This window comes from Neolamprologus brichardi, chromosome 6 (genome assembly GCF_056152115.1).
Source record: "Neolamprologus brichardi isolate AB-2024 chromosome 6, ASM5615211v1, whole genome shotgun sequence".
NCBI classification, from domain to species: Eukaryota; Metazoa; Chordata; class Actinopteri; order Cichliformes; family Cichlidae; genus Neolamprologus; species Neolamprologus brichardi.
The window spans coordinates 37523783-37665078 of record NC_142109.1 but is presented as its reverse complement, the minus strand read 5'-3'; the positions used below and the strand labels follow the sequence as shown (position 1 = coordinate 37665078).

General features: G+C 46.4%; 7 protein-coding genes, 1 long non-coding RNA gene and 1 pseudogene across 14 annotated transcripts; 5 read left to right on the top strand and 4 right to left on the bottom strand.

Moving 5' to 3' along the window:
- Positions 1–1272: 1272 nt before the first annotated feature.
- On the bottom strand, positions 1273–7921 carry kat14 (lysine acetyltransferase 14). Its single transcript, XM_087842325.1, has 11 exons — positions 7780–7921; positions 7391–7695; positions 5559–5680; positions 5356–5477; positions 5101–5273; positions 4590–5024; positions 3924–4507; positions 3716–3849; positions 1906–2081; positions 1642–1832; positions 1273–1563 (listed from the first exon to the last, which is right to left on the bottom strand). The coding sequence occupies exons 2-11, from the start codon at positions 7647–7649 to the stop codon at positions 1390–1392; spliced, it is 2370 nt and encodes a 789-aa protein (XP_087698451.1). The 5' UTR covers positions 7650–7695; positions 7780–7921; the 3' UTR covers positions 1273–1389.
- A 6012-nt stretch (positions 7922–13933) lies between these two features.
- LOC102796925 (mechanosensitive cation channel TMEM63B-like) lies at positions 13934–39098 on the bottom strand. 3 transcript variants are annotated; one of them, XM_006806550.3, is made up of 24 exons: positions 38795–39098; positions 31059–31274; positions 30453–30532; positions 28733–28771; positions 27180–27270; positions 26611–26648; positions 26331–26473; positions 25674–25725; positions 25449–25557; positions 25301–25371; positions 24936–25016; positions 23765–23888; positions 23288–23421; positions 22932–23069; positions 22692–22845; positions 22431–22537; positions 21038–21124; positions 20889–20954; positions 20652–20814; positions 20447–20552; positions 20060–20227; positions 18671–18786; positions 18511–18594; positions 13934–17104 (listed from the first exon to the last, which is right to left on the bottom strand). In XM_006806550.3, exons 2-24 carry the CDS (start codon positions 31245–31247, stop codon positions 16916–16918), a joined length of 2529 nt encoding a protein of 842 aa, XP_006806613.2. In that variant the 5' UTR covers positions 31248–31274; positions 38795–39098; the 3' UTR covers positions 13934–16915. The 3 variants fall into 3 exon arrangements, with proteins under 3 accessions (XP_006806613.2, XP_035770586.2, XP_006806614.2); XM_035914693.2 differs by having other exon boundaries at positions 13934–17101; XM_006806551.3 differs by lacking the exon at positions 28733–28771.
- A 7507-nt stretch (positions 39099–46605) lies between these two features.
- Positions 46606–59549, bottom strand: LOC148102669 (uncharacterized). Of its 2 annotated transcripts, none has more exons than XR_015719147.1 (3): positions 59175–59549; positions 48988–49104; positions 46606–47311 (listed from the first exon to the last, which is right to left on the bottom strand). It is a non-coding gene; the product is annotated as an uncharacterized LOC148102669 (long non-coding RNA). The 2 variants fall into 2 exon arrangements; XR_015719146.1 differs by lacking the exon at positions 59175–59549 and adding an exon at positions 51138–51655.
- Positions 58909–89362, top strand: LOC102787127 (3-oxo-5-alpha-steroid 4-dehydrogenase 2-like). Of its 2 annotated transcripts, XM_006806596.3 has the most exons (5): positions 58909–59374; positions 80376–80539; positions 86084–86185; positions 86278–86428; positions 86786–89362. In XM_006806596.3, exons 1-5 carry the CDS (start codon positions 59109–59111, stop codon positions 86850–86852), a joined length of 750 nt encoding a protein of 249 aa, XP_006806659.2. In that variant the 5' UTR covers positions 58909–59108; the 3' UTR covers positions 86853–89362. The 2 variants fall into 2 exon arrangements, with proteins under 2 accessions (XP_006806659.2, XP_087698447.1); XM_087842321.1 differs by lacking the exon at positions 58909–59374 and having other exon boundaries at positions 76827–80539.
- Positions 59660–65462, top strand: LOC148102668 (general transcription factor II-I repeat domain-containing protein 2 pseudogene; annotated as a pseudogene). The gene is made up of 2 exons (XR_015719156.1): positions 59660–60769; positions 65148–65462. The product of XR_015719156.1 is annotated as a general transcription factor II-I repeat domain-containing protein 2 pseudogene (transcript).
- Positions 89363–89454: 92 nt separating the features above from the next.
- On the top strand, positions 89455–91488 carry dpy30 (dpy-30 histone methyltransferase complex regulatory subunit). The gene is made up of 5 exons (XM_087842322.1): positions 89455–89519; positions 90260–90300; positions 90376–90423; positions 90507–90649; positions 91343–91488. Exons 1-5 carry the CDS (start codon positions 89510–89512, stop codon positions 91413–91415), a joined length of 315 nt encoding a protein of 104 aa, XP_087698448.1. The 5' UTR covers positions 89455–89509; the 3' UTR covers positions 91416–91488.
- A 363-nt stretch (positions 91489–91851) lies between these two features.
- Positions 91852–99642, bottom strand: psen2 (presenilin 2). The gene is made up of 11 exons (XM_087842320.1): positions 99417–99642; positions 98594–98743; positions 98302–98507; positions 98086–98227; positions 97924–97991; positions 97611–97831; positions 97425–97523; positions 96892–96951; positions 96723–96809; positions 96530–96645; positions 91852–93668 (listed from the first exon to the last, which is right to left on the bottom strand). Exons 2-11 carry the CDS (start codon positions 98729–98731, stop codon positions 93513–93515), a joined length of 1293 nt encoding a protein of 430 aa, XP_087698446.1. The 5' UTR covers positions 98732–98743; positions 99417–99642; the 3' UTR covers positions 91852–93512.
- Positions 99643–101440: 1798 nt separating this feature from the next.
- On the top strand, positions 101441–118644 carry LOC102786236 (protein NLRC3-like). 2 transcript variants are annotated; one of them, XM_087842253.1, is made up of 7 exons: positions 101441–101607; positions 104040–104344; positions 110024–111872; positions 112201–112374; positions 114747–114920; positions 115021–115067; positions 117917–118644. In XM_087842253.1, exons 1-7 carry the CDS (start codon positions 101441–101443, stop codon positions 118456–118458), a joined length of 3258 nt encoding a protein of 1085 aa, XP_087698379.1. In that variant the 3' UTR covers positions 118459–118644. The 2 variants fall into 2 exon arrangements, with proteins under 2 accessions (XP_087698379.1, XP_087698380.1); XM_087842254.1 differs by lacking the exons at positions 101441–101607; positions 104040–104344; positions 112201–112374 and having other exon boundaries at positions 109824–111872.
- Positions 118645–122016: 3372 nt separating this feature from the next.
- Positions 122017–133639, top strand: LOC102778218 (NACHT, LRR and PYD domains-containing protein 3-like). Its single transcript, XM_087842246.1, has 9 exons — positions 122017–122193; positions 122825–123125; positions 124693–126547; positions 126740–126913; positions 127100–127273; positions 127381–127554; positions 131088–131261; positions 132806–132852; positions 133033–133639. Exons 1-9 carry the CDS (start codon positions 122017–122019, stop codon positions 133560–133562), a joined length of 3606 nt encoding a protein of 1201 aa, XP_087698372.1. The 3' UTR covers positions 133563–133639.
- Positions 133640–141296: the final 7657 nt, after the last annotated feature.

The window sequence follows — 141296 nt, the reverse complement described above, 5'->3', positions numbered from 1 at the left end:
AACTAGTTACACTGCATCAACAACATACACAAAGGCAAATAGCCTGCACACAGTCACGTGTCAGAGTTAGTGTCCAGAAATCTGTTTCCTGCAGCTCCCCCTGCTGGTGGTTCTGGAAATAATAATAAATGCCAAACAAAGTGCCTTGTAATTAATATGAATGTGACATGTATGCACATCCTCCAGTGAGGAAAAGCCTCTTTAAGTAAAATGGATTTAAAGGTAAACTGATTATTTTACTTCACATTAAGATGCCAAATTAGATTTAGATTATCTTCTGACTGACGTGCAGTGTGCCGGCTCAGATCGGACGATGAAAGCATGAATTCACTTCAGTAATTCTTAGTTTGAAATATGTTTGCGCACACGTATAAATGCTGGTAAAACCAGGAGCTCGTCGTGGATTACAGGAGAGGAGGCCACACCCCCATCCACATCGAAGGAGCAGAAGTGCAGTCAGCTGATTCAGATTCCTGGGCATCAACATCAGCGAGGATCTGAGCTGGTCGCACCATGTTGGCGTCATCACAAGAGCAGCAAGACAGCGGCTCTTCTTCCTGCGGCGCCTGAGAAGATTCAGCATGAACCCCAGAATACTGACAACCTATCGATGCACCATTGACCACTCTGACTGGCTGCATCGCCACCTGGTACGGCAGCTGTAACGCTCTGCACCGCGGCGCTCTGCAGAGGGCGGTGAGATCAGCGCATCACCAGGACTGAACGTGCAGCCGTGCAGGATCTTTAGACTGCATGAGACTCCAGCAGGCGGCTCAGGAGCATCCAGACCTGCACTAAAAGATGCAAGGACAGTTTTTACCCACAAGCCATCAGGCTTTTGAACTGCTGACACTATACACACCATTACACTCACTACGGTTACAGGACTCACTTCACTTACGTGCTCACTGCACAAGTTTTGCACAGCCTGTAAAAACCAACTTGTCATAAATATTTAATACTTTTCTCTTTTTCATTATTGTTTCTGCCATTTTCTGCACCTTTCTATACGCTCATGTAAAGCTGAGGAGCACGAGCCAAAGAATTGCATTATGGGTAAATGTGGCTGCTCTGTTTATCTGTACACGACAATAACACGTGAAACTTGGTGCTCTGCTAATGTCTGCGTGCACACCGCGTGGCGAGAGAGCACACAGAGTAACAGTTCCTGCCTGTCCTGCTCGCTCCCAGCGGCGTGCTGATGGCAGACCGCAGCGAGTGGTTAGGATGGAGGGCGATCGAGTGTAAAGGAGGCGAGAGAGCAGGCGGAGCTTCAGCACTTTGGTTTTAATACAGAAACACAAACAGCAGCACACACAGTCCCAGATGTTCCTCACAGCACCGACAGCTGCACACCTGCCTCAGACGCAGGTCAGCTGGGGGCGGGGCTCAGCGCCGCAGTCGCAGAAAGAAGGCGTGGCGGCACTCTGCGCTGTCCACGGGGTAATATTTATCATAAAAGTCCAGGATGTACTCCTCGGCCTTGAAACCGAACTTCTGGTACAGCAGCATGGCGGGGTTGCTGGCCGACACGTGCAGCGTCACGTCCTTCCCCATACACGTCTGAAACACGCACAAACAAACACGTTAGGGTGGTCGCAGCGGCACGGACGCCCCTGACCCGCCCACCTGCAGTCGCACCTGGATCAGGTGGTAAATCATGAAGGTCCCGATGCCGGCCCGCCTCCACTCGGGGTGGACGAGCAGGAAGGAGATGTAGGCCTCGTTGTACTTCACGTCCGGCACCATGAAGCCGAAGCCCACCACCACCTTCTTGTAAAGGACGACCACGCTGAAGTCAGGGTACTGCAGGCACTCGGACAGATCCACACCTGTGGGAGGAGCAGACGGAGGTCTGAGCCACGGCCGGGCGGCGCCACGGGGCGTAACGGGCGAGCGTGCTACCTGGCCAGAAGCTGTCGTGACACATAGCGTTGACGGAGGGGATGTGGTTTGGACGGACGTAGCAGTAGTCGATGGGAGCGTCGGGTTCGGGTGCCCAGCCCGCCTCCTTCCTGTGCGGGTACGCCCGGATCTCGGCCAGCAGCCGGAGCTTCGGCGGGCGGCTCTCGAAGTCCCGCCTACACAAAAGAAAGATGGAGAACGCAGGTGTGGACCTCCATAGGGCTGCTCGATGTGACCATATAAAAACATCGTTTCATTTTACGCTTTTGTTTCGTGGTGTAAAATAAACTGTTTACAGCAACATTTGTTCATGTTCTGATGTCGCTGTAAGTTCTCTCTTTCTCTTATATTTAACCCTTTAAAGCCGGTCAGAGCAGCACGCTCCGTTTTGCGTAACTATTTTTAAATCCATGTAGAACCGGAACCACGTGAGCTAGTGCAATAAGTTTTTTTGCATATGAAACCGGAGGAGTTGTACTTTCATCTTATGCCATCAGCTCGTCCTCGGTCACAGTTTTTTTCCACATAAAGCTTTGCAAAAAGAAACAAAAACATAATATTCCAGAAACACGCTTTGCCGATCCGATCAGCTGTTTGTAACACTTCCCACATTGAAATAGACGTCAGCGCGAACAATCGCATGTCCGCCATTTCCTGCCCGAAACCGGAAGTGACGTCATTTTCGCGGAAAATTTAGTTTTTTACTTGTAGCCCTTAAAAGCCTATACTGGTGTTTTTATAAGTCATGTTTGACTTTATGCTTTTCTGAATACTTTCTGGGATGCTTAGAACTAGAATTGCACTGCTGGAAATAGTTTATTTTGATGCATATGCTGTTTTCTTTGCAAATTTGCATTATAATATTGTTTTGGTTTTTTTTTCTGCAGTATATAAAAATTGGTGTATCTCAAAAATAAAACTATGAAGACACTCAAAATAAATTTCCTGTTGTTGTAAACAATTTTTTGCAACTTTTTTGTATTTACAGTTTTGAGGGATAAGCCTCTTAAATTTCTCCAAGTAGAAATATATGTAAAAAAAACAAAAACGATTTTCTATTTTTTTGTAGTTTATTGCACTTTTTTGCAATTTATGTAATTACTATGCACTTAATGCAGACATATTATTAAAATATGGGCTGTAATGGTTGTATTGATGTATAGCAACTTTAAATGCTCCCAAAAATGGCTCCACAGCATGTAAACATATAAAGTAAGCTCTGGCGGACTTGGGTCTATGGTCGGTCTTAAAGGGTTAATATAACCACTACGGACGGACAAGCACCTGTTTTTATGCGTTGTCGTTAGCAACAACGACGGTAACAGCCTCGCGTGTCTGCTTGTTTATGTTCCACATAAACCTTTTACAATAAAGCTCAAGATCCTGTTGAGACTTTTCAAAATAAACTGAATCACATGAAAGAGCAGATTATTTACGGATGAGAAGCAAAAAAGTAAAAATAAAGCTTAGACTCAAACGTTAGAACAGGCTTTTCCCCGCAGCACGCCGTGTAATAAGTACAAAGAAAACGGCGCCGTTACAACTTATGTCTAAAAATGTGTCGTTTCATGCATCGTTGAAACACTCGACTCAGCTACATGACGCACAGCTGGAAACACTTCAAGCAAGTCGAGCTGCCCGAGAGTCACAGAAGTTACAGAAAATGTTACATTGTTGTGATTTATATCGTTATCGGACGATAGATGTTTTATATCAGGAGATGAGGTTTTGGTCGTATCGCACAGCCCTCGACCTCGCAGGAAGCTCAGAGGACTCCGCCCACAGGTGTGGCTCTGACCCGGAGGTTTACCTGATGTACGGTTTGAGGAGGCGGGAGGTGTACGGGCTCCTGACGGTCTGCTCCAGGCTTCCTTCAGCTCCCATCAGACGATGCCAGAAGGACACGGACGGCTGCTGGACGCCTCGCCTGCCGGAGACGCCGGTCTGTAAAACACGGACAGGTGAACGCTGCATCAGCTGCATGCGTCACGTGGACGGACAGGAAGTGCGTGCGTTACCTGGAAGCGATCGAGAATCCGCAGCTCCTGGCTGCTGGTACAGTACTTCCCTTTCACACCGCCGCCGATTTGTGCTCCCGCCTCCTGGGCGCCATAGATCCCTCCCACCAGGCTGAGGGTGGCGCTGACCACTCGGTCGATGTCCAGCAGGGGGTGCCTCCTCTGTCGTTTTATCTGGCGAACCAGCAACTTCCTGTGGAGGCGTTTAGCCTGCGGCGTGACGGCCAACGCGAGCGGGCAGGCGTCCAGCCTTCGCAGCAGCATCCTCTCCTCGTACAGACTGAGAGCGCCGTAGCGAGGGCTCTGGGCGTTGCCCGCAGCGCCGACAGCGTTCTCCGGATGAGTCGTCCTTCTGCGCTCAGGTCCTCCGCCACCGCCGCCTGCGGACAGCGGCGTGTCTTCGCTTTGTCCTACGGCTTCTTCAAAGTCGTGCTCACGGCCTTCGTCTTCCTCGCTCTCTGCTTCACGCTTGATGTGAGGCGGTGGTGGGCGGAGCTTCTTGCGGGTGCCCAGGTTGGCGCTGGCAGGTGGGATGTACTCGGTTCCCGGGTCGATCATCCCCTCCGCCTCCATCTCCTCGTCATCTGAGTCGGAGGAAGCAGAGCACGCCATCAGCGCTTACATCACATAAACCACATGACCTGCACCAATCAGGCGTTACCTCACCGTGGAACAACGCCTGTGGCGGCATGGCGTCAGGGATGAGGTCCGCCTCCGACAGCAGGCTGGGCGTCGCCGAATGCGAGGCTGGCGTTCCCGGGGCAGAAAAGTCAGGTGAAGGCGATGGCGTCGGGCTGGTGAGTGGCGTTCTGTCTGAGGAGCTGAGCGAAGAGAAGTCAATGACCTCGCCCTTCTCCAGGACCAGATCTGGGCGCCGCCCACCACCCGCACCACGACCTCCGCCCAGTTTGACAGGCGTGGAGGCGGCGCTACGGTCCGTGTATCCGCCCGCCGCCTCCTTCTGGGCCCGCCGGATTTCTTTGGCCTCCTGAGTGCGCGAGCGTTTCTCCTTCAGCTGCATGGCGTTCTCCACGGGGTTCCGCGCCCCGCGTTTGCGCAGACCCTCCACGGTGATAATCGGGTCCAGCACGGGTTTGGACGCTGTGGGTAAACGGCGTCCAAGGTCAGAGGTCAACAGACACGTCCAGTTAGGACCCAGCGTTCGATGGCGGCTTACCTTTAGTCTTTGTCACGGATTTGTCCACGTCTGGTCGCAGGGTCGGAGGTCGGTTGTGGACCAGCTTCCACCAGCCAGGCTCGCCGAACTCCTGCGCTCCGGAGCGGAAGAAGGCGGGGCTTCCGACCGACAGGCAGCCCGCTACCGTGCTCCACCAGGTGGACGTCTTCTTCCTGCAAAGAAGCGTGCAACAGGAACGTGAGCGGCGGCACGTTATCGATGGAGAGCAAACCTTTGTTGTCCGCCTGCGACGACCTCGAGCCCAGCAGGAAGTTCCAGTGTCGACCAATGAAAGCGCAGATGTCCTCTTTCCACCTGAAATAGCCCTGCCGGCCCGTCCCCTCCAGAGACAGGTTGTACATGGCCAACATCACCACCTGTCGCAGGAAGAAGCCGCCGTCAGCACGCCACGTATCTGAGGTGTGTGTCTGTGTGTGTGGGCGGGGCTAAAGTCCTACCTGCTGCCAGGTGAGCCTCATCCTCTCGAAGCTCTCCTTGCCGTCTTCGGAGCAGTCGGAGCAGACGAATTTGAAGAAGTTGTCTCCCTTCAGGTAGCTCGGCTGCTCGCCGCGGAGCTGAGCTGAGGACGCACAGGTACAGGTTAGGTGCTGCACACCTGCTGGGCGTCGCCTAGGTTACCACCAGTGCCTGCTCTCAGCTGATGAAGCTGCCTGTTTGGCTCCACCCACACCACATCAGACCTCACCTTTACTCTCATACCTGCTTACAGCAGGTCAGAGGTCACATTAGGGCTCATATCATGTGATTGTCCATCGCGTCATGTGACACAAACCGAGAGCACACTCACGCCGTGTTCTGGGCTAAACGGCGTTGGTGCACGCGTGAGGAGGAGCTCGTGCCTGAAGGTGGGGCCGTGTGGAGGAAGCTACCACGCACACAGGTGCAGATCTCTCAGAGTTCAGCGGGTACGACCGCTGATTCGCGCGACAGCTTTAACCCTTTAAGACCGACCATAGAACCAAGTCCACCAGAGCTTATATTATATGTTTACATGCTGTGGAGCCATTTTTGGGAGCATTTCAAGTTGCTATACATCAATACAACCATTACAGCCCAGATTTTAATAATATGTCTGCATTAAGTGCATAGTAATTACATAAATTGCAAAAAAGTGCAATAAACTACAAAAAAATTGAAAATCGTTTTTGTTTTTTTAACATATATTTCTAGTTAGAGAAATTTAAGAGGCTTATCCCTCAAAACTGTAAATACAAAAAAGTTGCACAAAATAGTTTCCCACCACAGGAAATTTATTTTGAGTGTCTTCATAGTTTTATTTTTGAAATACACCAATTTTTATACACTGCAGGAAAAACAAAAATAAATATTATAATGCAAATTTGCAAAAAAGCAGCATATGCATCAAAATAAACTATTTCCAGCAGTGCAATATGAGTCCTAAGCATCCCAGAAACCACACAGAAAGTCATAAAGTCAAACATAACTTTTAAAAACACCAGTATAGGCTCATGAGGCCCGAATGGTAAAAAACTACATTTCCGCAAAATAATGTCACTTCCGGTTTCGGGCAGGTCATGGCGGTGATGCGAAAGTTCACGCTGACGTCTGTTCCTACGTAGGAAGTGTTACAAACAGCTGATCGGATCGGCAAAGCGTGTTTCTGGAATATTATGTTTTTGTTGCTGCAAGTGCTTTTTATGCAGTTTTTGCAAAGTTATATGTGGAAGGAAACTGTGACCGAGGACAAGCTGATGGCATAAGATGTAAGTACAACTCCTCCGGTTTCATATGCAAAAACAATTATTGTGCTAGCTCACGTGGTTGCAGAGCTACCGGGATTTAAAAATAGTTATGCAAAACAGAGCGTGCCGCTCTGACCGGCTTTAAAGGGTTAACGAGCGCCATGTGAGACAGACCGGCCGGCACGCGGTGGGAGCGTCTGGATCACTTTTGTTCCCGCCGTAACGCTCCCAGCATATCATCCTACCCCGTAGCTACGACTGAGGTGTCGCCGGGAACCCACAGACTTGATTGCGTTGGGTTGTTATAGCAACAAGGCCGAGCATCCTGTGACATCACTTGTGCGCGACATGAACGAGAACAAAGCAGAACGCCGAGGCGATGGCGTGCCTCCTGCTCGGTCCGCTGCGTTTTGTCAGACTCGCTCTCGTGACTCACAGAATGACACACCTGACCAGCCAATCGGTGGCGTGCGGTCTGCTGATGTCACATTTTCAGATTGCTCGGCAGCAGGTAGCGCCACCTACTGGTCACGTCAGAAACGGAGCGCTGCGATTGGCCAGCTCACCTGCGGGGATCCACTTGTGGCAGCGGTCGCAGTAGAAGGACATGTCCTCGCAGGCCCACCCCCCGTCGGTGTCCTCACCCACGTCACTGGTCAGGGAGTCGCCGCTCTGGTCATGTGACAGGTCCACAGAGCCCTGGTCCTCCGACTCAACGATCAGCAGCGTCTCGCCCTCCACCTCCCCCTCCTCCAGACCGTCCGACGCCGACGTGCAGGCTGCCTCGTCCTCCCCTCCCACCAGCTGCTCGCCACTGCTGTCCATCGTCCTGCTTCAGGTACGGCACACCTGGGCAGGTGACCGCTGCGATCTACACAAGAGCAGAAACATTACAGGTGACCCAGTCGTAAGGAGGCTCGGGGACGCGATAGCGTAGCTCCACGAGAGTGTTTACCTTTTCTCAGGTGTCCTGTGGGTGGAGCCTGACCTCCCTGCGGCGTCTCTCCTCCTCCAGCTGTCGGGTCAGCAGCCGCTGCTCCTCCAGCATCCGCAGGTTCTCTTTCCTGCGCTCGAGCCGTTCCAGATCCCTGACCACGCCCTCACGCAGGCGCTGCACGACAAACACAAAGACCACTCATCGTTGATCAAGCTCTGGGGACATGTGAGCCCCGCCCTCATGAATCTCACTCATTAATCCGTCAGGGCTCCGCCCCCCAGCACCTGTACGCAGTCCGGTCTGCTTTCTGTCCCTTGCAACAGAACCCTCAAAGGTGGAGTCTCTCCCACAGGAGCTTCACTTCAACACACAAACTTCAACCTTTGACCTTTTTGACTTGTGTTGTGAAGCATTCTTGGGTTTCTTGTAAGGCGCTGGAGAAAGTGATTATTATTGATCACTGAAACAGGTGTCACAGGTGAGATGCTCATGGTGCGAACACCTTAAACCCAGGTGTGTGATTTTCTGTTTCTTTGCTAACAGCAGGACTCGTGACCTCACAGAGGTCACACGACAGAAAACGCACCTCCAAAATAAAGGCACACCTGTAAGCGTGACCCCACTGCAGTTCTGTCAGTCACGTGTTCTGCACTCACCTGAGCTAAAGTTAACTCAGATAACGCCTGATTAGCTAACTGAGCCATAAATGTAAGGACTCATTGTTTACCTGCCATCTGAGTCTTTTATTTTGAAAAGCGTTGGAGGAAGCTGTTTTTGGCTGCTGTTTATCGTCATTATCGTGTTTATTTATTATTACTCTTTTAACGTCTGTGTGACGTCACCTGTGTCCGTTCAATTGAGTTTAACCACCACCTGTGCTTTAGCGTTAGCCTCGTTAGCCCCCGTGACCCGCTCCGGCACACGCAGGCTAGATGTTAGCTCGGCTTACCCCAGCCCGGCTCGCCCCAGCCCGGCTTACCTCTCTGTCCCAGGCCTGCTTCAGGTGCACCGCAGCCACGGTGCTCACGGTCAGAACCACGGACACTCCCAGGACCACCTTAGAGACCGTGGACATCACGCTGTCTCAGCTCCGGCTAACGGCGGCTAAAGGCAGCTAGCGGCGGCTAAGGTCTTCTTCTTCTACGCTCACCTGAGCTGCACCGCCCCCACCGGCCGGAGTGTGTGACACACACGCAGACTCGCGTCAAAGAACCAAAGAAAAAAAGCCAAAAATGTTCGTTTGTTTCTATTTTAGGTGAGAACCAGCACCTCACCTGTCCTCCCTGTGTCACACTCGCAAGGTGTGTTAGTGTGTTGTGAAGTATCTCCTGTCTCCTTCCCTCCTGCTGAGGACTTAGGAAAAGAGAAGTGGAACGACCTCACACTCTCTCTCCTTGACGGTGTGAGGATGTTGAAACTACAACGAGCAGACGGACTACAAACGGGGGAGTGATGAGGGTTGAATTGGGAATCAGGGGGGACTCAGGTTTGAAAAGGTGGTCGACTGGCTAGGATGTCATGAACGGAAAGGAGTGGAGAAGAACGGGGTTGTTTAAGAGGATTTAAAGAGCTAAGTGCAGTCTAAGTAACACCAGAGGGTGGCAGCAATGCAACTTCGATGGATGCAAGTGTAACAGGGTCATAAATCACATTGTTATAATTACACAAAATGTGTCCTAAACCCCCAAACTGTTCCTTTTATACCTGACTTTTAGGACCTCCAAGCCTGTAGTTATGTTCATTATCAGTTAGAGCCCCTCCTCATTCTTTTCTTCTTCTTCTTTGGTGCAATCCTATAAATACAGTGTACCCCTTTTGCCTCTCCCCTTTTCTACAATTCCCCTGTGGGAGAGGTGGGTGTCATTTCTTTCCAACACTTTAAAACACACATATAATGCATATTTAGCCACCCTGATGTTTCTGATTGTGATTTTAGTTCAATTATTGTCATTATTAAGCCTGTTTTTGTTAGATGTTATAAGTGTGTAGTATGTGTGTATCATACATGTGTTTTAGGCGCCATAAATGCTAGCATGAATGTATACTCCTTGCTAGCTTGGATGTTGAGCTAACCCTCTTCCCCACTGTTTGTATTTGGTCGTAGGAGCTGGAGCGGGCAAATTATTTACTTGGAGGTCTTTCTTTCTTTTACCTTTTTTATCAGACACAGCGCAGAATCACACCGGTTACACAAGCTGCCGTTAAACTGGAGGAAGAAGAAGAAGACTACAAGCGCGCATCGTACTCTGTCTCAGCGTGTTCTGTTGTTTGGTGGAGGTCATATGAACGAGAACAGCCTGTGTAAATATCCTGCACCACAGAGGCGGGAATCTTAAAGCCGGAGGAACATTTAGGGTCTGATTTCCTGCCGTCACAGAGACAAACAGAGTCTGTGCTGACAGCTGTGAGCAGCAGCACTTTATGCACGTGTTTGTTTCACTGCCAGGAGAGAATCTTAAACGTCGCCTCAAACACACAGTTTACCTGATGGTTTGGTTCACGTAGGTTTCCACAGGTGAGCCACCTGCTGCTCCTTGGCAGGTGAGGCGCAGTATTCCAGTGTTGGTCTAAGGAGCTTGGAAAGAAAAGCGTCTGGACTTCTTTAAGTTGCTTGAAGAAGTTTCACCTTCATCCGAGAAGCTTCTTCAGTTCTAAGGTAAAATGGTGGAGAGTCCCAGATATAAACCTAGTGTGAGTTTCCCCCCACAGAGGGACAAAAGGACCCCCTGATGATCCTCTAATCGCCTGAGCCAAGGTGTGGAACTGGGTGTGGGTCACAATCAGCCAGAGTTTCAGGTGAGCTCATTGTGAAACCTGGCCCCACCTTATCATGTGAATTCCTGAGGTCAGATGTCCCAGGATGTGAGTGGGCGTTCAGGCGTCTGGGGAGGGAACTCAAAACTGGATTCCAGATGGCAGACACAGAGAAGTGGAATGAAAATCAGACATGATTCCAAACATTTTTTGGAAGATCTGAAAACTGCTGTTCACAAACGCTGTCCATCTAATCTGACTGAGCTGGAGCTGTTTCAAAGAAGAACGGGCAAAGATTTCAGTCTGTAGATGCAAAGCAAACAGACCCTAAAAGACTGGCAGCTGCAACTGCAGCAAAAGCTGGTTCTACAAAGTGTTGACTCAGGAGCTGAATAATTACACACACCCCACTGTTCAGTTATTTATTTGTAAAAAATGTTTGGAGTCATGTATGATTTTCGTTCCACTTCTCACGTGTGCACCACTTTGTGTTGGTCTTTCACCTGGAATTCCAATAAAACTGATTCATGTTTGTGGCTGTAATGTGACCAAATGTGGGAAAGTTCAAGGGGGCTGAATACTTTTGCAGGCCACTGTATCTGTACCAGTGGCTGGGTGCTCTCCCTTTGAAAGAGCCAAGAGCCTTTCTTTCCACTTCTTCCATGCAAAGCTTGGCCACAATAGGTGACACTGAGCCCATGGCACGGCCATGTTTTTGTCTGTAGAAACCCTCGCTGTATTTGAAATATGTAGTGATAAGGCAGGGGGGTCATCAGGGGGTCCTTTGTCCCTCTGTGGGGGGAAACTCCTACAGAGCTTAAATCTGGGACTCTCCACCATTTGACCTTAGAACTGAAGAAGCTTCTCGGATGAAGGTGAAACTTCTTCAAGCAACTTAAGTCCAGACGCTTTTCTTTCCAAACTTCTTAGACTACGATGACCTGGATGACTGAGAACCTTCACAGACATTCTGATGTTGGAGGTGATGGTTACAGCAGCACTGAGCCGTACGTTCATTAAGTATGAATAGAAAAGCTGCTTCTTCTATTTATTACAGTAGAAACCAGCTCAGATTACAGAGAGAAAATGGTTTCAGTGACCGCTGCCCCCACCTGAGCTCTAACCTTTGAACCTCACTGCCACAAAATCAAAACGGTCACCTTCATCTCTGGAATATTTATTATTTTAATATTGTGCATCTATTAGTAGAAACATGGAAGCTGCACACATCCGTTCCCTCGGAGTTTAATGTGCTCCACAAACTGCACCCCGGACGGTTTGTCAGGCATACGTGTGATAGCACAGCTCCACAGCACCCCCTAGTGCCCGCCAGCCGCGGCTGCCCTCAGAACACCCGCTGAACCGTGACGGCTCGGAGTGAAACGGACTGATGTGATTGGTCAGAATCAGCCGGAGTTCAGCTAAATCTCAGCGCAGGCCACTGCCAGCACTAGCAGCCCAATATGAATAGTGATCGTTTATTAACCCTTTATCTGTCTGGGACACACGGCTGACCTTTGGCTCCGACACAGGTGCGCTAACCAGAAACATGTAATGAGACAGTGTGACGCGCAGCAACGTGTGAACTGCTGTGAGGGAAGCCTGTGATCACGGAGCTGAACCTGCTCAGGCTGCTGAACTACATATAAACTGTATACAAGGATCACAGCACGAACATGCAAACATGGAGGGAGCATGCTCATGCACAGCTCCTCCTCCTCGCCACGCCTCAAAAGCTGTGAAAGTGGTCACATGACCACACACTTATAACTTGAGCTGTCACACCTGAGGCCACCTTTATCTAACATTGCCACGTCCTCCTCCTGCCTGTGGGTGGAGGGAGGCCCAGATGCTTCACCTTGCATCCAACTCAGGGGGAGTCCCTGGTACGTGAGACTTAGTGAGGTCGTGACCTTTGAGGCGGTCCTGAGAGTCATTGACTCGACTGTCATGTGACTCTTTGGAGTGGAAATGGCAGTTTATTCCACCTCTGAGGTGGAGGCCTACACAACCAACCATCGGCAGCTGATTAACGCCCACTCACACCTCCACCTGTGAAACAACTGAATTCACCTCAGATCTTCTCACACCTGATTGGCCGATCAAGTCGGGCCAGTCATATCTGAGCATGCTCACCACGGGTATTATAGCTTTTACCGCTCAGCTGTAGAAGACGTCATCCACAGAGAGGTGAGGCAGGGTGGAGCGGGTGGAGACGAGTGTGACAGAGCAGCAGGAGTGAAACTGAAGGTTTGGAGGTGGAGGCAGATGGAGTAAAATCTAAACTTCATATTTAATGTTTAGGCGGCTCCGGTTTCAAAGCCCAACATCTGCAAACAGCTGTAAACATGAATGTGATTAAAATAACAACAGACTGGAATCAGCAGGTGGAGCTCGATCCATGACGCTCACTCAGCTGGTTCAGGTGCAGCAGGAGGGGAGGAGTCACAGTCTGTCCCAAAACATCGGCCGCATCCTCCTGAGGACCCGGCCTTCGTGGTCTATGTGCGCCGGGTCCTTCGAAGACCGAGAAGGTCAGAAGTGCGAGGCTGTGAAATGGGACGGTCGAGCCTTCAGATTAGCGTCACCGCTGTGTGGGTGGAGTTTAATAAACTCGACCGTCTGTTTAATCAGTTTTCTGTTCGACGTTATTCAGCTGTGTGAAAACCACCCGGGGGATTAATAAAGTTTAATCTAATCTAATAACTTTAATCTCAGCCAAACCGATTTACTCACGAACAAATAAAACACAGAAAAAAGCCCAACAATAACATTTTTAAGTTATCTGAGTGGCTTATATGTCATGTTAACCTGAGTAGTGAAAGAGCGGGGGTCTGAAAACGAAGCCGGGAGTCCGCTGCTCTCGGCGGGTTGAGTGACCATTGAACCCCCCAGCTATCGAGCTGGGGGGTAAGAGATGTCTCCGAAAACGTCGGCGCACTTTTGCAAATATGCGATATCTTGATAAACGAGCAGATATTTGATGTTCACACAGCTACTTTCTCGCCTGAAAATATGTTAAAAGTTTATTTTGTGGCCCAGAAAGATTAGTAAGAGTAATTTTAAAACTTAGTAGCGGCCGCCATTGTTGAAAACTGGAGTTTGGCTGGGCTATGAATTCTGGGATATGGTGGGCCACGAAGGACACACCCGACCCATCCTTCAAATTCGGGGAAATGAAGGACGCATTTGAAGGAGTCGACGAATTGGGACAGCCTTCGTCGCTGTGACGTAATCAGCCTTCAAACGCGGCCTCCGGAGGATGCAGCTGACGTTTTGGGACACAGCTGCAGAGACAACAGCTAAGGTCCACGGTCTGTTACCATGGTAACTGACTGAGTTTCAGTTAACCCTGAAAGTGTTTATGAGGCACGCTCGCTTCTCCTGCCTCAGGTGTGACAAACAGAGAGCACGAGAGCACGGATGAAATCAGTTTTATTGATCAGGAACATAAATAAGACGAAGGTGTCACTGTACACAAAACAAAGTCCAAATAAATAAGAGTCACAGCAATAAATTAAAGCAGGACGTGGACGACAGACTGCAGTTCGATGGCTATTTACACTCGTTTTTACACAGTTTGTCGCTCGCTTCACGCCTCGCTTCACGCCTCGCTTCACATTTTTCTTCTTCTTCACATTTCAGGAATTTTATTTTTTAAAAAAGAAAAAAACAAACAGCACGAAGCAGCGGCTCGCTTCCAGAAACCTTCGAGTCCCCTTTTTCCACACAAACAGTCCCGGGGCTCCCGCAGGCCGTGACCGCCGAAGCCCCCGAGCTCGCGTTTGGTTCTGCCGGGTCTGTGCGGCTCCGGTCGAACTTCAGCCTCTCCTTTCTGAAAATGATTCTACACCGGTGCCCTTACACAGACAGGAACAGGAAGCAGGTCGTTTCCTGCGAGCTGCCGAGCTGAACCTTGAGGATCAGGCTCGACTCCACCTTCAGGTTCATCTGCGTACAATCATGGGCGGAGCGGCGGGGAACATCAAACAGAACACGACACCCGGACACGAACGCTGCAGAGCTCCAGCATGCAGCCGCCCGCCGACGCCAGCGAGCCAGCGGCCGCAGCTTTCATAGTCCAGCTCCGTGTCCACGCACGCATGCACACACACACGCACACATGCACGCGCACACACCTAGCAAACAAAATCTGATGTAAACATTGTTTTAGAAAAAAAAGGAACAAAACAAAACACACCTGAGACTAGCTCCTCCCCATTCTGTCGCTAAGCACTTATGTTACTCTGCAGAAGCCACACCCCTTGACCTGTCTTTGTGATGATGTCACCACCAGCCAAGTCAGTTGCAACTTGATGTTTTCTACATCCCTCCACCGGGAGGCAGATCGGCACCACGACCACATGGAGCGTGAGCTACGAGCCTGCTCACCTCTGACAGCCGAACAATCAGGTGTAAATCAACTGGTTAAACCAGACCGCTGGTTAACCAGACCGCTGGTTTCACCACTGCGTCCCTGTGGCGCGGCCCTGCTAGCATCACATGCAAAACAGGGGAAAGTGCTAGCTTAACTAAACCATCACCTCTTCATCGTTGTGCGGTTTCAGACCATTTAGTCTTCATTTAACAGAATGCGAATCCCGGGCTAGCAGGCTAGCGCTGTGTTAGCCTGCGTGCTAACAATTAACAGTGCATCATTCCTATGTGTCTGAGTTGTGTGCTTGAAGCTAACAATGACTCAGCAGTTCTGTCCTGGTTCTAAACCAGCCGTTGGTGTGAACGAGAAGCTAGGAGTAAGTTCAACTTTACACAGCTTCATCCCTGCTAACGAGCTAATCAGGTGAGTTTTATTAACTGGAGCCAGAGCTAGGCTAACACTGCACTATCGGGACGACAAACTAAGTTATTAGCTTTAAAGACACGCGCTAACAGGACAAAGGGTCAGTATCTTTTTTCATGGACTGAAACATCCTGATTATTAGTCGCTTGCTCTAGCTAGCCGAGGGTTAGCTTCAGTCAGATAAACCCAGCTAATTAGCTAAAAACAGTCATTATAATATGATCATTAGCATGAAATAAACAGTGATTATTTGTTTGACGGACCAGCGGCACATCTAGAAAGCTGTGGCTCATTATTGGATGGAAGGAGCTCGTCGTACCGCGGCAGAGATGAAACCATCGATTCGCACCAGTCGGACTCTATCTAAAACTTTATTGATGCGCGTAGAGACCGAGACGGCGTGATTATTATTATATTTCTAAACTTTTGTACGAAAGTGAAAGAAAAAAAATGAACTGATTCTACAGTAGATGGATGGCGTTTTCATCAACGCCTGGAGAACCCTTTGTGATGTAGTCTGTTTATAAGGAGCTAGCACAGACGGACAGCACACACCTTCAGTACCTCGAGCTTCAGGTGTTCAGGTAAAAACATCCCGACGAAAAGCGCTGCTCTTCTTCATCTACCCGAAGTCGATCTACCTGCTGCTGAAAGTCATCACAAAGTTCATCCCACCTCTGGAAAGAGTTCAGATTGCTAAACCTACACAGACACAAACATCCCTGTTCCCTTTGTCAGGTGTTCATGATTTAAGGTAGTTCAGGTGAACTCAAACCAGAAAAGAAAGCATTGTTGCATGGAGTGTTGTAGTCCGACGGCGAGGAGCGGTCCAACTGAAGCCAGCAGGCGAGAGGAAGTTTAACGTGCTCGCTCGCCAGCACAATCCGGCAATGAATGACATCGTCCAAAGGTGCGACGGTTTAATCCAGACTGCACTCCCAACAGCATGCAGGTACAAAAACCAAAGAAACAAAAGCCCCACGCTCCAAGGTGATTCGCTGAACGTACTGGCATTCAGAGCCACAGGACGGAGGCGAGGACGGGCCAGCAGAGAAGAGGGATGCCGATGCGTCTGCGTAAGCGAGGTTTCTAACACTATGAGAACTGGCGGTTGGCGAGTTGTTTAACGCTCTGATTCTGGAGTACGGTGATGACGCAACAGGCGCTCACTATGCCGAGAAAAAAGACAGCGTCAGCATCAGCTTGGACCCCTGGAGGGGTCGGGTTCAGGTGACCCGTAGTGGGAAGTCAAGACACGAGTGCGAACAAAGAATCCAGCCCAGGCACAAGTTTTTAAAACCCACCCACCCAACCCAAGAAAAAGAACTTTTGGCTTTGTGGTTATGTACAGTGATTTCCTGTGGACACTATCTGATGTCCATTAAGGATCCACAGGCGTGCAGGACTGGATGTTGGCGACCCGGCGCCGGCATCAAAGGTCAGGGTCAAGTCTTCAGGCCAAGAGGGGGTGGAGCTAACCGTGAATCTACTGTACAAGTGTTTATGGGTGTAGTGATTTTCCAGTCAGCTTTATCTGTAACTGTTGTGTGGGTATGACCCTCTATTAGCTCCGCCCCCTTCCTCTAGCACCACCCCCAGCTACTGGTGCACTTCGTTGGCGATCAGACTGTCCTCCCCCGACTGGAAATCCGCCTCATTGATGCTGTTCCCTCCATTCAGCATCTCCTCATCCTGCGATGACCCTCGGTCCTCCTCGCTGCTCCCTCCGCCGGGCTCGTCCGAGTTGGGGTCCTGGAGGACCTGGGCGATGTACATCTGCTGCTGCTGCTGGAACATAAAAACAGGTCAACCACCAGGAAGAGACACGACCACAAAGAGAACTGTGACGTGATCAGATTTCTATAAAAACGTGTTGTTTGCTATCGTCTTGATGCTCAATCATCCAGGTGAGTAAATCTCCAAAAGTTGATTCTGATTGATTGTTGATTCTCAACAACCACTGATCAAAGACCATGGGTACCACTCACAGAGAGTTGGGGAATGGCAGGTTAGCCTTCTTAGACTGTGAGATTTCCATCAGTAATGGGGGACATCTAAACGCTGACGTGTACCGTAAACCTACATATACAGATCAGTATTTAAGGGGTCGACCAGTTTAAAAAACTGGTCGACCCCAAGGATCGGGTCCCCCGACACAAACAGAGTAACATAGTGTACGCTGTTAAGTGCAGGAGGATTGCCAGGATTTATACATCGAGGAAACCAAACAACCTCTGGCTACAACACAGAAGAGCGACCTCGTCAGGCCAGGACTCTGCAGTCTGTTTACACCTACAGGCCAGTGGACACTCTTTCAAGGATGAGGATGTAACATCCTGGACAGAGAGGAACGCTGGTTTGAGGGCGGAGTCAAGGAGGGAAAGACCATCTCTGAATGGAGGAGGGGGCCTAAGGGTACATCTGTCACCATCTTACAAGCTGTGATTGCAGCCATTCCCCAACTCTCTGTGAATGGGACTCATGGCCATTGATCAGTGGTTGTTGATCAATGGTCATGAGAATTTGCATAATTAAGATTAAGGAACTGACCTCCCAGCCCATTGTTCCTTCAGTGGGCTGGTTTCAGTCATTATGCAAATGTCCTGTTGATAAGATTGAAACCTGCAGTCAGCTGAGACTGAAGACGTCACCTGATGATGATGAAACTGAAATCTGAGAGTGAGATCTCTCACTGAAAACGTCCAGATGAACAGAATCAACCTTTGGAGTGTTGTTTGCTAGTTGTGATTCATTAAACTTGTGTATCTAAGCAAGTAAGGAACCATCGGTAACTTAGGTCCAAGGTTTTCTAGAGAACTAGAAAGAATGTTTTATTAGCTTATGGATAAAATCAAGAACTACAAATGTGTTCTCCCTTCAGTGCAATGATTGAGAGACAAGTTAAATAAGGTAAGAGCAGATCTTTGAATTCGAGCTGTACGGGAGGATCATCCAAAATTAGTCCAGGAAAGGCATTCTGATAAAATCTCACACCATCTCCTAGTTCGTCTCAGTTTTGGTTTGCTTTGCTGAGTCTGCCTTTCTGGGCCCACAGACTCAAACAGCTGTGAGTGTGTCTAAGGCGGACTAACCGAAGGCCTCGGCGGCCCCGACCTCCGGCAGTACTGAGACCCGTTTGATGAAAACCTGGGGGAGTGGTTTGTTGCAATCCCAATAAAGACAACATGCGTCACCTGAGATTTGGTGGTGGGTGAGGACGAGGGACGAGCTGGACGTCCGTTCTCGACAGCGTCCACGTCGTTCTCCTTTGTGTCGATCTGAAACGGAGATGCTCGGAATAAGACGCTGGCGTTCACGCACTGCACACTAACCTTCATCGCACTGCCGTCGTACCTTGTAGTTGTGAGCGCTGAGGTACTTGAAGTGTCCGAAGCAGACGTGAGACAGACAGACCACGATGGTGACGATCAGCACCACGAGCGTGAACATGGAGGTCGGCGTGTCGAAGCCTGGGAGCACATTAGCAGTTAGCTATGGTCAGCAATTAACAACTTCCTGTCGCGAATACTAACACATTGTTTTTTTAGTCCTGCTGGGTTTAAAACAGCTCATGGTGTGGTTACCTTCACTAAAGGAGTCACCTCAGAAAACGGATTTATCGCCTATTTGTATCCGACCAGTGAGAGTGAGGTTGAACCATGACCTCACCCCACAAATGTCCTCTGAAAACACCGGCCAATCAGATGTGAGGACAAGTATGGTTAACCACATTTACTTGGCGATGCTATCGAAGGCCATCCACGGAGATGACATCTTGTTATCAAGGTGATAATAGCCAGTACCCACTGGCAGGACTGTCAGACCCCCCCAAAACGATAGAAACATTTAAAAAATCCCCCCCCCAGAGTTTTACTTGGTCTTGGTCTCGACCTCGACGGACTTTGGTCTCGGTCTCGCTGTCTCAGATCGACATAGTGGTCGGGAGATTTGGAGTCAACAGTATCCATGACAACGAGAGTGCTTATAGAGCAAGAGCCGGCAACTCAAGTAATTTCCCTCCATATTGTGGCCAGTCACATGCGAGGATACAGGATAATATCATTATGTGAAAAACACAGAGGGTGATGGATGCGACAGTCAAGTGGAGCGTGCGTCTGTGCTCTCAGTGAGACAGTAGACGGCGGTGAGGAGGGCTGTGCATCGCAAAAACACATAAATGTGCCCGAGACCTGTAAACGAAGCAGCATCTGGCTGCAGCTTAAAGACTTTTTTGTCTCGGTCTCGTCTTGACTTTGTCTTGGTCTCGATACCCACTGGTCTTGGTCTCGATACCCACTGGTCTTGGTCTCGATACCCACTGGTCTTGGTCTCGATACCCACTGGTCTTGGTATCGTCTTGTTTAGGCGGTCTTGACTACAAGTCTACCCCCCAAAAAAGCAACATGTCAGAAACTGCCTTTCACTTTCAGCACTTGTTATCAAACGACCAGAACTGTTCAAACTTCTCATTGATCCACTAATAATGAAAACTACAATTAACTATATAAAAGAGAAATTCAGGGATTTAGAGGGTCAGGAGACTCGTAGTGTCCCGGACACTCAGGGATGCTACTGAGCTCTGCAGCTTCTTTCAGAAACATCCTGCAGTCATGAAGGGCGTCTCTGCAGAACAGCTACCTGCACCACTCGCATTACTTTATTGGACTCATCAAACGGTCTAAGCGGCCGTCCTAGGCGGAGCGGCAAGGAAGGTCTGACACAGCTGTGGTGGGCGGGGCTTACCTGTGCGTACAGTGGAGAAGAACAGCAGCCAGAAAAGGCAGAGGATGGGTGCTGCCACCACTTGGGTGACGGCTCCAGAGTGGATCTTCTTGTCCAGTTTGGAGGGCAGGTAAGCGTAGTACATGTTGTATCGGTCCACCAAGTGTTTCAGCAGCATGTACATCAGACCTGCGGGTGAACAGGTGAGCTGAATACCCCTGACGTCATGCTGGACCTGCTTTTATTCTGACTTGAGACTTTACGGGAACAGGAATTCGACTATTTTCAGCCACCGTCACACTTTACACTGACTTGTATGACTTCACCTGGATGCTAGTACTACTACTACTTCAACACCTGTACTGTTACTCTAAACATGTACTGACTAACAGTTACTGCTGGACTGACCGAAGGGCACGATGATGGGGCAGGTGATGCTGTAGGCCATCACCACTGTGAAGACGTTCATCATCCAGGCATACGCTGCTCCGAACTGAAACTCGTAGGCCTGATGCTGTAGGGACGACAGACAGGGTTACAGTCAGAGCAGCGCCCCCTGTGGGCTGAAAGATTTACCGCATCAAAATAAACTTCTCAGTGAGTGTGTCCTCACCCTCTTGACGTTGCGGCGGTCGGCAGCAGAGCGAGCCAGGCACAGCCGGATCATGTACATGAGCAGGCCGGGGATCCTCAGCAGGTCCATGGCATTTCCGATGAATGCGGAGGCGATAACATAGTTGACGAAGAAGGCGCCGTTATCTGGCAGAAAGACGCACCTGCAGAAACACAGTGGCTTTCAGTGAGCGGTAACAACCGTCAAACTGTAGGCTGGAAACAAAACATTACTCACTCAAATCGGACTTTAGCATCAGCCAGGAACTTCCTGTCAAAGAGCCAGCGGAAGAAAACGTCCAGACTGGAAAGCACAGACAGAAACGCTTTAGTAGAGGTCAAAGGTCAGTCAGGTTTCACACTCTTTAGAGCCACAAGATCTGTTACCTGCTGAGGCCGAGAGATGGCAGCAACAGAACCATGAAGATCAGGAAGGTGTAACACTTATGCATGGTTGTCCTGTTTTCTCCAGACCTGCACACACCGACAGGTGAAACAGAAACTGTGAGATGGACGGAACCAGGAGCAAACCACGGGTAAACGGGGACAAAGCGCGGGTAAACGGCGACAAAGCGCGGGTAAACGGCGACAAAGCGCGGGTAAACGGCGACAAAGCGTGGGGTAAACGGCGACAAAGCGTGGGGAAACGTGGACAAAGCGTGGGGGACAAAGCGTGGGGAAACGTGGACAAAGCGTGGGGAAACGTGGACAAACTGCGGGTAAACGGCGACAAAGCGCGGGTAAACGGTGACAAAGCGCGGGTAAACGGGGACGAAACGTGGGTAAACGGCGACAAAGCGCGGGTAAACGGCGACAAAGCGCGGGTAAACGGCGACAAAGCGTGGGGGACAAAGCGTGGGGGACAAAGCGTGGGGGACAAAGCGTGGGTAAACGTGGACAAAGCGTGGGGAAACGCGGACAAAGCGTGGGTAAACGGGGACAAAGCGCGGGGAAACGGGGACAAAGCGCCGGGGAAACGGGGACAAAGCGCCGGGGAAACGGGGACAAAGCGCCGGGGAAACGGGGACAAAGCGCCGGGGAAACGGGGACAAAGCGCGGGTAAATGGGGACAAAGCGCGGGTAAATGGGGACAAAGCGCGGGGTAAACGGGGACAAAGCGTGGGGTAAACGGGGACAAAGCGTGGGGTAAACGGGGACAAAGCGTGGGGAAACGTGGACAAAGCGTGGGGTAAACGGGGACAAAGTGTGGGGTAAATGGGGACAAAGCGTGGGGTAAACGGGGACAAAGCGTGGGGAAACGTGGACAAAGCGTGGGGTAAATGGGGACAAAGCGCGGGTAAACGGGGACAAAGCGCGGGGTAAACGGGGACAAAGCGTGGGGTAAACGGGGACAAAGCGTGGGGTAAACGGGGACAAAGCGTGGGGAAACGTGGACAAAGCGTGGGGTAAACGGGGACAAAGTGTGGGGTAAATGGGGACAAAGCGTGGGGTAAACGGGGACAAAGCGTGGGGAAACGTGGACAAAGCGTGGGGTAAATGGGGACAAAGCGTGGGGTAAATGGGGACAAATCGTGGTAAAATGGGGACCAAAAAAAAAAAGAAAAAAGGGATGAAGCGTGCCCAATAACGCAGGGGATAAAAAAAAACAAAACATGGCAAACACTGAGGTCAGATACAAGCCTCACTCGACTTTAATCATCACTGGGACTCTACAGGAAATGACTTTAAATGGGACCTTCGACTTATTTATTTCTAGTTTCACAGTGTGTGCTACTCTCAGAAATAAAGTGATGAAGAGGAGCAGTGGAAGCAGCTGTACCTGGTCCAGTGAGCCTCGAAGAAAGCAGAGTAGTAGACGATGGTTGGCAGCAGAGCAGAGAAAGCCCAGAGCAGCAGGGTGGGGAAGAACTGAGTGACGATGGGGTTCTGTTCAAGAAACCAAGAAAAACAATTCATCCACCCAACCAACCCAAACCGTTCACCAACACAGCATCGATCCAAGCACCCAACAGACAGAGAGCACAGAGTCAGAGCTGAAGGAATCGGCCTGAAGCCGATACACCTGCTTCACGCTTCTTACATTCAGATACTCGACGGGCTTGGTGACGTTGAACTTGTCCATGGTGGAAATGATGATTGCGGGCGTGGTGAGGAAGAAGAGCAGAATGAAGAGGATGCAGTTGATGATAAAACAACGGATCCACCAGGAGATCCCGCCCAGTGAAAGGTGTTCCCTACAGGAAGGAACACAGAGTCAGCTGATCTCAAAGGGTGCATTTATTTGTCCAAAGTTTCAGGTGGGCGGAGCCTGCGGACATACCAGCGGACATTCTGTGGGTCGGGTGCGTACGAAACACTCCAGTTATGAACGTGAAGAACCTCGCTGAACTGAGAGGAACGTGGCTCCTGACGACATCGACACCCCTGAACCTGACAGGCGTTAAAGTCCTTCAAAATACTGAGAAGAGAAGAGTCGTGAGCAGAGGTGAGGTCAAAAACAAGGGTTCGAGTGTGAGGGGTGTGGCTAACGTGAGGTGGAGGCAGGTGGGACATTTCGTTAGAGAAAACTATAAAAACCATAAAATATTTAACGATCGCCAAATGAGAAGTTTTTGAGGAGAAAAACAGGGGGAGGAGTCTGAGACAGATAAAGAGGAAGTGAAGCGAGTGGCTTACATGGCAGTCATGGCCTCATTCTGGAAGGTGACAAAGGCCATGCCCAGAGGCTTGGTGTGGACCTTCTCCTTCTCCTTCCTGTACTCCTCCTTCAGTTTGGCCTCCGTCTTGGTGTAGTAGCTGACCGCCTCCTCCTGCAGACCACAGAAAAGCGTCAACAAACCGCCACCTGACATGCCAACATTAGCACGTTAGCATTTGGATTATGTGGGTAAAGCTTGGCGATGTCGTGACGACTTGCAGGGCAGGTGAAGTAACCCTGAAGTCCAGCTTGCTGCTCCTGGACTCATCATTCTGAGTACCAGCTCGCCGTTTTCTGTATTGGCGGCATTTTAACAACGGAAACACCACAACATAACGCAGAGACACGCGACGCAGGACAAAAACGTCGCTGTATAATGAGCCCAGCTAGCTAGTTAGCAGCTGCTGATGTGACCGCGCACGGTTCTGCCATGGGGGCGATGTCTTTGTTTTTACCTCCTCACAGCCAGCGATGGCGCAACAGCAGAGGTGTCCGCAGGGCTTGGGGTTGATCATGGTGGGAACGTGTTCTTTAGCCATCAGGTCGGTAAAAAACTTCTTGCTGCGCTCCGTCTTCTTCCTGCAAAACACAAATGGAGTCATCAGGTGACGACGTGGAGCACTTTCCTGCTCGTGTCAGATGCTAACTCCTCGGCGCCCTTTAGCAATAACGATATTTGGAATGAATGTGGCCTGTTTGCAGCTCTGGAGGCCAGGATCACTGAATTGGAGACTGGGCTTCACACCCTCATAAAAACCCGTAGTTAGCCAGGCTCCTGTAGCCGGGGCGGCTGAAGGTAACGTAGGCCATGCTAGCTGACCAGACTTGAATTTAACATGAGGAGCAGTTTAGTTCATCAGAAGACAAACAGGTCTGGATAAACCTGCAAGCTGTGTAGCGACAACAAGCAATGTGAATAAAAACAAACCTGGGTTAAAGTTGTCAGCAATGATTCAACTAAAGTCTGCAATTTGTTTTTTATTGGCTGTGGCTCTGCAGCACAGATCGAATCATCATGTAAACACCTGTGATTGGTTGTGCAAAAGGTCAAAGGTCTGCTTGAATCAGTTTAGAGCAGCAAAACATTTCCTTTGGAAAAGAAAAAAGCTCCTATTTACAGTATTTTATTCTTCTGATCTCTGTCTCTCTTCCACAGCATGTCTTTATCCTGTCTTCCTTCTCTCACCCCAACCAATCACAGCAGATGGCCCCGCCCCTCCCTGAGCCTGGTTCTGCTGGAGGTTTCTTCCTGTTAAAAGGGAGTTTTTCCTTCCCACTGTTGCCAAAGTGCTGCTCATAGGGGGTCATATGATTGTTGGTTTTTCTCTGTATCTATTATTGTAGGGTCGACCTTACAGTATAAAGCATGTCGGTGCTCTATAAATAAAATTGATTTGACTGCTGGAGATTTATCAGGTCCAACTGGTCGATGTGGAGTCAGAAACACGAGGCTTCTGGAGCGGAGCTGAACATGACAGCAGTAATCACACAGCTCAGGGGTCAAAACCAGCTGATCGATGCATTTCTACTTATAAACGTGATGCGTTCAGAGTCTCACATTTTCATGCATATGAATGATTACTGTGTGGGTGTGAGATTTTACTCCCAGCATGCACTGGGCCTCACCTTTCAGCGTTCAGAGCCATCAGTTTGGCCACGTTATAGCAGATCCGAGCCTCGAGCACCGTGCAGTTCTCATACGCCTGCCTGCAGGACACAGAGGAGGCACGCCACCATCAGAACAAGCGTTCGATTCCTGCACCACAGCAGCTCATAATCATCCTTCTTTATCTGATGCTGGGCCTCGTGCATGTCTGAAACAAGCTGCTTTAGCCCCGCCCCCTTTCATCTGACTGGCCATGTGCCCCAGATGACCATATTAGGGACATCCCTTCTGAATGAAACTGTGATAAGCTGAGTGGCTCATGGAGGTTACTCATCATCAGAAACTGAGCAGGAGAACAGCTCTGACACTGACAGGTGGAACTTACTCAAAGTGCTGTTTGATCTGACTCTCCTCGGCGTACTTGGAGATGCCGTTGATGAACAGAGTGCGTTTCACCTGCAACACACAAAACTGGGATTACCGTACGGCTCAGCGCACAAATGCCGCGTCCTCAGAGTTCACGGACTTCCTACCAGGTCGTCCTCCTTGTAGTGCATCTTAGACGTGTGCCTCCTCATGCTGTAGACGGTCAGCAGCAGATACATGAAGGCAAACGTGGTGTGCAGCCAGAGCAGGTTCGTCCTGCAACGTAGCAAACCCCCAGATTACCTCTCAACAGGAAGGAGCTTTTACTCTGAAACATCTGCAGGAAACAGCGCCGTGATTAACAAAGCAAAGAAGAAGATATGAAATCTCACCCAGACTTCAGGTTGGCTATCGTCGTGCGTCCGAAGCTGTAGGCGTTGTTTTCTGGAAGAAAAGGTCACATGATCGGGTTACTTTACTGGTCATGTCGGTGGAGGTCGTGAGCCATCGATGCTCACATGCACGAGTGTGCACGAGTGCTTTTCCTAACATCATCGTATCACAGATGTGCGCTGGTGGACTTCCAGTAGTCACGGTGTTTATCGATGGTTTCATACACTCAGTGTGACTTCTCTAAAGCTCACAGCTTCGTCCACGGTTTCTGAATCCTCGCAGGCCGTTTCGCCGAGCGGACGCCCTCCATGTGCGTCTGACAGGAAGACACCCCGCCCCTGGGTCAGCACAGGAAGTCTTCATAGCCGCTTTCACCTCCTTACTTACCGCCTGTCACTATGACAACCACAGCACGTTTCTAACACGGCACTCGTACTACAGACCAGATGAGTCTACCATTAGCCACAGTCTACAGGGCGCAGGGCGCCTACGCCTCTGACCCCACCCACTTTACCTTCTTTGGAGGGTGGTCCAGGTGTTCCTCGGCTGAGGAAAGCATCTTTACTGATAATTCGGACTAAAACATTCAGACAGAAGGCGAGAAGGCGGTGAGTGACACATCAAGACCCGAGACCCTCAGACCGAGATGTTCTTACCCAGAAGGTCTCCAGAGAAGTTCACGGGCAGGACGATGCCGACCGAGAGGACGCCGACCACGACCAGAAGGCCGATGATGTGACGCTGGAAGGACAAGTAGTGAACGGCGTCTTCGCCACACTTCTCACGAATCTCCTCGTCTCTGCGGCAGAAACAGGAGGAGTCACGGTCTGTTCTCACACTGGGAGATCTGAGCGTCTGTGATGAGTTCAGTCTGCGGTAACGATGGGACAGCGGAGCGTTCGCTCTGACCGTGAAAGCGAGAAGCCTCATACTCACTTTATTCTGAAGATGGCCGTCAGCCACGAGCAGAAGCCCTGAAACACAAACAGGAAGAAGACGACAGCTTTACAGCAAGCGAAACGTCAGCGAAAGCCCCGACTGTGCAGGCGAGGCCAGTGGGCGGGGCCTCAGCTAACCGTTAGCGGTCAGAGCTGCCGAGCTGAACAATGGCCGATGGATTAGGAACACAGATCACAGACGTACTCTGAGTGTCCTGCTTCAACCCCGTCAGGCATGAATTAAATCCTGACTCATCCATGAGAAGGTTAAGTAACAATAACAGAGAAACACGTCAAACATCTGTAGTAACATCAAATGACCAGCAGGTGGCAGGTATGGAGGACATCAGTCCAGCGTAGTGGTTCATGTGCAGGGTTATCAACACTGACACGGATACAAGAACAGCCTTTGAAGAGCTGCTCACTGTGGTGACGCCAGATGATGATGATGATGATGAGGATGATGATGTGCGGTTCTGCCCAGTTTGGATGAACTTTGACCTTCTGTCAGCTAATGGCTAACTGTGGCGGAGGAGGAAGAGGAGGGAGTGATGAAGGCGTTCTTACGTTGTCTCTCTGGTCGAAGTCAACAGAGCTGGAAACCGAGGTGAGGCGTTCATAGCGGTCGGGCGTCTCCGAGTGCATCGCCGAGGCAACGCTGTGGACGCAAACAGGAATGTTAGTATGGGGCCCTCTGACCTTTGACCTCTGTGTGTGACAGCTGGTAAGACTCTAGAGTTCCTTTGAAAATGAGTTTCGAGACACTAAACACAGACGACGGTTCACCAAGCACAAACCTGGATCGGCACGCCCGCGGCGACCCCGCGCGCTCGATTGCGGTGACCCCGCGCACTCGACCGCGGCGACCCTTCACTGGGTTCAAATTGACGGATTTGGGAGAAACGGTCTAGAGCCAAACAGTCGGATCAGCTGGAAACGCAAATAAAGATCTGAGTCACGTTTATCCAACAACAGCTGTGTGGCGGTCGGTACAGCAGGAAGTTCAAACCGCTCAGGAACCGGACTCGATCCACCGGACCTGCTGCCTCACGCCGTTCACGGTTTCTACGTTTCTGTCTCTGCTGTCACTGTTTGCAGGACTAAACAGCAGAGTCGGGGAAAGTTCAGCGATCTGAAGTCTGTAAACGGCCGACAGAAGGAAACGCAGCGAGGACGACGGCGCCATTTATACTAGGACAGGAAGTAAAACTGAATACAGAACAGGGACAGGAAGTAAGCGACAATAACTGACACGGGGAAACACAGGAGGGATGTGAGGGAACTAACGCACTCGAACACGACAACAACACGAAACTAAGAGCCAGACGGAGAACAGCTGACATCACAACACACAAGAACTTCAGAGAGTCGGGGTCCAGAACCACGTTTACACAAAGGTGGGAATCACCATGGCAACCAGTGACCCCAATAATGACCGGCTGTTCTGTAGTGCCGACATCTTTAACGTCGACTACGTCTTACGATGTCGTCAGTTATTATCGTTTTAGCGGCCGACTCTGAGCGTGGGCGTGGCTACGGCACGTTGGGCTACTGAGTCATCTAGCTAGCACGTCACAGGGGTCCACACACGCGGGTAGCCGTTACCTTTTCACCGGCTCATAGTTATCTCTGTCGCGCCTTCGGCTGAGTTTGACACAAACATGGAGAGAAGCGTGGAGTGGGGTTAGCATCACAGCAGGTAGCATAGTTAGCCATTTCAATGCTGTAAAAACACAGTGTTCATGTGCTGCGGAGGGCGATTAGTGCCTCACTGACACAGTTCATAGGAAAACCGCCCAATGTGCCCCCCCACCGATAATATGGCGCATGGCAATGAACCATTTTGCCTGAATAGGAAGCCCACTTTGAGCCAAACAAACACAACAGAAGGATTAAAATGTTCCAGTTCAACAAAGCAGTTAAAATGTTTTTATGATTAAACGCTTAAATGTAGCGAGCAGGCTGCTGCGGTCTGTTGGCACTAATAACCTTCCATACAGAAACCCGAACAAGCACAGACTGAAATGCAGAAAAGAGGTGTTAGTGCACCAACCAGAGAGCCCGTTAACCAGAGGCTGTTAGCAGACAAACCAAACAGGGAGGAAGCAACAACAACATACTATTCCCGCTCCTCCAGGTCGCTGAAACGCTTCTTCAGTCTTCGGGAGAGGAAACAGAAAATAACAAGGATGTGATGCCAGTGAGAGGGAAACAACCCCGATCAGGTCACACAGCAGGAGCGCATCACCACCGCGTTTACACATGGACGCTCAAAGATGGACACAGCTGCCATGATGTCACCGCGAAGCCTCGGGCTGAAGCTTTCTGCTAACGCCGCCTAATCTTACTGCTACAACACGCTGTTAACCAATGAGCATCGAGTCAACCAATCAGGGAAGAGTCCCACTGAGTCGGAGGCTCAGTTTCTTCTATACAGTCAGACTTTTTCCCAACCAGCGTCGCCACCTGCTGGATATGAGTGAGAACGCAGATTTAAGGAGGCTTCACCTGTCAGATCTTGGAGGCTACGTCCATCTTTAATACTGTCGGTGTTTGTTGGGTGTAGACATGTTACCGTGTTTTTACTTGTTCATTGTTAAGTCAAATTGTTAAATGTGTTTCTTAAATTTGTAAGTCTGAGTGAAATCTATAGGATCAAGACAATCCACCTCTGCAGCTACTCTGTGCTGGGGGAGGTTTTATTGCAGATGCATCTGACAGATCTGTGTGTGGTCAGCTTCCTGCCCTTTTGTGGCTTCACTGTGTTGTGCACGGTGAACCAACCCATAAGGAAAAGATATTTATAAATCAGTTTGTATCTGTCTGTGTGAAACTTGTATGAAAGCACACAAGAGTGAACACAGATAAAAGAAAATTATATAATGAAACTTGTATGTTTTGGATGTGGCCACTTTCATGAGTAAACCATAGAAGTTTTTACCATTTCTTTTCCATATGGGATTACAGGAAGTGAACCATATACTGGGTGTGGGGGAGATTACCATTTTATGACTAAGGATGCTGTTAGAAACAGTTGGAAGTCACACACACACACACACACACACGTTCTTGCACATGCATACAGATGTTCTCACACACACACACACACACACACACACGTTCTTGCACATGCATACAGATGTTCACACACACACACACACACACACACACGTTCTTGCACATGCATACAGATGTTCTCACACACACACACACACACACACACACACACACATGCACACACACACTCACACGTTCTTGCACATGCATACAGATGTTCTCACACACACACACACACACACACACACACACAGTCTTGTCTCAGAACCATCTGGGGGTTTCCAGTGGGAGGTGCTTTGCTGTGCTGTGTGAACTGTTTTCCCAATGAAAGGCAGCAAGCGGAGGATTTGGGGTCAGTCTGGATTCAGGGTGCTTTCAGACACCGGCGGGGCCTCCCGTGCTAGCAAGTAAAAGATGTTCGTCTTGTTTTTGTCGTTAACGAGAATAAGTTTCTAAACCAGACCCAACATTCATATTCAAATGTGGCTTAAAGCAGCCAAACTGTGTGTGAGCGCCCCCTGTCTGCAGAGCTCCACTGATGCTCAGGTTAATATGACAGCTCACTGATTTCAACGTAGGAAACCTAAAACTGTCTTTGGTTCACACATCAGAACGATCATCTCTCAGCTCTTCCTGTCTCACCTCAGCACATGTTTATTCATCACACAAATAACGACCCAGCTTCCTGTCGTCTCCGGCGCCCCCCTGTGACGGATCAAGCCCGTGAAGCTGTCTCCAGCTCTGTGATGAAGAACGTTTACAGACTGATTAACCTTCGTTTACCTGTCAGCGTCGGTGACCAGCGCCAGGCGGCCATAATCCCACGCAACCTTCCGTAAAATGGAAAAGACGAAGAGGAGCACCTGAGGAGGAAGAGGAAAGAAAAAATGGTAAATGGCCTGTGTTTGTACAGCGCTTTATACATCCACACATCCACACACTGGTGATGGCAGCTACGTTGTAGCCACAGCCGCCCTGGGGCGCACTGACAGAGGCGAGGCTGCCGGACACTGGCGCCACCGGGCCCTCTGACCACCACCAGTAGGCAACGGGTGAAGAGACTGTCCAAGCCGGGGCTCGAACCGGCGACCTTCTGATTACAAGACGACTTCCCAACTCACTTCCCAAACAAATTTCCGGGAAAAAAAGCCGAAATTTCACATCCGACATCTAACGGAAAAATCCAGCATGCTGCTCTCAGAGTTCAAAGGTCACTGACACCAACATGTCAGGAAGCCCTCCAGCTGATCTGATGTTCACACACTTTGGGTGACAGTGTTCTGTCACGTGTGAGCGTGTGTGGGAGGGGCAGTGTTCACGCCTAACGACAGTGATGCGAGGACAAAAAGGGAGGCGTGTTTATCCTCCGTGTCTGCGGCGGCAACTCACCAGGAAGCACATGAAGTCGAGGGCGAGCACGGTGGGCACGCCGCCGAAGGGCAGCCCCTGCAGCACGGTGCTGCGGATGCGTGCCGAGTAACAGTAGTCTTTGCCGTCGCTGTTGTCCGAGCAGTTCTCCTGACCGCTGCACGTGTGGCTGCCGGTAATCGCCATGATAACGATCAGGGCTCCGAGCATGCTCACTGCCGCATCCTCGCGGAGAACCTGAGGGAGAAAAGAGAAGAGATGTGAAACGTCTGCTCTCAGGAGGGAGGAGGAGCCACACGACCGCCTGAGACGAGACGGTTGACCTGCGAGCATGCTCAGTGCGGATCGTCAGATCTAACAGCTGTTTGAATGTAAACAAATCTGACCTCGGTGGGATTTCATTCATTCATCATTCAGAGGACCGCCTCACGCCACCACCAGGGACTGCCCTCTCCCCTTCCCCGGCACGCCCTGCACACAGACCTCCATATTCAGAGGTTTTCGGGTGACTGTGGTGGTTGGATGAGTCGGAGCCGTGATGTCACGTGATGTCACGTGATGTCACGTGATGCAACGACTCAAACTGATCACAAGCTCAGTAATGTTGTGGGGGCATGTGTGGACTCCCTTAGGGTGGTGTCAGAGAGGCGGATGTTGTCCAAGATAAGGACAATGGTGGACAACGCCTCACCCCCACTCCGTGAGGTGCTGGCCAGTCACTGACATTACCCATAATGCACCTGTGAACGACACAGGAAGCCATTCCTGCCTGTACGATGCACAGCAGCGGTTACAGTTTGATATTTCCTGTGTGTGATGTGTTATAATCTGTGTTATTTACAGTAGTTTGGTTGTTACCGTTGTTACCGTGACCACAGAAAGTATCAGGAGCTCTCTGCAGGCCGACCTCATGATGGCGTCCTCCGTCACCTCACCTGCACTGATCCTGGACCAGCTAATGGGATTTTAAGGTTTTATCCGTCGCCTCGTTTCCACACGTGCACAAACGAAAGGTTCACACGAGTCTGCTGATCACAGTTACGTCACTGAGCCGGCGACGGCCCGAGGTCGGAAATCTGCTCTGTTGCCGTGTCCTGATGAGATCAGCAGTGGTTCGACGGGCTGAACACACACACACGTACGTTTAAACTCATTAAAGCTTCAAACGCAGGAAGTGACACGGCTCGGTCCTTCACACATCACAGCTGTTGGAGCAGCGACAGCGTGAAACATTTCAGCTGCAGGTGAGTGAGTGACACACACCTGCAGGTGACCACAGGTGTGATGTGTGAAGGAGGACACCGAGCCGTGTCACTTCCTGCGTTTGAAGCTTTAATGAGTTTAAACGTGTCACTCACACTCGTATTTACTCATCATTACCTTCAGCACACTGACGAGAGAAGCTGGCAGAGCTCACTACATTTCCCAGCATGCCCCAGCAGCTTAGCCTACTGATCCCGTTGCTATGGTTACCTCGACTGCAGTCCTGGCCTAGATTTTACGGCTCAATGAGGGCGCTGTCACTGATGATGTCACAGTTACATCACAGAGCTGGGAAACAAAGGCGGGCCAGCGTGATTTCACTCGCCGTGGGGGGGCGAGACAAGTCACATCCAATCCCCATTACAAACGGCGAGCTCCAGCAGAGACGGGTCGAGGTCCTCGGACACGACTGAAACTCGTTTCATCCAGTGCCCCTCACTCAGACCCGGGGGCGGGGTGTCGACAATAAAAGCTCTTCCTGTCAGGTGACCTGGGTCAGAGGAAGCCGGTCTGACCGGGCGACCTCTGACACGCTCAGGTCAAAGTGAAGGAAAAACAGACAGAGTTGGTGAACGTGCTTCACGCACACATGGAAGCATCTGACGAATCAGAGCAGCTCCTGATGCTCCCGAACAGGAACAGGAAGTCCTCAGAAAAGACAAACAGCAGGAAGACTTAAAATCGAGGCCCCGCCCTAAAACTGCACCTCTGAGAACATTTTCACGACAATTCATCCAGAAAGTTCTGAAATAAACTGAACCAATCACACGGCATCTTTTCCAGAGCTTTCCAACTTCCTGTCCACCGCGCCTGACGTTTACAACCCCAAAGACGGGCGTAGAACAACAACACGTTAAACAGTAAAACGCTCCCAGCCTGCACGCCGCTTCAGTCCGAGCTGAGCACTGATGCGTCTGCAGCGTGATCAGCTGTGATCAGATCGCTGATCAACGCTCCGGCTTGGATCAGATCCAGAACCTGCAGTGACACCTGCAGCCTGCAGGAGGCGCCGGCTCTGCTGCTGCTCTGAGCGCGTGCGGTGACGGCCCGATCTGGAAAATTCCTCCGGTGCAGCGTCACTCAGAGACCCCCCTCCCTCCCTCCTCTCTGTTGCCATGGTGATGCAGCAGCAGCATGACTCATCTGAAGCCTCCATCAGAGCTGCAGTGCAGAAGACATCCACCCAAAAACACCGCCTCTGCCTCCACCCGCCGGGGTAAAACAGCTCCTGCATCAGACCTGGTTACAGCCAATCCTGTGGGTCTGTCCCTCCACCCTCCAGCTGTGTGTGTGTGTGGGGGGGTCGACTCTGGTCACACACACACACACACACGTTGGTTTTCTATCCTCACAGGTACGCTGTCACGTCTCCTGTTTCAGTCTGACGGCGTCCTCGCGCTCACATTTCACCCTCAGGTGCACCAGGCGTGCTCCGGTGCTTCTTTACAGAGCTACAAAAACAAGGAGAATATTATGGGCTGCATCACAGCTTCAATAACACAAAGGGAGTCTGTGTCATTGAAGCTACGGTGGTCCGGTCCACTCGAGTGAGCTCAGGCTGACGATGATGAAGGATGTGTGGCAGGTGTGCAGACACACACTGACCTCCACATCAGCTTCTCACACACACACACACACACACACACGTTATTCTGTCCACCCTCATTTCCCCTCAGAGCCACAGGAGCAGACATGTACCTGCAGACGTCTCCATGATGGAGAAACATCTCCACCTGCAGGTGACAACAATATAAATCACAAAAATTTAACATTTTCTGTAAATTCCTGGACTCGAGTGTTTTAACCGACGCATGAAACGACACATTTTTAGACATAAGTTGTAACGGCGCCGTTTTCTTTGTGAGTATTTATTACACACACGGGTGGCTGTAGCTCAGGAGGTAGAGCAGGTCATCTACTGATCGGAAGGTTGGTGGTTCGATCCCTGGCTTCCCCTAGTCTGCATGCCAAATATCCTTGGGCAAGATACTAACCCCAAATTGCTCTCCGATGCATCCATCGGAGTATGAATGTGTGTGAATGTTATCTAGAAAGCACTTAGAGAAATGTGCTTGTACGAATGGGTGTGAATGGGTGAATGCACAAGTTGTGTAAAGCGCTTTGAGTGCTCAGAAGAGTAGAAAAGCGCTATATAAGAACCAGTCCATTTACCATTTACCATTACACGGCGTGCTGCGGGGAAAAGCCTGTTCTAACGTTTGAGTCTAAGCTTTATTTTTTTAGCACCTGGCGTCTTTTTTACTTCTCATCCATAAATCATCTGCTCTTTCATGTGATTCAGTTTATTTTGAAAAGTCTCAACAGGATCTTGAGCTTTATTGTGAAAGGTTTATGTGGAAAATAAACAAGCGGACACGCGATGGTCTTATCATTGCTGTTGCTAATGACAACGCATAAAAACAGGCGCTTGTCCGTCCTTAGTGTGGTTATATTGAATATAAGAGAAAGAGAGAACTTACAGCGACATCAGAACATGAACAAATGTAAACAGTTTGTTTTACACCACGAAACAAACGACAGACGTTTTTATATCGTTACATCGAGCAGCCCTACAGTCGCTCATGTTTATTCTTTATTTCTGTGTGAACCTGCCCGCTCCACCCGCCCGCTCCACCCGCCCGCTCCGCCTGCCCGCCACTGTGCTCCCACTCATTGACAATTGAGGATACTTCTATTCTAAAGAGGACCCGACCTTTGAGGAAGCGACGGTACGCAGGTTTTCACCTGCAGACAGGTGTGTGATGACGTCGGCGAGCAGACATTCCCGCGAGGCGCCGCAGAGCTGGAGCCACACGTTACCGAAGCACACGGCGTCTGGTTCTCCAAAGGCGCCTCAGACTGGCGGGCAGCTCTGGTTTTACCCGGATCACGGTAACAGGTCCGAGTGGGTCACGGCCTCTGTCTTTAAACAGGAAGTGAGGCCTGGACAGGAAATATCAGTCAGCTGATTTCAGACCAGTCTGTCCACAGGCAGGAAGTGACACGTTTTCCCTGATGTGATGCTTATGATTCATGAATGATTCCCTCTCATTCCAGTGTGCTCAGGCATAATCCTGCTTCGCTCCACCTCAACAACATCCACCCGACCATCCCCCCGTAAGACAGCCGCCACGTCCTGCGCTCGGACTGGTCTGAAAGTACGAGGCTCACAGACGCCGCGAGTGTCCCACAGACTGCACAACACTGATGTCACCCGCTCGTAGACGCAGCCACCATGATCCCCACCCACCCCATCCAATTAAAATCAGAATTAAATGGAAGCCATATTATTGGTCAGATGATGTCATTAAGATGCTCCGGCAGCTACAACCACCACCAGGCAGAGGCCCCGCCCCTGACAGAGCAAGCTTTAACGTCATTTAAACAGTTTGAGTATCAGGATGTAAACATGTTTATTTTAACATTTTAACCGACTCACTGCTGCCTCTGCTGGACGTCAGAGGAACTGCAGGTCACTGAGAGCTTCCTGCAGCTGAGACGTCAGAGGAACGCCCTGTGACCCCCACCTCACGGCCTCCGACTCGTCTATCAGCGCGAGATCAGAACTCGCCGGCGTCTGCGGCCCTCAGATAACAGCTGAGCACGTGCAGGGTTCAGAATAAGCTCCTATGGTTCAGAGGCTGACAGGAAGTGCGTGTGGCGCTCTCTGAGATCCTGCTGTCTGTCGGGAGGTCGTCCACGCAGCAAAACACAAACAGCAAGCGGCCCCGCTGGTCATGTGACGGCGTCTGGAAGCAGATGTTTTTCTGGGCAAATGATAAAAGTGAACACGGTGAACCTGGAGGTATCAGGCCGCCGCAGAGCCCTCGGACCCCTGTGACATCACAGCGAGGCCCATCGACCTGTCAACAACATCAGCTGCAAGCTGCGCGCACAGCAGCCCACGACACCTGTGTGACATCACAGCAGCCCACGACACCTGTGTGACATCACAGCAGCCCACGACACCTGTGTGCTCCTCCCCTGTTCTGCCTGACCCTTCACAATAAGAGCAGGTGAAAAAATAAAGCAGACAGGTGATGTTTCCACGGTAACCTGCCAACAGCCTGTGAAGTGCACTGCTGTAAAGTGTGACCTTCACTTTCTGCACACGTGCGCCAAAACATTAAACAGTTTCTGAGGAAACCTGAACGCCTCACGGCTGCAACTGAGCAACAAACACATTCTAACAAATAACCCTCCTCCTGCTGCTCCTCCTCCTCCTGCTGCTCCTCCTGCTCCTGCTCCTCCTCCTCCTGCTCCTGCTCCTCCTCCTGCTCCTCCTCCTGCTCCTCCAAAGTTTGTGGAGTCGCTGCAGCATCGTCTCCAGTAGGGACGCGACTACCCGTCGCTGTCACTACTCGGTACCAGACTTACTGGTCATTTAATCTCATCGTAACATTTTAATTGATCCCCAAAGACGGTAAATTATCGTCTTGATGCTACGCAGCCATCTGCCACCAGGTGGCGCATCATTGTTGAGAAACGCCATAAATCTGTAATCTAGTCCTGATTAGAACAAGATCGCAGGTACAAGCGGTGGAAATGAGCTTTCTTTGAACAAAGGACGAGCTCCTCCTTAGCGATAGGCCGAGGAGTTCAGTCCTTATGGAGGTGCTCGGAGCAGAGCCGCTGCTCCTCCACATCGGAGGAGACGGGCTGGAGGAGGCGAAGGGAGGTCCGGGCTCACTGCTGCCCCCGGCGCTTGACTCCAGACCAGCAGGAGGAAATAACTGGAGGATTTATTGTTGAGTTATTTTAGCGCATCATTCATAACATTCATCAGAACGTGTGATGTTGGTAACACAGCATCGTTACTGCAGGATGTGATTAAAATGCCTTTTTCATCTTTTCAACTTAACATTTCTCAGACTGTCATATCTGTTTCTGAGTTTCAGACTCGTCGTCAGTCTGATGTGTGTTGCTCCCCTAACCTACGAGGCCTGGACTCTCACACACATCACACCACCACACATTTCCTATCATTTATAATCCTTATAATCTTTCTGCTATCTGCACATTTTTACTGTAAATTTCTAAGTTAATTTGTAAATTTTAACCTGCAAATTGTAAATACTGTAAAACTGTTTTCTGTCATTTAACGGTCGGGCATTTCACCCCCACGTCATACTGTGTGTGTGTGCCTCCGTCCCTCAGCAGGCCTGAGGAGTCCACGTCTCTACAGCTCACCAAGACCACAAACACACGTGTTTCTGGAACTTTGGTTTCACCGCCGCTTGTTCCTGAGCTGCTCAAACACGCCGCAGACACGGCAGCGTGTTTCCTAAAACCTCACCAACTGCCCGTCACTCTCCTCGGGAAGAAACAACGAGAGGAATTTGTTCTTCCTGTCAGTCTGAAGAACACCTGGAACATCTGCACGGCCCACACTGAAGGCAGCAGTACCACATCAACACTGCAGTGATGCTCTGAAGGTCCAGACTAAACTGGGGTTTATTTTTGTTTGACTGTGAGGAGCAGCAGGAGCAGCAGCAGGAGCAGGAGCAGCAGGAGGAGGAGCAGCAGCAGGAGGAGGAGGAGGAGCAGCAGGAGGAGCAGCAGGAGCAGGAGGAGGAGCAGCAGCAGGAGCAGCAGCAGCAGCAGCAGCAGGAGCAGGAGGAGGAGCAGCAGCAGCAGGAGGAGCAGCAGCAGGAGGAGCAGCAGCAGGAGCAGCAGCAGGAGCAGCAGCAGCAGCAGCAGCAGGAGCAGGAGGAGGAGCAGCAGCAGGAGCAGCAGCAGCAGCAGCAGGAGGAGGAGCAGCAGGAGGAGGAGCAGCAGGAGGAGCAGCAGCAGCAGGAGGAGCAGCAGCAGGAGGAGCAGCAGCAGGAGCAGCAGCAGGAGCAGCAGCAGGAGCAGCAGGAGGAGCAGGAGGAGGAGGAGCAGCAGGAGGAGCAGCAGCAGGAGCAGCAGCAGCAGGAGCAGCAGCTCTCAGCACTTCAAACCGCTGCAGGTTGGGTTAAAGCTCCTCTCTGCTTTCATAAAATGGGAGAAAATTCTGGAAGAGATGCCCCCGCAGCTTCCTCCTCCAGCGGCCCATCCTCCTCCTCCTCCGTTCAGCACAAAGAGCCGGGCCTGCCCGACCGTCCGGAGGCTGATCGATTACCACATTTATTGATTGGTGGGTATCGGGCCGTTGGCAGCAGCTCCTCCGGCGGACTGCGGCTCTCTGACCTCGTTTGTCTCCGGTTTGCGGCCCGGATGGAGCAGCGGGCCCGGTGCACCTGCAGTCCGGCCGCAGAGCCCCGCAGCTCCCGGACACAAAGCCCGAAACCAGGCGCGGAGCTCCGCCGGAGCCCCACCGGGACCGACGCGCAGACAGCCCGGCGTCCTCTGCGCACACGTTATATAACCACCTCTACCAGCACCACCCACCCCACCCCCAGACACCGAGCCGGATGGATGCTGTCCGGGCAGCAGCGGCCTGCGCGAGCCGCCCAGCACATCAAACAAAGCCGCCTCACGATCAATAAACCCGATTAGAACAAAGCCGGTACCTGCAGCTCGGCCTCCTCCTCCCGCTCCTCCTCTCCGCTCCTCTCAGGGTAGATTTCTCCGCAGGAAGCAGCACAGCCGTTAAATCCTCACAGATCCGCCGCTGCGGCCCTCCGCCGAGCCTTCATCCCGCAAACAGCTCAAAGCAGCCGAAGGAGCGGCTCCTCTCGCCGGGTCACAGCCACAGTCCCACCGCAGCAGCGCGTCTCTCCGCTGGCCTCACGGTCCGCTGACAGCCGCTGCTGCTCCGCCGGCTGTCGGTGCTAAAATGGAGGCGGTCGGTCCGGGAATAGAAACGGGAGGAGGGGGGGGGGGGGGGCGGGGGGGGGGGCGGCGCTTCCACTCGGCGCCGACAGAGGGCGACAACACCCGCCCTTCAAAATAAGAGCGCTCGCTGCTTTTATTTTTCAGACTTTTCTCTGGTTTCACTCACAGATAAAGACGAGAAACAAAACCGCAGCACAACAAATATTACATTATGAGACATTTATGAGACAGTGCAAGCAGCACAGCAGACCTCAGACCAGGGGCGATGCTAGGATCAGAGCTTTGGGGGTGCTGAGCACCCAGAGAGCTGCCCAGCCTCTCTGTCAGTCCCTGCATCCTTAAATGTTGTTCCCTCTGACTGTCACTTTGGTGCATTTAAACCTGTTCCTCCCTGTCCTCATCGTCTGTTGTCTTTGTCTCCGTTATCAGTCATCATAATTTTACCATCTCTGTGCAAGTCTGCAAATTTCTTTATTAAATCATAAGATTCTTAAATCATCAAGTCTCTCTGTGCCTGGGTCACAAAACATGACATCACTGTTTTGTACATTTTCACACAATTTAATCCCACATTTGTGAAAGAAAAGCAAAACACTTTTTTTAAAGTCTGTAACAAAACCATCAAATCTGATAAAGGTTATTTAAATGCTGCAAAAGGAGAATGGATTGGAATAAAAATACATATCCTAACCTTAATTACTGGGAGAATAATGAATGATGCTCATAGTGAGTAAAAAGTAAACTGAGTGCATTTTTTGGACAGAGATTCACTTTTAATGTGTGTGTATAATATAACACAGATACATAAAATAAACTCCAGAAACAGGATAAATTATTACAAATAAATTATTACAAAATATTAATAAAAACTATAAAGATGGAGGCAACTTTGCCTGTGGTAGAATGTATGAAAACATCTTTACTGCAGATGCTAATTTTGTGTTGTCAGATTTATGAGTTTCATGCTTTCACAGTGGTGCTTAGGAGAGCTTGACACTGTAAAAAGTGTGAGAAACACTGATAAGTGTCTGTGTGCTTTTGGAAAACATTTAAAGCTGCAGTACAGAATCTTTGAAACAAGCTTAAAACATTTTTAGAAACAGAGCATCTGCTTCTCTTTACAGCTCCTCACTCCACCAGGCTGTTTGGCTCTGACAGTGTGCAAATGTGACGTACGTACTGCAGCAGTCATACAGACGACTGGACGGTCCAAACGTTGGCCGACCTGTTACTGGCTGAGGTTTCAGTAGAGTTGTGGCTGAACCACATAAAAATATATCATTAATTTTAATCTCCCCGATCAACGATGATGTTATGTTGGGATGTTGTTAAAGAGGCTCAAAATGTTTCAACCCAGTTTGTTTAGCAGATTCTGTATAACAGCTTTAATATAGGGAGGACACAACTTCCTGATTGTGAGTAAAATCAGGTTTTTCCTCTTTGTCAGTTTAACAGGTTCTGCCTGTCACTGTTCCCTGTTTGCTTACCTGGTTCTTCCTGACCTTGTTCTTTCTCTTCACGTTCACTCTTTCCTCTCTCACTCTTTGGACTGACAATCATACACAAATAGATTCAATTAGATGAAAAATTACATTAATATAAAAAATACTATTAAGATCACTAACAAAACGTCCTCTCTCAGTGTACTTTCAACCAAAAGGCAAATAACCAAACCACATGAACATCTAATAAAAGATAAATATTGAAACACTGATCCAACATTATTCCTGATTCATTTGATTTTTTTGAAAAAACTTCCTCATATCCATTATGAACCTGCTGTCTCTCTGTACGCACGCGCGCACACACACACACACACACACACAACAGGAGTTATAAGGTTAATGGGCATTCAGTCAGTTAGCTAGTTAGTTAGCTAGTTAGTTAGTATCCATTTAAAACAGGACAGTGGTAACAACAGCAGGCTACGAACAATTTAAAGTTTTAGATTTTAAATAGGCTGTATAAATTTCAATGTTAGCAACAGGACGGTGAAATGTCGCTGATTTTACTACAGAGCAGGACGGATTGTAGGGTAGCTAACATCGTCAGGAAACACGTTTCCAACACTGCAGGTTACCTGGTGTAATGTTTTTCAGCTAAACAGAAACATGGTCTGACTCCTACCAACTATATAAAGAGTAACTGAAGGTTAAATGCAGCTAATATGTCCTGTTTTAAATCAGACACTTACACCTCCGCTCCGCTGTGTCTCTGCCACCATCGCTCTGGAGTAACGGCGCTAGAGCCAGAGCAGGAGAGAGCTGGAACAAACCATTATGGGAGGGGGGGGGTATCTATACTTTTGTTGTTAAAATGTTACGTCTCAAACAAGTACTGTATGCTTTTTATATTTTTTAGCAGTGTGTCACACAAACAGCAAATATTGTCAAAAAAAAGTAAGAAATCTTTGGGTGTGCTTTGATTCATTTTGGGGGTGCTGAAGCACCCTAACCCCCACATATGGGCTACAATCGCCCTGCCTCAGACATATTTGTCACCATAAACAGGAAATGGATAAAATCAAATGTTTATCTATTCGAACAATCATTAATTAAGGATTAAATATGCTTTAAATAACAGTAAATTCTAGGAGATCTTCACGTTTGACAGCATCCTGTACGACGCAGAGACAACAGAGTCCTGGGCGTCCGTCTCTTTATGCACCCCAACATCTCCAGGGTCAGACTGACACTAGAAAGAGTCTGTATGAGTAACACTGAGCAGTGCTGATTTTATAGAAATCACAAAGACTTTATTTGTCCCCAAGGGGCAATTAAGGAAATAGCTAAAAATGCTAAAAACATTGCAGTGTTGTTTTTGTTTGTTTGCTTGTTTGCAAATCTTTGAATCTTCACATATTCCTGATATTTACAAGTTTATTTTTCAGGATTTCAAAAGAGACTTGAAGCTTGTCCCGCTTCTACCTCCTTTTTGATTTACTGCATTCCCGTCTAAGACCTTAGTGATGTGTTTGATGCAGGGTGACTGTTTAGGTCTGGGCTTCTTTAGTTTCTACGGAGCAATGGTGTCCATAACTGAGGAGCACTGTGTGTGTGTGTGTGTGTGTGTGTGTGTGCGTGTGTGCGTGTGCGTGTGTGTGTGTGTGTGTGTGTGTGTGTGTGTGTGTGTGTGTGAACCAGGCTGAATAATAACAACACACATTCATCAAGAATCTAATATGGGAAGGGCAGGGCTGTGTTGATCTGAGACTGTAGACAGTAAAAAGTCCATAGGAGAGATGGTAGCTGATTAAACAAGTGTCATGAGATAATAACAAAATGCAAAGATTGGTGACAGCGCTTGGAACCATAAGGCAACAAAAAACTGAGAAATAATTTAGGCTCTGCCTGTGAATCACTCTTTGCTTCTCTTCTTCCTTCCATCCCATCATCTCATATATCACTCTCCACTTGCTGTCTATCTGAGAACAAGGCACAACTTGCTATTGCAATAAACTATAATCTAATTATCCACACCTAACAACTCTTGCACTTAATCTATAATAAAATGATGACAGAAAAATGTTATAGCACTGCCTTTAGTAGCCTCACACAGCTCTACTGTTTCCTCCTCATGTCCTTACCAGCCATGTCTGGACAATGTTATATCATGAGTAATATTTAAAATAATCCATCTAAATAAAACACACACATGCACGCACACACAGTGACGTTTTAGACCTTCTTCAGAATACTGTATATACTATGGGCATCACGGTGCTGATCCAGAATCCTTACATTATTATTTATTACTAGAGCTACAATAATAAAGCAATGAGGAGGGGGAAGTAATAAATATGAAATAATGTATTTATGATGATTCCATTTGTTTCACTATCCACTCTGTGCAGGAGCAAAGCTTTTTTAAACTGTAGAGATACAATCATTTTACTGCTGTAAAAACCAAATTTTGTCTTATTTAAAATATAAATCTAATATAATCTGCTTCTTAATGTATGTTCTTTAAAATATAGCATGTGTTTTTTAATATATTATAATAATGCATAATTATGTGGACATGCATATTAGATCGTTTTTTAGTGAAATATAATCCCTCCAGAAAGGCAGGAAAAGCCCGGAAACTTACTTTAAAACTAAATATGTTCTAAATACTTTAAAACTAAATATGTTCCCTAAAACGGTGACAGAGCTACAGACCCATGACAGCCTTACACAGGTAGCCAGCAGCTGTGACCAGCACTACCTGTGCAGTTAATAAAAGGACAGGTAATGTTTGTCACGCTGTTGCACACACAGCACGCTCGTTTGTTTCAGTTCATCAGTTGCAACAAGACAGCTTACCAACGTGTCCGTAATAAGCTAATACTGTGTGCTGTAGACTACAGTGTACGCTGTACACCTACTTACTGTTTTTGTGTCGCATCAGTCTGTGTCTCCGAGTTAACTTCTGTTTCTCCTACAGACAGAAGAGACTAGAGGTGAGACGGTCTCATGCTCGCGTGCAGCAGAGAAACACTCACGATATAAACGTCTGATTGTTCACAGTGTCGAGGCGCTAGTGTCTAAACTGTCATTACAGAAGGACTAATGACTCACTGGGTATCGTTAGTAGAGCCAAGTCAGAGCATCAATGAACAGAGTGTTCCTTTCTTTAACCTTTTGGTCACTCCAAGGCTGGACTGGGACAAAACATCGTCCCGGGCGTTTTGACTCGAGTCCAGCCCCCCAGGTATTACAGGACAAACCATGAATCCTTTGGATGAAAACAAACACTGCTGTCACAGTGATGCACACTGTCTTGTTGATATATCAATCTAATAAACTTAAACCTGCACCATCCTCCCTGTGCTGGTATTCTAACAGTACCTGGAAGCAGACTGTTGGTCGTTAACCTCCTGAACACAACACATGGTGAAAACCTGAAATTAAGACAGAGACTAGAGGTGAGACATGATCATTACTGATGACAGATTCAGATATATTTTCATAAACCATTCATTTACCACATCAATAAACAGCACGGCAGCGCAAAATATGTTTTCTAACATGGCCTTTAAAAAGCTAAAGGAGACAGAAAGACAGCTGAGAAAGAATAAAACTGACTTTTTGATGGCGTTGATGTGGGAAATACTGGCATCATATACAGTACTTAGTTACTTCTGAAGAAATTATGATGGGACCCTAAAAAAATTACTATGTACAATAATGATTTCTATACATTTTACATCAGATGAAAACGTTTGTTGTAAGATTCAGATAATTATTTATTAAAAGCGAGACATTTTAAATGAGAATAAGAAAGTATTTCTTTGTGCCCCCCTCTCCCTGTTAATGCCCTACCTGCCCCCCTGGCAACACTTTGCTAGACCCGCCCCTGCACAGTTACCAGCTGTCAGCTACTTAGAAAAGGATCCTGGTGTTATTTGTCTCTCAGAAACAGTTCATAACTTCAACTCATTCATGTCACCTAAAAGGTAAACCTGTTTCTCCATCAGCTGTTCAGCTCTGATGATTCAGTAAGGACATCTCCTGGTTTCATCTTCATGTTTCCCTCTCACCACATATCCAAACCATCATGACCAGCAGCTTTACAGCTGTGGCTCCAGCAAACATCAGCTGATACTAGAAATTAATATTAAATAAATTCTAACTACAGCTGATCAAGCTTAAACGTGCTGCTGCTGTTTAGCGCGACATCCTCTGGTTTCCTGTTTCTGGCACAAGAAAAGCCGATCAGCTGATCATTGATCAGTTTCATGATTGAAGTAGAAACAGGAGAGGAGAGAGAATGAGAGGAGAAGAGGCAGCTGTGCTGCAAAGACAGAATAACTTCAGCTTTGTGTCTTTTTCATTGTAGCTGAAGTTCGGGACAAACTGTTCCTTTTCACCTCAATACCAAACGGGTAATATTTTCTCTGAATACGAGACGATTCCGTTTTTTACGAGACGGTTGGAAACTCTAATAACTAACCTTATAAATAAAATAAGATAAAACAAGTTCACTATCAGTAACATCACAGCACCCACCCAGCTGTATAGAGACTCCGTCATGCTAGCTAGTACGCAGTACGAGTTATTGTAACTGACTGTAGAAAGTCAGCACAACAAAAATAAACTAAACTTGGTTTATATCTGACCCAGACAGACTGCAGGTCATAACTTCTTACCTGAAGTTCAGTTCACTGCCTCGGGTCTCTGCTCCTCCTGCCTTTCTGTCATCCACCTGCCAGCGTGTTGCATCTGCTGCCTCCACCACTTGCTAATGTTACTGAATCTGTGGGAGCTCCACCACAGCCACCACCAAACAGCTGAGTTATTTTTACACATCTGCCAGCATCTGGCCAATCCACCACCTTTCAGTGTTTATACCGTTACGGGGGATCGGGCATACCGGGTTAGCCAGTTTTGTCTGGACTGGCTACACCCTCATAGCCAGTCCAGCTATGGCGTTGATGTACCAACAAAGAAACGGTGTGTTGGTCAAAGTTCGACAGTGGAGATGCTCACCAGTGTTCAGCCAGGTCACCAACAGGAAATCCCAATTTGGATGGACATAAAGACATTTATGATGAAAGTTGGTTCTTGTGATCAGCGCCAGCTCGACTGACAGGGGCTTGTGATGTGATTTGGATTTCCACATCACTGTGTTTCACTGTAGGCTGGCGAGGGTCAGTTTCCCCAGCTTTAAGGTTTGAGAATTATCCCAGGGAGTCAAGTACTTCTGATTTAAAGCTGGCATGATACTCTGTGTGTGGACCCGACAGTAATCCATACAGAGAAAAACCCAACAATCATATGACCCCCTATGAGCAGCACTTTGGTGACAGTGGGAAGGAAAAACTCCCTTTTAACAGGAAGAAACCTCCAGTAGAACCAGGCTCAGGGAGGGGCGGGGCCATCTGCTGTGATTGGTTGGGGAGAAAATAAAACTTTAATCAGAATTACACGTACCGGGTCACAGATCCAGTACCGTGACAGAGGGATTAAAGTACCAGAGGGCAGCATTGTAGACACAGAGGACAGCTACAAGTACCTGGGGATCCCGCAGGCAAATGGGAACCATGAAGAGGTCGCTAGGAAAGCTGCAACCACCAAGTACCTGCAGAGGGTCAGACAAGTCCTGAGGAGTCAGCTGAACAGGAAGAACAAGATCTGGTGATCAGGCACCCTGCTGGGATAATCAGCTGACCAAAGGAGAAGATAGAAGCCACTGACATCATAACCAGGAAACTCCTTTCACCCGAAGTCCAGCACCCTGAGACTGCACGCTAAGCGGATAGAAGTTGGGCGGAGACGGATGCAGTGCATCAGGAAGATGACCACAACTGACAGTTTAGCAAACAAATGATGAAGGGCTCAAGTGCAGAACCCAGGCAACACAGCGAGACACCGTAATCAGTTCAAGAATCGTTACTCAGTCAGGAGATATCTACACCCGACCTCAAACGAGTAACTCGACTTAAACCAACTAAAACAGAGAAATAAACGTTCCTCGGGCACAAAGGCGGAGCTTGACTAAACACAAGGATCCAGTTACTAGGGAGACTGGTAGGAGTGGAGACAGGCAGTGAGTGGATGTCCACAGAATAATAAACCTTACTTGGAACCCAAGCTAGTCGAGCCTGGGGAGGGTGTAGTGGGAGAAGCCTCGGGTCTGCTAGGAAACCAACGGCGTGCGAGCAGGCAGGTGAGCGTGGGGCGACTCTAAAGCACAGCATCTACAACCAACAGGTGAGCCAAAGCACCTGCAGACGAACGGCTTCTGTCTGAAATGAGTGAATGCACACTGGGGTGAAATCAAATCAATTTATTTATACAGCACTTTACACAGGATGAAAACCACAAAGTGCTTCACAGTAATATAAAAACAGAAAAACATAAAATAATCTAAATTCAAACATACAGCTGTGAAGAATAGATTCCTTCATATAGATCAGAGTTAAAGAGAATATAGTTTGATTTCTTTCAACATTATAATATTGTGTTAATGGGTGTAAGGATGCAAAATAGAAAATAGGCCTGGGATGGGAACAAACAACTGAGGTGCAGGGCAGGAGGACAATCAACCCCCAGGACATGAAGCAAGAGTTACTGAGGCTGAGGAGCAGACAAAGGGCAAACGGACGCTACCATAAAAGGAGGTGGGGGTCAGAGTGTCAGCACCTTGGCCACTGTACTAGTGTATTTCCATTGTGGGGGTGTTTACTGTAGGGGGAGGAGACCAGAGGTCTGTTGTGTGGAGTTCTTTAGATCAGCCTTCAGCATAGGACTGCAGATCTCCAGATGCATCTGTAATCATGGTAATAAAAGGATTGTGTAAAACATGGAAACATCTCAGCGTGATCTCTACCAGGACCAAAAGAGTCGCAGAGACCGGCGCTGTCTCAACACAGCAGAGATCTAATTAAAAGCCAGTCTCAATAAATGAGTCTTAAGCTCAGATATTGCAGAGATCCCGTCCAGTGTCCAGGCACCTTTAGGTCATTAGTCCTGAAATATTCTCCCATATTCTTCTCAGAAGCTAGAGGAAATAGACTAAAGTTCTTGTGAACATCACACAAGGAAAGAGAGATGTGGACCCCAGCAGCTTGAGAATGAATACTTTTGGATGATCTGATATCGTCATGTTGGTGTTGTTCCCAGATCATCATGAAAATGTTGTTCCAGGTTCAACATTGCAAGTGACCAATCACATTATTGTGACGTTATTCTTTTGCGCACCAACCCATTCGTGCATTTATGAAATTCCAATGTTGCAAGGACAATATCAATTCTTAGCTTTTATTAAAGGGTCAGGGTCAGGGTCCGTTGATCGGCGGACAAAGGCGGTTTCTCGCAGCTTAAGTACAGTTTTTTGTTTTACGCCGGTTTTTCCCGAAGTCGCAAAAGTATGACATCACAACATTCTGATTGGTCACTTGCAATGTTGATCCTGGAACAACCTTTAGTATGATGATCTGGGAACAACACCAACACGAGGATATCAGATCGTGCAATACTTTCAGTCCTGAAGTTTAACTTAAGCCCACACTCTTTTATTTTCTCCTCATGGACCAACCACAGCCTCTCAGTGTTCCTGTTTCTTCCCATCCTTGGTCTCGATCTCCAACTGTTTTCTCTTGAAGTGCATTTCCATTTCTGTCAGTCTCATGGACTGATGAAGCTCTGCTTGCTGCCTTGCTGTCAAGCAACTCTCAAGCTGAATGGAGTCAACGGACAATATTCCCAGGTCACAATGCACAGTAGACATGTTAGTTGTTTGTTTTTACAAACCAATTTCAGTATGTTAGTGCTCTGCAGCAGTCATTGGAAACTCTGCTGTGGGAGTTTCACTAACCTCCTGCACACTGTTACATCGCTAGAACAACCCGATATGAAACTAACCCCTAACCACATGGAAAACATCGCACAGAGCTGAGGTTATGAACCTTACGAGCTGTTCTGAGTTAACTTGCTGAGCGCTGATTCTTAAATATTGCCAGATGGAGAGCAGCTCCAGGAAACCCAGACTGCAGCTCAGGGAGGAATCTCTGGACCTCCTGGACTCAGTGAAGGCAAACAACACAAAGTCAAATTGGAGGTAAAGAGGATGCTACACTCAGAAAAATAAAGGTGCCAACTGGAACCAAATGGGGTTCTTTAGACTGATGCCATAGAAGAACCTTTCAAACAATGGTTCTTTGAAGAACCATTGTTTGAAAGGTTTTTTGAAGAACCATCAAGAAATGGTTCTTTGGGGCACCTTTAATGGTTTTCAAAGAACGGTGGTTCTTTAAAGTGTTCTTAAGACTAAAAGTATGATACAGATTTTAGTCTGAGAGATTTGATGTTCATCGACCTGCTGATGCTCTATACGTGCTGCTCTGTGGTTTTTCACAACATTTTGCAAATAACTATTTAATACAGGAAGTAGGTGAGCTAAAACAAGTCTTTCTTTGTGAGAGGACCATATTAATGAAACAAACCTCAATGACATCATAGAGATCCCTAAAGATGCTCCTGCTGCTTCTCTTCCTCCTCATCCTAAGCTTCCTTCTCCTTGTCCTCGCCTTCTCCCACTCCTCTTCCTCATTTTGTTGGAGCTGTGAACACAATTAATGTGAATCTGGATTAATTTGTGCAAACAAGAAAAATCTACAGCTTTTTGGTCAGAGGTGCTCTTGTGATTTAAGCCGGTAGATTTATGTGTTTATGCTTCAGCTCTGGCTGCTGAGTGATATTTACACCCCGGCTGGATTACAAACTTTAACCACGTGCTGAACTTTGGCCCAGCATTGATACCTCTTGTTAGTATAACGACCTCTTCTTAGCTCGTATGTATGATGGTGGATAAATGTAATATACAAAGAAAAATTAACTATATTACAAAAGAACATCTGTCTTGGAAACATCAAATGACCGGAGCATAACTTGTCAACTAGTCCGAAAATAAGTTATGCAGGAACAGTCAAAGACGCACCTCACGTCACATTTCTATTCATTCAAAACACTTATGCATAGCTGTGTTTTATACAGCTCATACAGAATTCAAAGTGCAGGTTCATGTGAGTATTTAATGTACGGCTCAGAGCTCACGCCACAACAGGCTTCAGGCGCCATTTTAGTGACTTTAACAATATATTCAATTTTAATTTCGGTCTAGCTGACATTACGTAAAATGGTAAATGGCCTGTGTTTGTATAGTGCTTTACACATCCAGTCATCCAGTCATTCACACACTGGTGATGGCAGCTACATCATAACATAGCATACATGTAATTTTAAATGGTTTAAAAGCATGTAGAATAGCATATGTACGCAAGTATATTTCTCCTTTTTTTATCAAGAAGCAAAGACAAAAAGGGGAAAATAAGAAACAGGGCAGAGTTCAGTGGTTGAATCATCCGTCCCCACCAACGCCAAAACCAAATCTACGCCCTTGCTGAAACACTTTGGCATTTGTTTACTCAGATGGGTACACAAGTCTGTTTTATTTCAATGATTCACAAACACACACACACAGACACACACAGCAAATCTGCATTTATTTGTCCCATGCACAAGTGGAAAATCTGCATCGTCATTGCAAAAAAGTGGACAGTGCAAGACAAAAGCAGTTTTTAAATAAAAACTGTACAAAGAGCACGGTATAGAAAGTGCAGTATACAAACAATCTGGAAACAAATATGGACACGTGTATTCAAAAATATTGGTGTGTGTATACACACACACACACACATCTATATCTACATATATATATATATATATATATATATATATATATATATATATATATATATATATATATATATGTAGATATAGATATATGTGTGTGTGTATATGTATATATATCATAATAACCTGACAATACTATAATATTGGCCATATTATATTTACATTACCACAGTGAGATGACTTTAGTCTCATGAACAACATTAGCTAATTGTTATTTACTAGCTAATCTTAAATGACTGTTCAGTACAGAAATGAAGCCCAACAATCATGTTTTACAGTCCTGTGGTCTCAGCCTCAGATACTCAACTAATCAAAGTGATGTCATGACAAAACATTTTTCTCCTTCATTTCTGTCACACAAAGCTGTAACGTGTCGCGGTTAGTATCATGGTTGCTAGGCAACCTGAACAGCGCAACGAAGGGCTAGACCGTCCCATTTCACAAGCCTCTCACTTCCGCACTTCTCGTACTTATAGTACGCACCGTACGTAGTACGCGTAGTGTGCGTACTTCAAGCGTGCAGACCCTGCATTGGGACACAGCCGTTGTCTCTCTGCATGCACTGCGCATGCGCACATCACGAACCCCAAATGTACTTCTTCTTGTTCTTCTTCTTTTTTTTTTTAACCCTTTGTGAATATTTGTTATGGTTCGTTTGGTCAGAAGTCACCGTCACATGAGGGTAGGTCACCGGGCGCACACAGACGCCACGTCCCGCCCTCTCGGTTTCTCTTTTGAGACCTGAGCAGGAACTCGGGACGTCGGTAGGTCACGTTTAGCACCCTCCTCCTTCTCCTCCTGCCCCATTTCCTCCTCTCGGCTGCTGTCGGGTGTGATGGAGTGCCACGAGGCCGTCGTGTCTTACCTGAGCTGGGGTCTGGTGGTGGGTGGGGTTGCTTACCTGCTGCGGCAGATGCAAAAGATGTGCGTAGTGAAGTACGGCCGCTACGCGCCCAGGCAGGCGCGCTGCTGCCCGGCCAGGCTCGGCTGGTTCTTGCAGGAGGTGCCGGCTCTCCTTGTGCCGCTGCTGCTGTTGCTGCTCCCCGGGGAGACCGGGACCGGGAGGAGGCTGCTGATCGGCACCTTCATGCTGCACTACTTCCACAGGTACGGTCTCATGCTCGCGTGCAGCAGAGAAACACTCACGATATAAACTTCTGATTATTCACAGTGTCGAGGCGCTAGTGTCTAAACCGTCATTACAGAAGGACTAATGACTCACTGGGTATCGTGAGTAGAGCCAAGTCAGAGCATCAATGAACAGAGTGTTCCTTTGTTTAACCTTTGGTCACCTCCAAGGCTGGACTGGGACAAAACATCAGGCGTTTTGACTCGAGTCCAGCCCCCCAGGTATTACAGGACAAACCATGAATCCTTTGAATGAAAACAAACACTGCTGTCACAGTGATGCACACTGTCTTGTTGGTATATCAATCTAATAAACGTAAACCTGCACCATCCTCCCTGTGCTGGTATTCTAACAGTACCTGGAAGCAGACTGTTGGTCGTTAACCTCCTGAACACAACACATGGTGAAAACCTGAAATTAAGACAGAGACTAGAGGTGAGACATGATCATTACTGATGACAGATTCAGATATATTTTCATAAACCATTCATTTACCACATCAATAAACAGCACGGCAGCGCAAAATATATTTTCTAACAAACCTTTAAAAAGCTAAAGGAGACAGAAAGACAGGTGAGAAAGAATAAAACTGACTTTTTGATGGCGTTGATGTGGGAAATACTGGCATCATATACAGTACTCAGTTACTTCTGAAGAAATTATGATGGGACCCTAAAAAAATTACTATGTACAATAATGATTTCTATACATTTTACATCAGATGAAAACGTTGTAAGATTCAGATAATTATTTGTTAAAAGCGAGACATTTTAAATGAGAATAAGAAAGAAAAGTATTTCTTTGTGCCCCCCTCTCCCTGTTAATGCCCTACCTGCCCCCCTGGCAACACTTTGCTAGACCCGCCCCTGCACAGTTACCAGCTGTCAGCTACTTAGAAAAGGATCCTGGTGTTATTTGTCTCTCAGAAACAGTTCATAACTTCAACTCATCCATGTCACCTAAAAGGTAAACCTGTTTCTCCATCAGCTGTTCAGCTCTGATGACTCAGTAAGGACATCTCCTGGTTTCATCTTCATGTTTCCCTCTCACCACATATCCAAACCATCATGACCAGCAGCTTTACAGCTGTGGCTCCAGCAAACATCAGCTGATACTAGAAATTAATATTAAATAAATTCTAACAACAGCTGATCAAGCTTAAACGTGCTGCTGTTGTTTAAATGGTTAATGGTAAATGGCCTGTATTTGTATAGCGCTTTTACTAGTCCCGCCTAGGGACCCCAAAGCGCTTTTACACGTCCAGTCATCCACCCATTCACTCTCACATTCACACACTGGTGGAGGCAGCTACAGGTGTAGCCACAGCTGCCCTGGGGCAGACTGACAGAAGCGAGGCTGCCATATCGCGCCATCGGCCCCTCTGGCCAACACCAGTAGGCGGTAGGTGAAGTGTCTTGCCCAAGGACACAACGACCGAGACTGTCCGAGCCGGGGCTCGAACCGGCAACCTTCCGATTACAAGGCGAACTCCCAACTCTTGAGCCACGATCGCCCATTTAGCGCGACATCCGCTGGTTTCCTGTTTCTGGCGCTAGAAAAGCCGATCAGCTGATCATTGATCAGTTTCATGATTGAAGTAGAAACAGGAGAGGGAATTACATTATATGTCATGTGTATTTTTTTTATTATTCATTTTTTTATATATATACATATATTTTTCTATCTATCCATACATACCTTTATACACATACGCACATATACACATTTTCAATAACCCCATTAACACCTCAAAGGATACACAACCTACAGATATATATATACCCACACCAACACACCCGTGCACCCGCACACACATGAAAATATTAGACAAGAACACCCGATCAGATCTCCACCTCCTCCCTATAAAAACCATCTCCTTAAACCGCTGTTTAAACTGTGTCATGCTCGGACATTGCTTCATATGTTTACTTAGTCTGTTGGACAGCTTCACTCCACAGTGAGATGCAGAAACTTTTTAATGTTGTACGGATACGAGGATGTTTTAAATGTAATTCCCCCTCAGATTGTGTCCCCGTTCCCTTTTAGAAAACATTTTTAGAATATTGTCAGGAAGCAGGTTATTTATTGCTTTATATATAATGTGTGCAGTGAGAAAATGAACCAGATCTGTGAATTTTAGAGTTTTTGATGTTAAGAATAGTGGATTTGTATGATCTCTGTAACCAGTTTTATGGATTATCCTTATGGCCCTTTTTGTAATATAAAGATTGATGATAGCGAACATTTGTAAGTATTGCCCCAAACCTCTGCACAGTAATTCAAATGCGGTGCAATCAGGGAACAATAGAGAATGTGTTTTACTCAAGATTGAAACACTTCTTGAAATTTTGTTATGTATATAATTTATATGAGACTTCCAGTTTAATTTATCATCTATAATCACACCAAGAAACTTATGTTCAAGTACGCTTTCAATTTCCACACCATCTATACGAATCTGCACTTGTGCCGATTTTAGAAGCCAAAGGTTGAAATTAGCTGGGAGCAGCTTCACTTAATTACAACAGTGGTTTTGTTAGGAAAACAGTTTCTGTATACCGGATACTAAATTACGTTAATGTGAGCGGCTAACGTATCTAACATAGCTAACTGTTACTGTTAGCACAACATTAACAACAAGCTACAGTGACAAGTAACAAAAACAAAACAGTAAAAAGCTTTAAATGAAAATGTTTTACCTTTTCCAACAGTCCCAGAATCCAGAGCTAAATAATAAAATAATAATAATAATAATGTTAATAAAGAATAAAGTTACGTTGAAACCAAGCACACCATTGTTTTTCTTGTGACATTACCAATAAGTTTGATGTGTCACATGACCCTCTTCCTTTTGAAAAAACAAAAATTGTATCCAAGATGGCCGACTTCTAAATGGCCACCATGGTCACCACCCATCTTGAGGAGTTTGCCCCTCACATATACTAATGTGCCACAAACATGACTTTAATATCACCAACCATTCCCATGTTATTACGCTGTATCCACATAAATGGCCCCCCCTGTACATTAATGAGAAATGACTCGGTCATACGAAGCTCAACGGCTCACGTGTGGCGGTTCTGTGGGCCCGTCTATGAACTCTGACCTTTGTTCTTTGTGTCAGGTGGATTCAGTTCAGCTGATTGGCCGGGCCATCCCTACAGCTTTATTTTGTTTCTCGCTGTGTTTGATCATCGTCTCGTCTCTTCATCATCACATAGATGGCAGCAGAGTTAACGTCTCGAGCTTCCTTCACTTACAGCAGGGGTCCCCAATCCCAGTCCACGAGGGCCGGTGTCCTGCAGGTTTGAGATCTCACCCTGGGTCAGCACACCTGAATCACATGATTAGTTCATTACCAGCATCTGGAGAACTTCAGGACATGTTGATGAGGTCATTTATCCATTTAATTCAGCTGTGATGGATCAAGGACTCATCTAAACCTGCAGGACACCGGCCCTCGAGGCCTGGGATTGGGGACCCCTGACTTACACGAAGCGTGTCGGTGCCGCATGCTCACAAACAGCCCCCGCCATCACGCTCCCACCTCCGCCGCGCCCTTTGACCTCCTAACACGGTGTGATGTGAGTGAAGTTGCCCCCCCCCCACACGTTCTTCAAATCCAACAAAAGTGGTATCAAACGTTTGTGCTGCTTCTGTTTTAACGATATTAATGAAAATGTAAAGGTCAAAAGGTCAACCAGCCCCCCCACATTACCCAGATCAAAGAAAAATGATGTCAAACATTTGTGCTACGTTTGTGCTGCTAACATTTTAAAGATATTAATAAAATAACATCTTGATGCTGAATCATCCAGCTAAGTAAATCTCCAAAGGTTGATTCTGTTCATCTGGACGTTTTCAGTGGGAGAAACGTTTCATCCAGGTGACGTCTTCAGTCTCAGCTGACTGCAGGTTTTATCTTATAAACAGTACATTTGCACAGTGAAGGAAACTAGCACCACTGAATGAACAATGTGCTGGGGGGTTAGTTCCATGATTGTTAGTATGCAAATTCTTATGACCATTGATCAACAACTACTAATCAAAGACACAGATTCTCAAATGGCCATGAGTCTCATTCACAGAAAGTGGGGAATAGCTACAATCACAGCATGTAGGATGGTGACAGATGTACCCTTAGGCCCCTTCTCGATGCAGAGATGGTCAGCATCCTGACAGCCTGATGGATGAAGCTCTCTCTCAGTCTGCGGGTTCTGGCCGGAGGCTCTTCAGTATCCTTCCTGATGGCAGCAAACTGAAGAAGCTGTTGAAGGGATGAGTGGAGTCACCTGTAATGGAGAGGACCTTCTGGATGAGGCAGGCGCAGTAGATCTCCTGGGGAGGCAAGAGAGGTCCCCACAATGCTCTCGGCTGCTCTCACTACCCGTTGTCATTTTTTCCTGCAGCAGTGCAGGAGTCATACCACACAGTGATGCAGCTGGTGAGGGTCCTCTCAATGGTGCCTCTGCAGAAGGTGCTCATAATGGGGGTTGAATCTCTTGCACTTCTCAGTTTGCAGAGGAAGTAGAGTCGATGTTGGTCTTCTCCACATTCAGGGACAGGTTGTTGTAGCTGCACCACTCTGCCAGATGGTTAACTTCACCCCTGTAGTAGATCTCGTCGTGGGTCAGCAGAGTGAAGAGAAGGGGGCTCAACACACATCCTTGGGGAGCCCCCGTATTCAGTGTTCTTGGGCTGGAGGTGTTGCTGTCGACCCGTACTGTCTGCTGAAATCTAGCAGCCGTTACACAGCGAGGTGCTGACCCCAGCAGATCCAGTTTGTGAATGAGTTGCTGGGGAATGATGGTGTTGAAGGCTGAACTGAAGTCTATGAACAGCACTCTAACGTATGAGTCTCTAGTGTCCAGATGTGTGAGGGCTGAGTGAGGGGCAGTTGATTCCATCATCGGTTGAGTGTTTTGACCAGTATGTGAACTCAAATGGATCCAGGTTGGGGGAAAGCGATAATTTGATTTGATGCATGACTAACCGTTCATAGCTCTTCATAATGATGGAGGTGGGTCTGACAGGACGGTGGTCCTTAAAGCAGGAGGTAGATGACTTCTTCAGTACAGTAATGATGGTGGAGGCTTCGATGTGGGAACGACGGCCTGACCCTAGTGATGTGTTAAAGATGTCTGTGAAGACATTTGTGAGTTCAGCATAGTCCGTCAGTGCTCGTCCAAGGATGTTATCAGGACCTGGAGCTTTGAGTGTACTGATTTTGGCAAGGGATCCCCACACACAGTCTGGGGATTGTGTCACCACGGTCTGCAGAGTGGGCTTGTAGTCTGTGATGGTTTGTATTCCTGTATCTCTGCTGTCGCTGATGCCACGTGACAGGTTTGCTGTTCTTAGGCTCACCTCATCCCCGGCTCTGAAGGCTGCATTTTTCAACCTTAGGAGCATTTGAACCTGACCTGTGAGCCATGGTTTCTGATTGGCCCGGACAGTGATAGTCCTGGTCTCTGTGACATCATCGATGCATTTTGGGATGTAGGCAGTGACCGTTTCTGTATATTCCTGAAAGTCTGTGGTGTTGTCGTGTGTGGCAGCCTGTGGTGGGAAAGCAGTCTTGCAGTGCGTCTGAGGACCCTTGTGGCCACACCTGTACCTGCTTACAAACTGGTTTGGTGACTTTGACCAGGGGCCTGTGGGAACCCATGGCACACCTAGGTTTCCACCTGTACTGACCCTTATGCAAAATAGGTGGAATAAGGACACAGTTCCAAAAGCAAACACAGTTGATCAGTGCTGAGCGCGGTCCTGTTGCTGAGGTTGGGGTGATCCTGTCATCTCTTATGAACGACCTCCAACGCTTCCGTGACTGGGATGTAACATCTCTCTCTCACTGTACATGTACTGTTTATAAAATTAGGGAAACATAACCTGCACAAACAAAATAATTTGCAGGACAAATGTTTGATATCAATTTTGTTTGATTTGAAGAAGGTAGGGGGGCCAACTTCACTCTCATGTGTTTATAAGGTTGAAACCTGCAGTCAGCTGAGACTGAAGACGTCACCTGGATGATGATGAAACGTTTCTCCCACTGAAAACATCCAGATGAACAGAACCAACCTTTGGGATTTACTTAGCTGGATGATTCAGCATCAAGATGTTATTTTATTAATATCTTTAAAATGTTAGCAGCACAAACGTAGCACAAATGTTTAACATCAATTTTGTTTGATTTGGGTAATGTAGGGGGGGCTGGTTGACCTTTTGACCTTTACATTTTCATTAATATCCTTAAAACAGAAGCAGCACAAACGTTTGTTCAGTGTCGGTGTCATGTGATCAGTCTGTCTCTCACAGGCTCATCTAAAAGCAAAGTCTGTCTTCAGTGATGGAGTCGTGGAGGTGAGCGTGCATACAGCCGAGTGCATTACTTCAGACAGTCGCACCTGCTGGTCCAGGTGTTTCTGTCCTCCTCTGTATGTGACGAGCACCTGATGGTCTGCGATGATGAACTGTGGCCCGACACGCTCACTGTTTGAAACAAGATGGTTTGACGATCTGGAGAGAGCTCGTGGTTTCACCCTGTGGGACACACGGCGATGACACACCTTTCAGTTGGGTCTGAACCAGCTGATATGAATCTGAGCCGCAGGACTGATTTCTAATCGCTGAGAGATTCCTCGCTGTGCCTCCTAAATGGTCCAGCGGAGGAGTGGTTCACATCTGTGCAGATGTTTGCAGCGTCGAGTGGATCAATAAATGATGAAATGAGAGGAACATGATGGAAAACGTTGGTCTGTGAGTCACAGTGGATGCTGTGTGCTGGTCCTCTCACAGCTGCTGCAGGTCTGAGGATTAATGCTGATTTGTGAAGCTCCTCAGGTTTAAACGGTGTGACATCACGGCGTGATGGGTGTCGTTTTGCCTGAAGCTGCAGCTTCCACCTGCGAGCCTCACTGAGGTGGGGAACGCACCTGCGCATACCTGAGCAACACGTTCTCACTCCCACAGCGTAACATTTTACGCTAGGTGACAAATCGTCAACATATTACGTTTTCGGCTACCCACCACGTTCCTAAATGACGACCTCGGAAAAATGAGGAAATATGAGAACCGTATGGACTCAATCTACACATGTTCGCTCTTTTTCTTCAAATCACTTAGAAACACGCTATTTAACATCATTACAGTCCTGGTTAAGCTCAGGAAAAAGGTCATGGTTAGGGCTAGGGATAAGGTTAGGTTTAGGGCTGGAACGTCTATTCCCGCGGGAGCGTCATTGCACTGGATTGCCGCCATAACCCGCCGCGTACCATAAGAACGCCGAAGGTCTCCTTGCGCGGTCCTCAGGAATGCCGCGGGACGTGACAAAACGTCGGCATGTTACGCCTCGGGAGTGAGAACGGGCTGACCTGAGACCTCCTGCTGCGCCCGACTTCAGGTCTTCTGGGAATCCATCCTACTCGTTGTCTCTCTGCATGCGCTGCGCATGCGCACATCACGAACCCCAAATGTACTTCTTCTTCTTCTTCTTCTTCTTCTTCTTCTTCTTCTTCTTTTTTTTTTTTTAACCCTTTGTGAATATTTGTTATGGTTCGTTTGGTCAGAAGTCACCGTCACATGAGGGTAGGTCACCGGGCGCACACAGACGCCACGTCCCGCCCTCTCGGTTTCTCTTTTGAGACCTGAGCAGGAACTCGGGACGTCGGTAGGTCACGTTTAGCACCCTCCTCCTTCTCCTCCTGCCCCATTTCCTCCTCTCGGCTGCTGTCGGGTGTGATGGAGTGCCGCGAGGCTGTCGTGTCTTACCTGAGCTGGGGTCTGGTGGTGGGTGGGGGTGCTTACCTGCTGCAGCAGATGCAAAACTGCGCAAGGTACGGCCGCTACGCGCCCAGGCAGGCGCGCTGCTGCCCGGCCAGGCTCGGCTGGTTCTTGCAGGAGGTGCCGGCTCTCCTTGTGCCGCTGCTGCTGTTGCTGCTCCCCGGGGAGACCGGGACCGGGAGGAGGCTGCTGATCGGCACCTTCATGCTGCACTACTTCCACAGGTACGGTCTCATGCTCGCGTGCAGCAGAGAAACACTCACGATATAAACTTCTGATTATTCACAGTGTCGAGGCGCTAGTGTCTAAACCAGGGGTGTCAAACGTACGGCCCGCGGGCCGGATTAGGCCCGCAAACGGGTTTAATCTGGCCCGTGAGATGATTTTGTAAAGTAAATGAGCTGCAATTTTTCAATAAAGAAACTGCTGTTCCAATTGTGTCTATTGGATGGCGCATTAGCAATTGTGAGCTACTTTGTTTTGCCCGTGAAATTTAAACCTGATGTACTTTGGCACCCTCATTGCCCCAACATGTCTCTGTCAAAAAAGAGAAACGTGGATGCAGAGTGTTCCAAGAAAAACGGTCATCCTCCTGTTTATTCACGGAAGTGAATGGGAAAGCTGTTTGGTGTGTTCCCAGCTTGTTGCAGTGCTGAAAGTATATAACCTCCGTCACCACTATGTGAGTCTTCATGCCGACAAATATGACAACTTTCAAGGACAGCGGAGAAGAGAGAAGGTGAATGAACTGTTGGCGTGTCTGAAGAAACAGCAGTCTGTGTTTACAGCCCAGACATCAGTGATGCTGCAGTGAAAGCTAGCTTCCTCAATGCTAACGAAATTGCACTAGCTTCAAAACCATTTAGTGAAGGTGAATTTATAAAAACATGTATGATGAAGGCATCGGAGATAGTGTGCCCTGAAAAGCGCCAGGCCTTTGCAAATATCAGCCTGACAAGAAACACAGTTGCCGACAGGATTTCTGATCTTTCAGCGGATTTGAACAGCCAGTTGAAGCAAAAAGTAAATTTATTGTGTTTTCAGTTGCAATTGATGAAGGCACGGACATTACAGATGTTGCACAACTGGCAATTTTCATCCGCGGAGTTGATGACACATTGACCGTCACCGAGGAGTTCGTGGAGTTGGTACCGATGACAGATATAACGACCGCACTCGTCAGCGCGCTGGACAGGGTCGGAGTGGACTGGTCCCGCGCTGTCAGCCTGGCTACAGATGGTGCGCCCTCAATGATCGGGAAGAAAGCAGGCGTTGTAAAAAAGTTCAGAGATAAAGTGCAATCTGCAAATGCAGGACGTGATTTTTGGACTTTTCACTGTATTTTGCACCAGGAGGCTTTGTGTTGCAAGTCACTGAAAATGGATAACGTCATGAAGGTGGTCATCCAAACTGTTAATTTCATCCGATCCAGAAGCCTCAATCACCGTCAGTTTGACAGTCTTCTCAGAGAGAAAGACCACATCTATGGCCTGCCATACCACACTGAGGTGAGATGGTTGAGCCGAGGTGCTGTGCTGAGGCGTTTCTTTGATTTACGAGAAGAAATTGAACAGTTTATGGAAGAAAAGGGCAAACCAGTGTTAGAATGGATGCAGGACCTTGCATTAGGGCTGGGCAATATGACCCAAAATTCATATCTCGATATATTTTACCTGGACGGCGATATAAGATATATATCTCAATATTTTTTTTTTAAGCCATAAAGTAAGAACAAAAAGAGAGTTCTTAGTCAAAGCTGTGTCCCAGATCTCACACAGGCACTTTTATTAACATAGAGCATAGATGTACATAAAATTTACTCCAAAATAAATTATGAGCATTTATTAAATAATAATGCTCCATAAATAAAAGAAAACTATGTTGTTTTTGTGCATAACAAAAAGCTCACAACTGTGCAGTCAAAATGTAAACTAAAAGACGCAGAGCATAGTAACAAAGACAGATTTCACAGCTGCTCTGTTCCCAACTTCTACTGTGTGACTGACAGTCTGGAGTTTGAAATCCTCTTCGTAACCACGACTCTTAACAGGTGCCATTTATGGTCCTTATACACAGTAGGGTAATATTACGTTGAAGCACAGTGCGTATCACTCCGCGAGGCTCCTCAGTAGCCGTAATGCTCCAACAATCCATCAACCGGTGCAGCACCGTAGCTTAGCAAAGTCGTACTAAAACATTTTTTGACAGATTGCTGAGCGCTGTGTTCCACATAAAATCGGTTCGCGGCCATCAAGCACAACCAGAATTCATACATAAGGTGCGCTGTCAACTTTTGAGAAAATGAAAGGATTTTAGGCTGTGGAGCGCCTCTGGGCTGCATGGCGTTAGCGTGGTTAGCTCGTTAGCGTGGTTAGCTCGCTAACACGTTGACGGCGTCCAGCCCCATGCACAGGGCGATGCGCAGTAACTCGTTAACGGAGATTTGCCGTGTCCATCTTGTCGCTTCCTGCAGGTGAAGCGATGGGGGAGGAGGGGGAGTTCAGTGAAGGAGGGGCGAGGCCGAGTAAGACCTAACTTCCGGTTGCGCCGTAAGATGGCTGCACCGACGAGAGCTCCCAGTCATCTCAGCAAAAATGTTATTATTTATTTTGTTCTGCTTTCAATTTCTGTGCGCACAGCGCGATCATACACTCGGTATGACAGACAAACGCTTTTGGAGCTACGTTCGTCAGCCAGTTCGGACTTTACAGCGGGTTTCCACTCCGTGGACGCTCTGCTGCCTGGGATCCTTTGTTTACTCGCGCGACGTCGAGGGAAAACAAAGAGGGGGAAACGCGCCGGAGTTTTGTGCCGAACGCGACAGAGAAACAGCAAGCCACCTCTCCCCAGCATCCTGCTCGCGAATCTCCAGTCTCTGGACAACAAACTTGACGAGCTGCGTGCACGGATTAAACACCAACAAAACATCAGGAACTGCTGCGTTCTGGCCTTCACAGAGACATGGCTGGAGCCCAGCGTCCCCGACTGCGCCATCACGCCGGATGGATTCACTGTTTACCAGGGAGACCGAACGAAGGACTCAGGCAAGAAAAGGGGAGGAGGGGTGTGCTTTATGGTTAACTCCTTGTGGGCTAGAGATGTGTGTATCTTAAAAACTTACTGCTCTCAGAGCCTCGAACTACTGACCATTAAAGTCAGGCCTTTTTACCTCCCGAGGGAGTTCAGCTCAGTTCTCCTCTCAGCTGTTTACATTCCTCCACACGCTGATAAAACTACGGCTATGGACGAACTGTATGACATCATTACTGGACTTGAGAACAATAATCCAGAAGCTGCCTTTATTGTGCTGGGAGACTTCAACAGAGCCAACATGAAGAAGGTTCTCCCCAAATACTATCAGCACATCTCCTTCCCCACAAGAGGTGATCAAACACTGGACCACTGTTACACTCCATTCAAAGAGTGCTACAAACCCCTCCCCCACCCAGCTTTTGGTAAGGCAGACCATTGTTCCTGCTGCTGCCTGCATACAGACAAAGACTGAAACAGGAAAAACCAGCTTCCAGGGTTATTTACAAATGGGACAGTGAGGCTGAGGAGGACCTGCAGGACTGCTTTGAGACAACTGACTGGCAGATATTTGTGGATGCAGCTGATGGCAACATCAATGAACTCACAGACTCTGTCATTGGATATATTGGAAAGTGTATGGATGATACCATCACAAAAACCACTGTCCGCATATATCCAAATCAGAAACCCTGGGTAAATAAAGACGTTCGCGCCAAGCTAAAAGTGCGGACCTCTGCCTTTAACTCCGGGGATGCTGATGCTTATAAAGCAGCCAGGTATGACCTCCGAAAGTCCATAAAAAAGGCCAGAAAGGACTACAGGGACCAAATGGAGTCCAGCTACCACAGCTTTGACACCAGGCGACTGTGGGATGGACTGACAGCATCACTGACTACAAGAAGGTCAACACAGTCAGTGTTCAGCCCACTGCATCTCTCGCAGACGAGCTCAACAACTTCTATGCTCGTTTTGATGCAGACAACAGAGAGCAGATCCTCGACCCTCAGGAGGACAGTGAGGCTGCAACTTTAACTCTGGAAACAGAAGCTGTGAGATGGTCTTTTAAAAAGGTAAATCCTCACAAAGCTTCTCAGAGTGTGTGCAGACGAGCTGGCAGAGGTGTTCACCAACATCTTCAACCTCTCCCTGAGGCAGTCAGTGGTCCCCACGTCCCTCAAAGCATCCACCATCATTCCCGTTCCCAAAAAATCAGTGGTCTCCTGTCTGAATGACTACCGTCCTGTTGCACTGACATCCGTCATCATGAAGTGCCTGGAGCGGCTGGTCAAAGGTCACATCTGCTCCTCCCTCCCTGACACACTGGACCCTCTTCAGTTTGCCTATCGGACAAACAGAGCCACAGAGGATGCCATCGCCCTGGCAACGCACACCACCCTCACTCACCTGGAAAAAGGGAATACATATGCAAGGATGCTCTTCATCGACTACAGCTCTGCATTTAACACCATCATCCCCTCGAAACCACGAAGCTCGTCGACCTCGGGCTGGAAACACCAACCTGCAGATGGATTCTAAACTTCCTCACAAACAGGCCCCAGGTGGTGAGAGTTGGTAAGCACACCTCCTCATCACTCGTCCCAAACACAGGTACGCCACAGGGATGTGTGCTCAGCCCCCTCCTATATTCCCTGTTCACACACGACTGTGTTGCTAAACACGAGTCCAACACCATCATCAAGTTTGCTGATGACACAACCATCATAGGCCTCATCACAGGCAATGATGAGACGGCCTATAGAGAGGAGGTGATGGAGCTGTACGAGTGGTGCCTGGAAAATAACCTGACTCTCAACATCAGCAAAACTAGAGAGATGATAGTGGACTACCGGAAACGACCAGTCAGGGAACACCAGCCCATCCACATCAACGGTGTCAAGGTCGAAAGGGTCAGCAGCTTCAAGTTCCTTGGAGTCAACATCACCGAGGACTTCTCCTGGACCCTTCACACAGACACTGCTATCAGGAAAGCTCGCCAGCGGCTTTACTTCCTGAGGAGGCTGAGGAAGTTTAGCATGAACGCCAACATCACCTCAAACTTTTACAGGTGTGCAATTGAGAGCTTGCTGACGAGCTGCATCACAGTTTGGTACGAAGCTGCTCTGCCAGCAGCCGTAAATCACTACAGAGGGTGGTGAAGGCAGCAGAGCACATCACTGGCATGAGGCTTCCTACCATTCAGGACATTTATCTCCAGCGATGCCTCCGTAAAGCTCACAGCATCATCAAGGACCACAGCAGCACATCAGCTCCTTGTTACCATCTGGCAGACGTTACAGGAGTCTGTCTGCTCGACTACAAGACTTAAAAACAGTTTCTACCACCAACCATACGACACCTCAACCACAACACTTAAACACACACAACACAGCACTCAGAAGCTGCAGCTTCACAAGTGTTTAATCTGCACTGGTCATTTCACTTTATTGTCATTGATATTTATATTTAAAAGTGCAATACTGTAATTTTCTGCTGCTCATTCCTGTGCAATATCCCATCTGCCCTCCCGTCATATTTCTTTTCAAGATTTTCTTATTTAATCACTAGTGTACATATATTTATATTTATAGATGCATATATATTTAGTCATCTTTTCTCTTTTACCATGTCTCTCTAATATTTAGCTCCTTACTATTTTTATATTTTTATATTTTATTTTATTATATTTTCTCCTACTGTATCATGCTGCTGAGTGACTGCTGCTCGTAAAACACATTTCATTGCAATGTTGACCCTGTGCTAACGTGCATATGACAAATAAAACTGAAAACTGAGTAATGTTGCGTAAAGACAAAAGTGGACGAAAGAGGGGCAAACTTACGGCTCCACAAGTATAGTTATAACATAACATAGACTATATCGATATAAAGGATATTGTCACATCTTATATCTCGTATAAAAATATATCGATATTTTTTAAAAACTCGATATATCGCCCAGCTCTACCTTGCATTTATGGTGGATGTTACAGAGCACCTGAATAACTTGAACAAACAGCTGCAAGGACGCAACAAAGTTGTCACGCAGTATTATGACAGCATACGTTCTTTCAAGCTGAAGCTGTTATTGTGGGAGACGCAGCTCGCTGGTGGTGATGCAGCTCACTTCCAAAGTGTGGCAGATATGAAGGCAAGGCAAGTTTATTTGTACAGCACAATTCAACAACAAGGTGATTTAAAGTGCTTTACAGAGACATTAGAAACAAAAACAAATAAAAAGCATGATTTAAAATTGATTAAAGCAAGCAAACAAACTAACTAATTAACAAACAAACAAACAAACAAAACAGATAAAATCAGTAGTTAAAATGTAAGTTTTGAAATTTAAGCTTAAGTGCAGATTTGGTGCTTTATTCAAATGCAGCTGAGAACAGGTGAGTCTTCAACCTGGATTTAAATAAACTGAGTGTTTCAGCTGATCTGAGGCTTTCTGGGAGTTTGTTCCAGATATAAGGAGCATAAAAGCTGAATGCGGCTTCTCTGTGTCTGGTTCTGACTCTGGGAACTGATAAAAGACTGGATCCAGATGACCTGAGGGATCTGGAAGGTTCATACTGGGTCAGGAGGTCACTGATGTATTTTGGTCCTAAACCATTCAGAGCTTTATAGACCAGCATCAGAACTTTAAAGTCTATCCTCTGACGGACAGGCAGCCAGTGTAAAGACCTCAGAGCTGGACTGATGTGGTCCACTTGTTTGGTCTTAGTGAGGACTCGAGCAGCAGAGCTCTGAATGAGCTGTAGTTGTCTGACTGATTTTTTTAGGTAGACCTGTAAAGATGCTGTTACAGTAATCAAGCCTACTAAAGATGAATGCATGGACTAGTTTTTCCAGGTCCTGTTGAGACAGCAGATCTTTTATCCTTGAAATATTCTTGAGGTGATAGTAAGCTGACTTTGTTATTGTCTTAATGTGTTTTTCTAAGTTTAGGTCTGCATCCATCACTACACTCACATTTCTCTCCTGGTTTGTGGTTTTTAGGTGTATAGACTGAAGTTCTCTGGTGACCTGTGATCGTTTTTCTTTGGCTCCAAAGACTATTACCTCAGTTTTGTTTTTATTTAGCTGGAGAAAATTGTGGCACAACCAGTCATTAATTTCCTCAATGCATTTACCAAGAGCCTGTACAGGCTATATATCTATATCTATATAGATATAGATATAGATATAGATATAGATATATAGATATATAGATATATCATAATAATCTGACAATAACTATAATATTGGCCATATTATATTTACATTACCACAGTGAGATGATTTTAGTCTCATGAACAACATTAGCTAATTGTTATTTACTAGCTAATCTTAAATAACTGTTCAGTACAGAAATGAAGCCCAACAATCATGTTTTACAGTCCTGTGGTCTCAGCCTCAGATACTCAACTAATCAAAGTGATGTCATGACAAAAATGATTGACCAACAAAACATTTTTCTCCTTCATTTCTGTCAAACAAAGCTGTATGAAACGTTTCTCGCGGTTAGTATCATGGTTGCTAGGCAACCTGAACAGCGCGACGAAGGCTAGACCGTCCCATTTCACAAGCCTCTCACTTCCTCACTTCTCGTACTTATAGTACGCACCGTACGTAGTACGCGTAGTGCGCGTACTTCAAGTGTGCGGTCTCTTAATTGGGACACAGCTCACATGTGATACTTGTCTGCTCAGATGTGAAGTTACCTATTGATACAAAGTATTTCCTGTTTTCTAAGTATGTTTTGAACCAGTTTAGTACAGTTCCTGAAAGACCTGCCCAGTTCTCCAGTCGTTTGAGTAATATGTTGTGGTCAACTGTATCAAATGCTACACTGAGATCCAGTAAAACTAAGACTGACATTTTTCCACTGTCTGTATTCAGAGATGTGTCATTAAACACTTTGGTCAGAGCGGTTTCAGTGCTGTGGTTCTGTCTAAAACCTGACTGGAAGGCATCATAGCAGTTATTCTGTTTAAGGAGTAATTGAGCTGTTGAGAAACTGATTTTTCAATGATCTTACTTAAAAATGGGTGATTTGAGATCGGCCTGTAGTTCTTCATTTGTATCTTGTCAAGATTGTCCTTTTTCAGTATAGGTTTGATTACAGCAGTTTTTAGTGGTTCTGGAAACACACCTGATAATAAAGAAAAGCTGACGATCTGTAACAGGTCTGACTCTAAAGTCTGTGAGACCTTTTTGAAAAACCTTGTTGGCAGGACATCTAAACAGCAAGAGGAGGAGCTCAGCTGACCTATGATGTCCTCCAGGTCTTTGCTGTTAATCGGGTGAAACTGTTTGATGTTTAAACAGTTTGTCGGTGGACACAGTACATATCCTGGATCTGCTGTTGATATACCAATTGCTTGTCTAATCTTTTGGATTTTTTCTGTGAAGAATTTGGCGAAGTCATTGCAGGCCATGGTCGAAGTTCAGCTGCCACTGACACAGGAGGGTTTGTTAGCCTGTCAACTGTAGAAAATAAGACCCGAGCGTTATGGCTGTTTTTGGTGATGATGTCAGAGAAGTAGGACCTCCTTGCACTCCTCAGTTGTAAATTATAATTGTGACGTTTCTCTTTATAGATGTCATAATGAACCTGGAGGTTTGTTTTTCTCCATCTGCGCTCAGCTTTCCTACACTCTCTTTTTTCATTTTTCACCAGTGTGGAGTTTCTCCATGGAGACTTTTTCCTTCCAGAGATAACCTTCACCTTAATGGGAGCAATTGTATCCTTTACATTTAACATGTTGGCATTGAAGCTATTGACGAGCTTGAAGCGGTTCAAAGATAAAATAACGGGACTGTTACTAGAGTTTGAGCAACGATTTCAGATTTTTGGTGAACTGGAGAAAGACTTCAGAGTTTTTTGCTCGCCGTTCACCGTGAATCCCTTTGACCTGCCCGTCAGGATCCAACTTGAAATAATAGACTTGCAGTGTGACTCGGATTTGAAGGGCAAATCTGCCGCAGCTGGCTTGAACACGTTCTATCAGAATCTCTTGCCAGGTTTCCCCAACTTGACAGCCCTCGCTGCAAACTGCTGTGCATGTTCGGAACCACGTATCTTTGTGAGCAAGGTTTCTCTGTAATGAGCATAAATAAAACAAAACTGCGCTCAAGGCTCACGCACAGGTACTCGAATCACATCCTGAAGTTAGCTGCCGCTCAGGATGTGAAGCCTGATATTGATGAGCTGGTGAAAGCTAAAAGATGCCAGGTATCAGGAGTCAAATAAACTATGCAACCCCACTGAAAGTGCTGCATGAGACACCCTGATGTACTTCTGTGAATCACTGAGGCACTGTGTGTGTTCTTTGTCCTCAGAGTTTTCAAATAACTTGAGGTGTTTTGTAATTAATAGCTATGTTGTGCTTTTGGACACACTGTCCTCAGGCTCCAGCTTTATGTTTATATATTTTTATGTTGATGTGAGACTGTTTCTATTTGATTATATTTTATTTATATATTTAACCTATTCTGTGGTTCTTGTACTTGTTTGGGGAACAGGATTTCATTATTTTTATCTACATTGCTGCCTGCGAAGTGACACCCTGATGTAGTTCTGTGAATCACTGAGGCACTGTGCTTGTTCTTTGTCCTCAGAGTTTTCAAATAACTTGAGATGTTTTATGATTAATAGCTATGTTGTGCCTGTACTATTTTGAACATACTGTCCACAGGCTCTAGCTTTATTTTTATGTTGATCGTATTAAAACAAAGAAAACAATCTGAAGTTGTTGTTTTTAAGTTATATATACTATGATTTTACCAGTCCGGCCCACTTGAGAATAGACTTCTCCATGTGGCCCCTGAACTAATGACTCACTGGGTATCGTTAGTAGAGCCAAGTCAGAGCATTAATGAACAGAGTGTTCCTTTGTTTAACCTTTTAGTCACTCCAGGGCTGGACTGGGACAAAACATCAGGCGTTTTGACTCGAGTCCAGCCCCCCAGGTATTACAGGACAAACCATGAATCCTTTGAATGAAAACAAACACTGCTGTCACAGTGATGCACACTGTCTTGTTGATATATCAATCTAATAAACTTAAACCTGCACCATCCTCCCTGTGCTGGTATTCTAACAGTACCTGGAAGCAGACTGTTGGTCGTTAACCTCCTGAACACAACACATGGTGAAAACCTGAAATTAAGACAGAGACTAGAGGTGAGACATGATCATTACTGATGACAGATTCAGATATATTTTCATAAACCATTCATTTACCACATCAATAAACAGCACGGCAGCGCAAAATATATTTTCTAACATGGCCTTTAAAAAGTGAAAGGAGACAGAAAGACAGCTGAGAAAGAATAAAACTGACTTTTTGATGGCGTTTTACACACAGTACTGGTGCAGAATCTAGAAGATGTGGGAAATACTGGCAAAATCAGCTGATCATTGATCAGTTTCATGATTGAAGTAGAAACAGAAGAGGGAGAGAGAAGAAGAGGCAGCTGTGCAGCAAAGACAGAATAACTGCAGCTTTGTGTGTTTTTCATTGTAGCTGAAGCTTTTATCTCATTTTATTTATAGGGTTAGTTATTAGAGTTTCCAACCGTCCCGTAAAAAACGGAATGGTCTCGTATTCAGAGAAAATATTGTGCGTTTGGTATTGAGGTGAAAAGGAACAGTTTGTCCCGGACTTTGAAATGTTTATTGAAAAAAAAAAAATTCAATAAACATTTCAAAGTCCGGGACAAACTGTTCCTTTTTACGGTGGCCCCTAGAGACAAAGCACGTACAAACTCCAAAACACTTGCAACTCCAAAACACTTGCAAACTCCAAAACACAACGGAAGTGCTCCAGGACGCTAGGGGCAGTGTTGAGCTCGATTTGCAAAATAAACGGCAAGTTTGTCTGTATGGGACGGTCTAGTCTCCGTCACGCTTCCCAGGTTGCCTAGCAACCATGATACTAACTAACTGGAAACATGTCATACAACTTTGTTTGACAGAAATGAAGGAGAACACATTTTGTTGATTTGTTTGTTTGTTTCTACAAGAGCTTTGTGTGATTTGATAAGTATCTGAGGCTGAGACCACAGGACAGTAAAACATGATTTTTGGGCTTCATTTCTGTACTGAACAGTCATTTAAGATTAGTTAGTAAATAACAAATAGTTAATGTTGTTCATGAGACTAAAGTCATCTCACTGTGGTAATGTAAATATAATATGGCCAATATTATAGTTATTATATTAATCATTATTAGCTATTACAGCAGTGAACATGAACTCTGTGTCAAATACTGAGCCTCAGTACAGATTCAAGTTGCAGTTATTTATATGTCTTATCACCTTAAATCTTCACTCAAAGACAAGTATCTTTGACAGTGCATATATAGGTGTATCATATATAAGAGACAAATGTTGTTCGTTTAATATGTTGTCATTACTAAATTTGGCTCATTGCTTACATACGTGTGTAAACAGCAAATGTACGAGCTGTGATAACTGTTTCTGATAGAATGAAGAGTAGACTGATATATGAAATATTCCTTTATTGGGTGAGAAAATCAGACCATGTCATAACTGCTTTAAGTCATGCAGAATAGATATCAGAGCCTTAAACAGGGTGACTTCTGCTAAATGGGTCAAACTGGGCAGAAAGTCTACAAACACATAACATCCTTATAGAATATGATGTAACACTATAGATCAACTTACCTCAGAATATATAAAGCATATAAACAATTACAGCGATATGATGCAACAAACACAGCAGTGCTACTGATCCAAAATACTCAAAGCTTCATAGAACTGAAACAAACATTTATTTTTAGCTCCATTCTGCTGCTGATACATACTTTAGGTTTCTGAATATTAAACTTGTTGCTGCCTTTCATAGTGTGTAACTTGAAGGCCCTGAGTACTTTCTCCCACACTGAAAACACTGGATGATAACATTATTTGAACATTACCTAATAAGACTGATTCAGGACAGACAGTTAGTGATGTTAAACTTTCCTAGCAGTCCTTCACAAACAGGGAACAGTCTGTCTATTCTCTCCATCTGTCAGCTGCTGCTGGCTCTTCCTCCTCCTCTTCCTCACACACTGCTGAGTTTGTCCTGGTGGATCATCAGGGGTGCAAAGCCTCACAGATGATGTGCAGCAGTGGGTCCCTCAGTCTGTCCTCACTCTGGACACTTGCAGTCGTCACACATGGAAATCAAATGTGTGATAAGCTGCAGGATTCAAACACAAGTGTAACTTATAAACACATGTTCATACTTTTATTCCACAATCAGAGAGAAAGAAACGGAGAGAGAGTGCAGGACACACAGGTGACAGTCTCAGGTGTATACACTGCTACAAAACAGCACAAAAGAAGGAGGATTTAGTGTTTGTGTTATTACGAAACAAGAAGAGTTCCAGATGGTACAGTGGACACATGTGTGACTCTGTGATTAAAGCATCTTTCTTTCAGCTTAACGAGTGAACCGTCAGCTCGTTCAAACACACGTTAAAGTCCGTTTGGCTCGACACCACCGAACAGAGGCAGCAATATAACAGAGCTAACATTAACAGTGCAGTGAGTCCTGCTTGTGCCGTGATATTCAGGACTGCAAACCGAGCAGCATCACTGACTTTCAGCTTGTTGTGTTTGTGGATATATGACTGACTTTAATTATCCATAAAATCATCACATTCTCTGTAAGATTAAGGTCGACTATTGAACGGCGTATATTTTAAAGTAAAGGCTTTAAAACCAAGTTAGTACAAACATCGCTAATGTCACATAACTTTCCCGACATGTGGCCAACAGTAATGTTTTAATGTTCTTCATTATAAAAACATTTGCGCATAAATAAGTGACATAATATTCAGTACTTACTTCTAAAAGTTTACTCTTCGGCGGCTCCGCTTCCGCCGTTTTTTTAGGCAAAATTATCTACACCGCCGCAGCGCTATGAAATTTGGGATATGTTGGGCCATGAAGGCTACACCGACCCATCCTTAAAATTCAGGGAAATGAAGGACGCATTTGAGGGCCGCATTTCGAGCAGCCTTTGAATTGGGACAGCCTTCGTCGTGTCGCTGTGACGTAATCGGCCTTAAAATGCGGCCTTTAAGACTGCAGACCTGGTTTGAATGTTTGTAATTCTTTGTATTACACCCCCTGGCATATGTTAATTTTGTTTTGATTGTATACATGTTCTGTATACTGTTTCTTAATAAAGTTTTATATTAAAAAAAAGAGAAAAAAAAAGGCTGCAGACTCGGTAATTGGTACTTCCTGGCTTGTGTAGTTACTAGGTAACAAAAGCTCAACACTGCCCCTAGCGTCCTGGAGCACTTCCGTTGTGTTTTGGAATTTGCACGTGCTTTGGAGTTTGCAAGTGTTTTGGAGTTTCCAAGTGTTTTGGAGTTTGCAAGTGTTTTGGAGTTTGCATGTGTTTTGGAGTTTGCAAGTGTTTTGGAGTTTGCAAGTGTTTTGGAGTTTGCAAGTGTTTTGGAGTTTGCAAGTGTTTTGGAGTTTGCAAGTGTTTTGGAGTTTGCATGTGTTTTGGAGTTTGCATGTGTTTTGGAGTTTGCATGTGTTTTGGAGTTTGCATGTGTTTTGGAGTTTGCATGTGTTTTGGAGTTTGCAAGTGTTTTGGAATTTGCATGTGTTTTGGAGTTTGCATGTGTTTTGGAGTTTGCAAGTGTTTTGGAATTTGCATGTGTTTTGGAGTTTGCATGTGTTTTGGAGTTTGCATGTGTTTTGGAGTTTGCATGTGTTTTGGAGTTTGCAAGTGTTTTGGAGTTTGCATGTGTTTTGGAGTTTGCATGTGTTTTGGAGTTTGCAAGTGTTTTGGAATTTGCAAGTGTTTTGGAGTTTGTACGTGCTTTGTCTCTAGGGGCCACCGTACCTTTTCACCTCAATACCAAACGCACAATATTTTCTTTGAATACGAGACCATTCCGTTTTTTACGGGACGGTTGGAAACTCTAATAACTAACCTTATAAATAAAATAAGATAAAACAAGTTCAACATCAGTAACATCATAGCACCCAGCAGTATATAAACTCCACAAAATATGAATAAAAACAGACAGGAATATTATTACAGATTAAATAAACTTAAACTTAAACTTAAAAAATAAACTTTATATATTTTGCTCTTCATAAAAATATATCCTGTCAAAATTATGCAAGTTAGAAATATGAACATGCTGCCAAAACCCCAGAAAAAATAAAGAAAGCAAACACAAGGTTGGAGCTGCATGTAGACGGAGCTGGGCGCTGCTACAGGGGTGGAGCTAATAAACTGTGCGGGCCGTTCAGTGTCGTACTTTCCCTGAGTGCATCATTACACTGCAGCTGCATCTGAATCTGCACAGGTGCAGCTCAGCAAAGCTGACTTGGTTCAACATTACTGCAACAGGGAAAGTGAGGCAGGCTGCACTGGTGCATTTGTGACAGCTTCACTTGAAACGCCTTCACAGCATCATACATGTCCATGAACTGACAGGTTTCCTTGCTGAGCTCAAAAACTTTTATCCCATCTCAGCCAGCGGACCTCTGTATGATGAAACTCTGAATCTATTTCCCACATAAAAGACTGAAACTGACGTGACGTTTAGCTCAGATAAAATTTACGGTTTGCGTCACGGTGATCATTACATGCTCCATTTTTAGGACTTTACCAAACAGCCTTTCCTGGAGTGTGATGCAGTGATGTTAACTCACCGGTACAGTTCTCCTGCATCTTTACTCGCATCCTGCTGACTAGTCCGCTTTTTTCACCGCACAACACCGGCGCTCCATCTGTTGTCAGTCCAACAAGTTTGTCCCAGGAGTTTTATGTCGTTACACTTTGACATACGTTTTAAAAAATGTCTTTTCCTGTCGTTGCATCGATTTAATGTCCAATATTTCCTCTCCACGGATGAAGCTGGCCAGCTGTGCAATGTCCATCATGTCTGTACTTTCATCCACAGCAAGATGCAATAAAGTTTTTGCTTCTTTCACACAACTGTGTTCTTGAACCAGTGGCCATCTCACAAACCTGATCAGCAATTGTGTTTCTGCTCAGGCTCACAGACGTCCACAGCTTCATCCTGCAGCTCTTCAGATTGGCACCAGCTGATTTGGCTCCTCTGCTACAATGAAACTTTCACAACAGCTTCACTTTGTGATTTTGCTCTGGTGACAAACGTCTGCTGAAATGTCAGATTCTTCTTCTTCTACTTCCTGTAGTTTCTGCGTTTAGGTTTTTCATCTTATCCTGACGTTTTGTCTCGTAGTGCCGTCTTAAACTAAATTCCTTAATTACAGCCACATCAGCTCCACTAATAAGACACACGGCTTTACCAGCATGTCTGTAAACATATATTCAGTCTCTGCTTTCAGAATCAACTTGTCTCTCCACCATTGTGAGCGGCGAGCATCTAACAGAAGTTTGACTTGATTGACGCGTTCAGCAAGGAGGCTGCAGCGCTGCATTATGGGATCTGTAGTTTGTATATTATTAGCGCCTCATATCGCCGGGCCTTGCATAACAATAATAGTACATCTATATAAAAGGATCTCGCGGGCCGGATATAAATGTGCGCTGGGCCGGATGTGGCCTAGACTTTGACACATGTGCCGTGTTTATACCGTTATGGAAAAAAAACAGAAAAAAAACCCCATCGGCCCATAAAAACGAAAAATCACCATCGGAAATGCCCGGTATGCCCGATGGCCAGTCCAGCTGTGGTCTTCCCGCATCACTTAAAACTCGAGGGCACCGATCTTTCCGAGCTGTTGCACCCAGACTGTGGAAGGCACTTCCCCTGTTTCCACGGTGTTTGGACTCAGTGGAGACCTTCGAAAAGCAGCTAAAGACATTTTTATTTCAAAAAGCTTTTTATGATGTATTTATGACTGTATTGTGTTTTTACCATGTAAAGCACTTTGTGCCACATGTCTGTGAAAGGTGCTATATAAATAAACTTTACTTACTTTGAGCAGCATCCACGCATGTTTGAGACGCGGCTGAAGGACGGCCGTGTGACCTCTGTGTCCTCAGTCTGAGCGGCTCTGTGAGCATCTGCAGGAACAGATCTCCAGGCGTCTTGAAGGACATTCACAGCTCTTCTTTGGATGTCTCTTGTTCTAGGATCCAGTACGACACCTGCTCCAGTCTGCCCACCTGTGAAGATTATCCTGTCGTCTCCCCTTCAAATTAAAAGACTGACACAGAAAACACATGACTTTGAAAATAATCAAATTAAAGCACTGGTAGTATTTAAACCAAAAGATAATGTGCAAGTAGGAACTTATTGTAACATAATGTACACACATTATTATAAACATTACTGTATGGTTTTACGATTCATATAACAGTACTACATGGTATGGACGCGACGCACTAACGTCACTAACGTCACCGCTCCCAGGAGCGCGTGCACTGCAGCGGCGCCGTCATGGAAGGAAAACTGTCACCTTTTTAAAATCTCTGCTTTCTTCCATCCTCCTGTTTTGCCTCTCGCGCTGCTGAGGGCGGTCTCGGCAGACGATACAGGCGATACGCCCACATGGCTTCCTGTTCTTCCTGCAGTTATAAGAACACATTTCTGTGGTATTCGTATATGGAGCGTCAACAATAAAATTCCATGTCAATGCATTTTATTTATTTTCTGTATTTATAGTTGAAGATATAACATGAGATATCCAACTGTACGGTTTGTAGAGGGATGTGGCACAAACAAACAAACAAACATAAAAACAAATAAAGAAGTTAGTCCACCCTCCCAATCGTTCACAGTGGCACACATGTCTGGGTGGACTAACTAAAACAAAACTACAGCAGAGAGAGCCCAACAACAGCGACAAAGCAAAGTCATCACTTTAAAACACGCAGGAAGCCCAGCCCTCCCTCCCCGGCCACCTCCTCCAGCCTTTACAGCAGGCCAGCCGAGAGATCTCTCCAGCATGTCCTGGGTCTGCCCTGGGGCCTCCTCCCAGTTGGACACGCTCAAACCACCTCAACTGGCTCCTTTTGATGGGAGGAGCAGCAGCTCCACTCTGAGCCCCTCCCGGATGGCTAAAGTTCTCACCTTGTCTCTAAGGGAGATGCCAGCCACCCTTCAGAGGAAGCTCATTTTGCCTGATCCGCGATCTTCTTTCGGTCACTACCCACAGCTCGTGACCATAGGTGAGGGTAGGGCGTAGACCGACTGGTGAACTGAGAGCTTTAAAGCACCTCCTGAAGAACCTCCCACAAGACACTCCAAGAGACACGATTGAATGCCTTCTTCAAGTCCTCAAAACACATGTAGACTGGTGGGGCAAAGTCCCATGCACCCTGGAGTACCTCGAGAAGGTAAAGAGCTGGACTACTCTTCCTTGAAGGTGACAACCACTACATTGTTCCACCTGCATCCTAGGTACGACTAACGAATGGACTCTCCTTCCCAGCACCCTGGCAAAGACTTTCACAGGGAGGCTGAAGAGTGTGATCTCCCTATAGCTGGAGCACACCCCCGGGCCCCTTTCCAGACCTTCACCTTCATCATGAGCTTGATTACAAGCGGCACAAGCTGCAGAAATGAGCTTTCTCCACAAGGTGGATGGCCTCTCCCTCAGAGAGAGGCTGAGGAGCTCAGAGTAGAGCCACTACTCCTCCACATCTAAAGGTGTCAGTTGAGGTGGTTTGGGCATCTGACTAGGAGGCTTCCTGGGTGTTTCAGCGTATCCGAAGGAGGCCCCGGGGCGGCCTTGGAACGCCTCAGGGTTCCCCTGGATAAACTGGAGAGGGGGGTTTGGGCATCCTTACTTAGGCCGCTGTCCCCATAACCCGGCCATGGGGGCTTCCATAAGTGGAAGAAAATGAGTGGATGGATGGGCGATTGAGCCATATTATAAACTATGATCAAAACTGTCACTAGCATAAATAACGAGTTTCCATTAAAACAGGTAACTCTAACCTCAGTTAAACACCTACTGCACATTTTCCTGGTTGTTCTCTCCTGGAGCCTTTAAAGAGAGCCTCCTGGCTGCAATGTCACCCTAAACCGGACAAACAGAAGAAATCTCTGAGGTGATTACAGAAAGATTTCCATTATTGTTGGAGCAGTCAGGCGGAGCTCGCTCTCATTGCAGGGCTGCATTCAGCCACACAAACTCTTTGTTACCAGTGACAGCGAATATATCATGTGCACTTACTTATACCAGCTGCTGACAGGCACACCCTGCAGTCTGTGCCAGCATGTTGGGAAATGTTTGACTTTCAGTGGGATCAAGTTCAGGATTGTCTCAATAGTTATTATAAACGTGTTCTCCCAAGTGATTCATCATTGGAGGGATCGGTACATCCAGCTGTGCTCTCCACTAAGTTTGTTTTGTTTTTATAGTGTTTAACACAAAGAACAATCTTATTTCAAAAGGTTATACTTTTTAGAATAATGAACAGACGAGCTTAGAGAAGCATACACTTTAAAATACTGGGTTTAAAACTTTGCATACAAAACGTAAAATGTTCACGAATGCTCAGTGAGCCACTTCCAGACGTAGTTAAATCCCACTTTTGCCTGATCACGTGGAGTTTGAGGATGCACATCTTTGACTGTCCTGTAATTTATCATGGATCCGATTGGTTTGAGAATTCCTAATTTTATGTATTGAATTGAATTAAAAACACTTTTTTATGTCCTTTGTATAGATCACATCTATTTCTTCTTTTTCCTCGTTATTTGTTCTTTTAATTTGTGGTTCCCTTTTCCTTTGGAGTTATTGTCCAGCAATTAAAAATCTCTTTTAGTTGATTAAATTCAGTTTGTTGAGACCTTACAAGGAGTCCAAAGAATTGGAGGATCAAGCTCACTGTTATCGCTCTGTTGTATTCGTTGATATCGATTTTTATTTGGTCTTTCAGCTGGCTCTGTGCCTCCACAACGTCTCTGTAATCTGACTCCAAGTTCAGATTGAAACATACGGGACTGTGGTCAGACTGATCCGTAGTTCCTATTTTGCAGTCGGATATTGTATGAAGGTCTTTACTGAAAATTAGGAAGTAGTCTATCCTAGAAAAGGTTTCATGCGGGTTAGAAAAGTGTGTAAAGTCCTGCTGGGGTCTGCGTAAGTCCTGCCATAGTTCATAGTTCACTGTTCATTGTATGTGCTTAAGTTTCCAACTATGCAGTGGTCATATATTAGACATCAACAGAGCAGTAAGACTCACCCTGTGGCGGTTATATCTACTTTCCACTGCATCGCAGTATTCCTACTGGTCCTGCTGCAAAAACCTGGAGTTTTTACTGGAAAGTGTGGACCCTGGGGTTCTCCAGGAGCGTGGTACGGAATTTCAGAGCTGCAACCAGAACCCTACTCATGTCATTCGTCGCTTCCACCATGGATTCGTACAACATCATTCCATCATAGAAAAGTCTGAGTTTAGCAGGAAAGGAGCTTGGAAGTGAATTTTCTTATCCTTTAACACTTTGTTTGCCTCGGAGTACTGCCTTCTTTGTTTCAGGACCTCATCCAAATTTACAACCTTCCCGTCGAATTGAAATCGACACTTTACCAAGTTGTCTTCAGTATTTCTTCTCTCATCCTGTAACTGGTCATTTTGGATACAGTGGACCTCGGAGATGCATCCAAGGGTGGTTTCCCTCAACTGCACAATGTGCCCTTCCCACCGCCGGTGGAGCCTCCAATGCATTCCTCAGCAACCGCTACTCAAAAGAGGCCTTGAGTTGTTGGGTGCTGTCCCTCCTAAATTCTGTCAGTTCTTTCATTATCAGGTCCAAGTTTACGATGTCCATGCTCTCTGTGTCAGGCTCGGGTCGGGTTAGCATCTCTTCATCCTCCAGTGCTTCGATGCTAGTTGAGGTTTGCTAGTGTCATCTTCCTCGTTAAACAGCTCAGCTTGCGTCTTCCTTGTCTTCACTTTAGGCATTTTCAAAGCCCAAGATATTAAGTTTACTATTGCACTACTGCACTAAACGAACTAGAGTTAAAGTGGGCTGATTTATTTAAGTGTAAGTTGGTTTTTCTGCTGCCATCCCGCTTCTTCCAGCTGGAAGTCCACCTGTGATAGTTAAATCCATCCCATAGTTTGGTGATCAGTTCAGGAGTCACTGCTGTGGTGTGATTTCACAGTCCACAGTTGTTGGAAGTGGAGGCATGTAAATGGAGCCTGTTATAACCACCACAGTCTGTATTACTGGACTCATTATCTACTAGTTAAACCTTAACTCAAAAAGCATCTCTAGACCCAGCAGTCTTAGCTAATTATAGGCCAATCTCCAACCTTCCTTTATATCAAACATCCTTGAAAGAGTAGTTGTCAAACAGCTAACAGATCATCTGCAGAGGAATGGTTTATTTGAAGAGTTTCAGTCAGGTTTCAGAGTTCATCACAGCACAGAAACAGCTTTAGTGAAGGTTACAAATGATCTTCTTATGGCCTCTGACAGTGGACTCATCTCTGTGCTTGTCCTGCTAGACCTCAGACCTGAGTGTTTCTTCTTCACTCATTATGTGTTAACAGACCTCTCTGCACTGAATCATATCTGTTATTAACCTCTGTCTCTCTTCCACAGCATGTCTTTATCCTGTCTTCCTTCTCTCACCCCAACCAATCACAGCAGATGGCCCCGCCCCTCCCTGAGCCTGGTTCTGTGTTATTCTTTACCTTACGATATAGAGCGCCTCGAGGCCACTGTTGTTATGGATTGGCAGTAATCAAATCGAATTGAACTGAATCAGGAGGTTGAAGGCAGGAGACCTGCTGACACGGCTAACCTCGCGTCTGGAAAAGATCATTGCTGTAGTTACATCACAACAGTAACTCTGACAGTGATAATCATTCGCTGATAACTAATAACTCACCTGGGGCACAGACACAAAGGCGTGCACCTCAGTGATTCTGACAAAATGCCGTTGAATTATGTCATCATGGCATGATGAATGGAGAAACCGGGAATTCTGGGTGGATGTTTGAACAAAATGCATCTGTTTCATGTTTTAGAGTTTATTTAAAAAATCAGGGAGACAGTCCTGAGGTAAACACCTGTCCGTGGGCGGAGTTTCCTCTATCTGGGACACAAACAGATGCTGAAGGAGGGTTTTCTAACCCACTGACACTTAAGGTTGTTGTGTGTGGGAGCTCCATGTCAAACTGGAAGGGGGGTCGTTGCAGATCATTGGAGACTTTTACTTTGAAGGGTGGTGAAGTTCAAAGAGAAGGTAACATGAGTTTGTCCCTCAGGAGCATCATCTACGCCTTCCTGACCAGAGCACGACCCATCCCGCTGATCATCATAGTCTGCGCCGTAATCTTCTGCTCGCTCAACGGTTTCCTGCAGGGCCACTTCCTGCTACACTGCGCTCACTTTGAGGACACCTGGCTGACCCGCGCCCGCCTCACTGCAGGTGAGTCACAGCTACACCCACCAGTCACCATGAGGCCTCGCCACCATTGTCCTGAAGATTTCGTTTCGAGGCTGTAAAAACTACATTACCCACAGTCCTTGGTTTAACAGTGAGGCTTTGATTGGTGTGGGTCAGTGAAGGGCGTGATGGGAGTCGTAGCTGAATGTCCCGTAGTGACTTTGGTCTTTAATCCAGACCACACTGACCAATCGCCATCACCCGTTATCATTACATCAAGAAGGCAGCAGTCGTAGGAGGAAGATGCAGTGAAGTCCTCCACCACCACGCCTCCACGCAGAGAGGTCATGTCAGGGTCACCACGTATATGATTGCTGATTCAAACATCTGCTGACTTTTACCTTTAAAAGTCTTGTTTTCCACACTGGGATAAAACTACGACAGGAAAGCCAACTCGGCTTCAGCATCTGGCTGGTTGGTTCTGTGTTCTGTGTTCGGGTTCTGTGTTCTGTGTTCGGGTTCTGTGTTCGGGTTCTGTGTTCAGGTTCTGTGTTCTGGTTCTGGTTCTGTGTTCTGTGTTCTGGTTCTGTGTTCTGTGTTCTGTGTTCGGGTTCTGTGTTTGGGTTCTGTGTTCTGGTCCTGTGTTCTGTGTTCTGTGTTCTGTGTTTGGGTTCTGTGTTCAGGTTCTGTGTTCTGGTCCTGTGTTCGGGTTCTGTGTTCTGGTTCTGTGTTCTGTGTTCGGGTTCTGTGTTCAGGTTCTGTGTTCTGGTCCTGTGTTCTGGTTCTGTGTTCGGGTTCTGTGTTCTGTGTTCGGGTTCTGTGTTCTGTGTTCTGGTTCTGTCCCTGGTTCGTTCCCGGGTTTCGGCACCAAAATGTAAGGTTCTTTTTGATTTGGAAAGAAAAGTAAGCGCAGTCAGAGTCCTAGGGGGTGTCCAAAAAGAAAAGTGATTTATTAAACACACACGTATTACATAGTGTGGGAAGCCGGTCTTCCCTTTCTGTTCGCTACAACAAGCTTTATAGCCTTTATGACGTCAGAACAATTCCTGGGAGTCACCTTCTTCAGAACAACAACTCTTTCCCAGACTTAAAACCAGATGTTTCCAATCATCAGTATTTGGGAACATAACAATTGTGTAAGACGAGTGTGCCGTTTGTGTGAGATTGTAGGTCCAGGCCAACGAAAGTTGAGTGTCCTCATCTGACTTACTGTGGACCCACCACTATGCTGGTGCTATGCATGATAAAGCATTGTATCTAGAATGTGTTTATTCTGCTTGCTCTGGCAAATATACTAAATGATAAATGATACATGATAATATTGATGATAACCTGATGATAAGTGATACAAACTAATGAAGTAATGATGAAATAATGACCGTGCATGTGAATAATAACATAGTGACAGTAAAATAACATTCCTTTACGTGACACAGGAAAGCCAACTCGGCTTCAGCATCTGGCTGGTTGGTTCTGTGTTCTGTGTTCGGGTTCTGTGTTCTGTGTTCTGGTTCTGTGTTCGGGTTCTGTGTTCAGGTTCTGTGTTCTGGTTCTGGTTCTGTGTTCTGTGTTCTGTGTTTGGGTTCTGTGTTCAGGTTCTGTGTTCTGGTCCTGTGTTCGGGTTCTGTGTTCTGTGTTCTGGTTCTGTGTTCTGTGTTCTGTGTTCAGGTTCTGTGTTCTGGTCCTGTGTTCTGGTTCTGTGTTCGGGTTCTGTGTTCTGTGTTCGGGTTCTGTGTTCTGTGTTCTGGTTCTGTGTTTGGGTTCTGTGTTCTGGTTCTGTGTTCTGTGTTTGGGTTCTGTGTTCTGGTTCTGTGTTCGGGTTCTGTGTTCTGTGTTCGGGTTCTGTGTTCTGGTTCTGTGTTCTGGTCCTGTGTTCTGGTTCTGGTCCTGTGTTCTGTGTTCTGTGTTTGGGTTCTGTGTTCTGTGTTCTGGTTCTGTGTTCTGTGTTCTGTGTTCGGGTTCTGTGTTCAGGTTCTGTGTTCTGGTCCTGTGTTCTGGTTCTGTGTTCGGGTTCTGTGTTCTGTGTTCGGGTTCTGTGTTCTGTGTTCTGGTTCTGTGTTTGGGTTCTGTGTTCTGGTTCTGTGTTCTGTGTTTGGGTTCTGTGTTCTGGTTCTGTGTTCTGGTTCTGTGTTCGGGTTCTGTGTTCTGTGTTCGGGTTCTGTGTTCTGGTTCTGTGTTCTGGTCCTGTGTTCTGGTTCTGGTCCTGTGTTCTGTGTTCTGTGTTTGGGTTCTGTGTTCTGTGTTCGGGTTCTGTGTTCGGGTTCTGTGTTCTGTGTTCTGTGTTCAGGTTCTGTGTTCTGTGTTCGGGTTCTGTGTTCAGGTTCTGTGTTCTGGTCCTGTGTTCTGGTTCTGTGTTCGGTTCTGTGTTCTGTGTTCTGGTTCTGTGTTCGGGTTCTGTGTTCTGTGTTCGGGTTCTGTGTTCAGGTTCTGTGTTCTGGTTCTGTGTTCGGGTTCTGTGTTCAGGTTCTGTGTTCGGGTTCTGTGTTCTGTGTTCGGGTTCTGTGTTCTGTGTTCTGGTTCTGTGTTCGGGTTCTGTGTTCTGTGTTCTGTGTTCAGGTTCTGTGTTCTGTGTTCGGGTTCTGTGTTCAGGTTCTGTGTTCTGGTCCTGTGTTCTGGTTCTGTGTTCGGTTCTGTGTTCTGTGTTCTGGTTCTGTGTTCGGGTTCTGTGTTCTGTGTTCGGGTTCTGTGTTCAGGTTCTGTGTTCTGGTTCTGTGTTCGGGTTCTGTGTTCAGGTTCTGTGTTCGGGTTCTGTGTTCTGTGTTCGGGTTCTGTGTTCTGTGTTCGGGTTCTGTGTTCGGGTTCTGTGTTCAGGTTCTGTGTTCTGGTTCTGGTTCTGTGTTCTGTGTTCTGGTTCTGTGTTCTGTGTTCTGTGTTCGGGTTCTGTGTTTGGGTTCTGTGTTCTGGTCCTGTGTTCTGTGTTCTGTGTTCTGTGTTTGGGTTCTGTGTTCAGGTTCTGTGTTCTGGTCCTGTGTTCGGGTTCTGTGTTCTGGTTCTGTGTTCTGTGTTCGGGTTCTGTGTTTGGGTTCTGTGTTCTGGTCCTGTGTTCTGTGTTCTGTGTTCTGTGTTTGGGTTCTGTGTTCAGGTTCTGTGTTCTGGTCCTGTGTTCGGGTTCTGTGTTCAGGTTCTGTGTTCTGGTCCTGTGTTCTGGTTCTGTGTTCTGTGTTCGGGTTCTGTGTTCTGTGTTCTGGTTCTGTCCCTGGTTCGTTCCCGGGTTTCGGCACCAAAATGTAAGGTTCTTTTTGATTTGGAAAGAAAAGTAAGCGCAGTCAGAGTCCTAGGGGGTGTCCAAAAAGAAAAGTGATTTATTAAACACACACGTATTACATAGTGTGGGAAGCCGGTCTTCCCTTTCTGTTCGCTACAACAAGCTTTATAGCCTTTATGACGTCAGAACAATTCCTGGGAGTCACCTTCTTCAGAACAACAACTCTTTCCCAGACTTAAAACCAGATGTTTCCAATCATCAGTATTTGGGAACATAACAATTGTGTAAGACGAGTGTGCCGTTTGTGTGAGATTGTAGGTCCAGGCCAACGAAAGTTGAGTGTCCTCATCTGACTTACTGTGGACCCACCACTATGCTGGTGCTATGCATGATAAAGCATTGTATCTAGAATGTGTTTATTCTGCTTGCTCTGGCAAATATACTAAATGATAAATGATACATGATAATATTGATGATAACCTGATGATAAGTGATACAAACTAATGAAGTAATGATGAAATAATGACCGTGCATGTGAATAATAACATAGTGACAGTAAAATAACATTCCTTTACGTGACACAGGAAAGCCAACTCGGCTTCAGCATCTGGCTGGTTGGTTCTGTGTTCGGGTTCTGTGTTCTGGTTCTGTGTTCGGGTTCTGTGTTCAGGTTCTGTGTTCTGGTTCTGTGTTCTGTGTTCTGTGTTTGGGTTCTGTGTTCAGGTTCTGTGTTCTGGTCCTGTGTTCGGGTTCTGTGTTCTGTGTTCTGGTTCTGTGTTCTGTGTTCTGTGTTCAGGTTCTGTGTTCTGGTCCTGTGTTCTGGTTCTGTGTTCGGGTTCTGTGTTCTGTGTTCGGGTTCTGTGTTCTGTGTTCTGGTTCTGTGTTTGGGTTCTGTGTTCTGGTTCTGTGTTCTGTGTTTGGGTTCTGTGTTCTGGTTCTGTGTTCGGGTTCTGTGTTCTGTGTTCGGGTTCTGTGTTCTGGTTCTGTGTTCTGGTCCTGTGTTCTGGTTCTGGTCCTGTGTTCTGTGTTCTGTGTTTGGGTTCTGTGTTCTGTGTTCTGGTTCTGTGTTCTGTGTTCTGTGTTCGGGTTCTGTGTTCAGGTTCTGTGTTCTGGTCCTGTGTTCTGGTTCTGTGTTCGGGTTCTGTGTTCTGTGTTCGGGTTCTGTGTTCTGTGTTCTGGTTCTGTGTTTGGGTTCTGTGTTCTGGTTCTGTGTTCTGTGTTTGGGTTCTGTGTTCTGGTTCTGTGTTCTGGTTCTGTGTTCGGGTTCTGTGTTCTGTGTTCGGGTTCTGTGTTCTGGTTCTGTGTTCTGGTCCTGTGTTCTGGTTCTGGTCCTGTGTTCTGTGTTCTGTGTTTGGGTTCTGTGTTCTGTGTTCGGGTTCTGTGTTCGGGTTCTGTGTTCTGTGTTCTGTGTTCAGGTTCTGTGTTCTGTGTTCGGGTTCTGTGTTCAGGTTCTGTGTTCTGGTCCTGTGTTCTGGTTCTGTGTTCGGTTCTGTGTTCTGTGTTCTGGTTCTGTGTTCGGGTTCTGTGTTCTGTGTTCGGGTTCTGTGTTCAGGTTCTGTGTTCTGGTTCTGTGTTCGGGTTCTGTGTTCAGGTTCTGTGTTCGGGTTCTGTGATCTGTGTTCGGGTTCTGTGTTCTGTGTTCTGGTTCTGTGTTCGGGTTCTGTGTACGGGTCTGTGTTCTGGTTCTGTGTTCTGTGTTCTGTGTTCGGGTTCTGTGTTCTGGTCCTGTGTTCAGGTTCTGTGTTCTGGTTCTGTGTTCTGGTTCTGTGTACGGGTTCTGTGTTCTGGTCCTGTGTTCTGTGTTCTGGTTCTGTGTTCAGGTTCTGTGGTCTGGTTCTGTGTTCTGTGTTCGGGTTCTGTGTTCTGGTTCTGGTCCTGTGTTCTGTGTTCAGGTTCTGTGTTCAGGTTCTGTGTTCGGGTTCTGTGTGTGGTCTCCATGATGCTCTGCGGCTTCATGGAGACCACACACAGAACAGTCTGCAGTCTGGATTCAGGGTCCTGGACCGTTGGCAGACGTTCCTGATCAAAGCCCGCTCATAATCACATCTTTAAGTTTAGCTCGGCTAATCTGACACATGGGAGCAGAACTCTGACACTGATAATAATCTTATTGGTTGTTGGGCCATCAACACGATTCAACGTAAGAAAGAAGGAATCAGGTGACGAACACCAGGCCTCGAAGAAGACAGCAGCTCGTATGAACATGTACGTTTATGCAGGTAAACCTCAGCGAAAGGCTACCTGGTTACCCAGGAAACCAAACCCAAAGTGCCAAGCTGTCAGCTACAAAGTGATGTGTGGGTGGAGCTTTAGACCAGGTGATTTTACCTGTCTTGTGAAGCTGTACAGGCGCACCTGATGAACTCTGTCTGTGTCTGAAGGTGTTGCTGTGTTTGCGCTCGGTATGATCGTCAACATCCACAGTGACTCCATCCTGCGTGGGCTGAGGAAACCTGGAGAGGTTGTCTACAGAGTCCCTCATGGTACGTCGCGTCCTCCTCGTGAGCAGACCTCCTCGCCGTTAGCCGCCGGGGCTGCTGCCTCTCGTTAAGCCGCTGCCGTCTCTGTGTTTCAGGGGGCATGTTCGAGTTTGTGTCTGGGGCAAACTACTTCGGGGAGATCGTGGAGTGGTGTGGATACGCTGTGGCTGTCTGGTCTTTGCCAGCCTTCGCCTTCGCCTTCTTCACCATCTGCTCCATCGGGCCCCGAGCCTGCATGCACCACAGGTAACGAGCCTCTGACGAGGCTTTGCTGCTGCTGATGCGACTGGGAGAGTGTGATCATTAAGAAAACACATTTCTGACCTTGCCGAGTGTCCGGCTAAGTGCCTGAGTTTCTTTGGCTCTCGTTAAAAAGTCTTTGGGGTCCAGAAATACTCGAGTGCCAGGTCAGTCCTGCACGGGGGGCTTCGTAAAGGTACTGAGGCGTGTGCTGTAGAGCACAGCGTCAGCATGTTTCACACAACGCTGATAAAAATGCTGCACAGTTTCCATTTAAAGGCTTCACTTTGTGTTTCTGGCTGTTAAACCCAAACATCATCATGAGAAGTTCTCTCCTCTGAAATGAAACTGTTCTTTCTGCAGAGACTACCAGCAGAGGTTCAAGGACTACCCTCGCTCCAGGAAAGCCATCATTCCCTTCATCCTGTGAGGAGCACCGAGCTCGGCCGACTCCGGAGATCCAAAGTTCTTTACCAGCTTCACTCTTCATCCAAACTTTATGCATTTGTTTAATCATCACCTGCATGGTTTTTACTCCTGACGTTGTCCCAGTGTTCCCGTTGATGACGTAGCTTCCTCTAATGAGCGTCCGACTTCAGAGCGTGTCCTCTTGTGCTGGCGCGTGTATTATGCACTGAAACGAGCCTCGACCCAAAGACGTGAATAAAGATTTAAATTTGACGCTGTTCGGATTCTTTCACCTGCTGGCTCCACACGGCCTGTTAAAAAACAGCGCTGCTACATCAGAACTAAAAAGTTCTGATGTAGCAGCGCGTGCAGGCTGGAAGGCGGTGTTCTGGATATCATCATGGAGGTCCGAGTGTGCGTGGGTCAGCCTGGTTCGCTCTGAGGCCAGCACGCCGTACTAACGTGACATTTTTAACAATCGCATTTGTGAATAATGGTTTTTAAATGGTCTTCGTCTTACTGCCGTTTAGCTAAAATCATCTTTGTTCACGTTTATACTTTTTATTGTTTGTCGGCTTTAAACAGCTGAAAAACCTCAAGCATACCAAAGCTGAACACAGACTGTGAGCGCATGGTGACAGGAAGTGACAACTCAAGTAAAGCAGGAAGTAACCAGACACAGCGAAGAGAAGAAAACAGAAGGAAACTGAGCAAATGTAAAACTTTAAAGGGTTCCAGGTTAGTGCCTTCATCATGTCGAGGTCATCCTCACACACTGAAGATTGACTTCCTCTTTGTGTGGAAGGATTTTTGTCATTTTATGATTTTGTATTATTAAAAACACAAAAAAATTAATTTCATATTTAATAGGGCTGCAACGATACTCGTATGGATATTGAACCGTTTGATACAGTGCTTTCGGTTCGGTACGCATATGTATCGAACAATACAAAATTTTAAATTTATTTTATCAACTTTCCTTCTGACGATGCTGTCTGTGTTGAGCGCTCAGTGGATCTGCGCTCGACTACTCCGCCTAGGCTGCACTGTCGAGCGCAGATTCACTGAGCGCACTGCAAGCTAGCAAGACAGAAGCTAAGCTCGTTGCAACATGGCAAATTGAACCTCCCCCACCCTCATTCAGATCTGGCGTTTGGAACTATTTTGGTTTTCATGTGACGTATGACCCTGAAGGTAAGCGCGTCATGGACTAAAGTAAAACAGTATGTCGGATGTGTCACGCAATGCTCAATTACATGGGTGGGAACTAGTGTGTTAGCACAGTTAGCTCGTTAGCGCAGTTAGCTCATTAACGTGTTGGCCGTCCAGTCGCACGCACGGGGCGATCCGCGGTAGCTCGTTAACGGAGATTTGCCGTGTTGTGGCGTTAACGTCATTTCAGATTAACGCTGACAGCACTAGTGGGAACACAACGAATATGACTGCACATTTACTCCGACAGCATCCTCGTGCAAAGACAAGTAGAAGCAGACAAAAACAACAAGCACGCATGCTACAAACTTTACCCGAGTCATTTAGACAGCCGTTAGCACATGAGAATATAGCCCACATATGCTGCTGAGAATATAGCCCAGAAGAAGCGTATAGTAGAGCTTTTATTTTGGAAAGAGCCATTTCTCTGTAATAAACTCTCTTTTCCAAAGATGAGTGATTTCTCCATCAGATAGATTTATTTTTTTATTACTTTGTTGTTTCAGCAACATTAAATTTAAAAACTGTACTTTTGATTTAAAATATATATTTATAATTTTAATCAATGACAAATTAAAAAAGCATTAACATCTTTTTGTATCGAAAAAATATCGAACCGTGACACCAAAGTATCGAACCGAACCGAACCGTGAATATTGTGTATCGTTGCACCCCTAATATTTAATGAGTCAAACTGGTTTAAAATTCGGTCTTTCTTAAAAAGCATGTTTTAACTTCTGATGACCGCGTCAGGATGATCCGAAGGTGGGGCCCAAGCCTCAGGCTACGTTCACACTGCAGGCGAAAGCGCATCAAATTCGATTTTTTTTGACCCTCTGCGACCCATATCTGATCATGGTGTGACAGTGTGAACGGCACAAATCCGATATTTTCAAATCCGATCTGGGTCACTTTCGTATGTGGTACTGAATCTGGTACATATCCGATGTTTTAGAAAGCGACTGCTGTTACATCACTGACACAAGACAAACGCCAATTATCAGCGCCGGAGAAGACATCGCTAACGCTTCCTGGCCATCCAGTGAAACTGTTGGGAAGACAACGTTGGAGAAACGTGAACATTTTCTTTGTACTGTATAATGTGCAGATTCTGACAGAAATCTGCAGCTATCCTTTGAAGCACCGCTCCTCTAAAACAGCAATAAGGATCATTATTTACAAATTTACAAATTACTTCAGATGATTTTGTCTCATTTAAAATGCTGTCTAATAAAATAAAACATACTAATTAAATTAACCTTGTTTTATTTTGTCTGTGCTCTCTTTTGATGACAACCGTTCTTCCTGAGTTATTTCTATGCGCTTTGTATATACGAAATTATATAAATGATACAGAAAACCAACAGTATAATTTATTGTGTCAAATTATGAATAAATAATGGGTATTTTATTTTGAAGTGCCGCTGAGGAGACCGGAAGCATTGGTACGCCGGATCCACAACAAACATGGCGGACGGTAGGTTGATTGTTGGCCATTGATGGCGTTTTTCGGCGTTTTTTGTTGTAATTCGGGTTCTTTGCTCCGTGTTTCCGGTTGATTTCGTTGTTTAATGGTCGCTTTGAATCTCAGCAGGTCGGTTTCAGCTTCATGAGAAGTTAATTTGGCAGAAAAGAAGCGTTAATGCGGGGCTAAGCTAGCCCGCCTGCAGCGCGGCGCAGGCTCGGTGCCGATAACGGAGACACAGCCCGGGGGAAACGAGCTGAGCCGCGCTTTGCTCCACAGGCTTCCTCTTGGAAACAAAGACGTTCAGAGATTTTCCTTCGACGGCGTTAATTCCGCAAACAGACTTGAAGATGTTCCGTTTAAAGTTCATCTACGCCAAACTCCATTCAGAAAATGTCCATTTCTGCAACTCTTCACTTCTCTGTATTTAAACGGGTGGATTTTTGCACCTGTTTGTTATTCCTGAGCTTTTTTATCAATCCGCCAGGGTCAGCATCGATACAGTTATAGATGTGAGTTAGTTTGTGCCAAACTTAATGGAAAAATCAGCCACTTTAGGCTCGTCTACCTGGCAGCACAGAGGGGAAACCATTTGTGTGGAGCTGAAATGGTTAAATCAGTCACGTGTTAATTGAATTTGACCACCTATGAATCAAATACAAGCAGGATTGATAAATGAATCGTTGGGGTGCTCATGGTGTCTGTGCAGCAGCTGCACGCACAGTTTCCAGCAGCTCTTCTTTGTGTTTCAGATCACACAGAGGTGGAGCAGTCCATGGAGGGACACACACCTGTGAGTAACACACACACACAAACACACAACATGTGACCTGTTTCTCTGATCAAAGTGTTTAAAATCCTCCTGCAGGTTTCTGAAAACCCACACGCAGAGTATGGCCTGACAGACAACATCCAGGTAAAACACACAGACACACACAGCCCTGTGCTTGATGTGAAGCCTGCTGCAAACTCCCAGCATGCTTTGCTGCTGCTCCTCAGAGGACGGTGGAGAACGAGAAGGCGAGCGCAGAGAAGATGTCGAAGCAGAAAGTGGACCTGCAGGCGCTGCCGACCCGGGCGTACCTGGACCAGACGGTGGTCCCGATCCTGCTGCAGGGGCTGTCGGTGCTCGCCAAGGACAGGTACACACACACACACACACACACACACACACACAGAGTTGGCAGCTTGCGACCAATCAGAAACATGGCCATGTCTACCTGCAGCAGAATCGGAGTGAGCTGCTGTGTTTCAACATTTATTCATACAGACTGACGTACTATTAGCCTGCTGCACGAGTACAGATGGGCGGGGCTATAAGTGTTTCCAGAGCTCAGGAAGTGCGGAGCAAAGTTTGGAGCTGCTTCCTGGATCGACGCTCCGGTGTAGAAGAAACAAACGCCTCGCTGGATTCTGAAATTTCAAACCATGTCCTCCCAAACAAGAGCAGCAGAGGTCTGTTAACACATAGTGAGTGAAGAAGAAACACCCAGTGCATCATGGGAATCCTCCCAGCAACCTACACCTATTGCAGCATAACTACGCAACCCAACAGGGAAGCAGATTCTCAGCAGTAGTTTGTAATTCCGTGCTGAGCGACAGCTTCGGTGCTTCTTGTTTAATGGCGCTCTGATTGGCGGCGGCGGCGTGGTCGACGTGTTTGCCGCGTTGAACCTTGTTCATGTCTGTTTTCCACTCAGACTCCCAGAAGTGCTTCCGTGCGCCGCTGTGACCTGCAGTCTGCGCGAGCTCATGTGTTCATGTGTGAAAATGTTGAACTTCCTGGTCTCACGCTGCCTGAAATGCCTCCGCTGAAGGTTTGTTTCCTCTTTCAGACCGCCGAACCCCATCGAGTACCTGGCTGCGTTCCTGCTGAAGAACAAATCCCAGTTTGAGGAGAGAAATTGAAGAGCCTCATTGGTCGAAGCTCGTTTCTGTTTGTTTTCTTTTTTTTAATTAAAAATAAAGGATGTGAAAAACATACTGTGCTCTGGGCTTTTATTCTGAAAGGCTGATTCTGCTCTGTGCTACTAGTGAAAAGTTCTTTCAAAGTTAAAGAGAAAAATTTGTTAAATGGGGTAAAAAAGATGAATAAAAACCTGAAACCTCATGAAGAGCGAGGAGGTGACGTAAGATCACAGCAGTGTGAGGAAAATGCTTTTAAGAATTTGTAACTTTAATTTGTACGTTTAAAAACAATTTTCAAATATGAGATTTGACTGTTCTGAGATTTAAATATGAATGTTCTGGATGTTTGAGGGGGAAATGGGTGCGAACATTTGTGTAATGAAGTTTCCAGACAAATAATCTGGAACTAAATGTAAGCTTTAAAAGACGAAGTCAGTTTGACAAGAAAAATAATTTTAATTGTAAGAATGAAAACACTGAATACATGACAGGAAACCAAAATCAGGAGCCAAACAAGGCTGAAAAAACAGATTATAATAAACTTTATTGCACAAAAACAAAGAACTGGAACATTTAAGACCCGCCCAGGTAGTGTTAAAGCTACAGCAGATTATTAAACATGGAACCATCCAGAAAGCAGGACACCTGCTCTGTACGGTGTCCCGTCAGGCCCAAAATTCAGTGTTTCTGTTTGCGTTCAGAAAACATATTAAAAAGAAAACGGCTAAAATAAATATATTAAAGTTATAATTAGTCAGTTAAAAAAGAGCAAATTTTGTTTTCAGTTTGAAAATCTGAGCAGTGCTGCCATAAACGCACAAAAACATCCAGCTGTATGCTTCCTGTCTGCACAGGAAGTGGGAAACTGTGAGAACACTGTGCACGCCATCGGCTCCTAACGAGACGTTCACAGTAACCACGAGCTCGTTCAGCTCAGGCTGCTCTGGACACCCAGTGTCTCTGTTTTTTTACACTCTGGAGCTGGATGATGTCACTGAGAGGGGAGAAACCCAACGCACTTGTTTACGAGAGCAGCCTGTCTGAAAAGAGCCAGCGTAAACACCGGCTCGTTTCAGACAGGCTGGCTGCACTGAGGTGCGGTGTCAGGTAAAGAAGGATGATTATGAACTGGGAATCATGCAAAGCTGCTGTGGGAGAATCAAAACACGGAGCTGGAAACGAGCGTTTCAGCTTTCATTAACAGCAGCCTAATTATGTCAACGTTACTGTTTCCAGCTGTGCTCACGGCTCAGACCCACGTGTGACCTCTGACACTGACGCTACAGTGATGCTGTGAGTGCGGCTGCAGCTGTTAATGATGAATTCGTTCTACGTTCAGGTTTATAATGTTTAGAAATGTTTCAGTGAGGCGGCATCGCTGACGTACGCAGCCCCAAAGACTCAAATACAAAGACAGGAAATCCAGTTTGCACTTTTATTTTTCCCCTTCTCGATCAAAAATTAAATCCCGTCTTGTTTCATTCCCAGTTCACTGCTAACATGAACTGTAACTGTAAAACCTTTATTAACCTTCAGGTTTACCTGCTTAATTAAAGATGAAATAACAAAACAATAACAAACATCCTTCTGGATAAAAGCGTGTCAGCAGGAAATACCCAATCACAGCGCTCAGCAGCTGCTTCAGACTCCTCCCACTGCACTTTTTAGATTTGGCCTCTCAGGGTTTCATGTCATGGCCCTGAAGCGCTTCACTCAAAGTCAGCTCGTCCCTCAGGTAAGTTTCATTAGGTCACATGACCCAATCAGACATCCCACCTGTTTCCTGAAGTTAGAGCGACGAGCTTAAATTAAATGAAGAATGACGGGAACGTCAGCCAATCACAGAACATCGTGGTGACATCACGGCTTCAGAAACACGACAGAGACTACAGACAGGGTTTAAATATCAGTCAGCAGGTGACGTAGAAACAACCTGAGCAGAAACAACCAGGTAACAGCCACGCCCACCTTCCACACTTACATCAGTTCCTGTGGTCTGAGGACGAGCGCAGGAAACAATCTTTGTGCGTTGCATCAACAAAAGGCAGCAGTCCAGCGAGATAACAAAGAGGGGGGTGAGGTGGGCGGAGCTTTGTCTCAGATGTAAAACTGGTGAGCGGCCAGGTTGTCCATGAAGGGCTGAACCAGGAAGTCCGTGGAGAAGTAGAAGACGAGGCCGAAGGTGATGGAGATGGGCAGCGCCGGCAGAGCCTTCTTAAAGATGGCCAGCAGCAGCAGAGTGAGGCACAGACCCTGAGACAGGCACAGGTGAGACACAGGTGAGACAGAGGCTCAGGTGAGACAGAGGCACAGGTGAGACGCAGGTGAGACAGAGGCACAGGTGAGACGCAGGTGAGACAGAGGCACAGGTGAGACAGAGGCACAGGTGAGACGCAGGTGAGACAGAGGCACAGGTGAGACAGAGGCACAGGTGAGACACAGGTGAGACAGAGGCACAGGTGAGACAGAGGCACAGGTGAGACAGAGGCACAGGTGAGACGCAGGTGAGACAGAGGCACAGGTGAGACGCAGGTGAGACACAGGTGAGACAGAGGTACAGGTGAGACAGAGGCACAGGTGAGACGCAGGTGAGACAGAGGCGAGACGCAGGTGAGACAGAGGCACAGGTGAGACAGAGGCACAGGTGAGACACAGGTGAGACACAGGTGAGACAGAGGCTCAGGTGAGACAGAGGCACAGGTGAGACAGAGGCACAGGTGAGACGCAGGTGAGACAGAGGCACAGGTGAGACAGAGGCACAGGTGAGACACAGGTGAGACAGAGGCTCAGGTGAGACAGAGGCACAGGTGAGACAGAGGCACAGGTGAGACGCAGGTGAGACAGAGGCACAGGTGAGACAGAGGCACAGGTGAGACGCAGGTGAGACAGAGGCACAGGTGAGACAGAGGCACAGGTGAGCACAGGTGAGACAGAGGCACAGGTGAGACAGAGGCACAGGTGAGACGCAGGTGAGACAGAGGCACAGGTGAGACGCAGGTGAGACACAGGTGAGACAGAGGTACAGGTGAGACAGAGGTACAGGTGAGACGCAGGTGAGACAGAGGTACAGGTGAGACGCAGGTGAGACAGAGGCACAGGTGAGACAGAGGCACAGGTGAGACAGAGGCACAGGTGAGACGCAGGTGAGACAGAGGCACAGGTGAGACAGAGGCACAGGTGAGACAGAGGCACAGGTGAGACGCAGGTGAGACACAGGTGAGACAGAGGTACAGGTGAGACGCAGGTGAGACAGAGGTACAGGTGAGACGCAGGTGAGACAGAGGCACAGGTGAGACAGAGGCACAGGTGAGCACAGGTGAGACAGAGGCACAGGTGAGACAGAGGCACAGGTGAGACGCAGGTGAGACAGAGGCACAGGTGAGACAGAGGCACAGGTGAGACAGAGGCACAGGTGAGACGCAGGTGAGACGCAGGTGAGACACAGGTGAGACAGAGGTACAGGTGAGACGCAGGTGAGACAGAGGTACAGGTGAGACGCAGGTGAGACAGAGGCACAGGTGAGACAGAGGCACAGGTGAGCACAGGTGAGACAGAGGCACAGGTGAGACAGAGGCACAGGTGAGACAGAGGCACAGGTGAGACGCAGGTGAGACAGAGGTACAGGTGAGACAGAGGCACAGGTGAGACGCAGGTGAGACAGAGGTACAGGTGAGACGCAGGTGAGACACAGGTGAGACAGAGGTACAGGTAAGACAGAGGCACAGGTGAGTGCAGGTGCAGTTTTAAGTGAGGAAGTCCTGCGTGCCTGACGAGGGCCCGCGCAGCTCACACGATTAGTTTTACATGTTTGACGTCGGCTCCTGTTGATCTCAGGTGGAAACGTTTTACTTTTCATGTTTCATTAAACTCACCTGTGATCGAGGATGGTGTGATGACAGAGGGCAGACAGGCTGTAACTGGGCAGGGGGTCGGGACACGCCGCCGTGGTGGATGAGCGCCGTTGTGTCAGCGCGGGATTTATCTTTTTTAGAGACATCGAGATCCTTCAATGCTGTGATCTCGAAGGATCGGTCTCGACTGATTGAACTGATTGTAAGTGAGAACCAGTAAATACCAACAACCGGATTTGGTGTGTGGTAGTAACAGGTAAATAAACTTTTTTTTTTAATTATTTGAATATATATGAGTGCTTGTGTATAAATACACAAACAATACACACATGCTTTCAATTGTGTAATTTAAGTGATCTAGGTAGCTGTTTTGGAAGTTCAGTTAACTCTAGAAATGTGTTTTGGAGTTTGTACGTGTTTTGTCTCTAGGGGCCACCGTATATATTTATATATAAACATATAAATAAAATCACTTTTTTTTACTTTAGTAATTCCTTTTGTGCATAATTTTATATTATTGTTAATGATAAATTAATTAAAGCAACAAAACAACCTGAAGAGCCAGTTCGGAGCCGAAAGAGCCGATTCTCTAAAAAGAGCCAGAAATCCCATCACTACAGTGCATTCAGGTCCTGGGTTGTGTGCGCCCCTCGCCCGCCCCTCGCCCGCCCGCCCCTCGCCCTGGTTACCTGTTTTCTGTCCTGTCTGCGGCTGTGGTCGGCGTGGTTTCATCTAAAAAACTGTCTCAGTAAATATGGTTACGGTCGGTGTGTGCTGTTACTCTGACCCAGCTCAGCTGTATCCTGTCACCTGACCCTCCTCACAGCCCGGCCTCCCCCGACCTCGGTATCCTACTGTAAATGCGTTTAAATGCACGTCTGTCCAAAACACAAAACACGCCAAAGTTTTGTTGCGTAACTTGTGACGTTTCTCTTAATAAATCAAAGTTAAGACTCTGAATCATAACGTCTGACACAGGACATTTTAACGTCTCCTCTTTGTGGCCACGAAGCTGTAATTCCTGCACCAGCCCGAGCCCACGCCAGCCCGAGCGCACGCCAGCCCGAGCGCACGCCAGCCCGAGCCCACGCCAGCCCGAGCCCACGCCAGCCCGAGCGCACGCCAGCCCGAGCGCACGCCAGCCCGAGCGCACGCCTGGCATCGCGGACGTCAGATTCTCAGCACACCTGATCCGGGTTGGCGTGACCGTAGACGCTGAGTTTGTTGCGGCGTAGACATTAGGGAGTCAAACATAAAACTTACGATGAGAATGGCAACGAAGCAGGCGAGCGTCGTGTTCCAGTCGCCCCCGGTCGCCGCGGCTTTTCCAACCAGAACGCTGTAGAAGATGAAATCGCCGAGGCCTAGCTTCACGCCTCCTGCACACACAACAGAGACGCGTCAGAAAATTGCAGAGCGCCATTAACCTCGGACAGCTGAGCGACGGCGGACTCACTGTCCTCCTCCATCTCGTCCTCTGGAAGCAACCTGGAGTGTCTGCTGGGAGGTTCCGCCCTGCCGTCGCTTTGCTCCACCTCCTCATCTGAAAAACAAAAATGGCGTCCGAGCAGCAGTATTAGTTCTGTGGATGAACACACGAGCGTGGAGATGTTATGATACCTGACCTGGTTCAGAGCGCTGCGTCTCATTGGGGCTCGCCATCCCCACTGTCCACACCATGGCGGCTGAACACAGAACACAATGAAAGGTGATGTCATCGCGCTGCGATTCCTTATATGGTTTTAGATTCGACCCGAGCATCGTGATCGCCTCAGGACGTAAGAGCGCCACAGCGGCTCGACGTCAGAGTCTGAATCTGGTTTCGTTATGGCGGAAGTTATCACGCGGCAGCGTCACGGCCAGGAAGCCGTCGTGAACTCGCGCTTCACGACGGGAACGTCTAAATTTACGAGTCGGGATCGAAAGGTTCCAGGAAGTGCTTCCCAAAAACCAACTTTCTGTTTCTGAGTTTCCCTTCGAGCTCGTCTCTGAGGCGCTGCGAGACCTCGGAGCTGCAGACGACCTCGAAGGTTTGACCTTTAGCCGCATGTTCCTGAAACCTTCCTCTTCTAACGATCGGAGGAAACCATCACAAACATCAGACAAGCTGCAGAGCCGTTATTGATCGGCGCTGATCGAGAACAGTGGACGCACTCACAGGAGTAGATGAGGGCGGGGAAGATGGGCTCGTTACGCTCCTGAGCCGTTTCCACCAACATCCTGAGAGGACCTTTAGGACTGAGGACGGCCACCAGGTCTGCAACAGCACAAACAGAGCAAAGCATGATGGGAAAACTGAGAGCAGCAGCGCCGCTCGGAGCCCAGGTCCGAAGCCTCCACTCACCGTAGACGGAGATGGCACCCAGGATGACCCAGGCCGACCACTCGGGCAGGTATTTGATGAAGACGAGGGCCATGAGGGCGCTGATGAGGATCAGGTAGGCCTGCTGCAGCTGCAGCGGCCCCTTCCAGTGGATGCAGATCATCCCCACCGCCCCGAAGTTCCAGATGATCACGCCCACCGTCGGGTAGTCCATCGCCAGGTTGTACGTCTTAAACACCTCCCTGGAAATCGGAGAAAGCAACACGAGCGTTGAGACGCTGTGACAAACGTTCTGCATCGCGCTGCGGCGTCAGTGTCCAATCACAGGACTCACCCCAGGTACATGAAGCTGAACCAGAAGAGCAGCATGAGGGAGGACAGGATGAGCCAGCCGTGGATGAACTGAACAAACACATCAAAGCGTCACTTCCTGTACAGCACGCCGGTCCTCGAACGCAACGGGAGAGACGGGTGAATACGAGGAGGAGGAGCTCACCTTGTAGCAGCGATACTTGTACAGGACGACCAGGAAGATGGTCATGACCACGATGACGCTGATCATGATGATGGTGTTCAGGACGGAGTTGAGGAGGCGGCGGCCAACGGAGGAGGTGTTCTCCGTGAACGGCGTGTAGATCCTGCGGAGAAAAACGTCACAGTTAGCTGACAGGGGAGGAGGTGGCGGCGTGTGGCGGCAGGAGCGAGGACCTACAGCTGCTGGTCCGTCTTCTCCGTGTAGAAGCTCACAGACTTGATGGTGGCAACCACGACGACCATGCATAGGGTGACGGGGATGAAGAGCATGATGACGTGCTTGGCGCCATACTTCAGGGTCAGCTCTTCTTCCTCAGCTTCCACCTCCGGATCTGACCCGCCGCCGTCTGCAGCGGCCGGCCCCGGCCTCCTGCTTATCCCCGCCTGCACCAACCGAGGGCAACACATGGCGTCAGTGCGGCGGGACGCGTGGGAACGAAACACTGGAGAGACTCGGAACGGAAACTGACCTTTAACCTTTTGGTTGGCGTGCCATTGGGGGGCGTGAGGTCTGAGTCCGGTATGTAGGAGGGGAGCGCGGGAGACTCGGACCGGACCAAGGCCGACCTTTCGTTGTAGATGTCTTCATCGCTGTCGGAGGCGTTCATGGCGTTCTGACTCTGCAACAACAGGAAACAGCACAAATCACCTGACAGGGCGAAAACCCGACGCAGGAACGCGATGACGGTCCACGATGGCGGTCCACGCCTGCATCTGGTCCATTTCTGACCACGACAAACACGCCTACGCTTTTTAAAAAACCTTTATTAACCAGCAGCTGAGGCCTGCAGTTCCTCTGGCGTCCAGCAGGGGCAGACTTCGGTCTCTGTAGGTGATTTCCTGCTGCAGCTGCACCTGACGGAGCTGTTTAAATCGCAAGCTTAAAGTTTGTATTATTGGGGGCGTGGCCTGCTTGACTGACAGGTGGCTGTAGCCGTCTGTCCCTCTGATGGACTCGTGTCCATCAGAGCGTCTTCAGCTCGACTACACCGTCTCCAACCTTCGGTAACGCTCGTCTCCACCCGTGGGTGGTGGAGCGCGGGAACCACCACCTGTCACCTGTACTTCCGAGAGCCCCTCACATTAAACCCGAGTTCATTTTTTCTCCTCCGCTGATGAATTCACGGCATTACCGGATCTGTCCGCTTCAAACCAGACCGGCTTCGGTGCGACTGACTGCGGCACAAAGTGCGCCTTTTCCGCTGTGACTGCGCGTGAACGGGCGGCTCTGTCCGCACACGGAAGCCATCGGAGCGATCGGTGATCGATAACAGCCAGAAAAAGCGAGTTTACCTGGATCCCAGCGGAGACTCCACAGCAAACACCGAGCAGAAGACCCGGAAGAAGGCAGTCAGCTGACCCGCACAGCACGTGACCTGCCGCTACGTCACAGTATCGTTTATTGGCGGTTGTCAAAGAGCAACATGGTGATTACCGGAGTGGACCGACATGTCAACAACAACATCAAATAAGTTCAAATCCCCCCAAACAAACGAGTCTGTGTTAAAAACTTTCACAGCTTCACGTCAGCGCCGAGCTTTCAGCAGCTCACACTTTCCTGTTAAAAACAACGAGCAGACATAACGGTCTGCTCCTCCTGTGCTTCTCACTCCTCTTCTCCTCTGCATGTTGGAAAACCATCGCGCGCTGCTTTTGCCGCCTTTCTTTCACGTTGTGCCGGTGTTGTGCCAAAAACTGATTTCCGGTATTTGCCAAAAAGTGATTGCTCGTATTTAAACTGCTATAAGTAACTTGTTGGGCTATAATATGTGAAACATATGTTAAATGCATCCCTTATGGATGACATAAAGTCATATTGAGCCACAAACAACATTTGTGTAACAAGGTAGAAGCCGCAATCAGTTTTTGGCAGTGACTTTTATATAACCTTTATTTATGCAGTTAAAAAAATCTCATTAACATTAAAAATGTATTTTGTCAGAGTAAGTTGGCCAAGAGGACAGCAGAAATGGCAGCAAATATGACAATAGTTCTGTAAAAATATTTTAAACGAGGATAAAGGACCGGATTGGTTATAATGTAAGTACAATAACACAGAGCTGTAAAGATACTTGAAAAAACAGATCATTTTTTTATTCTATATATAACCCCTTTGTAAACGCTGTTCACCGAAGTCTATTTACCAACATACATAAAGATATTACACATAAAAAATACACGGAAACATTGGAAATCAGTTTTTGGCACAACACCTGATCCACGCTCCGTCCTGCGAACACTCAAAGTCTCTTTCTGCTTCTTTGCTGTATCCGCCGTTTCCTTTCCCTTAACTCCACGATGGCAGCAGTGTTGGTCAAGTTACTTGAAAAAAGTAATCAGCAACTAATTACTTATTACTTCCCCAAAAAAGTAATCCCATTACTTTACTGATTATTTATTTTCAAAAGTAATTAATTACTTAGTTACTTTTTAAAAACACGATTTACAACCTGAATAGGTGATAAAGTGATAGATCTTTCAGCCCAATTCTACTTTTTCTACATAATCATCATACAAAATGTAATCAAATGGAAAAGTCTCTTTTTAAAACTTGTTTTATTAGTTTTAATCTTTTAACTTTATGCATCAAGCAAACATTTAATTATGTGCAACATTCTCTGACTGGAAGAAATTAGTTTAACATTTAAACCTATTTTCTGCACATAAAATAATTTTTTTTTGTGTGTTTACACTCAGTCTTTCAAATAGATGCAAGTAAAACACAGCAGAAAATAAATAAAGTCAAAGACTCAGCGGTCCTTTTGCTCTATTTCCACCTGTAAAGCAGGAGGCATCTTCTGCTATAATATAATAAATGCTGAATTAAATGTCTGTAGTGCAACTCTGTGTTTTAGCTAACGTAGTTTGATCAGATCAGAGTCGCTGTAGCAGGAACGTCGTCGTCAGAGTTGAGGACCGAGCAGTAAAGCAGCGTTTTGTGCGGCACTGTGAAAGGATGTTAATGTTTTTATAATTTCCTGTTTCTTGCGAAGCTGCTGGAAACTTTTTGAGCCAAACCACAGGTTTTTCACTTCATCTCAGTATCGTCTATGTTCGCCCCCACCTTCACCTCCGTGTTCACGGCTCAGTCACAGATACATTTATGCTAACGCAGAAGGCTGCATGTCAGAGAATAACTCCTGTGTTATCCAGGAGCCTCACTGTCCACTCTGTGTGGTCTGCAGCCTGTCCAAGGTACATCAAGTGTCCATCTTTTAACTACAGCTGGTTAACCCTCAGCATGTGTGGCTGAGGTTTAACGGGTCAGTTCACCTATTTTATGTGTGAAGCTGCTCAGACAGCGTGTGCTACATTTCATGAATCAGCTGTGTTCACACAAGGAAATGATGCACTTCCTGTTTGGTTGTGAAAAAGATGTGATGATCTTTCCTCTTTTTTCAGCTCTGAAGAGTGGACAGATTGAAATCTCTGTGTCTGCAGCAGGATCAGTGAAGGCTTTGTGGAGCTGCTGCTGCTTACAAAGGTGTGTTTGTCTGCCATCATCTCAGCTGGTTTTACCTCAAAGTTTTCACCTGTGCTGTTCTTCCAACCAGCAGACAGAAGAGTCGAACATCTGCTGTCTCAGCTCTTTCTGTGAGTTAGCGCTGTCATCAGGTTTTCACTAAGCTGTCAGATTATGCTGAACGTATGTGTGCAGAATGTGAGTTGATTTATGGACCAGAGCATTTATACACAGATAACTGCTCAGAGCAGTGGATTCAGGTGAGGAAGGACAACACGAGACAGGTGGGAACCAGCTGTCAGGATACAGCAGGAGGTGCAGTTTTCCATTCAAATGAACTTGGATTCAGAGACAGAACTCTGAGAGGTGAGACAGGTGAGACAGGTGAACATGAGTGAACTAAACACAAGAGAAATTAAAGCAGGAAACTCAGTGACAGACCAAGGATTTAAAAGCTGTCCATCACAGTGCGAGACATCCCAGAATGAAGAGCTGGATCCTGTGCAGGGAGGTTTCTGTGGTCTTCACTAGCCTAACATTGTTGTTGCATGCTTCTTCTGTATGCTCTTCCAGTGTGGCTGCAGCCTTGGTGGTGCTCTTCTCATATTGTTGCCACTGAGCGCACACCTTGGTTCAGTTGTTTTCTTTCTCCTAGCTTCTGTCTCTCTTGCGTACCTCTCCAAGCTGTTGGGCAAGTGAGTCTTTGCTTGGCAGTGTCTACGGCTCGAGGGGGCAGCTTGTTGTGCTTTGTAGCAATGATCAGAGCCACGCGGTGTACTGACGTGTTTTGGGTTTCTTTATTTTTGTTCACCAGTTCGTTCAGGTTCAGGCACAGCTCGAGCCAGGAGTCAGCTCCTCTCGCAGCTTCCTCCACTGCACACACGTTTGCATCAGTGTCTGCCGTCACTATAAGAGAGAGTCGTTAGTCTCAGCACACACAGCTGTCCCCTATGCGCCCGAGAGCTCACTGCACCACCCATCCACTGCAGCAGGACCTCCTCCCTGCCACATACTTCTTAGCAGTGTTGGGAAGGTTACTTTTAACATGTATTCCACTACAGATTACAGATTACAGATTACAGATTACAGATTACATGCCCCAAAATGTATTCTGTAACGTATTCCGTTACGTTACTCAGTGAGAGTAACGTATTCTGAATACTTTGGATTACTTAATATATTATCATGCTGTTTACAACTACATGAATGTGATTTATTACTGTTACTGAAGGTTACTCTCCACACCAACACCAGCTAGACGTTTAAATCTTAATATAAATGAGTAACAGTAGGTGGACATTAGGTAAGGCTGCACTTTTTGCAGCGATCTCGTACAGAAAACTATTCCACGCGTATATAAAACAGGTCCCCGGCTCCGAACCGTAGTAAAGGGACCTCTGGCTAATACGGTGGGTTCTGTGTCGGCTCGTAGCTGAAAACTAGCTTTACTTTGTTGTCTGGGTCAACTTTGCTAGCAGAGACAGAGAGAGGCGTTGAAAGGCTGCTCCAACAGAACTTATTGTTTCAGAGGAAAACACGAACACGGTGTACAGTCGAGTCTTAATAGCTTACTTACAACTGGGCTACACTGCCCATCAGGCTACACTCTTTAGGGCGATGCCTGTAACACTCTGCCTGTTGCCTTCATATTAAATAATTTTTTGAATAATAATTAAAAACAAATTTCTTCACGCTATTATGCGGGCTGCAAGTAGAGGTGACATGGGCCGTGAGATTGAGACACAGGCATTAGAGCAGAGGTGGGCAACTCCAGGCCTCGAGGGCCAGAGTCCTGCAGGGTTTAGATGTGTCCTTGATCCAGCACAGCTGATCCAAATGGCTAAATGACCTCCTCAACATGTCTTGAAGTTCTCCAGAGGCCTGGTGATGAACTGATCATTTGATTCAGGTGTGTTGACCCAGGGTGAGATCTAAAACCTGCAGGACACCGGCCCTCGAGGCCTGGAGTTGCCCACCTCTGCATTAGAGCCTCTTAATGTGTGTTTTGTTTGGGTTTCCACCGGCGTGGAATTACCAAAACTAGAGAGGGCATAGCTGAACATATGAAACAGGGAAGTACCGCCGTGTAATCCCTTTATTTCAACAAAGTAACTGTATTCTAAATACCACCTTTTTAAACAGTAACTGTAATGGATACAGTTACTCATATTTTGTATTTTAAATACGTAACGCCAGTACATGTACTCTGTTACTCCCCAACACTGCTTCTTAGGCATCTCTTTCTTCATCACAGTAGGGATGGTCTGTGATGATGTAATCTTTCAGTAGAGGGTACTTCACATAGTCTTGGCAGTCTATCAGGTCAGCTGCTCTCACGGGGCTTGGTACCCAATCTAGGAGGGTGGGTTTGATGATATCTGTCCTCCATCTGACGTCCTGGCTTCCCTTTGCTGTAACATTTGTGTTGTACCTCTTTGATCTCTACTTTTCAGCAGAAAATATTCTATACTTCAGGGAGCTGTGATGACATCAGAGGATCTCTTAAACACCTTAGATGATTTGGGAGATGGAGAGTTCAAAAAATTCAAGTGGTTCCTACAGCAGGCCGACGTCGTTCAAGGCCTCCCGACCATCAAGAAAAGCAGACTAGAGATGACAAACAGGTGGGACACTGTGGACCTGATGGTGCAGACCTACAGACTTCCTGGAGCTGTGAAGGTGACCAGGAAGGTTTTAGAGCGGATCAGCAGGAATGACCTGCTGCTCAGTTTGTCTGCCAGCAGGTCCAGACCAGAAGGTGAGTCACAGGAAGACACAAACAGGAAGTCATTGCAGTCTGACAAAGTTTTGGAAGCAACAGGTAATATTGGTGTAATGTTCATATTCTGTTTGTCAGTCAGTCATTGTACATTAGCGTGTCACTGCTTTGTAGCTGGTGTGTTTGCGGAGCGATCCCAAAAACAGACACGGCAGCGTAAACTCAGTATAACCAAAGGCGAGCTCTTCATTTGGCTGAAAATACCTGAATATAAAACTAGGCAAAGCGAGCTGGGGGAAAAGCTAAACTAAAACCTAAACTGGGAATAAACTAAGACCAACTATGACGAGAAAGCATGAAGATTAACATGAATCTGAAAAGGTGCACGGTGAACATGAACATGCACCTGAGCAGAAGCATGAAAACAACTTGAAACCTGGAGAGCTGTGATAAGAGACAGACAACCCGACACTGAACAGTGGACGACAGAAGACGTACACAGAATGGTGATGAGGGACAGAGAAACACCTGGGGAGACAGCGCTGACACAAAGGCACCTAAACACACTGAACATGGATACACAAGACTTTCAAAATAAAACAGGAAACATGGAGTGATGTAGATATGATAACAAAAGCTTGACAACATGAAACACGCATACAAGAACTACCACTGAGTAGTGAGTTGTGAAATGGGACGGTCTAGTCTTCGTCACACTGTTCACGTTGCCTAGCAACCATGATACTAACCACGAGACAGGTTTCATACAGCTTTGTTTGACATAAATGAAGGAGAAAAATGTTTTGTTAGTTCATTTTTGTCATGACATCACTTTGATTAGTTGAGTATCTGAGGCTGAGACCACAGGACTGTAAAACATGATTCAAGGGCTTCATTTCTGTACTGAACAGTTATTTAAGATTAGCTAGTAAATAACAATTAGCTGATGTTGTTCATGAGACTAGAGTCATCTCACTGTGGTAATGTAAATATAATATGGACAATATTACAGTATTGTCAGATTATTATGATATATATATTACAGGATATATTACAGCAGTGAGCCTGAACTCTGGGTCAAAGATTCAAGTTGCAGTTATTTATATTTCCTATCACCTCTTCACTCAAAGACAAGTATCTCTGACAGTGTATATACAGATGTATCATACATAAGAGATAAATATTGTTTGTTTAATATGTTGTCATTATTTGGCTCAGTGCTTACATATATGTGTAAAAAGCAAATGTACGCGCTGTGAAAACTGTATCTGATAGAATGAAGAGTAGACTGATATATGAAATATTCCTTTATTGGGTGAGAAAATCAGACCTTAACGAGTGAACCGTCAGCTCGTTCAAACACACGTTAAAGTCCGTTTGGCACATTGAGCTGCTCACCCCCTCCCTCCTGGCTCACAGCTTCTTCTTCTTCTAGGTTGGCAACCAATGTTAAGGCGCATTAGCGCCCCCTGGCTCACAGCTCAGTGGACATTTAGATGAGAAAATATATATTTGACACATTTGATGAAAATACTAATAAAATAAAATAAATAAAATAAATGTTCCCTTTAGAAATATTTTTTGGCTCTTTTTTGCTCTATAAAAATAGTTGTTCTTTTTCAATCACTCATCGTAGCAGTAGGATTTACATGAAAAGAGAAACAAATTAAGTTTGAGTGAAAATGTACATTTTTTGCACTCTCTGGTCAACTGACTCAGTGACTCAAATGACTCAAAAAACCCAATTCTGTCAGGGTCCTGGGTCTCCTGACCCAGCGTTTTTAGTTCTTTGTGATTTTTGTATTATTGTACTTGTGTGTGTGATTTATTCTATGGTTTCTAGTTTCGATCCCTTGCCCTTCATGTCTCTCTGTGTCCCCTCTGTTCTGTGTAAGTCTGTGTCTACATGTTTGAGTTTCCCTCTGTGTTTCTTAGTTGCTGTCTCCACCGTGTCAAGTTCGCGTCTCTGTGTCATACTTCCTGTTTTACTTTGAAGGTCCGTGTCTTATGTGAATGTGTTCAGTTTACGCTTCCTTGTCTCGTCAGTTCTGATTTCCCCCAGCTGTGCTCTCCTTCTGTGTCTCATTCCCCTCGTTACTTCCCAGTGTATTTAAACCCTGTGTTTCTCTGAGTCAGTGTCGCGTCGTCCCTCAACAAGCTGTGTGTTTTGCCTCCGTGTTTCCAGTGTTTTTGTCTCCAGCTCCAGTTCAGTATTTCTGCTACAGTGTTTTAGTCCACCAGCGTTTTTGTTTGTCTTTTGGTGAGTTTAGTTTAGTACGAGGTTTTTCCCAGCAATAAAGCTGCGCTTTAAGTTGTACTTCTGTGTCTGAGTCCTGCATTTTGGATCCACCACTCCTGCTTGCCTGCCTGCCACACAACCTGCCATGACAGATTCACTTTGGTGAGTGACTCATTCAAACTCGATTCAGTAAAAAGAATTGAATTTACCATCACTCTCTTTTATGTAAGAAATCCCAGGAATACAGAAGGTCTGCCTACACTCAAACTAGGAGGAACAGCATCTTCTCCCCACATCTGCAGTCATTCTAGAGAAACAACAGAGTTAACTTTATATTTGCAGAGCCTTTAATAATACGTTAGAGTTTTATGGAGCAATACTGGAAGAGCATATGGGAAAAGGACACAACCCATAATGGGAATGCTCAGTGGCTAGTGGATTTAAGAGCAGACCACAGCAACCTCCCTGAACAGGGACCAGTAACCATCACAGTGGGAGACTTCCAAGAAATGGTCTCCAGTATGGAGAGTTGGGCAGCACCAGGCTCCAACATGGTTCATGCCGACTGGCTGACAAAGCTGACTGCACTCCGCGAGCATCTGGCAGCACAAATGAACCAGCTGCTAGTCAATGAGAGACACCTGGAATGGTTAACTGAAGGTGGGACATTCCTGATCCCCAAGGACCCCGAGAAGGGACCGGTCCCCTTCAACTACCAGCCAATAACCTGCCTCAGTACCCAGTGTTGGGAAGGTTACTTTTCAAATGTATTCCATTACAGATTACATGCCCCAAAATGTAACATATTCCGTTACGTTACTCAATGACAGTAACGTATTCTGAATACCACCTGTGTGACCCAGTATGTGGGTTTTTAATGTATCATTTTGTATTCATTGGTGTTCTAGTTTCAGTTTGGCTCATCTAGTTAATTTCCAGGTTGCTGTTTAGTCCTTTGTTTCTTAAATTCCTTTTGCCATCTCCCCCTGTACTCAGTCTCACTGGTTCATGCGCCTGTCATGTCTGTGTGGCTCTTGTCAAGTTCGTATCTTGTCTATGTCTCCGTGTTTCCTGTTTTATTTTGAAAGAGTCTGGTGTTCTTTGTTCATTGCATTTAGTTTTACTCTCCCCTGTGTTGTCATTATGTTTCATTCTAGTCAGCTGTGGCCTCATGTGTGTATTTAAGTCCTCAGTCTTCCTGTGTTCGTCGTCGTGCCGTCTGATTCACCCACCCTGTTATTCTAGCTGCACGTCATGATTCTAGCCTGCAAGATTCGGTATCGGACATGTTCATAGTCACTTACTCCAGTCATGTTTTCCTGCACCTTCATGTGCCAGCACTGAGATCTTGTTCATAGTTTTTCATGTTGTGTTCATAGCACTTCGTTATAGTTCAGTCCTCAGCCCTGGTCCTCGTTCATAGCCTTTAGTTTCTCCCAGTTTAGGTTCTTAGTTTTGTCATTGCCGTAGTTTATGGTTTGTTATTTTGCGTTCTGTATCAGCCCCTAATAAAGGCTCGCTTTCAGTTTAGCAAAAGTTTTGCCTCCTGCGTCTGTGTCCGCACCTGGGTCCTCTAAACACTCTCCACACGGTCAGCGGCTGACCGTGACACCACCTTTTTAAATGGTAACTGTAACAGAATACAGTTACTTATATTTTGTATTTTAAATACGTAACGCCGGTACATGTATTCCATTACTCCCCAACACTGTCAGCACCACATGGAAGATCCTGTCAGGCATCATAGCGGCTAAGGTGAACAGGCATATAGCTCAATACATGAGTGGGGCACAGAAGGGGATTGGCAAGAATACCAGAGGTGCCAAACACCAGCTACTAGTAGACCGAGCAGCTGCCCGAGACTGCAAGACTAGGCTGAACAACCTGTGCACTGCCGGGACTGGTTACAAGAAGGCCTATGACCCTAACAGCTGTCAACAGGAACTCCATGGCGTATGGGTGTGGCGTATGCTGCTCGGAAAGCTGCAACCACCAAGTACCTGCAGAGGGTCAAGCAACTCCTGAGGACTCAGTTGAATGGTAACAACAAGATCCGGGCTATCAACACCTACGCCCTCCCCCCTGCTGGGATAAAAAGTTGGCCACAGGAGGAGATAGAAGCCACTTACATACAGACAATGAAGCTCCGGACCATGCATGGGGGGTTTCGGACCATGCATGGGGGGTTTCACCCCAAGTCCAGCACCCTGAGGCTGTACGCTAAGTGGAAGGAAGGAGGCCGGGGACTGGTGAGTGTCAGTAACACAGTCCAGGATGAGACAACAAACATCCATGATTACATCAGGAAGATGGCCCCAGCCGACCGTGTGATCAGTTAATACCTCAGGCAGCAGAAACCCAAAAAAGAGGAGGAACCATCATGGAAGGACAGGCCCTGAATGGTATGTACCATCGGCAGATAAAAGAGGTGGCTGACATCCAGAAATCCTACCAGCAGCTGGACAAAGCTGGACTGAACAAGCTCTGAGCACAAGATCCATAGAGGCTGGGGTCTATCACACCAGGCAAGACCCCAGGTGCAGGCTGTCTAAAGATGCCCCTGAGACAATCCAGCACATAACAGCAATGGTGCTAGATGCTAGCACATGGCGGATCACTCAGTGATATCTGGCCTTACAGATACCACCTTCCTGGTTGAGAACCATGGCCTCTGACCTGAGGGTGATGATTCTCATTTGAGATGTTTTACACTCAGAAACCACCCCAGTACAAGCTGAAGGTTATTGCTCAATGAAACCACCAAAACCACATCTCCAAAGGTGGATTCTGTTCATCTGGATGTAGCGTTTTCAGTGGGAGAAACGTTTCGTCATCATCCAAGTGACTTCTTCAGTCTCAGCTGACTGCAGGTTTCTTATATACACCACATTTGCATAATGACGGAAACCAGCCCACTGAAGGAACAATGGGCGGTGAGGTCAGTTCCATGATTATGCAAATTCTCATGACCATTTATCAACAACCACTGATCAACAACCACTGATCAATGGTCTTTGGTCTCCATTTGACGCAATGCATTATCAGGGATTGTAACATCTAGCTCTTACTGAATCATGAATTATTCCTGTAAGCGAAGACTGACAGCATAACACTGTCAGCAGATTTTGGCAGTCATCCTTTCAAGCTGGTTCTGAAGACTAGGGGACTGTCTAGCCTGCTCACACTTTTAAAAATAAACCACGAACCTGCTTCAATAACTTTATCTATATATTCAGAGTGGAATTTATTTTTACTGAGTCATTATGGCTAAAGTAGAGCTTCTAAGGCAGTTATAAATGTATTTCTGTGAGTGTCTTCAGTCAAACATTAACTTCCAATTATGAAAGTTATAATGTTTCCTGAAGAAATGCATGAAGCATTATCTTGAGACAATATTTCACCCTGAAATTCATGTGTTTCTAACATTAACATGGGTATTTGTAGACACAGGTTTATAATTTGTTGCTTGTTTGATACAGATATGGTGGTTCCAGTACCAGAGCCTCGCCCCATCATGTTTTACAAGCAGATGCTTCAATCAAACTTCCAGGACAAGTTCATGTGCGCACAAGAAGGGTGGACAGAAGATAAATTGCATCTAACTGATATCTACACAGAGCTGTACATCACAGCTGGGTATGATGTACATATCAACACACAGCATGAGGTCCGGCAGATTGAGAAAGTATGGAAGCCAGCAGAGCCAGAGAAACCTATTAGACCCACAGACATGTTCAAACATCCTTCAGGAGGCTACAGACCCATCAAAACAGTGATGACCAATGGAATCGCAGGAATTGGAAAAACTTTCCTTGTCCAGAAGTTTGTTTTGGACTGGGCTGAACAACGATCCAATCAAGATGTGCATCTGATTTTCCCCTTCACCTTCCGTCAGCTGAATCCTCTGAAGGGAGAAAAGTTCAGTTTGGCAGAGCTCATTCATGAATGCATCCCAGAAACTGTAGGCATCCCACAGGAGGCTCTTAATTACATCTTTACAGATGTTCAGTCATCAGGAATCACCAACTATGACAAGAGTAAATTCAAACTTCTGTTTGTGTTTGATGGGCTGGATGAGAGCCGCCTTTATCTCGACCTTCATTCTGAAGACATTCGATCTGTCGATGTAACAAAGGCAACTAAAACAGATGTCCTGCTGAGGAAACTCATCAATGGGAAACTGCTACGCTCAGCTCGCATCTGGGTAACCACACGGCCTGCAGCGGCCAATCAGATCCCTCGAGAGTTTATCAGCAGTACGACTGAGGTCAGGGGGTTCACCGACCCACAGAAAGAGGAGTACTTCAGGAAGAGAGTCAAAGGTAAGGAGCAAGCTGACAAACTCATCTCCCATATCAAAACAACAGGAAGCCTCCACATCATGTGCCACATCCCAGTCTTCTGCTGGATCACTGCAACAGTTCTGGAGGATGTGTTGAAAACCAGAGAGGGAGGAGAGCTGCCCAAGACTCTGACTGAGATGTACGCAGAGTTCCTGGTGTTTCAGATTGATCGGACAAAAGAAAAGTATGGTCCAGAGAAGAGCATTCAGTACATTAAGTCATTAGCAAAACTGGCCTTTGAGCAGCTGGAAAAGGGCAACCTGATCTTCTATGAGAAAGATCTGAGAGAGAGCGGCATTGATTTCAGTGAAGCCTCGGTGTGCTCAGGAGTGTTCACAGAGATCTTCAAAGAAGATCGAGGAAGGAAAGGGAAAGACAAGATGTTCAGCTTCATCCATCTGAGCGTTCAGGAGTTTCTGGCCGCTCTTTATGTGAGGATGTCGCTTATAAATAGCAACAAAAATGTGATGCTTTCACCACCACTGTCTCTGAAAATCCTTCGACTGCTTTTCAGTAAAATATCTTCAAAGAAGATCAACAAAATTTCGATTGACAGGGCCTTGCAGAGTTCAAACGGACACCTGGACTTGTTCCTTCGCTTCCTCTTGGGTCTTTCACTGCAAACCAATCAGGATAAACTACAGAGCCTACTGAAAAAAACACATGCTAGCTCAAAAACCAACCAGAAAACAATCCAGTATATCAAGGAGAAGCTCAGTGAGAATCTGTCTCCAGAGAGAAACATTAATCTCCTCCACTGTCTGAATGAACTAAATGATCGTTCTCTAATAGAGGAGATCCAACAGTATCTAAGTTCAGGAAGCCTCTCCACATATGAACTTTCTCCAGCTCAGTGGTCAGCTTTGGTCTTCATCTTACTGTCATCAGAAGAAGATCTGCATGTTTTTGACCTGAAGAAGTACTCTGCTTCAGAGGAGGCTCTTCTGAGGCTTTTGCTAGTGGTCAAAGCCTCAAAAACAGCTCTGTAAGTATATAGATAACAAGAATTAGAAAATGTCTTAAAACACTATGATTGTTCACTAAACTAAACCAGTGATTTGATAACTGAGAAAACAAATCAACACATTAAACCACCAGCAAAATTAACTACTGGTTTGCAACTTTGTTTATAGACAGTTTTAAATATTTTGGTCAGATTATTAACTTTACATAATGGAATGTAAATTTCCTATGGAAATTTAAAGTGGCATTATTGAACTGTTTGATCCTGCAATCAACCATTCTTGTATCTGAAAAAGTAAAACCTCTTTGGACCCCAAAATGTTACAAATGTTTTGTTAACTCATTTCAAGGCTGAGCAGCTGCAATTTGTCAGAAAGAACCTGTGAAGCTCTGTCTTCGGTACTAAGCTCACAGGTCTCCAGTCTGACAGAGCTGGACCTGAGTAACAATGACCTGAAGGATTTGGGAGTGATGCTGCTATCGTCTGGATTGGAAAGTTCACACTGTGCACTGAACATTCTCAGGTAAAGTTTGAACGTCTGTCGAAGTTTAATTTTGCTTCGGCAAAGACTGTTCCTTCACATCATGATTTCTGTCCAAACTATTATATACGGAATGTATGATAAAAGCAGTTGACTCTCTGCATTGTTTGGATGGAGAGATCAGCGCTGAGGCTGCTTCTATTCCTGTCTGGCGTAGCCCAGGCGGCCGCCCTCAGCCTGCCCGTGGCAGTGAGTGATTGTGGACAGTTGGGAAGGAGGTACCAAATTCAAACATTCCCGCCTCCCTCCATTGTGATGACCATCTCGCACAGAAAGCAGATGTTGCTGCTGACTTTCTTAGAGTTTCTCCTACGCCGGGCGGCGCATCGGGCAGCTAATGATCTCCATCGATGTCGGTCAGCAGCGACTGCTTCAGCTTTGTTCCAGGCAATGTCGACAGTTCTCAGATCATCCATAAATGTTCGTCGCCATGTGGTCTTTGTTGGAGCTTGGTTTCGCTTGCCAGTGCGTGGGAGCCATGTAATGGCAATCTTGGCTGGGTGATAAGGGGGTAGATATAAAATATGGCCCGCAAAGCGGAAGCGCCTTTCTGCAACAACATCGGCTAAAGGGCGGGTGCCTGCTCTTCGTAAGACCTCCTCATTTGGTATTCGGTCCCGGTAGGAAATTTTCAGGATTCGCTGCAGGCCACGTTGTTGAAGCACGTTCAGGTGTTAAGTAATTGCAGTTGTTGAGCGCCAGGTTTCACTAGCGTATAGGAAAGACGATAGAGTTCAATAGTCTGATCTTGACCCTAACATTCAGGGAGGTCGAGTTCCAAATAGGTTGGAGACGTCGCAGGACAGCGACCGCCTTCCCTACTATGACGTCGACATCTCGGTCAGAGATCCCGTCATTCGAGATGATGCTGCCAAGATATGTGAAATTCTCCACCTCTTCAGCACGTTGTTGGTTGATCATGACAGGAATGCAGGCACGTGCATAGCCAACTCGGAGTACCTTGCGCTGATTCTTAATCCAACTTTCGTCGGCTACCTCTGCAGGGCCGTAGTCAACTTTTGGAGGTCTTCCTGAATTGTGCAAAGCAGGGAGATGTCATCTGCAAAGTCCAAGTCAGTGAGATTATGCGCTTTGGGACACCGATGCCAGCTTGGTCAACTGATCGTCGCATGATGAAGTCAATTACCAACAGGAAGAGGGAAGGGGATAGCACGCATCCTTGTCTGATGCCAGTATTGATCTTAAAGAAATCTGTGCAGCCGTCATCCATCCGGACGCATCAACGGGAGTTGGAGTAAAGACAATGAAAGGCATCTACAAACTGCTGAGGGACTCCATAGTGGTGTAGGATAGCCCATAGAGTCGGCCGGTGGACGCTGTCAAAAGCCTTCTCGAAGTCAATGAAATTAATAGAAATCTTCCTTTGGTATTCCAATGTTTTTTCAATGATCATGCGGAGGGTGAAGATTTGCTCGACGCATGATCGGCCACTCTTCTCCAGCCTGTTCTTCTCGCAATCGTTCGTTTACTGCGCATCGTAGCCGATTCAAAAGAACGAGGCAAAACACTTTCCCGGGTACCGACAGCAACGCGATGCCCTGCCAGTTGTTACAGTCACCCAAATCACCTTTCTTTGGAAGTTTGATGATTATTAAACTGATTTCTGTTTTGGTTTTCTATACGAGATCGCTGCAAAAAGTGCAGCCTTACCTAATGTCCACCTACTGTTACTCATTTATATTAAGATTATAACATCTAGTTGGTGTTGGTATGGAGAGTAACCTTCGGTAATAGTAATAAATCACAGCAATAGTACATTCATGTAGTTGTAAAAAGCATGATAATATATTAAGCAATCCAAAGTATTCAGAATATACATGTAATCTGTAGTGAAATACATTTTAAAAGTAACCTTCCCAACACTGCATATTAATGATCATCAGAACACTTTCCTGGGTACCGACAGCAACGTGATGCCCTGCCAGTTGTTACAGTCACCCAAATCACCTTTCTTTGGAAGTTTGATGATTATTAAACTGATTTCTGTTTTGGTCAGGCCACATACAGAGAAATTTGAAAATAATTTTTATGGTCTGTCACTCATCCAAAGCATGGCGGACCCCAGTTGGAAGCCGCCCTTACAAGACTCCTAAACGCCTGCTGGTCAACATCATATGTACCCGATGATTGGACAAAAGGCGTCATCGTCAAACTTCCAAAGAAAGGTGATTTGGGTGACTGTAACAACTGGCAGGGCATCACGTTGCTGTCGGTACCCAGGAAAGTGTTCTGCCTCGTTCTTTTGAATCGGCTACGACGCGCAGTAGACGAACGAGAAGAGCAATATATATAACTTAAATAATATGTCATTCTTTATTTGCGGTTGTGTCAAGGCTGTCAGGCTGTCAGATCTCAGAGGAAGGCTGTATCTGTTTGGCCTCAGCTCTGAAATCCAACCCCTCACGCTTGAGAGAGCTGGACCTGAGCTACAACCATCCAGGAGACCTAGGGGTGAAGCTACTGACTGCCGGACTAAAGGATCCACAGTGGAGACTGGACAGTCTCAGGTATGGACTCTACTGTTGAACTCACATGCTCTCTCGCAAGAAGATCCTCGATAATGAGGAAGCTCCTGAAGGCTCATTCTGGCTTTATTTCTTCCTTCAGCCTGGAGCATAGTGGAGCGCAAAGGCTGAAACCTGGTCTGAAAAAGTGTAAGCATGTTTTTATTCTGCATCATTACAAACTACTCACATTTCTGCTAAATGTCTCTCAATACATGAAAAACTCAGCGGTAAACATGTGAACATGTGACATCAGCTGCTCACGTCATAGTATCTGTCACTTGTGACAACACAGTGGTAGCACAAGTCTGGAAGTGTCTTGATGCGTGCTCAGTCATCCAAGTTAATCCCAAAGGTTGATTCTGTTCATCTGGACGTTTTCAGTGGGAGAAACGTTGCGTCAATCATCCAGGTGATGTCTTCAGTCCCAGCTGACTGCAGGTTTAACCAACCTTATCAACAGTACATTTGCATAATGACTGAAACCAGCCCACTGAAGGAACAATGGGCTGGGAGTCAGTTTATGATCATTAATATGCAGTGTTGGGAAGGTTACTTTTAAAATGTATTTCACTACAGATTACATGTATATTCTGAATACTTTGGATTGCTTAATATATTATCATGCTTTTTACAACTACATGAATGTACTATTGCTGTGATTTATTACTATTACCGAAGGTTACTCTCCATACCAACACCAACTAGATGTTATAATCTTAATATAAATGAGTAACAGTAGGTGGACATTAGGTAAGGCTGCACTTTTTGCAGCGATCTCGTATAGAAAACTATTCCTCGCGTATATAAAACAGGTCTGTGGCTCCGAACCGTAGTAAAGGGACCTCTGGCTAATACGGTGGGTTCTGTGTCGGCTCGTAGCTGAAAACTAGCTTTACTTTGTTGTCTGGGTCAACTTTGCTAGCAGAGACAGAGAGAGGCGTTGAAAGGCTGCTCCAACAGAACTTATTGTTTCAGTGGAAAACACGAACAGTCGAGTCTTAATAGCTTACTTACAACTGGGCTCGTCAGGCTCTCTTCTTGGCTGCAGTGGTTATTATTATATTTACATGCTTCCAGCTCCCGTTTCTGCTCGATGACAGCTCGTACTTTTCCTTTTTCTCCCTCCCTCGCTCACAGACACACAGTAGCGGTTTTTGATATGGGCGACACGGGCGGTTGCCTGGGGCGGCATCACGGGCATTGGCAAAAAAATAAATAAAAAATGCTCGTACTCATGCTGCCCCGATGTCAGCCAGCGCATATTGGGAATGTCATAGGAAGTGATTGGTTTTCTATCGCCCATTTGCTGGGAGTAAGGGCGCCCTCCGTTTGCGAGGTGCTCCTGCTGCTTGCGGCACAGGGAGGAGAGGGCGGGCGGCGGGGGATTCACTGACCGGCTGGAGCAGGGCGCCCTGCAGCTTTACAAAATAAGTATGGTTTAGAAAAAGTCAGACATTAATGAGACCAGCACAATGTTGTGGTTTCCAGACTTTATACTGGAATTCAGGTGTCTAAACAAGGGAATACGGACTATAAAAGGAAGCAGTGGGAGGCTGAACTAAATGAAACCTGGGAAAAGTCTGCCAGCTTCAGTGGACTTTCACAGACTCAAATACATGGAGAAAGTTCTGTTTGAAGATTCAGAGAACACATCTGGGCCGTGGACATGGCTGTCATGGACTTCTGGGGATGCCATATTATTAGAGGTTACTGGAAGGAAATCCACAGTCACATAAAAATGTGTTTGGTGTTAAGATTCCCTTTAATTGCCCTACTATGAATGTGAGTGATGAACAGAAATGAAAAAAACTGTTTGGTCCGCTTATGTAAAAAAGTTATTACGAGAAAATGTGTGAAGGTTGAAGCACCTACCACTGAAGAATGGGTTACTATTGTGCATGAAGTTTACATAATAGAAGAGATCACATGTTTTGTTTGGGTTCAAAAAGATCAGTTTTATAGGATCTGTTCAAAACGCTCCGACTACGTAACGCCCGTAAGATCTGACTAGAGTTGGATGTCTCGAGACCAGTCTTGGTCTAGAGACCAGTCTCAAGACCACTTTTACGTGGTCCTGGTCTTGCCTTGGTCTCGCTGTCTCAGATCGACATAGTGGTCGGGAGATTTGGAGTCAACAGTATCCATGACAGACAACGTAGCGTTCGATAATGTGTCGTGCACAAAAGCATCAGGTCTAAGAGGCGTGCTTACAGAGGCGTGCTTACAGAGCGCTTTGCAGTGAATCAGAAGAGTCGACTCCCACTGAGCGAGAGCCGCTCCTCACTTAATTTCCTTTGGCTGCTCAGCTCTCACACAGTGGCTCAGCTATGCTCCAATCCCTCCATATTGTGGCCAATCACATGCGAGGATATAGGATAATATCATTGTGTGAAAAACAGAGAGGGAGATGGACGCGACAGTCAAGTGGAGCGTGCGTCTGTCCTCTCAGTGAGAGAGATAGTAGACAGCTGTGAGGAGGGCTGTGCAAGAGCAAGAACACATAAATATGCCCGACACGTAAACCAAGCAGCATCTGGCTGCAGCTTAAAGACTGTTTTGTCTCCGTTTCGGTCTGTCTCGACTCGGTCGGTCTTGACTCGGTCTGGTCTCGACTCGGTCTGGTCTCGACTCGGTCTGGTCTCGACTCGGTCTGTCTTGACTCGGTCTGGTCTCGACTCGGTCTGGTCTCGACTCGGTCTGTCTTGGTCCTGGTTTAGACTACAAGTCTAGATCTGACTTTACGTACAACCACAGAACTTAACTATTGTTTGTAGATAACTTTCAATTAAACCTCCACAGTTTTCATCCTTTCTGGGTTTTTTTTCCATTTTTCACAATCAGTGATGCTTTTCCAGCATCATCAACAGAAATAAAAAGAAAATGATTAAATGACCAGACCACAGTTTATATCCCAATAGTAACTTTTTAGATTGTATTTATTTAAACGTCGCTGTCAGTCTGGTGTTAATGATGCTTTGTTTTTCTCCCACTCTCAGATTTCTGTGAACTTGCACTGGATGCAAACACAGCAAACAGGAAACTCAAACTGTCAGACAACAACAGGCAGGTGACGGCAGTGACAGAGAAGCAGCCTTATTCTGTTCATCCAGAGAGGTTTGACGTCTGGCTTCAGCTGCTATGTACCACTGGGCTGACTGGTCGCTGTTACTGGGAGGTCGAGTGGAAAGGGTTTGTTTTTATAGCAGTGAGTTACAGGAGCGTCAGAAGGAGAGGAAACAGTTATGACTGCAGGTTTGGAGGGAATGATCACTCCTGGAGTCTGAGGTGTGCTGAAGAGGAAAGTTTCTCGGTTTGGCACAATAACAGAGAAACAGCCATCCCCTCCTCTTCCTCTTCCTCTGCCTCTCACAGAGTAGCGGTGCATGTGGATTGGCCTGCTGGTACTCTGACCTTCTACAGAATTTCTTCCGGCTCACCGATCCATCTCTACACCTTCCACACCACCTTCAGCAAACCGCTGTACCCTGGGTTCTGGTTAGTGTCCCATGGCTCTTCAGTGTCCCTCTGCTCACTGTAGCAGGTGTGGCTGCTGGCAGAAAGGTTTTGATTTTGAGTGTTGAACATATGAAGTATGTGTGGGGAGGGTCTAACAGATGGCAGAGTGTTAATACAGTCATGTGACGTTCTGCTTGTATAATAAAACCTGTACTTTATGTTTTATAAATACTGTAAACATCAAAAGTTGCTCTTTTTAAAATCAGTTTTCTCCTGTCTGCTTACAAAGCATAAAATAAACCGCATTATTTGTCACGTGTCATTGTGTGGTTGGCAGCTTTCAGAGGACACGGAGAGGAACTTCACTCAGACGGGTTTATTGTTGGAACTTAGAGAACAAAATGCAAAAGCCACAGAAAACTCGGACTAAACTAGAGTCGAGAACTTACTGGTTGCTAAACAAAGAAACAGTGCACACACATGGGGAAGGTGTGATGACGATGTGACAAAGACCAGAGGGAGACGCAGAATCAGGGCAGAGAGGACACACCTGGGGGACGTGGCTGAAAGGAATCTAAAGGATGACACACAGGAAGTAATAATAATAATACATTTTATTATAGCATGGTGCTCCAGGAGTGTGGGGTGTTTGGCCCATTGCTACGGGAACGCCTTGGTGTGGAGCTGGAGGAGGTGGCTGGGGAGAGGGAGGTCTGGGCCTCTCTGCTTGGGCTGCTGCCCCCGCGACCCGTGGAAGTGGAAGAAGATGGATGGATTTTATTTTTAGGCACCATTAAAGATCATCAAGGTCACCTTACATTAGTACAACAAAATAAAAACATAAAGGTAATTGAAAAATAAAGAACAAGTATAAAAGCTAAACAAGGTAAAAAAAAAAAAAGATGGAGTCACGATGAAGGGTATGCAATCCTGAAAAGATGGGTTTGAAGATTTAAAAGTAGAGACAGAGTTTGTAGGCCGGAGATCTGGTGTCAGAGCATCCAACGGTCGTGTCCAAATTCATGCGCTGCATCCTCCTGAGGACCCGGCCTTCGTGGTCTACGTGGGCCAGGTCCTCAGGAGGTCGGGTAGGCCGGAAGTAAACGACTGTGAAATTGGACGGTCGAGCCTTCAGATTAGCGTTTAATAAACTCGGCCGTCTGCTCCTTGCGATCTAAAATATAACAGGACACTGGCGTAAACTCTCGACCGTCTGTTTAATCAGTTTTCTGTTTGACGTTTATTCAGGTGTGTGAAAACCACCGGGGGGATTAATAAAGTTTTATTTTATCTAATCTAATAACTTTAATTTCAGCCAAACCGATTTACTCACGAACAAATAAAACACTGAAAAAAGCCCAACAATAAAATTTTTAGGTTGTCTAAGTGACTTTTATATTACGTTTAATCCGAGCAGCGAAACTCCGCGGTGATCTGAACATGATGTGCCGGGAGTTGTGCCGTTCTCGGCGGCTCCAGTGACCCTCGAGCTCCCGGCTTGCTATCGAGCTGGTGGGTAGCAGACGTCTCTGAAAACGTCGAAGCACTTTTGCAAATATGTGATATCTTGATAAACCGAGCAGATATTTGATGTTTACACAGCTACTTTCTCGCCTGAAAATATGTTAAAAGTTTATTTTGTGACCCAGAAAGATTAATAAGAGTAATTTTAAAACTTAGTAGCGGCCGCCATTATTGGAAACTGGAGTTTGGCTGGGCGGCGCTATGAATTCTGGGATATGGTGGGCCATGAAGGACACACCCGACCCATCCTTCAAATTCGGGGAAAAGGAGGACGCATTTGTCGGCTGCATTCGGAGGAGTCTACGAATTTGGACAGCCTTCGTCGCGTCGCTGTGACGTAATCGGTCTACAAATGCGGCTCAGGAGGAAGCAGCCCATGAATTTGGACACGACCAATGTCTCGGGGCAGAACAACTAACGGCTCTGAGTCCTGTGGAGGTCAGGCGAGCAGGTGGAGCAAACAGACGGGAGGCTGAAGAAGAGCGTAGGAGCGTGCGAGCACGTACGGAGGAGATCAGATAAATATGGAGGAGCGAGGTTATGAAGGCTTTGAAAGTAAGAAGCAGAAACTGGAAGCTAACAGCTGTTATATGTTCAGTGGATCTAATTCTGGATATAATACGAGCAGCTGTATTTTGAACTAACTGAAGTTTATGGAGAGATTTATGAGGAGACCACAGAGGAGAGAATTACAGTAATCGAAACGAGAGGTGACGGGGTCTGTGTTATCCAGGAGCCTCACTGTCCACTCTGTGTGGTCCGCAGCCTGTCCGAGGTACCTCCCATCAAGTGACAGCAGGGACAGGCCGTGTCCATCTTTTAACTACAGCTGGTTAACTCTCGCAGGTTTAAAGGGTCAGTTCACCTATGTTTTGTGTGAAGCTGCTCAGACAGCGTGTGCTACGTATCGTGAATCAGCTGTGTTCACACAAGGAAATGATGCACTTCCTGTTTGGTTCTTTTTTCAGCTCTATGCCTGAAACACCCCTGACTTCATGTCATCACTGACCCGTCGTTACGAGCGTGGTGATTGGTTGGTCCCCTCAGTCTGCTGGTTTCTGTGCATTCAGATTTAACTCGATCTGTACATGCTCAGATGTTTCAGAGTGAGTTTCTCAGCTTTGTGTTAAAGTTACAGTAACAGGATGTGAAGTGAGTCACAACACATTAGCCAACCCTGTACTTTTGCTACAGATTGAGGAAATGGTGTATACATATTTCCTGTTTCTCAGTTTTGTACAGCTCTCCACATGACTCTACTGCTTACATTGAAGTGAGTGAGACTTAAACTTGTTTTGGGGTGAGTGTTAAACACACTGTTACTTACAGATCACTGTTAACCAGTGTTGGGACTAACACGTTATTAAGTAACGCGTTACAGTAACTACGTTATTATTGTGGTAACGAGCACGGTAACTAGTTATTATGCCAAAATCAGGAACGCGTTAGTCGTTACTGGGATTTAGATAGGGTCGTTACTCGTTACTTCATGTGGTGGCTATCGCGGACCTTCCACCGATTCAATAACATTAGCAAGTGGTGGAGGCAGCAGGTGGATGAGGAAAAGTGGAGGCAGGAGGAAAAGAGACCCGAGGCGGCCACTGGTCCAAGTGTGAACTGAACTTCAGGTAAGAAGTTATGACCTGCAGTCTATCTGGGTCAGATATAAACCAAGTTTAGGTGGAGTTTATTTTCGTTATTCTGACTTTTTCCGTACTAGCTAGCATGACGGAGTTTCTATACAGCTGGGTGGGTGCTATGAAGGTAATGATGTTGAACTTTATTTTGTTCATAAGTTATTAGAGTTGCCAACCGTCCCGTCTGGTATTCAGATAAAATATTACGCGTTTCTTATTGAGGTGAAAAGGAACATTTTGTAATTTAAAGGAAAAAGACACCAGTAATACTGTAAGTATTTTCATGTAAACAATATAGTTTTTGAGTAGTTTAGAGAAAGGGGGCAAAACAATTCCACTTCCTATATGTCCAATTCCACATTGCTATCAGTGCAGCTGACTGTATTATAGAGAAGCCCATTGATCAGAGATCACTGATCAATAACCATGAGTCCCATTCACAGAGAGTCAGGGAATGACTGCAATCACAGCATTGTAACATGGTGACAGATGTACCCTTAGGTCCCCTCCTCCATTCAGAGATGGAGGACAGATGTAACATTGTACGAGACCATTGTTTCATCTGCCTCCCTAATGACATCTCTCACCCTCTGTACGAAATCCAAGGTGTTCTGGATGTGGTGTTCAGAGCTGCCTTCCAAGACTCAAGATTTAAGGTCTTTATTGTCAATACAACAATATACACAGTATACAGCGTACCGAAATGCCATTCTTATAAATGCATGGTGCATTTATAAAAAAAATGGAGATAGATTATTTATATTCTTCTTTTAATATATTCTAAGAATATAAATAATCTATGTGCAAGAGATATGAAACTAGAAATTACAAATAAATAATAACTCGCTAAATTTGGGTTAAGAGATAAAAAGGTACTATTAGCAACTATATCTATGTACAATAAACCAAGACAGGAATGAGACAATACAAAGTGGATTGTACCATTAAAGTAAAGTGAGATGTTGTGCAGTGGTATTAAATATCAGGTTCAAGTTCAATCTATCTATCTATCTATCTATCTATCTATCTATATACATATGTATATATAAATACATACATGTATATATAAATACATACATGTATGTATTTATATATACATACATGTATGTATATATACATGTATATATACATACATGTATATATACTTGTATATATACATACATGTATATATACATGTATGTATGTATATATACATATATATATATATATATACACATACATATACATATAGATACACATACATTTAATGTAGTTGAATTGAATTGACTTTTATTGTCTGACTATCAGGGAGCTCTCATGACGTCAGTCGACCTCTTGGACATTCTGGAGGAGTTGAGAGGAAAGGAGTTTGATGACTTTAAGTGGTTCCTGCAGCAGGACAGCTGCCTGGAAGGCCTCCCATCAATCAAAGCATGTCAGCTGGAAAAAGCAGAAAGGCGGGACACCGTGAGTCTGATGGTACAGATCTACAGACTTCCAGGAGCTGTGGAGGTGACCAGAAAGGTTCTAGAAAGGATCAGCAGGAATGACCTGTTGCAGAGCTTGTCTTCTCTCTCACACACACAGGCTCCTCTTCCTCACCCTGAAGGTAAAATTGGAATTTTGGGTATTTAAGGAAGTCTTGAAAGACATAACTGAGCCAACTTTATTTATAGAGCACTTTAAAAACAGCAACCACTGCCCAAAGTGCTGGACACACATGATAAATGTAGACAATAATATTAAGGGTTTTGGTAAAAAGTTTACAAAGAAAATCTTTACTTGTCCTACTGCTATCTCACTTCCACTATAACTGCTAACTGAGGGAGTGGAGGAAGGACATTAGAACATTATATATGATATATACATTAGGTGAATGTGCAGTAGTAGGATCGTTGGTTGGACTCCAGATTCCACCATTCCTGCCTCCCTTCATTTGTGATGACCATCACACACAGGCGTGGATGTGGATGTTGTGGATGTTGCTGCATTGCAACAGCATTTTGCAAATGTGTTCTCCCCCTTACCCAGCTGTATGACTGTTATGGTGCATCAATTTGACAAGCGGCCTGGCGTGATGGTGCGTTCACGACCCTACAGGTTACTGGAGCACAGAAGACAAATCATGCAAAGGGAATTGGTGGAAGTTTTGAAGCTGGGAGTAATAGAAGAGTCACACATCGCTTGGTGTAGCCCCATAGTTCTGGTAGTGAAGAAAGATGGATCTATATGGTTCTGCGTAGACTATCGCAAGGTGAATGAGGTGTCACAGTTTGATGCTTATCCCATGCCGATGCTGGATTTAACCGAGGGCTACTGGCAGATTGCCTGGTCTGCAGAGTCGAAGTAAAAAAGGGTCTTCTCCACTCTTTAAGGTTTGTACCAGTTCGTTACACTAATGTTCGGCTTGTTCGGTGCCCCTGCCACGTTCCAGCGTCTCAGAGACTGGTCGCTGCGTCCTTATGCTGCAGCCGACCTGGAAGACTGTGTGGTTGGTGGCTCAGCTGCAGGGGAGGAGTGGAGCAGCAAGTTCAGGGTTTGGTGTCAGGGAGGCTGGTTTTGCACAGCCAGTGAGCATTTTGCATTCCCTATTTCAGTAGCAGTCAGGCCTGGAGAGGAGGCTGCTGCTGGAGGAGAGCACTGGAGCCAGGGCAGCGTGCACTGTAAGGTCCCAAAAGGTGACATATAGCAGATTGTGTGATAACAATAAAAAAACACAAACCACAGTTACGGAGTTGTGTCAGGTCCTTCTGAGATCATAGAAGTATTTTATGAGGATGGTCAGAGGGCAGAGGGGAGAATACATAAGTAAACTGCTGTTGCAATGCAGCAACATCTGCTGCGTGGGCTTTAATTGTCACAAGGAAGTGAGGCCACCTCATAATGAGCATTACCTGCTTGCTGTGTGACAACATAGGTTCCTTACACCTAGCAAGTAGTTTCATCCAGAGGGCTGGATCCAGGGCCAGGGATTCACTAAATTCAGTACCCTGAGGACATTTTAACTCTGGCTTAACATTTTTTTTTTTTACCAGTGCTGTTGTACTATTGATCTTCCTCTGAACAATGAAAGCTTAACTTTATGGAACTTTTTGTTTACTGCTTCCAACAACAACATGGGTATTTGTGAAATATACACAGCACACTTTGTATTTTTCCCCTCATGTTTGATACAGATGTGGTGGTTCCAGTACCAGAGCCTCACCCCATCAAGTTTTTCCAGCAAATGCTTCAATCAAACTTCCAGGACAAGTTTATGTGCACGCAAGAAGGTTGGGCAGAAGATAAACAGCGTCTGGTTGATATCTACACAGAGCTGTACATCACAGCTGGGTATGATGTACATATCAACACACAGCATGAGGTCCGGCAGATTGAGAAAGTATGGAAGCCAGCAGAGCCAGAGAAACCTATTAGACCCACAGACATGTTCAAACATCCTTCAGGAGACTACAGACCCATCAAAACAGTGATGACCAATGGAATCGCAGGAATTGGAAAAACTTTCCTTGTTCACAAGTTTGTTTTGGACTGGGCTGAGCATAGATCCAATCAAGATGTGCATCTGATTTTCCCCTTCACCTTCCGTCAGCTGAATCCTCTGAAGGGAGAAAAGTTCAGTTTGGCAGAGCTCATTCATGAATGCATCCCAGAAACTGTAGGCATCCCACAGGAGGCTCTTAATTACATCTTTACAGATGTTCAGTCATCAGGAATCACCAACTATGACAAGAGTAAATTCAAACTTCTGTTTGTGTTTGATGGGCTGGATGAGAGCCGCCTTCATCTCGACCTTCATTCTGAAGACATTCGCTCTGTCGATGTCAAAAAGGCAACTAAAACAGATGTCCTGCTGAGGAAACTCATCAATGGGAAACTGCTACGCTCAGCTCGCATCTGGGTAACCACACGGCCTGCAGCGGCCAATCAGATCCCTCGAGAGTTTATCAGCAGTACGACTGAGGTCAGGGGGTTCACAGACCCACAGAAAGAGGAGTACTTCAGGAAGAGAGTCAAAGGTAAGGAGGAGGCTGACAAACTCATCTCCCATATCGAGACATCACGAAGCCTCCACATCATGTGCCACATCCCAGTCTTCTGCTGGATCACTGCAACAGTTCTGGAGGATGTGTTGAAAACCAGAAAGGGAGGAGAGCTGCCCAAGACTCTGACTGAGATGTACGCAGAGTTCCTGGTGTTTCAGATTGATCGGACAAAAGAAAAGTATGGCCCAGAGAAGAGAATTCAATACATTAAGTCATTAGCAAAACTGGCCTTTGAGCAGCTGGAAAAGGGCAACCTGATCTTCTATGAGAAAGATCTGAGAGAGAGCGGCATTGATTTCAGTGAAGCCTCGGTGTGCTCAGGAGTGTTCACAGAGATCTTCAAAGAAGATCGAGGAAGGAAAGGGAAAGACAAGATGTTCAGCTTCGTCCATCTGAGCGTTCAGGAGTTTCTGGCCGCTCTTTATGTGAGGATGTCGCTTATAAATGGCAACAAAAATGTGATGCTTTCACCACCACTGTCTCTGAAAATCCTTCAACTGCTTTTCAGTAAAATATCTTCAAAGAAGATCAACAAAATTTCGATTGACAGGGCCTTACAGAGTCCAAACGGACACCTGGACTTGTTCCTTCGCTTCCTCTTGGGTCTTTCACTGCAGACCAATCAGGATAAACTACAGAGCCTACTGAAAAAAACAGACTGTCGGTCAAAAACCAACCAGAAAACAATCCAGTATATCAAGGAGAAGCTCAGTGAGAATCTGTCTCCAGAGAGAAACATTAATCTTCTCCACTGTCTGAATGAACTAAATGATTCTTCTCTAATAGAGGAGATCCAACAGTATCTAAGTTCAGGAAGCCTGTCCACGTATGAACTTTCTCCAGCTCAGTGGTCAGCTTTGGTCTTCATCTTACTGTCATCAGAAGAAGATCTGCATGTTTTTGACCTGAAGAAGTACTCTGCTTCTGCTTCAGAAGAAGCTTTTTTGAGGCTTTTGCCAGTGGTCAAAGCCTCCACCAAAGCTCTGTAGGTGCACAGATAACCAGATATTGCAATAGCATCACAGGTGCTAGTTTTTGTTAAATTATTTAAATTATGTAAAATTAATAGTCATTATATCTCATGAGGAAATTTGTTCAAACAATAATATAATTATTCATTTTATAATTACTACAGTAGTTTTTTATAGCATATAAACAGCTGCTATTTCCTCTACAGATTGAGTGGCTGTAATCTGTCAGAGAGAAGCTGTGAAGCTTTGTCTTCAGTTCTCAGTTCCCAGTCCTCCAATCTGAGAGAACTGGACTTGAGTAACAACAATTTGCAGGGATTGGGTCTGAAGTTGCTCTCTGCAATACTGGAGACTCCTCACTGTACACTACAGAGCCTCAGGTAAGCTGAAATGTTGTATTGTAATGCTGCAGTGGATTGTGTTCCATGTTTATCATTTATCATCATTGTTTGTTTGTACTTTAACTCATAAACACAACTGTATAGGAATTAATGCTGTCTGACTCCAAACAGGTGGACAGTATATAAATGCAAGCATATTTATTGCTGTTCGTTGCTTTCTGTCAGGTTGAATCAAACCAATCTCACAGCAAAATGCTGCCAGGACTTCTCACTATTTCTCAACTCCCAGTTCTCCAGTCTGAGAGACCTGGACCTGAGTAACAATGACCTGAAGGATTCAGGAGTGAGTCTACTCTCTGCTGGAATGGTTCATCATCACTGTAACCTACAGACGCTCAGGTCAGATCACATTGTGAAATATCTATGTAGTGCTCTGTTGCACTATTTATACTTACCTTGATTATAAAAAGATAAACTAAGGCTACAAGAATTTTTTTTTTCATCAGGTTGAATCAAACTGGCCTTACAGAGAAATGCTGCCACCAATTGTCGTTAGTACTCAGCTCCCAGGTGTTAAGTCTGAGAATGCTGGACATGAGTAACAACGATCTGCGTGATTTAGGCGTGACGCTACTCTCTGCTGGACTGAAGGATTCTGACTGTGCACTAGAGACTCTCAAGTAAGACGATTACCCCTTGCAAACAGGAGGAAACTGTCATTGTTTTTATATATTGGCTCCAGAATTATGTTTGGCAAAATCGGCTCACTTTGTTACTCTAAAACAGTACAAGAGTTGACTTCAGCCTTCACAATAACTTCTAAGATTATTTGAGTAGATTGTTTTAAAATATAGCTCTAATCCATTCACTAATAACTGGGACATCTAACCCCTAACTGCTAACTATTTTCTTTGTAAGTTTGCATCTTTGCAAACTTTCAATACCTATGAGAGTGCTTTTGTTAACCTCTAAATTGCCTTGCTGAGTTACAGCAGTTACAGTAGCTCTTTCATGCTTTGTTGTTTTGTTATTTGTCACTTCTTTTTTACTCCTGGGATTTTCATTTTTTTGTTATTTTAGAGTCCAGTGTTTACACACAAGACTAAATTACGGTACTGAGCATGTCAGTGATATTACATGGAACAGCACTTGTTATCATTGATGAGCTACAGAGGAGACAACTGGGCTGAGAGATGAGTTAGCTCCGGAGCTGGTGATGAGCGAGATGAGGAAATATAACCTGACCATTCCACTGTCATTATGTGATGTCCTTGGGCAATATGAAGGATGACCTCAGAGCACTTATTAAGACCCAGAAAATACTAAATGTTAAGTATGATGGGTTTCACAGAAAGGTTTTTAGGAGGGATGTCGATTTGAATAGTAAGAGGAAACATGTAGAAAGTGCACTGAAGACATCCTATGTCAGATTTCACCTGGATTAACAAGGTCTGTGTCAGGTGCAGAGGAACTAGGATACATTGACGAGAAGTGGAACAAGAATCCATAAGTGAACAAGGGATGAGAATGGGGACCTGTTGGAATGGAAAGTAATTCCAGCTCAAAGGGTTACATGAAGAGGATGTGGATCCTATGGACACCCATTCTTTGACACCCAACATTTGGACCAATGGCAAAACAACTGGTAGTTTAGTGTTCCTTAGAGATTGATGAGGTACAACACAAGTGCTACGGCAAGGGGGTGCCAGGACGTCAGGTCGTCATCATCCCCACCCTCCTAGATTGGGTGGGGATGATGAGATGCTTGGCTACAACTTGAACAGACAAAATCAAGATAGCACAGAAGTTAGTGGCAGAAAGTTGTGATTAAGAAATGGGTGACTAAGAAGCACAGCAAGCTGTCCATACCCGAGGCCTTGGGAACTGCTAAGCAAAGACTCACAGCTACCCATTTGAAGAGGTATATGAGAAAGTTGGAAGCCAGGAGAATAAACCAACTGTTCTCCACTGATGTGTAGTGTCAATGGCAGGAAAACAATTTGAGAGCAGCCCCACCAAAGTTGGAGACTGAGCAATACTAGAAGACCATATGGGAGAAGACTCAACTTATAACAACAATGTTCAATGGCTAGTGGATCTAAGAGCAGACCATGTCAATCTCCCTGAACAGGATCCAGTAACCATCACAGTGGGAGACATCCAAGAAAGAGTCTCAAGTATGAAGAGATGGACAGTACCAGCCCTTGACATGACGCTAACTGCATTCCACATGTGTCTAGCAGCACAAATATACCTGCTGCTAATGGATGAGACACACCCAGAATGGCTAACTGATAGCCCTAATCCTCAAGGATTATCAGGAGGGAAAAGTCCCATCCTGCTTCAGCTCCTGTACTAGAATTATATAAGATCAACAGGAACCTTAGGCCACCTTCAAGCAAATTACACCCTAAAGTGAGAGATTTACCAAAGAGATGCTTTGTCCTTACTGCTGTTATGCATAGGCCTGAACCACCTCAGCCAGATCGTTGACAAGAGAGGCTACGGATACCGACTACAGAATGGAGCAATTGTTAGCCACCTCCTCTCTTTGGATGACATCAAGATGAATACCAGGAGTGGAGAAGACATTGAGGAATTCATACCACTAGGATGTAGAGCAGCGACATCAGAATGTCATTCAGATTAGAGAAGTGTAGTCGGATAGTAACAAAGAGAGGGAAGGTAGTCAGAAGTGAGGAGATTACATTACCAGAAGGTGGCATTGCAGATATTAAGGACAGTTACAAGTACCTGGGGCACCACAGGCAAATGGGAACCATGAAGAGGTCTCTAGGAAAGCTGCAACCACCAAGTACCTGCAGAGGGTCAGGCAAGTCCTGAGGAGTCAGCTGAACGTAAGTAAGAACAAGATCCAGGCTATCAACACCCACACCCTGGCTGTGATCAGGCACCTTGCTGGGCAAAGAAGGAGATAGAAGCCACTGACATTAAGACACGAAAGCTCTTTTTCATGCATGGAGGGTTTTACTCCAAATCCAGCACCCTGAGGCTGTATGCCAAACGGAAGGAAGGAGGCCGGGGACTGGTGAGTGTCAGTACCACAGTCCAGGATGAGACATCAAAGATCCATAAGTACATCAGGGAGATGGCAACAATTGATCATATGCTCTGTGAATACCTCAGGCAGCAGAAACCTCAAAAAGAAGAAGAGAATGAGTCTCAGAGGATTGGAAAGAAAAGCATCTGGACTTCTTTAAGTTTCTTGAAGACGTTTCATCCAAGAAGCTTCTTTAGTTCTAAGAGCAACTGGTGAAGAGTCCTAGGTATTTAAGTCCTATTGGGAGTGTCCCCAAGAGTGTCGTGGACCCCCTATTGATCCTCTACCTAATCACATGAGCCAAGATGTGAAAACAGGTGTAGGTCAAAATCAGCCAGGGTTTCAGATGTGCTCATTGTGAGACCTAGCCCTACACTATCATGTGATTTACTGAGGTCAGAAGGCCCAAAATGTGAGTGGGCGTTAAGGCGTCTGGGAAGATCTCAAACTGGATTATAGATTGCAGACAGTTGGTGTCATAAGCCCTGATTGTGACCCCCACCTGTTGTCACACCTTGGCTCGTGTGATTAGGTAGAGGATCAATAGGAGGTCCATGACCCTCTTGGGGGGACACTCCCATAGTGCTTAAAATCTGGGACTCTCCACCAGTTGATCTTAGAACTGAAGAAGCTTCTCGGATGAAATGTCTTCAAGAAAGTTAAGGAAGTCCAGACGCTTTTCTTTCCAAGCTCCAAGTGAGTGGCTCCAGCACATGTGTCACATGGCCCTCTTCCTATTGAAAAAACAAAAGTTGTATCCAAGATGGCCGACTTCTAAATGGCCACCATGGTCACCACCCATCTTGAGGAGTTTGCCCCCTCACATATACTAATGTGCCACAAACAGGACTTTAATATCACCAACCATTCCCATGTTATTACGGTGTATCCATATAAATGGCCCACCCTGTATATTCATGTTGTGTGCATTTATTTCAACAATGCACTTATTATATATTATGTAAATATATAGAGACAAAATCCTATCCTTTAGTTCTGTATTAGAGTTTTCACCATTATGACAAAATCATACACAGGTACTCTTTTCATTATTTTTTATATTTTTAAGTTGCAACAAAATAACGATTGAAAAATAAAAGCTAAGATAGGGCGTGTGTGTGTGTGTGTGTGTGTGTGTGTGTGTGTCTCCAGGCTGTCAGGCTGCCAGATCACAGAGGAGGGCTGTACTTCTCTGGCCTTATCTCTGAATTCCAATCCTTCCCATCTCAGAGAGCTGGATCTGAGCTACAATCACCCAGGAGCCTCAGGAGTGAAGCTTCTTTCTGCTGGGCTGAAGGATCCTCAGTGGAGACTTGAAACTCTCTGGTATGAACAGCACACTGGCAGGCTGACGCCTTTCAGCTCACTGTCTGCTCCAACAGTGCAGACTGACAGTAAACTGAGGAGTCCCTGTCCTCACTCATTACATTTATTTCAGTCATGTTTTCAACACTGCTGCAAAATAACTGAGAAGGTTACATAGTTACTCACTACCTCGGTACTTGGTATTATTATTAATAACAACAATAATAATAATAGTACATTCTATTTAAGAAAGCACCATTCAAAACACTCAAGGACACTGTACACAAGCAATAACAACAACATAACAATTTATAAGATAATAAGGATAAAACGTTGAGCAAATAAATAAAATAAATTAAAGTAGCAGGATGGAAAAATTTATGTGGAAAAGGCTAATGTGAACAGGTGAGTTTTGAGTCTGGACTTAAAAAGAGGGAGTGAAGTGATGTTTCTTACCTCAGGAGGAAGGGATGATGGGGGGGGGGGGGGCAGAGCAGCAGAAAGCCCTGCACCCCACAGTGGCTAGCCGGGGGGAAGAGAAAGAGAGGAGGAGGATGTGAGACACGGAGAAGGGATGGCGAGCTGAACCAGGTCAGAGCGGTATGAAGGCGAGAGATGATGGGTAGCCTTGAACGTGCACAAAAGTATCTTGAAATTGATGCAGTATTTAACCAGAAGCCAGTGAAGCTGCTGCAGAGCAGGAGTGATGTGGTGCACAGGAGGAGTCCTGGTGATGATACGAGCAGCAGAGTTCTGGACACGCTGAAGCTGATGGATAGATTTTTGACTAAGACCAAAAACTCTCCTCTGTGTTCATTATTCTCAATGCAAATGACTTTACTCCCCAGCAGCAGTAACACCAAGATACTGTTACTGACAGAAGTCCAGCAGTCTCCTGTCGGGCGACGTGTTTCGCTACAGCTAAAGACTTTTTCTCCTTTTCACTTTCATACAGCTGATGGATTTTTGACATTATTGTGCTTCTTGTTGGAGACTTGTGAAATGCTTGTAAAGCCTGTGTCCTCAACAATATTAATAGATCTGCAGTTTGTTGCAATTCACTTGGTAATTGTGTCAGTCAGTTTGTCCGAGGTAGACTTACTGAGTTCCCTCTGTGAGATTGGTTTATCGCAGGCTAGGGGGCGCGCTGAAAAGTGCTAGCAGCATCTCCGACTAACGTAAGCTCCGTGTTAATGGTTTAAGCTGAGATTGAAAAGAAACTTCCTTCCTGCACAATGTGCCCAATACTTTATGTCGGTCGACTGCTCCGTCTTGTTGCTTTTTATACTCAAATTTCCCACCGAGAGGGCCAGTGTGCTGTTTGTCATCATCCATATTGATTAGGTTCTGCTGCCCGTCACTAGCAGATCGACTGCACATGTGCAAAGGTAACTCTACTTGGACAAACTGCCCCAAATGCGTTGACAGAGACATTTCAGGGATTTTGAGTCATTCAGCGCTGCAGATGCGTTAATTGCGTTAAAGATTTTAATCGGATTAATCGTGATGAATCCATGTTGATTTTGACAACCCTAATATTAATCAGACTTTGTTTCTTCCTCCAGGCTGGAACATTGTGGCGAGCAGAGGCTGAGACCCGGTCTGAAGAAGTGTGAGTGTGTGTTCACTTATCTAAATCAGAAATGTGTGTGTGTGCATTCATTCTCAGTCTGACTGGAGATCCAAACAATAAACTCCTGAACTTTTCCTCTTACTAACAGTCAGCGTGTGAATAAAGCAGCACGTAAAAGCTTCAGGCGATAAAGCGTTTGCTGTTTCCTCTCTCCATCAGATTTCTGTGCACTTGTGCCGGACACAAACACATTACACAGAAACCTCAAACTATCTGACAACAACAGGAAGCTGACACGTGTGGTGGACGAGCAGCCGTATCCCTTTCACTCAGAGAGGTTTCTCTCATATGTGCAAATGGTGTGTACCAGTGGACTGACTGGTCGCTGTTACTGGGAGGTGGAGTGGGAAGGAGTGATTGACATAGCAGTGAGTTACAGAGAAAACAGAAACACTTTCCAAAGGGTTCGGTTTGGAGACAATAACTACTCGTGGAGTCTAAGGTGCTCTCATGTTGGGTGCTATGCGATGCACAACAACAGAGGAACACGCGCCTCCTCCTCTGTCCTCGACAGAGCAGCAGTGTACGTGGACTGGCCTGCTGGCACGCTGTCCTTCTACAGGATCTCCTCTGACTCACTGATCCACCTCCACACCTTCAACACCACCTTCACTGAACCTGTGTATCCTGGGTTCTGGTTGTCCAATCACTCCTCGGTGTCTCTCTGTAGCAGCGAGATCCTCCAGTGAGTTCACGCACTGACACACACGAACAGATGTTTATTATTCTTTTCTCGTCTGCTAGTTTAGACCGAGTCGCGTCAAGTCCTCAGACCTCGGAGAGAGCCCTGGCTCGCACTGAACACTTGTGGACACTTGGTGGCGCCACAGCGAATGTAATCGCTAGAATGGACCGGATGGATGGACTGATGGTGAATAATACAGACAACCTGTGACATTTTCATCATAAACATGTTCATTTCGTCAGATTACTGGACTGTTTCTGTGGTTTAGATGTAAATATACAAAAACAGGTTTTAAGGAAATACAGCATTAACCTACAGATCACACATCACGGCTGACACAGTGTTGCACGGGTGTTTCTTTCATTCTGATCTTCAGATTTAGACTCAATCATCGAACTGAAGCTCAGATTCTGCATTTTTCTGCATAAACTGCATCTTTTCCTCCTTCTTAAGTGATTTTCTTTTGACTGTGCATTTTGTGCATCTCTAAATCTGATCACTAGAGAATAAAGCAGACCCAAACTTCACAGACAGGAGAAAGGAAGCGAGTCATGCCTGATGTGAGAGTTCACGCTGGACCTTCTCTCTGCTGACCCCATGTGGCGACACAGTTTTGTGTTATCCACATGAGGACAGTCCAGAGAAAACAGCTCTTTATTACAGAGGCTCAAATATGAATAAGACTCATTTCCAGTGACGCTGAAATTAAATTAGGCTCAGCTGTTCCTGTTCCTCTTCCTGCTGAGAAGATGATCCAGTTTCACTCTGCCTTTTGTCCATCGTGACGACCCTACACCTGAGGACATAACGAGTTACACCTGCATTACGACCCGTGCTTCAGACAGGAAACAACTGTACGAGCAGGTTTTAATAAACATCTTTTTAGTTTTTAAAACACAGGCGTGCGGGACTCGAGAGGCGAGCAGCGAGTTCCAGCATCATCGATTCGTTTGCTGAGAGTAATATTGCAGCAGCTTTGCTGGTCAGTGTAAAGCAGCTTCAGGCAACAGACTGACAGGATGGTGTTATCACCTCTGCTTTCATCAAGGATGCTACAAAGTCTTCTCTGCTAAAGGAAGCACTGATGTGTCCTTTCCTTCTTATGCAGACAATCGCACCAGCTCTGCATCATGGCTGCAGCGTGCAGGATGATGCATCATTCAGCTGCATCTGCTGCTGTTAGTTGAGCAGAGTGCATCAGTGCTTCCCAAATGCTGTGCCTCGAGGTTTTGGGTCAACCAACATCATTAATAGCTGCTCGAGTGTAGACTGTGTTCACACCGGCTGATAGAGCCCATGCCTCTGCTCTTCCACAATAATCTTTGATCTGTAGATTATTGTGGGAGGAGGGAATAGCAGTGTTGTTATTTATTAGAAGATTGAATGATTCAATATTATCATGGATCTCTTTTGTTAAGGCTGTAAAGCAGCTGCAGACTTTCCAAAAGAGAGGAACCGCCCCGGTTATATTATATGAGGATGTGCATCAACTGGTAAAAACCGGTGAGGAGACGCTGCCCTGCGCTGAGAGGTGACTACAGCTGCACATTAGTTTATACTGATATGTCTGCAGGTTTCTAAGTAATCATTCAATCAGTAAGAAACTAAAGCTTCTATTAAACCCAATGAGACTCACACCCAACAGTCCCTCCTTTTACACCTTTCAAGGCGGGAACAATAACATCTGTTCCAGCTGTGGTGACCTGGGGTTTAAACCTGTCCTACACCACCGTCTGTCCTCAACGTCACCCCACACCCTCCTTTGTTTCCCTCATTCCTCACCCAATAATCACAACTGCCAGGCCCGGGTCAGTCTGTTCAATAAACCTCTTACACATGGAAACATGAAGGAGCATTGGTCGTTCATCTTTGAGAAACTGTTGTTTAAGAAGCCGTTTGATGTGAGACATCTTTATCAAACCTTCTCTTTAAATCCATCAGCCAGTGTTCCTAATGTAGTGGCTGCTTCTGTAACAGAACCATCATCAGCAGTGTTGTTAGTGTAACCGGTGTGATTCTGCGTTGTGTCTGATAAAAAAGGTAAAAGAAAGAAAGACCTCCAAGTAAATAATTTGCCCGCTCCAGCTCCTACGACCAAATACAAACAGTGGGGAAGAGGGTTAGCTCAACATCCAAGCTAGCAAGGAGTATACATTCATGCTAGCATTTATGGCGCCTAAAACACATTTATGATACACACATACTACACACTTATAACATCTAACAAAAACAGGCTTAATAATGACAATAATTGAACTAAAATCGCAATCAGAAACATCAGGGTGGCTAAATATGCATTATATGTGTGTTTTAAAGTGTTGGAAAGAAATGACATCCACCTCTCCCACAGGGGAATTGTAGAAAAGGGGAGAGGCAAAAGGGGTACACTGTATTTATAGGACTGCACCAAAGAAGAAGAAGAAAAGAATGAGGAGGGGCTCTAACTGATAATGAACATAACTACAGGCTTGGAGGTCCTAAAAGTCAGGTATAACAGGAACAGTTTGGAGGTTTAGAACACATTTTGTGTAATTATAACAATGTGATTTATGACCCTGTTACATTAGGATGAACATGCAAATGTCACGAGACATGCTGCTTAAGATCAGATCACCTTTATTAGTCTCACATGTGGGAAATTTGTTTTGTTACAGCAGTGCAAAGCTACGTAGAAAAATTAGAGAAAAACACTGGAATAAGATATCAATGAGATACTGTGATACTGCCCACAACTGTACACAATCGAATAAAATAGAATACAAATGCTATATACAATATGAGTAAAATACAACGATGCCAGAAAGAGTTTTGCACTTAGTGTTATTGCACATGTGTGTCTTTGTTGTGGAGTCTGACAGCCGTGGGGAGACCTGTGAAATGTCTCCGTCCCACATCGTGGGTGCTGCAGCCACTGAAGGAGCTGCTCAGAGCTGTCAGAGTCTCCTGCATGGTGGGAGATGTTGTCCAACAGTGATGACAGCTTTATTTGCCCTCCGACAGCTTTAAGTCCACAACTTAATGGAATCAACAAGTTCCTCAACATAACAGAGTTTTTATCACATGTTCAGAGAATGAAGAGGCTCCCTGTGAATCTGATTGTGTGCTTTATCAGTGACCCGTCCTATGATGTGACTCGCAGACACGTTACAGTCGACCTCAAAGATGTCGCTAACGAGGGGACGGCGCCTGCGACTGAACCTGGGGATCAATTAAAACCTCAAACTCTGACCTAACGTTGATGCTAGTGCCCACACCGCCACCACATGTGTGTGATGCATCTATCCACAGTGTTTTGTTACTGTTACTGTAGTGTACATTAATGTGTTAATGGGCAGATGCAGCACAGCAGTGATTCTCACTGGTGATTAACACATGAGACCTCACTGTGTGTGCTGTCGCTCGGTCCTGATGAAACCTGTCTGAGGGACAATCAGTGTGAGTGCACACATGATCAGGGACACTCCCCACAGTGTCTCTGTCACACAGAGGCTCTCATCATCTCATCATCGTGCATGTCCTTGTCAACAAACACTCAGCGACTCAAAAACTGTTTTGCTTTCTGAATTTAAAAAAAGTGACACACGCATTTCATGTAGCAGGAACCTCAGGAGAGAGTCACGCACGGCATCCTAGTGTACTGCGTGGAGAGGGTACACTCCATGAGGTTTCTGGGCGTGCAGATCTCTGATGATCTCTCCTGGACTGCAAACACCACGGCGGTGGTAAAAAAGGCCCAGCAGCGTCTCCATTTTTTGAGAGTGCTCAGGAGGAACAACCTGGAGGAGAGGCTGCTGGTGACGTTCTATAGAGCCACCATAGAGAGCATCCTAACGTACAGCATAACAACATGGTATGCAGGGTGCTCAGCTGCAGACAGGAAAGGACTGCAGAGGGTCATCAACACAGCCCAGAAGATCACTGGCTGCTCTCTGCCCAGCCTGGAGGCCATTGCAAACTCTCGATACCTCAGCAGAGCTGGCAACATCATTAAGGACTACTCTCACCCCAGTAATCAACTGTTTGAACTGTTACCGTCAGGCCGACGGTACAGGTCACATAAAACCAGGACAAACACATTCAGGCTTCTTTCCCAGAGCTATCACCGTAGTAAATAAGCACAAAACAATTGAGCCTGCTTAACTATACTTGCCATTGTCACTATATTATGCTGCTATCCTGTATATATCGTACTTATTATTGTCTGAGCACTACAGTTGTTTTATTGTACTTTTTATATTTTACATTTATATTTATTTTGCATTTTGCACCAAGGGAGTGGCACTCCAATTTCATTGTACTTTGTACAATGACAATAAAGGCTATTCTATTCTATTCTATTCTATTCTATTCTATTCTACTTCACACCCAGCCACACTCACAGTGTCACTGTGCAGCGAGGGGAGCTCAGGCCTCTACAAAGAGACCCCAAACAGCCACTTCATAAACACATAACATAGAACAGCTGTCCATTGGCATCTAAGGTCAAAGGTCACTCTTTCAGTGCCAGTGTTCACATTTTGGACAGAGAGGACAGATGGTTTGAAAGAGGAGTGAAAGAAGCATCTACGTCCACTGTGAGCGACCATCTTTGAACAGAGGCGGGGCTTACGACACCAACTCTCTGCCATCTATAATCCAGTTTTGAGTTCCCTCCCCAGACGCCTTAACGCCCACTCACACCCTGGGCCATCTGACCTCAGGAAATCACATGATAGGGTGGGGCCAGGTTTCACAAAGAGCTACACCCATTTTCACACCTTGGCTGTGGTGGTTTCAGCTTTTCATGCTCAGCGTCGGAGCACTCTACCTCACTCACACACTTTTATTTATGCACCGACACTGCAGTAGATCCATCAGACGTGGGGTTAGGATGTTGCCCAAGGATATCTGGTTAGTAGGTGGCTCCACCACCCGAGCTACATCCTCGTGCTGAGATGTCCTGCTTCGTTTTCACTGGTGTCTGGGTCGTGTGATGCTGACCCCACAATGACCCTCAGAGTTTCCTATGGGTCAACTCAGAGTGGACAGATTCTGATCCTCGTGATGTTAACCTTCTGCTGCTGTGGGAGAAGTAATGACATGTTTCAATAATGCAGTGTGATACCATCACCAACAAGCAGCTAGTAAACACATCTCTACAGGAATCAGTGACACAGAAGAAACTGTGCAGCAGGAACAGTGTTTGTCCATGTCTGACTGTCATGAATGAGCTGTTGGACTCTGAACTCCTGCCACAGGTTGGAAGCTGCTATTTTATATTTCCCTCTTTTAAGCAGGAAACAGTGTGACAGTAAAAATGTCTGTTTTATTAGGGCTTTGCAATCAGGGCAGCAGAAACTGAACAAATACAACATCACAGCTCTGGAAAGTTATCACTGGAAATGTAACCAGAGCGGCTCGATGCTGAGCACAGCTACATGGACACATGGCACAGCTCATATCTGTGAGCTTTGAGGTTTCAGGTGTTCGAAGGAAAACATGAGAGAGGTCAGAGGTCGTATGGAGGACGGCTGCTTCGTGCTTTATGTCTCCCTTCATGCTGCTCCTGTTGATGCTCAGTGTTCATCCACAAAACTTCCCATCGGCGCTGTTCCTTCTTTCCCGGCTGCTCCTAACCTCACCCCAAACGGGAAGCGCAGACGGACGACCTCAGTCAGACGACCTCCGTCAGACGACCTCAGTCAGACGACCTCAGTCAGACGACCTCAGTCAGACGACCTCAGTCAGACGACCTCAGTCAGACGACCTCAGTCAGACGCGCTAACACAAAGATTTCTGTCCCCTGAAAGAAATGCTGGCAGCGCCGCACTGCTTAATGAAAATGCACTTGGCTCCAGGAAGAAGGAAAATCTGTTTCCTGAGAGCTTCTCATCCCAGGATGGAGAGTTTACAGCTGGGGTTCGTCTGTAGGTATATGCTAATCTATGCTAATGCTCCTGCGTTCCCTCCAGCTGGCTTTGAAGTGAGCGTAGGAGTGCAGAGTTCCTGCATCAGGGAAAAATGGAGCTGCAGGCAGAGCCGAGGCCGCCGGCCGCTTTCCTCCCACAGAGCTCAGCTGCCGATGACGTGAGACGAGGCGCTAACGCTCACCTCAGCAGACGTGTGCGTTTCCTTTTGTTTTGATCCGTTTACATGTTTGTGACGCTGGATGCACTGCAGAGATGCAGCCTCTCGCCACACCTGTGATGTTTCAGCCACCTGAGCGAGCTCGTGCTCCACTTTAACTTCATGCTTTAGTTTCTTTCAGCTCCAATGCCTCGTTAGGATTTTTATCCTAATGTGCTGCAAAGCCACCAGCTGGTTTCACTCGTGACCCACTAAATGAGAAATCTGCACCTCTGATGTGCAGCCAGGCGTCCCCTCGCGTCGCCGCTGGCCCTGTCGCAGCAGCAGCGAGCTTGAAAGAACGTCAGATCCGTCCTCGAACGCGGCGCCGAGCGGGAGTCAGCCGTATGAGGCGGTAACTGGGCTAATGTAATTCATCCTCATGCAGCTCCAGAGCGTTTTCTCATGACTTTTTAATGTGGTTTTCCCAGAAAAAGCTTAGCCCAGATAAAAGTTAGGTCATTAAGATCAGAGCTTCCAAAAAAAGACTGAACTGGTGATCAACAAACACCTGAAGCTCACGAAGCGCAGCCTCTGATCACAAACACAGAGAGCAGCGTCACACTTTGTCCTCATGTGTCCGTCAGACGCCAGGTAAACTCCTGTGACCAGCAGAATCACAGGAACAATTTATTCAGCTTTCCTGTGGCCCATCGGTGCGTTTTCACACTGGGAGGATGGGGACGACGTCAGAGGCCATTGGGACGATGCTTCCTCTGTTTGACCAACTACACCACAAAATTAACTTGCTTCAGCAGAGCTAAAAACAGAGAGAAGAAGTGATCTTACAAAGCCAGCTCTAATGTTTGGACTCAAACCCTCCTGGAAGCTGTCCGTGAGCTTCCTGCCTCCTGCGTTGGGCCCAAAGGAAACTCCTTTCAGAGGCTCACCTCCTTTTCCAGTGACTCTCCACAGGGACGCCTTAAAACTCAGCCCCTGCTGAGTCACACTCACTCAGACGCTGCTTTACGCCCAGGATATTCAGAAGAGAACCACACACCTGCACCAGGATACCACCGCACGCAAAATGTCGCGCGTTGGCATCGTTTCAGCCATTTCAGCCACCGCTCGGGTTTTTCTAACAGCACAGATGCTGAAAATACGAGCACATGATTAGTTTGATTGGTTTTTACCACCCGTTCATTGATGAGTGGGTGCAGAGAGTCTGCACACAGGGAGGAGCTGCAGCAGCTGGAAAGGTGAGATTTTCCAGTGTGAACTTCTTCTACTCCTCTATGAGCTGATGTGGAGGTTTCGTGTGGGTGGTCACGCGGGTTCCCGCGCCCTCGGCGCTCAGATTCACAGTTCGCTGTGACTGGGAGAACTACGGCGCAGTTGCAGCTAGATTAGAGACCTGGACGCAGCGTTTCACTGTGTTCGCTGTAAAACATGTTGATGAAGAATGAACAAATGTGACAAGAAGTTTGTGTGAATGTTTGAAGAGATGTTTATGGGAAACAGCGTTCCTCTCTGAGCTCGGTGGGGTAAACAGTTTGGTGTGTGCAGAAACAGGACAAGCTGCTGAGGATGAAGAAAAAAACAGGCTCGTTCCCTCCCTCCCTCACAGATGTTGGGAAACTCGTGCTGAAAGCAGAGCCTGCAGATAGAAAACGTGAGGAAGACTCTCTGCACG

Coding starts and splice junctions, on each gene's coding strand:
- LOC102778218 (XM_087842246.1), top strand. CDS start 122,017: ATGGTGACAGATGTACCCTTAGGTCCCCTCCTCCATTCAGAGATGGAG. Junction 123,126..124,692: donor TCCTCTTCCTCACCCTGAAG/GTAAAATTGGAA, acceptor TGTTTGATACAG/ATGTGGTGGTTCCAGTACCA. Junction 126,548..126,739: donor AAAGCCTCCACCAAAGCTCT/GTAGGTGCACAG, acceptor TTTCCTCTACAG/ATTGAGTGGCTGTAATCTGT.
- LOC102787127 (XM_087842321.1), top strand. CDS start 80,068: ATGATGAATGGAGAAACCGGGAATTCTGGGTGGATGTTTGAACAAAAT. Junction 80,540..86,083: donor CCGCGCCCGCCTCACTGCAG/GTGAGTCACAGC, acceptor CTGTGTCTGAAG/GTGTTGCTGTGTTTGCGCTC. Junction 86,186..86,277: donor TGTCTACAGAGTCCCTCATG/GTACGTCGCGTC, acceptor TCTGTGTTTCAG/GGGGCATGTTCGAGTTTGTG.
- psen2 (XM_087842320.1), bottom strand. CDS start 98,731: ATGAACGCCTCCGACAGCGATGAAGACATCTACAACGAAAGGTCGGCC. Junction 97,832..97,923: donor TTCAGCTTCATGTACCTGGG/GTGAGTCCTGTG, acceptor TCCGATTTCCAG/GGAGGTGTTTAAGACGTACA. Junction 97,524..97,610: donor GGGTGCCATCTCCGTCTACG/GTGAGTGGAGGC, acceptor GTGCTGTTGCAG/ACCTGGTGGCCGTCCTCAGT.
- kat14 (XM_087842325.1), bottom strand. CDS start 7,649: ATGGACAGCAGTGGCGAGCAGCTGGTGGGAGGGGAGGACGAGGCAGCC. Junction 5,681..7,390: donor CCACAAGTGGATCCCCGCAG/GTGAGCTGGCCA, acceptor GTGCGTCCTCAG/CTCAGCTCCGCGGCGAGCAG. Junction 5,274..5,355: donor AACTTCCTGCTGGGCTCGAG/GTCGTCGCAGGC, acceptor GCTTCTTTGCAG/GAAGAAGACGTCCACCTGGT.
- LOC102796925 (XM_006806550.3), bottom strand. CDS start 31,247: ATGCTCGGAGCCCTGATCGTTATCATGGCGATTACCGGCAGCCACACG. Junction 27,271..28,732: donor GACCTGGAGGAGCGGGAATA/GTATGTTGTTGT, acceptor TTGCGTCCACAG/CGTTGCCTCGGCGATGCACT. Junction 18,787..20,059: donor CTTCTCCACTGTACGCACAG/GTAAGCCCCGCC, acceptor ATGTGCTCCCAG/GCTTCGACACGCCGACCTCC.
- dpy30 (XM_087842322.1), top strand. Junction 90,301..90,375: donor CCATGGAGGGACACACACCT/GTGAGTAACACA, acceptor ATCCTCCTGCAG/GTTTCTGAAAACCCACACGC. Junction 90,650..91,342: donor TCGGTGCTCGCCAAGGACAG/GTACACACACAC, acceptor TTCCTCTTTCAG/ACCGCCGAACCCCATCGAGT.
- LOC102786236 (XM_087842253.1), top strand. CDS start 101,441: ATGAATCAGCTGTGTTCACACAAGGAAATGATGCACTTCCTGTTTGGT. Junction 104,345..110,023: donor CAGCAGGTCCAGACCAGAAG/GTGAGTCACAGG, acceptor TGTTTGATACAG/ATATGGTGGTTCCAGTACCA. Junction 111,873..112,200: donor AAAGCCTCAAAAACAGCTCT/GTAAGTATATAG, acceptor ACTCATTTCAAG/GCTGAGCAGCTGCAATTTGT.